This window comes from Pristiophorus japonicus, chromosome 12 (assembly GCF_044704955.1).
Source record: "Pristiophorus japonicus isolate sPriJap1 chromosome 12, sPriJap1.hap1, whole genome shotgun sequence".
Taxonomy (NCBI): domain Eukaryota; kingdom Metazoa; phylum Chordata; class Chondrichthyes; family Pristiophoridae; genus Pristiophorus; species Pristiophorus japonicus.
In genome coordinates, this window is record NC_091988.1 from 186,871,661 (window position 1) to 186,994,709 (window position 123,049).

The 123,049-nt window shown below is 46.9% G+C and overlaps 1 protein-coding gene across 1 annotated transcript; it reads right to left on the reverse strand.

The window, feature by feature from the left end:
- Positions 1–1,041: 1,041 nt before the first annotated feature.
- Positions 1,042–72,514, reverse strand: LOC139277595 (deoxynucleoside triphosphate triphosphohydrolase SAMHD1-like). The gene is made up of 16 exons (XM_070896272.1): positions 72,288–72,514; positions 68,572–68,638; positions 63,839–63,908; positions 62,048–62,208; positions 58,075–58,190; positions 44,655–44,725; positions 41,871–42,050; positions 39,170–39,270; positions 36,857–36,965; positions 27,142–27,233; positions 22,315–22,430; positions 21,360–21,499; positions 19,242–19,334; positions 15,916–16,020; positions 14,315–14,452; positions 1,042–8,471 (listed from the first exon to the last, which is right to left on the reverse strand). Exons 1-16 carry the CDS (start codon positions 72,457–72,459, stop codon positions 8,322–8,324), a joined length of 1,881 nt encoding a protein of 626 aa, XP_070752373.1. The 5' UTR covers positions 72,460–72,514; the 3' UTR covers positions 1,042–8,321.
- Positions 72,515–123,049: the final 50,535 nt, after the last annotated feature.

A 123,049-nucleotide genomic window follows, 5' to 3' on the forward strand; every position in this document is an offset into this window, starting at 1 on the left:
TAGTGAAACGTCCCAAGACGCTTCACAGAAGTATTATGCAATTAAAATTTAACACCGAGCCGCGCAAGTAGAAATTAGTGCAGGAAGAGGTAGGTATTAAGAAGCGTCTTGGAGGAGGATAGAGAGGTAGAGAGGTTTTGGCAGGGAGTTCCAGAGCTTGGGGCTTAGGCAACAGAAGGCACAGCCACCAATGGTTGTGCGATTACAATCAGGTCACGTCAAAAGGGCAGAATTAAGAGGATGTGGATGTTTGTGGGGCTGGAGATTACAGAGATAGGGAGGGGCGAGGCCATGAAGGGATTTTAAAATAGGATAAGGCGTTGCTTACCCAGGAGCCAATGTAGGTCAGCAAGCACAGGGGTGATGGGCGAGTGGGACTTGGTGCCAGTTAGGACACGGGCAACCGAGTTTTGAATCACCTCTAATTTGCATAGGGTAGAACATGGGAGGCCAGTCAGGAGTGCGTTGGAATAGTCAAGTCTAGAGGTAACAAAGGCATGGATGAGGGCTTTAGCAGCGGATGAGCTGATGCAAGGGTGGAGATGGGCGATGTTACGGAGGTGGAAATAGGTAGTCTTAGTTATGCTGTGGATATGTGGTCAAAAGCTTGTTTCAGGATCAAATATGACACCAAGCTTGCGAGCTTACGAACAGTCTGGTTCAGTCTCAGACAGGAGTTGGAGAGGCTACCAATCACCCTGACCTGCGCTCCCCATCATTGGTCGCCCAACACATCCATCTCAGAGCCCCGACTTCCCACAGCCAATTAGAAAGGGAGAGCACTCTAGTTACTTGATTGGATAATTCTTGATTATCAGTCAAACATCCTTTTACCCACCTCCAATATTTTTATAACGAATAAAACAGAAGTGTTAAAATGAAAAAAAAGCACTTTAAAAAAAAAATGCCCCCAGCTATTTTGAGAATGTATGTTATATATATTTACTTAACAAGCAGTAGTCAAAAATAAACTAATCTTTATCTGATTATGACAGTGGGTTTCCAAAATGGAAAGTTCCATAATTAATCAGACAGTCACCATTTATAAGAACGTTATTTATTAACCAATTGCATACCTTCCAACACAAAACATGCCAGTGTACATAATTTCACAAAAGCTGACTAAACATGTCCGAACAACATAAAAGGTTATAGAATAAAAGGCACAGTGAAGGTCAATGCATAGATGGGAATCCCTGATCGCAGCAATGTATTGCCACTTTCAATTCACATCACACAGCCTACAGGAACCCTGCTAGAAATGAATCATCGGACATATTTGCATTTAACCCCCTCCCCCAAGCTATTAGGCGTTTAAGTAACCATTATTCACTTATAGGCGAGCTCCATTTAACATGAGGAAGGGGGTGTTCAGGGGATGGATGGAGATACATTTCTTCAGCAGAATTAGAAGGGTATAATATCGTCCCCTTCTAAATTATATATACTAGTGTCAGGGGAGCAGCACTACCAAGACCCATGATAGCCACGTGCTACTCTCCCCAATTAAACTACTCTCTCTGTTGCCACTTCAAGTCAAGCCCAGAGGCTGCACAATCCACACGGCCATTAAGGAGGGAATGCAGCTCAGTGCCCCTGCCTTGAAGGCCACCAGAAGACTGCGAGACGAAAGAAGCGCTAGGTCTCTGGAATTAGGATCATTATACTAACAAAGACCACATGTCTTCAGTTGACAGCCTTTCAAGGTAAGGCTGGTTATAGAGGGACAGGATTTGTAAACGGTTAGGAAACTATTAGCTAAACAACACAATCGTCAACTTATAGCTAAAACATTCAAAAGGTTTAAAATAATCTAAAATTTCCCCCCAAAAAAATGTTCGTGGATTTGCCGGTATAATTGTTAATTAAGAAAAGGTTTATCCAAAAGGACACCTTGCTCCCTTACGCTGAATAACTAGCCTCAACACAAGATAGCATTGCCAAACAGAAAACAATGCAGATTCTTCACTCTCTGCAGCAAATATTTTCTTCAGACTAAATTCTGAACGATAATGATGACCAAACGACAACTAACATACGCGTACATGTGCTGTGGTGCAGAACCGAAGACTGCTTGCTCAATTGCGGATGTCCTCGCTCCAGTATCAAGCTACAGTCAACGAACACAATTGTTGCACAATTACGGATCAAAGCCACCAATAAGCAGAAAGTGTACGCTTCTCCTTCAAAACAGGACTGCAGCACAGCTCTGAAAATTGTCATGAGAGACAGATTATGGGTATTTCACAATTTTACTCGAGAACTGAAATTAAGATTACGGTTTTTACTTCTTGGGGGTGGCGGGGGGTTTGATGATGAAGAGAAACATGAACAATCTTTGGAGAGTGTTAAACTTGTATCGAACTTGTGGTTAGACCACACTTGGAGCACTGTGCAAAGTTCTGGTCTCCATATTACAAAAAGAATACAGAGGCACTGGGATAGTTGCAACAAGATTCACAAGGATGATGCCAGAACTAAGAGGCTGTACTTACCAGGAAAGAGCGGGGCTCTTTTCTCCAGAAAAGAGAAGGCCAAGGTGTGACCTATTAAAAGTCTTCAAAATGATGAAAAGGGTTTGATAGGGTGGACAGAGAAGATAGTTCCCACTTGTGAGGGAGATCAAAACTAGGGGCCATAAATATAAAAGATAGTCACCAATAAATCCAATAGGTCATTCAGGAGAAACTTCTTTACCCAGAGAGTGGTGAGACTGGAATTCGCTTGAGGCAACTGAGGAACTGGTTGAGGCAAGCATAGAGGCATTTAAGGGGAAGCTAGATAAGCACGAGGGAGAAAGGAATAGAAGGATATGCTGTTAGGGTTACATGAAGAGGGTTGGCAGGAGGCTCATGTGGAGCATAAACGCCCGCATGGATAAGTTGGGCCGAGTGGCTTGTTTCTGTGCTGTAGACTTGAGGTAATTCTATGGACATATCTGCGCAGGAGGCCATTCCAGCCCATCGAGCTGGCTGCACTGGAACCATCTACTCCAGTCCCATTTTCCCCAATGTTTCCAAGTACCCTTTAATATTTTTCTTAAGGCCGGCATAGAACAGTTGGGCCAAAAGACCTGTTTCTATGTTGTACATTCTATATATGACCTCCCCATTCCCAGAATGGATTTCCCCAGATGATCAGAACTACCAGCAGATGACATTTCACACCAGGTTCATGACAAGACAGCATTCAAGGCTTCATACTCAGGCTGGGACTGAGAATGGTCACTGGCTTCTGGATAAAAAGGGATTTTGGATAAATGTATTGAGCAGCATAGGGAGGCTTCCACCTGTTGCAATGCATGTAAAGTGCTTTAAGGTCTCGGGTTTGTTTCTCCAATATGTCCTTGGTTACAAGAATCTGAAAGGCTCCACAGGTCTGAAATCACTCCACAGACCTGTAACCATCTTGTTTTATTCCTCAATAAAATAGCCTCCTTCGCTATAACTGGAGATTAGGTCTGGACTCTAGATACCACTCACTCAGCACTGCTGTAGCAGGATTCTTTCCCACTACCATCAGCCCAGGATATGACCAAAGTCCTGGTGCATTATACCTGGGACACTGCTGCGGGCTGGTGTGTGTAAAATCTGCCTCACGCCAGTCCCCAGCGAGTGTGCTCTTTACACTAAAAGTGCTGAGCAATGCCAGATTGTTCACGATAGTTGAAGGTTACGTACTTTCAGAGTGTGGTAATCTTTCTCATGGAAAGGGTGTGAATGTAATTCTGTGCACAGAGTGCCAAGTTTCAGGGGATGTTACAACAAATTCTGTAACACAATTGGCATAATCGGAATCACAATATTCAGGAGTTAAAGGGGATTATCCGTTTTTAGTGTCCATCTTTGCCTGGGTTAATAAATCACACCAAACCTATTCACCGCTAATTGTCTGTGTTCCTCATCATACTCAAATATATACGGCTGCATTTATTGGCCATCCCTTGTTGCCCTGAGAAGGTAGTTCGTGGCCTTCCCAGGGGCCGAGGTCTAGTGAGGAACTTAGTGCAGAAATGTGAACTGCCGTCACGGTTACTGTCACAAAGGGTATAGAAATCGGCACCAAGTGGATAGTACTTTGAGGGAGCCAGCAAAGATCTGATGAGCCAAACAGCCTCCTGTTACCAACTATAAAATTCTGAGTTTAAGTCGAATGGCTTCTGCATAGAATAGGCTTTGTTTTCAACGTTTTCCCTTTATTGCTGTATTATTAAACCAGCTGCGCAGTACAGAATTGCAAGTTGGCTATTTTAAACCCAAGTTTATAAAATACCTGAATCAAAACATAATGGGTCCCGGTAGGTAGAAGTTTGAGAATGTCACCGAGTAAAAACATGATCAGCTAACAGCTACTCTGCAGGCTTTAACCCCGTCTCCAAACAGAACAAGGAAGACAAAACAATATGTAATACAACTGTGAATTAAGTTGTACATTTAAATATAAAACACGAACCATTAAAAACAAGCTAATTACACAACCCCGCTCCAGGGGAGACATTTTAAAACAGGCCAATGGCACCATGTGATCCACGGTCAACAGCCAGGAAAGTCAGGTCACTTGTTATCCTGGTATCCAATAAAATGAAGCAAAAAGAATAATAATTCAGCACTCAAGGCTGAGTAAACACGGCACTCAGCCCTCCATGGGGGATGGGGATGTATGACAAACAATGCCTTCCTGGCATTACAGTGAACTAACCCATGCATCACACATACGGCCCCTGAAAATATTCGAATATAATTAATATAATTTATGTACAGAAAGCAAATGAAGCTTACAGCCAGAGCTCCATCCCATACCCAAATTCTCTCGTGCCCAGAGTAGCCATGCCATCCATTCCCGGATCTCTCCCACCACCAATGCCCAGTTTCAACTGGTTTTCACAATTTCTGCTTTGCCCTGTGTGAAAGTACCTTGCTTCCATTCAGTAACTTGCATTTATATACAGGTACAACATCTCACATCTGGCTGTCCAAAAACTGGACATGTTTGAGAAAATCCCATTTGATAGTCAGGAAAATAAAATCCGGTATTGTCCAAAAACCGGCGGGCCGGACTAGTTATCAGCTTCGCCGCTATGTTTTAAATGGTGTGCAATCGGTCCGAGTCTTGCCGAATGACCCTCGACCCAACCTGACCCACACCACCATTAGTACTTTGTCTGGCTCGGTAGCATATGCACGCTCTTGATTTTCTTGTCCGAAATCCGTAAAAATCCAAAAATCGTCAAGGTCTCGGTCCCAAGGTTGCCGGGTTTGAGGTGTTGTACCTGTCGTGCCTTTAAAGCCATCTGGTCGACATTAACGGAAGGGGATAAGAGAATCTCTGCCCAGCACTCCATACCCCTGTTCATTAACTTATATAAGGCTAGATCTAGGTTCACGTCAGGAAAAGGTTCTTTTCCCAGAGAATCGTGGACCTTTGGAACAGGCTGCCGGCTTGTGTGGTGATCGCCAATTCGGTGAATTCCTTCAAGCGAGAGCCAGGCCTGTTACTGGCTGGGGTGGAGATCACCTCTTGCAGAAGGTAGGCCCGAGTGAATTCAGGGCCTGAGTGATCTTGTGGGGTAGTTTCGATTGCCTAGATGGGCCGGAGAGGAATTTCCCAAATATTTTATCCCCAAATTGGCCTGTTTAAAAAAAAAAAAAAACTTTTTTTTGTCCCTCCCAGATCACATGGTTTCAGGTGGGGTGGAGTGTATACATATTGTGATACACAAGGTATCACAAATTGTGTGGGACAAACTCAATGGACCAGAGGGTCGTTACCTGTCCACCATTGTTCGTATGAGCATACTGATATAGGAGTCACTGATCGCATGGTGTCTTTGAACAGTCGAGATGTCCAAGTTCCAGAGCATTTGTTCATTAGGAACCAGCTGTATGTCACATAGCCTTATCAATTGAGCTGGTATGGTCCACAACCTGGCCTGCTGTCGTTAGACTGCACAGATGATGCTACTCTGATCCATCAGAACAGTTTCTCCCTTCTCCCAATTGGAAGCATGTTTTACCAAAGCAACAAAAAAGATTTTCAACACTTATTTGGGGGGAGAAGGGCTGGGGAGAAATTCAAGGTGGCTATCATGTCAGCTCCTTGGGAACATCCAGCAGTCTCACCAGGTCGACAGTGACAGGTCCGTGCAGTAACCAACTGAGCCCTTTGCCCCTACTCTCACGGAATTCACACAAAAGACAACAATGTGCTATTCCTAGTCATTTTGGAGTTAGTGGATTGCGTTGCTAATAGTATTATATGCAACTTTTTTAAATTCCCACCATTAGGTGTATATATAGCTAGAATTACACAAAAAATTTCAGGAGCTCAGAAGAAGAGGTAGAACCATTTTGCTGAAGTGAGCTCCAGTATATCATCAGCGCGTGCAGATACAAGTACAGGGTACGCGAGAACACACCACTACAAAGGGTTGAAGTTAAAATACACACTTTCCATTTGCTCCCTTGGTCAGTAATTACCTCAGACTTTGGGGTATCAAAATATTGATTGTTCCTTGAAAATATTTGGTTTATAGTTATAAGGTCTTCATTCAATATCTATGGGGAGGTCTTTCTGATCAGATGTATCTCCTATATCAAAAATCTCCACATGTGGTGCTTGAATAAAGATTTGTATGCGATGTGATCTTATATTTCAGGGCGAGGAATGATAAACTGGGGGGTGGGGTACAATGTGTTCCTACTCAGGTCTCCAAAACCAGGTTTTGGGAGATGATGATGCTTCTCGACACTCATTTGAAATTCTCTAACAATAAGCCTCATTGGGCTATTTCCCAGATCAGAAATCGATGATGTTCTACAATGAAGTCTGGAACCATTGGTCTAGTTTCGACACACAGAAGTCACCTCTGGGATGGTTGAACATTAAGAAAATATGGGAGGGGGAAAAGAGCAGTTTTGCAGGGGTTTTTTTGACGAGTTTTAGTGATCTTAATTTTACAAAAGTTTTGATTTAAAGCACTTACCTTTTAACCCTACATGTAGGGCTGTGTTCTGCACAAGGTATGTGTGTTCAGTCTGTTGGCTTCTATACAGCAAAACCAGATGCTCGCATCTTGGACATATTTAAAAAACCCTGAGTACACGGAATCAGGAATCACTGTAAACGTTAGGCACTCCCACTTGTAGAGCCCAGAAAGAATTCCAGACAAAACAAAATGCAGCCTCGTATCCCTGAAAAAGGTTATTTGATCAAATCTAGATTCCCATCTGCCCCAACTCATCCTAGCAGTACAGTATATCGAAATGCACAAATCGGACCCTAATCTGGGCAGCGACAAGACTCCCCGGAATAATGCAGCATCTACCCAACCGCGAATTAGCTTCAATGCTATGACCAGGATCTCCATCACTGGGCCACGTACTGACCAGTGAGCTCCCACTGCAATGTTCACATATCGCACACCAATAAAGCAATTGTACGAGGAACCGTGACCACAATCAGCTTCGCTCCAGTGGTGCAGGAAGATGCACCATCACCAGATTGATCCAGTTTCCCCGAGGTTCTAGTTGACTAAAATAGAGTATTCGTTTTGTATTAATATACTTCAAATTATAGAGATATAATGACATATTAAGCAGTCAAGTAGTCTATAGCACAAGCTTTACTCCCTCTACCAAGCAATAAAATATATAGTTACGAGAAGGCTTCTGTCTACTTATTCCATGATCTAAAGACAGCTATCTTCAATGACCAAACCATGACTCAAGCTCCTTACGATCTCGAATGCGCATATTTCTGTGGCCACTAGGCCACACGATCCTTAGTAGATTTGCTCACTGAGGAGAAACAGTCAACTCCCCAGCCTCTGTGATGCTGTATTCCGTCTTTGGAAATGGAAACCTCACCTGCCCCTGTTGTCGCTATTTAGCCAGGAAGTAACCAAAGAGGAATCAGAACTAGGCGAAAAAAAGCTTCGATTTTAGGAGTGAATCCCATCCCTGGCCCTTCACCAAAGTTCCCGCAGAAGCCAGTTGATGACACGTTAAGCAAGATGAGAAAGGAGATTGCCATTGTTTGAGGGTAGCTGCCCGTTGCAACGGGCAATCAGTCAACTTGGTTTTATGCAACCAAACGTTTCTTCTCAACTGACCGGCTTTGAAGCCATTTAGAGTTGGATTAATTTGCATGAAGATTACTTTTGTTCAAGTAATTTAAGTAAGAAAACAATCGGAAGTCATCTAAAGTTTTGAAAACGCTAAAAGGGGAAAGGGCTGAGGCGATTTAAGAGATCCCTTGTGAATGCAACTCCATTCCTGGAATATAACAAGTCTCCCGGGATTCACAGGGGAATCCCACTCTCTCTACTTGAAAAGCTTCACCTTGGACCTGTAACTGTTGGCATTGCGATAGAGCTGGAGCTCAGCTTTGGGATCAGAGACGTCACTGTCACTGTCGCTGTTGTTCCAATCGGGCTTGAGCGGCGTCAGCTCAGGGGCGACGATATCACCATCCTGTAAGTAGGTACGAGAGTGCAACTGTTAACAACTGCTTTTTGGGAAGGGCGAATAATCATCATCCTGTTTAAACGTCACATCTTAAAATATCTTGATAAAATAATATTGCATTTAAAAGTCATCCAGCCACCCAACTTCAGCACAAAATCTAAGCCGACACTCGCACTGTCGGAGGTGCCAACTTTGGAATGCAACGTTAAACCGAGGCCTGCTCTCTCAGGCTGGACGCAAAAGATCCCACGGTCAACATTTCAGAAGAACAGGAGCATTCTCCCTGGTGTCCTGGGCCAATATTTAGCCCTCAAATCAACATTGCTAAAAATCAAAAGTAAAATACTGCGGATGCTGGAATCTGAAATAAAAACAGAAAATGCTGGAAATCTCAGCGGGTCAGCTTTGGGATCAGAGTCATCGCTATCACTGTCGCTCAAAATCAATGATCTGGTTGCTGTTTGTGGGAGCTTACTGTGCTCAAATTGGCTGCTATGTTTCCCACATTACAACAGTTACAACATTTTTTTTAAAAAAGTACTTCATTGGCTGTAAAGCACTTTGAGACATCGAGGTTGTGAAAGGCGCTATATAAATGCAAGTCTTTCTTTTCTAGTGCTACTTTCCCACTGACAGATACGGGGAACTAGTCACTGGCTCTCATTATAAAAACAGAAAATGCTAGAAATCTCAGCGGGTCAGGCAGCATCTGTGGAGAGAAACAGAGTTAATGTTTCGGGTCAACGACCCTTCATCAGAACTGGCGAATGTTCTTAAGCAATGAAAGGGGGAGGGGAAGAAAGAACAAAAGGAAAGGTCTGTGATAGGGTGGAAGGCAGGAGAGATTAGAGAGACAAAAGGGATGATGGGCTGAATAGAAATGGTAATGGCAGGAGTTAGAAAACGGTTAATCTGGATAGGGTGTGAATGGCAGAATAATGACCAGCTGTCATTGGAGACAAAGAGAAAAAAAAATTAAAAAAAACATAGGGAGGGGGAGGAGCCAAAGTTGGTCAGAGGTTATGCTCTGAAATCGTTGAACTCGGTGTTGAGTCCAGAAGGCTGACTCTCATTCCTTATTTACCGCCACCCACTCATGACATAGCTTTCCTGGGCCTTTGCTTAGTGTTGCATATACAATAACTCAATAGGCTTAGTACCGTGAACTCAATCAGGTGCAACCTGACTCTACTTTATTAGCTCTCAAAGTGAGGATTAAACATGGAAGCTTTCTTTATATTTTTTTTTTATTTATTTTTTTTTTATTTTATTTATTTTTTTTTTATTCGTGTCCAATCGTTCCAATCGTTCCAATTCTTTGTCAAACGCCAGAGGTCACCCTGCACCAGTCAAGGATCACTCTGCGCCAATGCTCTTAGCCAAAAGGCCTAGAGCCACTGCACCGTTCCTGGAAGTACTGCAATACCAGGTTCGTGCCATGGAGGTGGATGGGTCAGGTCCCCCACACACCTCCGTGGAGGTGGATGGGTCAAGCCATCCCACCCACCTCCTGTTTACAAAAATGTAAGCATATACCTTCCTGACCAGGGAGAAACCACCCGGAGGTCATGGTGGCTGGTCAGGTTAGTTATGCAGATCTTAGCCAAAAGGCCGAGGGCTGCACGTGTGTGTCTGTGGCCCAATGGCCTCTGACGGTCGCTCCCCCTGGTGGCAGGTAAACCCAGGCATACATACATTACACTTAGCATGGCTATGACCAAGACTCTGTGCAGAGGCACTGACTGCCATACACTTTGTTCACGCACACTTCAAGAATTGCCCTTGAAATGTAAATGGTTGAATTGAACAATTCAGTGACAGGTAGCGAAGATTTCCTCGAAGCAAAATTGGAAATCAGTTTATAAAGAAAGAACAAACTTGCATTTATATAGTACCTTTCACACAAACAGCACTGAGGTAATTACCGGATAATCTGTTTTTAGTGATGTTGATCGAGGGATAAATGTTAATCATAACTCCGGGGATAACTCCCCTGCTCTTCGTCGAAACAGTGCCATGGGATCTTTGCGCCCAACCAAGGGGGCAGACAGCAATGTTCCCTTTAAGCCGCGCAACCGTCTGGAGGTCCTGCGCAGTCGGCTTTTGAATAGAAGAAACTGCGCATGCGCGAGAATTGGGAGGGGCCACGCAGCCCGTTAAAGGGGCCACGTACCCAAAACAAAATTATTGGTAGACCTTGGTTTCACATCTTATCCGAAAGAAGGCACCTCCGACAGAGCAGTGCTCCCTCAGTACTGCACTGGAGCGTCAGCCTAAAGAAACATTTACGATTTCACGAGACATCGTGCACATAGTTAATCTTCCTCAACTACTAAATCCCTCTTCAGGAAGGCTGGCTTCTTTGCGACAGTGTAAACATAGCGGATTAAATGTCTCTGATGCTCACCAACACAAGTGCAATTACAAATGCATTCTAAAAGATCACAGATAATTTAGGTCAAAAATAGCTTCAGAAATCTTTCTGCTATGGTTTCACTGACACACAGCAACCAGACAGCCAGTGTCGTTTCACATTAGTTACTCCTGCATCTCAATTAGTTGCAGGTTCTGTGGCTTTTCAGCTACTTCCTGTCCACACAACAATTTAGGAGGTGGGTGGGGTGGCTTGACCCATCCACCTCCACGGAGGTATGTGGGGGGGCCTGACCCATCCACCTCCATGGCACGAACCTGGTATTGCAGTACTTCCAGGAACGGTGCAGTGGCTCTAGGCCTTTTGGCTAAGAGCATTGGCGCAGAGTGATCCTTGATGTGTGCAAGGTGACCTCTGGCGTTTGTGATTTGACAAAGAATTGGAACGATTGGCTACGAATTTAAAAAAAAAAACAATTTACTATAATTCCTGTGTCAGCCCAGGCACAATGGGCCCAAGTTTCGGGTGGAGTTGCTCCTAGTTTTTTGGAGCAACTAGTTTAGTTTGGAGTATGTTAGAAATTGCAATTCTCGGATAATAGTTTGCTCTAGTTCTAGTGAGTTAGTTTAGGTTGGCTTGAGGCAAGGTATTTTTTTTTCAAAAGGGGGTGTGCCCAGCCACTCAGGCCTGTTTTGCAAGTTTCGGCAGTGAAAACTTACTACAAACTAACTTAGCATGGAGTAAGTATCCACTTTTGTAAGTTCTGAAAAACCTTACCTGGAGTTAAGTTTAGTGCAGGCACAGCCAGAGACTGGGGTGGGAAGCATTAAACACAAAGGACACATCAACATCACAACAGGGGGGGGGGGGGGGGGAGGGAAGTTAGAGGATTTTCCATAAACACCTTCATAACAACATTAAAGAAGCAAAATACATTTAAAGCAGTAAGCACAAAACAAAGCAGTACATTTACGAAGCACAAAAAGTAATAAGCAATTAATTAATAAAAAATAGAAGGAACCCTGCACCTAAAGCTCCAAGACCAAAGTAATAAGCAACCAATCAATAAAAAAAATAGAAGTCCTACCTTTATGTGAAGGGAAGGTGTTTCTGTCAGTGTCTCTCTCTCTCTCTGTATCTGACAGTGAGGGGGGGGTGGTGTGGGGGCATTGGGGGGGGGGGGGGGAGAGGAGGGAGTGTGGGTGTGTGTGTGTGTGTGGGGGGGATGGGGGTGGGTTGGGGAGAGTGGGGGCGTGTGGGGGGGATGGTGTGAGATGGGGGGATGTGGTGGAGGTGTGTGGGGTGGCGTGTGGCTGAACGCGGGGGGGGCTGTGGGACGGGACGTGGGTGTGGGTGTGGGGGGTTGGACGGAGGCACCCCTGCTCTCGCCTCCGGCCCTTCGATCATTTCGAGTGCCCCCCAACCCACACTCCTCCATCCCTTGCCTCGCTCCTCCATCCCTTCCCATGCTTCTCCAGCCCTCCCCAAGTTTCTTCCCCACCGATCACCTCCCCAGTGCCCTCTTTCTACGCTCCTCCATCCCTCCCCGGTACCCACACTATTCTGAAACAGACTGGGGAAAAATGCCCTGCTGAGCCATTGCGCAGGCGCACACGTTGCAACGCGCACGCGCAACGAAGCCGGCAGTCTTCAGACACGCAGGGCATTAGCCCCGCCCACCTGCAGCTTGCTCCGCCCCAGGAAGACTGCGCCGCGCCGCGCCACGGTCCAGGAGGACCGGGGAATTGCAGCAAAATATTCCGGCGCACCTTCGAGCCCAGGCAGGTCACGTAAGTCTCGGAGGGGCGCCGTTTTCACCTGATGCTGAAACTTGGGCCCATTAACTTTAGGTCTGAGATGAGGAGAGACTTCGTCACTCAGTCTTTGAGTATATTCAAAGCAGAGATAGATAGATTTTTGAATATTAAGGGAATCAAGGGATATGGGGATCGGGCGGGAATGTGGAGTTGAGGTAGAAGATCAGCCATGATCTTATTGAATGGCGGAGCAGGCTCGAGGGGCCAAATGGCCTACTCCTGCCCCTAATTCTTATGTTACCTCCAACTCTAAGCATCAGTAAACATCACAAAGTCAGTAGATTAAAATCATGCTCTTGCTGCTTTTATCAGAGGAGAAAAGACTGGCATTTATATAGCGCCTTTCATGACCTCAGGACGTCCCAAAGCACTTTACAGCCAATGAGGTATTTTTTGAAGTGCAGTCACTGTTGTAATGTAGGCAACGTGACAGCCAACTTGTGCACAGCAAGCTCCCACAAACAGCAATGTGATAATGATCAGATAATCTGCTTTTAGTGATGTTGATGAGGGATAAATATTGGCCAGGTCACTGGGGATAACTCCCCTGCTCCTCTTGGAATAGTGCCCTGGATATGTCCACAAAAGAGGGCAGGCGGGGGTCTTGGTTTAATGTCTCATTCGAAAGACTGCACAGTGCTCTGGAATACTGTACTGGAAGTGTCAGTCAAGATCATGTGCTCAAGTCTCTGGAGTGGGACTTGAACCCTCGACCTTCTCGGGAGGTTACCACTGAGCCAGGGCTGACACAGGAAGTGTTACATTCTGGTGAGCCAATAGAGGGCAAACCCATAACAAAACATTGGAGCAAAAAATTCCGGCATCCTGGGCCCAGACGAAGTTTCTACGGACCTGGGAAGGCATCGGAAAAGACGGTTTTCAGCGCACAATGCGCATGCGCTGAAAACCGGCTTTTCCGATCTGTCGAGCTGGAGCTTGACTGATCGTAGACATCTCGGGAGCGAGGACATTTGCACGGGCAAGATTGCGGGATTTACCCATATCTTGCATGGCAAATGTCCTCAAAACTCTTGCACCTGAAAAAGCTGGCGCATAATCTACTGTTACAGGTGTAAGACTTTAAAAACCTATAAAAAACATGATTAAAATAAAAATTTTAAAAACATATTTATGTTAAAACCCTGCCCACTCAGATAATGTTATTTTAAACCCTAACCAAAACTTTTATTAAAAATCGACAATTTTTTTTCTTTAAAAAACATATACATCTTTAATTTCTATTAGTTTATTGTGTGAGGTGTTTTTTAAAAAATGTTTTATGTATTTTGAGAGTTTTGGGGTTTTTCCTCATTAATTGTAATAGGAGATTCGTAATTTACAAAACTCCTATTACAATGAATGAGAAAATACTTACCTGTGATTGGGTATCCAGGCCCACGTCCCTACGAGCACGCGCTGCGTGTCGCGGGGAGAGGAGGCCTGTGGATCAGGAGTTCCAGCGGGTGCAGCAGCTTCAGGCAAGTGCGCATTTTATTTCTATTCTTTATTGATTTGCCCATGGGAAGTCCTCCTCGGAATCTCTGCACCAATCTCTTGCAATGACATCAGTGAGGCTTAAAAGTGATAAACCAGGGATGCAACACGGCCACAGAGAAATCAGAAACTACAACATTCCAGTGTGGTCAACACCTCCTTACCCTGGGTTTCGTGAAGTTCTTGTTGATGCACCACTGGACAAAGTGTTTCTGGGCTGCTTCCACACTCCGCTCATCTGTCTTCTTGCAGTACACCTGGATAAGCTGCTCTGCAAACCTCTCCGGTAGCAACTGAGACACCTGGGTGGGCACACGAGAGGAAAGTTAATGTCCACGTCAAGTAACATCCTTTGTGACTGTGACAAAGGTAAACTATCCCTCCTCATCCTTCTCGATCTGCCTGCAGCCTTTGACACAGTTGACCACTCCCATCCTCCTCCAACACCTCTCCATCATTGTCCAGCTGGCTGAGACTGCACTCGCCTGGTTCCATTCTTATCCATGTCATCGTAGCCAGAAAATCTCCTATTCCTGCATCGTTACCTCTGGTGTCCCCAAGGATCGATCCTTGGCCTCCTCCTATTTCTCATCTACATGCTGCCCCTTGGCGACATCAACCGAAAACACAGCGTCAGTTTCCACATGCACGCTGGCGACACCCATCTCTCTTACCTCACCACCACGTCTCTCGACCCCTCCATGGTCTCTAAATTGTCAGACTGCTCGCCACCAACTCCATCCCTCTCCCTAGCATCTGTCTGAGGCTGAACCACACCGTGCGCAACCCCTAGGTGTCATATTTGACCCTGAAATGAGCTTCCGGCCACATATCCGCAGCATAACTAAAACCGCCTATTTCCACCTCTGGGACGTTGCCCATCTCCACCCCTGCCTCAGCTCATCTGCTGCTGAAGCCCTCATCCATGCCTTTGTTACCCACAGACTTGACTACTCCAATGCACTCCTGGCTGGCCAGCCACATTCTACCCTACATAAACTTGAGAGGTCATTCAAAACTCGTCTGCCCGTGTCCTAACTCGCACCAAGTCCCGTTCCCTGACCGACATTGGCTCCCGGTTAAGCAACAGCTAGATTTTAAAATTCTCATCTTTGTTTCAAATCCCTCCATGGTCTCGCCCCTCCCTATCTCTGTAACCTCCTCCAGCCCCACAGGCTCCCCACCCTGGAGATGCCTGCGCTACTCAAATTCTGTCCTCTTCAGCATTCCTGATTATCACTGCTCACCGATGAGTGGCCGTGCCTTCTGCTGCCAAGTCCCTAAGCTCTGGAACTCCCTGCCGAAACCTCTCCGCCTCTCTTTCCTCCTTTAAGATGCTCCTTAAAACCTACCTCTTTGACCAAGCTTTTGGTCACCTGCCCTAATTTCTTCTTATGTGGCTCGGAGTCAAATTTATTTTTTTTGTCTTTTGTCCTGTGAAGCGCCTTGGGACGTTTTACTTCGTTAAAGGTGCTATGTAAATACAAGTTGTTGTTGTATTAACAAACTGACAAGGATGCATTTTCTAGTACAAAGGAGCGAGCTACGACAACACATTACAGTGAGCTAAGGGCTGGCTCCCAGCTCTGTTAACCTTTGCTCTGCGAAGACGCCCAACACCTCAAGAGGCTGAGGAGCAAACCAAGAGCAGGAGTAATCTCCAGACCACTGACCCTTGCCTTCCATATGGCCACCCCACAGCAACACTGGGAGTCGGTCACATGCCTGCCCTCAGTTGGGGTCGACTGCAGAGAGGTGAAGTTACCTGATCTTTACGGATTTTGATCGCCTGGTTGGGGTTGTCCTTACAGTAGAACCGGACCTTGTTAATAGGATTTTGTGCCTCCATCCCGTAGTCCATCTGAACAACCTAAATAAGCAGAAACGGATGCTGAAATCTTTTATACATTTCAATACGGAAAATTGCTGGCGCTGTTGGACGTTGCTTCGCAATAAAACAAAAAAACTTGTTTTAATACAGGACGACCCAAAGAGCTTTACAGCCAATAAAGTACTTTAGAAGTGTAGTCATTGTTGTAACATAGGAAACGCGGCAGCCAATTTACACACAGCAAGCTGCCACAAACAGCAATGTGATAATCACAGAATCATTATTTTATACAGGTTCAATATAATTTCCACGCTTTTGTACTCTAAACCTCTATTTATGAAGCCCAGGATCCGGTAAGCCTTTTTAACTGCTTTCTCAACCTGCCCTGCCACCTTCCAACAATTTATTTACACATACTCCCAGGTCTCTCTGTTCACACACCCCTTTAGGATTGTACCATTTAGTTTATATGTCCTCTCCTCATTCTTTCCACCAAAATGCATCATTTCACATTTTTAATGACCACATCATTTGATTTAGTGATGACGGTTAAGGAACAAGTACTGGCCAGGACATTAGGGAGCGGATTGGTCAGAACATGTGGAGTGAGGGGACAAGTAGCAGAATGGCGAGCAAGCTGGCTCCAAAACAGGAAACAGAGAGTAGGGATTAAAGGTCGTTACGCAGCCTGGCAAAAGGCGGGGAAAGTGGTGTTCCACAAGGATCGTTACTGGGACCACTATTGGTCGTTTACATAAACGATTTGCATACGTATCTCTTTGTTGGGCCCCAAAGAGAGGTCAAATATACCTTTATGTATACTGGCCAATTGAAGTCAATCATCTGAAGAGGAATTTAAGTCCTGCCTCAAGATGCCACGGCAAATGTAACAATCACAGCTAACCACAAGACCATCCAACGCAAGGTGAAGTGGGAGAAATCACTCTCCAGATTCCACTTCAATTCGCTTACGAACATTCGGAGATCAGCACCGTCTGGTGTATGTTTCGCAAAATACTTCAATGGGATCATTCACCGAGAAATGCACGACACAATTGGTCACATGATGTCATCTGACTCAATTGTCACAAAGGGCAATTCTTCTTTTGGAGCAACAGATTCAATCTTCAACCTGGCCTGCTTAAATCAGACCTCAGCTCGGGCAAAGGGGGACAGAGAGCTGTAGAGGCTGAGTCATCGAATATATTTAAGGTGGAGATAGACAGATTTTTGAACGATATGGGAGTCAAGGGTTATGGGGAGTGGGCAGGGAAGTGGAGCTGAGCCCAAGTTCAGATCAGCCATGAGCTTATTAAATGGTAGAGCAGGCTCGAGGGGCCAAGTGGCCTACGTGAGCCAGGAGATCAAATGCTGACTGGTTATTCAGCTACGCTGCGCCTCACAAATAAACTAAACCTCTCCTCAGCCACTGCCCACATACACTGGCTACCCAGCAGAGATCCATGAGCCAGAAGAGAGAACACAAGCGGATTTTCACCCTCCCTGGCTCAGATGTACAGAAGTTAATCACCGTGTTTCAGTTACTGAATGGGCTAAAGGGATGTTGCACTTTATCAAAGAGGCTTTGAGAGTGTCCTTGAATCGTTTCCTCTGCCCACCGAGGGCTCACCCACCCTTTCCTTCAACAACTCTCTGTCCCACCTGTGACAGAGACTGTAATTCCCGTATTGGGCTGTTCAGTCACCTAAGGACTCACTTTTAGAGTAGAAACATAGAAAGTAGGCCATTCGGCCTTCGAACCTGCACAACCATGCAATATGATCATGGCTGATCATGCAACTTCAGTACCCCATTCCTGCTTTCTCTCCATACCCCTTGATCCCTTTAGCCGTAAGGGCCACATCTAACTCCCTTTTGAATATATCTAACGAACTGGCCTCAACAACGTTCTGTGGTAGAGAATTCCACAGGTTCCCAATTCTCTGAGTGAATCTCGGTCCTAAATGGCTTACCCCTAATCCTTAGACTGTGACCCCCGGCTCTGGACTTCCCCAACATCGCGAACATTCTTCCTGCATCTAACCTGTCCAATCCCGTCAGAATTTTATATGTTTCTATGAGATCCCCTCTCATTCTTCTAAATTCCAGTAAATATAAGACTAGTCGATCCAGTCTTTCAGTCCTGCCATCCCGTGAACCTTCGCTGCACTCCCTCAGTAGCAAGAATGTCCTTCCTCAGATTAGGAGGCCAAAACTGCACACAATACTCTAGATGTGGTCTCACCAAGGCCCTGTACAATTGCAGTAAGATCTCCCTGCTCCTATACACAAATCCCCTCGCTATGAAGGCTAGTATGCCATTTGCTTTCTTTACTGCCTGCTGTACCTGCATGCCTAACTTCAATGACTGATGTACCAAGACAGCCAGGTCTCATTGCACCTCCCCTTTTACTAATCTGTCACCATTCAGATAATAATCTGCCTTCCTGTTTTTGCCACCAAAATGGATAACCTCGCACATCCACATTATACTGCATCTGCCATGCATTTGCCTATTCACCTAACCTGTCCAAGTCCCCCTGCAGTTCGCACTGCCACCCAGCTTAGTGTCATCTGCAAACTCGGATATATTACATTCAATTCCTTTGTCTAAATCATCAGCACTGAACCCTGCGGCACCCCACTAGTCACTGCCTGCCATTCTGAAAAGGACCCATTTATTCCCACTCTTTGCTTCCTGTCTGCCAACCAGTTCTCTATCCACATCAGTACATTACCCCCAATACCATGTGCTTTAATTTTGCACACCAATCTCTTGTGTGGGACCTTGTCAAAAGCCTTTTGAAAGTCCAAATACACCACATCCACTGGTTCTCCCTTATCCACTCTACTAGTTACATCCTCAAAAAACTTTAGAAGATTTGTCAAGCAAGATTTCCCTTTCATAAATCCATGCTGACTTGGACCGATCCTGTCACTGCTTTCCAAATGCGCTGTTGTTACATCTTTAATAATTGATTCCAGCATTTTCCCCACTACTGATGTCAGGCTAACCGGTCTATAATTCCGTGTTTTCTCTCTCCCTCCTTTTTTTTTTAAAAAGTGGGGAGCAAGTCTTCCTCGATTTCGAGGGACTGCCTATGATGATGATGATGGGCTAAAGTCAGCTGATTCAGTAGAGACCAGGATGTGACCCATAGATCTTCTGGGCTGTACCCGCTGTGTACAATCAGTGCCCTCTTACAGCAGCCAGTTGGGGATAGACCTCTTATACACATCCTTAACCATTCATTACTTACATTTACTATGAAATCCTCTGGAACGAGCTGGACATCCAAAGGTGTCGATGGGATAGCAGCGGCCACCTCATCCTTCAGCTCGTTGAACTCCTCCTAAAACAAAAAGCATATTGCAGCGGATTTTCCTAAGATTGATTTTATACAAAAATAAACTAATTTTACAACAAAACATCCATCACGTTACATTGTGTTGACAGCAAAAAAAAACAATGTCAAAGGCACGTTGCAAAAGCTTTTCCAGGGCTTCCCCAACAGCTCCACAAATTCATCTGTGGCATACCTGAGCCATATAATAACTTATCTACCGCCTTCAATGTAGTAAAACATCTCGAGGCGCTATATAAATGCAAGTTGTTGCTATACGGCTCAGGAGCCTTACCAGAAATAATTGCCACCGAGCCACTCAAGGAGATATTAGGACAGGTGCTTGGTCAAAGGGGTAGGATTTAAGGACCATCTTCGAGAAGTAGCGATAGGGAGGAGCGAGGCCATGGAGGGATTTAAACACAGATTGAGAATTTGAAATTTAAGGCATTTTAAATCTGGGCCGGAGCCAATGTAGATCAGCGGACACAGGGGTGATGGGTGAAGGGGACTGGGTGTGAGTTAGGATACAGATATTTGAAAAAGGGAAGAAGAATTTACTGGTTGGGGGGGCGGGGGGGGGGGTCAATAGCAAACAGAAGGAAGGGGATGCAGAATTAGCACAAATGGGAATCAAGCAGCAAAACTGCAGACTGCAGCCATGATCTTATTGAATGGCGGAGCAGGCTCGAGGGGCCGTATGGCCTACTCCTGCTCCTATTTCTTATGGTCTAAGTTAGGAGTTAATGATAAGCTCATGAGGCCAGCAAGGACAGTGTTGTAGAACTCAAGCTGGAAGGTGAGAAAGATGTGGATGAGGGTTTCGCAGCAGTGGGAATGAGGTAGGGACATGAGCAGCCAATGTTCCAAAGATGGAAGCAAGTGGTCATGGTGCGCAGTTTCTGGCACAAGCCAAGCAGGGTTTCTTCAGTCTTGCTGAGGTTAGGCTAGAGAGAGAAAGTGCTGGCTTATTCACATCATAATGTCTGGAAAGCATTTGGACAGCACAGCAGCAGTGATGGAGTCAAAGGGAAGAGGTAAAGTTGGACATCAGGAAACATGTGGAAACCAGCTTCATGTTTATGGGTAATGTCTGCAAGGTGCACTCCAGAGGTGACTAGATATCTGAAAGCAACACGACAGTCCACCTAGTGCATAAACCAGTACATGGCATAGGGCTGGGAGGGTAAAATGGTAAATACTCTTCCAATAGGATTTCAACACAAAAAAAGTGGAAGAATCTCCTGTAAATTGGAGATTTCAAATCTAGATATTTTCCCCTGGAAATCACCATGAGGAAACCAGACAGACGTCTTCAAAATTACGATGGAGTTCGATGGGATGGTTGTGGAGTAACTATTTCCAATTGTGCTTCAGTCCAGAACAAGGGGGTGCAAGGACAAGATAGCCACTAACAGATTAAATAAAGAATTTAGGAGAACATTCTTGACATTGGGTGATGAGAACATGGAACTTGCTGGCACATAGAATGGTTGAAGCCGAAAGCACAAATACATTTAAAGGGGAGGCTTGATGCATACGTGAGGGAGAGGATGGAGGGATACGGGGTGCAGGGTGAGTGATGTCATTCTAGTGGGAGGAGACCAGTGTGGAATACAAATACTGGCATTGACTAGTTGGCCCGAATGACCTGTCCATACCCTTTTGATGCAGCATACTTACAGGGCTTGACTGGGTAGATGCAGGGAGGATGTTTCCTTTGGCTGGGAAGTCTAGAACACAGGGTCAGTCTCAGAATAAGGGGTCGGCCATTTAGGACTGAGATGAGGAGAAACGTTTTCACTCAGAGGGTGATGAATCTTTGGAATTCTCTACACCAGAGGGCTGTAGAGGCTCAGTCGTTGAGTATATTCAAGACACAGATCGATAGATATTTGGATATTAAGGGAATCAAGGGATATGTATGAAAGTGTTGAGGTTGAAGATCAGCCATGATCTCACTGAGGGGCCGAATGGCCTACTCCTGCTCCTAATCCTAATCCTCATGTTCTTACACTTCTACGTAATACTTACCCGCAGAATTTTTGTCTGGGCTTCAGGCTGCGTTTGCCCTATCCATTTGTACAACTTGCGACAAATGATATTGTTCAGGATTTTCCGTGCCTCTTGCAGTTCAGGTTTAGATGAATACAGGATCTGTTGAAAGATATCGTCTGGAAAAACAACAATCCAAGAACCGGTCAACTAAAAATATTGTCTCTTTTTCTTCCAATTTAAAAAAAAAACAGTAATGTTAATGTTCCAAAAAAGCCCACAGCCCTTAATAATGTAGTCTTTGGGAGGGAAACCTGCAATGTTTGCTGACAAGTTCCACCAGTTCAGGGTTTCTCTGTCTCCCCCTAGCTTTGCTGCGGACAGATTTCCCAAGAGGGACTGATTTCCCCAGAAATAATTGCAGGGAAAAAAGAAAGCACTGGTTAGGCCTCAGCTGGGGTGGAAGTCAAGGCCTTGGCGAGGGTGCAGGGGAGGTTTATTAGAATGATGCCAGGGATGAGGGACATCACTTATGTGGAGAGATCAGAGAAACTGAGATTGTTCTCCTTGGAGCAGAGAAGGTTACGGGGGTGGCTCAATAGAATTCTTCAAAATTATGAAGGGTTTTGATAGGAGTATAATAAGGAGAAACTGTTTCCACTGGCAGGAGGGTCAGTAACCAGAGGAAAAGGATTTGAGATAATTAGTAAAAGGACCAGAGGGGAGATGAGAATTTATTTTACGCAACGAGTTATGATCTGGAACCCGCTGCCTGAAAGAGCGGTGGAAGCAGATTCAATAGCAACTTTCAAAAGGGAATTGGATAAATATATGACAAATGCCCAGGGCTGTGGGAAAAGAGCAGCGCAACAGGAGTAACTGGATCGCTCTTTCAAAGAGCCGGCACAGGCCCGATGGGCCAAATGGCCTCCTTCCATGCGGTAAGATTCAAAGAACAGCTTTAGATCTGCCTGCATCATACAACAATGCTCACCTGTGAGTTTGGTATAAGCCACCATGTCATCAATTGCTGTGGACATTGTATAAAGCTTCCCATCTGTACCGCTTATCTCGATGTGCGGATCTGCGAGCACCAGCGCCTCTGTGATCCTGATGGATTAAACATTTTCAGAAATGTGTCAGCAACCTTTTCCAAACAAGGGAGACTTTTAACTGGTTTGCTGCACAGGATTCCAGTGGCTCAGAGGGCCAATTCCCCGCCACGTGGGGTCAGACTGAGGCCCAGGGTCAATCGCTGGTCCGCACCGGGTTAGCACAGCTGATCAGATACAGCGACAATGGTCTGCGATTGATCTCAGCGTCCTTGGCAAAAGGGGAAGATTTTCAGAAGTCAGTAACCGTAATGGTGACCATGAAACTACTTGATTGTCGTAAAAACCCATCTGGTTCACTAATGTCCTTTAGTGGCAGAAGAAAATCTGCCGCCCTTACCCAGTCTGGCCTATAGGTGATGCCAGACCCACAGCAATGCCCTCTGCAGTGGCCCAGTTGTACAAGGCGGCGACTCACCCCCACCTTCTCGAGAGCAATTAGGGATGGGCAGTAACTGCTGGCCTTGCCAGCGACGCCCACATCCCGTGAATTAATTAAAAAAATGATAGAAAATCTAATCAGCCAGGGTTCCCTCTCTTGACCAACAGCCGACTGACTGCTGCTGCAGCAAAGTAAACATGTCACCATCAGGTGAGGACCAGGTGGGCTTGCCTTTGATGGCTCTTGTGGGGGTTGGGGGTGGTGAGGGGGTCGCCGGGGGCTAATCGGCTGCCGACACTCACCGGCTTGGGGACACATGGATTTAAGGTGCTAGCGGATGATGGAAAGTGGGGACCTGCACTTCTGCATGTGTCAGTACTTTCAGGAGAAAAGAACATGGCTAAAAGAGGGGCAGGTATGGCAGCTCAATATTCCTGCTTACAGCATCTTCAGACAGGATAGAGAGGGGGGTTAAAAGGGAAGTGGGGGGGGGGGTCGAGGTATTGATTAAATAAACTATTACAGCTGTGAGGAGGGATGATATGTTAGAGGGATCAAACAAGGCCATATGGGTCAAACTGAAAAACAAAAAAGGGGCGATCACACTGCTGGGAGCGTACTGTAGACCCCCAAAGAGTGAGTGGGAGATAGAAGAGCAAATACGTATGCAAATTTCTGAAAAGTGCAAAAACTATAGGGCAGTAATAGTGGGGGATTTCAACTATCCTAATATTAACTGGGACAAAATTAGGGTGAAGAGTATAGAGGGTGTGGAATTCCTAAAATGCATTCAGGAAAACTTTTTTGAGCCAGTCTGTAGCAAGCCTGGAGGGGGCGGTTCTGGATTTAGTTTTAGAGAATGAAGCTGGGCAGGTGGAAGGGGTATCAGTGGGAGAGCATTTCGGTAATAATGACCATAATTCAGTTAGACTTAAGGTAGTTATGGAAAAGGACAAGGATAGACCAGGAATAAAAGTTCTAAATTGGGGGAAAGCCTAATTTGCTAAGCTGAGATGATTTGGCCATAGTGGACTGGAAACAGCCACTTGAAGGTAAATCAGTGTAAGGGCAGTGGGAGGCATTCAAGGAGGAGATCCCAAGAGTTCATGCCAAATACGTCCCCTTAAAGAAAAAGGGTGGGACTAACAAATCTAGAGCCCCCAGGATGTCGAGGGGCATACAGGGTAGGATAAAGAAGAAAAGAGAAGCTACCGAGGGCTAAATATTGCAGAATCTCGAGAGGAATATAGAAAGTCCAGTGGTGAAATTAAAAAGGATATTAGGAAAGCAAAGCGAGTATGAAAAATTTTTGGCAAGTACAATCGAGGGAAACCCAAAGATGTTTTAACATAGAAAATAGGTGCAGGAGTAGGCCATTCGGCCCTTCGAGCCGGCACCACCATTCAGTGGGCCCCAAGGGTTAGAACGGCGCATCTCCGTGTGGTGCGGCGACTTTTTAGAACAGAAACGGCGCCTATTATTTACCTTGGTATTCTCCCCTCCATCTGGTCGATCCAGGCCCTTGGCGCAGTGCAGCAGAACGCGTCGGGGGAGGAGCCAGGTCCCTGCGCTGAAAACAGTGCCGGGACCGCTACACATGCGCGCATGTGCAGTAGCTCCTCACCCCCGAGGCTGTGTGGGAGGAGTCCGAAGCACGCCGCCCTTAGCCCTGGTCGAATGGGCTCCCAGGGCGGCGAAGATCTGACTTGGGCCTCCCTCCCTCCCGTTCAGCTCCCTCTCCCCACCCCCCCACCCCCTCCCTCCCGTTCAGCACCCGCTCTTCCCTCCACCCCTCCCTCCCGTCCGTTCAGGTCCCGCTTCCCCCCCTCCCACCCGTTCAGCACCCGCTCTCCCCCATCCCCCTTCCCTCCCTCTCGTTCAGGTCCCGCTCCCCCACCCCCTCCCTCCCTCCTATTCAGGTCCCGCTCCCCCGCCCCCTCTCCCTCCCTCCCGGTTAGGTCCCGCCCCCCCCCTCCCTCCCTCCCTCCCGGTTAGGTCCCGCTCCCCACCCACCTCCCTCCCATTCAGCCATTCCCCCCCCTGCCCCCTTCTCTCCTCCCCGCCTGCCCCCCTCCCTCCACGTCCTCAGCGGGGCCCACCCGCCTGGCATTTTGCTCGGGGCGGGCCCCAACTGAAGTCTTCAGCCCGGCTTCCTCTCGTCGGTGGGGCCCGTTCAGACTCCCCCTCTCCTCCCACCACCCCCTCTCCCTGGACTCAACCCCTTTTGAAAAAAAAATCTGTTCTAAAATGGAATTGTTCCAACTCACTGGAACTATTGCAAACTAAATGCCGAGAATTGCAATTTCTAAGATGCTCCATTCTAAACTAACCAAAAAAATAGGAGCAACTCAGGCCGAAACTTGAGCCCAATAAGATCATGGCTGATCATTCACCTCAGTACCCCTTTTCCTGCTTTCTATCCAATAGAAACATAGATATATTATAAATATAATAAATAAATAGATTAAGAGCATGAGGATAACTAAAGAAAGGGTAGGGCTGATTCGAGACCATGAGAGTAATGTGTATGTGGAGGCAGATGATGTGGGTATGGTTCTTAATGAATACTCTGCGTCTGTTTTCACAAAAGAGAGGGGCGATGCAGATACTGCTATCAAGGAGGAGAAGTGTGAAATATTAGATGAAATAAACAGTGAGAGAGCAGGCATTAAGGGGTTTAGCAGCTTTGAAAGTGGATAAATTCCCAGGCCTGGATGAAATGTATCCCAGGCTGTTAAGTGAAGCAAAAGAGGAAATAGCAGAGGCTTTGACGATCATTTTTCAAACCTCTATGGCGTCAGAGGACTGGAGGACTGCTAATGCGGCACCTTTGTTTAAAAAGGAAGAAAGGGATAGACCGAGTAATTACAGACCAGTCAGCCTAACCTCAGTGGTGGGAAAATTATTGGAAAAAATCCCGAAGGACAGGATAAATCTTCACTTAGAAAGACACGGATTAATCAAGAACAGTCAGCACAGATTTGTTAAGGGAAGGTTGTGTCTGACTAACTTGATTGAATTTTTTGAGGAGGTAACCAGGAGGGTCGATGAGGGCAGAGCGTATGATGTAGTGTATATGGATTTTAGCAAAGCTTTTGATAAGGTTCCACATGACAGACTGGTCACAAAAGTAAAAGCCCATGGGATCCAGGGCAAAGTGGCAAGTTGGATCCAAAATTGGCTCAGAGGTAGGAAGCAAAGGGTAATGGTTAATGGGTGCTTTTGTGACTGGGAGGATGTTTCCAGTAGGGTTCCGCAGGACTCAGTGCTGGGTCCCTTGTTTTTTGTGATATACATCAATGATCTAGACTTGAATACAGGGAGTATGATGAAGAAGTTTGCAGATGATACTAAAATCGGCTGTGTGGTTGATAATGAAGAAGAAAGCTGCAGACTGCAGGAAGATATCAATCAACTGGTCAGGTGGGCAGAACAGTGGCAAATGGAATTTAACAAAGAGAAGTGTGAGGTAATGCATTTGGGGAGGGCTAACAAGGAAAGGGAATACACATTAAATGGTAGGCTACTGAGAAGTGTAGAGGAACAAAGGGGTATTTGGAGTGCATGTCCACAGATCCCTGAAAGTAGCAGGCCAGGTAGGTAAGTGGTTAAGGCGGCATACGGAATGCTTGCCTTTATTAGCCGAGGCATAGAATACAAGAACATGGGGGTTATGCTTGAACTGTATAAAACATTGGTTAGGCCACAGCTGGAGTACTGCGTCCAATTCTGGTCACCACATTACAGGAAGGACGCGATTGCACTGGAGAGGGTACAGAGGGGATTTGCGAGGATGTTACCAGGAGTGAGAATCTAAGCTATGAGGACAGATTGGATAGGCTTGATTTGTTTCCTTGGAACAGAGGAGGCTGAGGGGAGATCTCATTGAGGCATATAAAATTGTGAGGGGTCCAGATAGAGTGGATAGAAAGGGCCTATTTTCCTTAGCAGAGGGGTCAACAACCAGGGGACATAAATTTAAAGTAATTGGTATAAGGTTTGGAGAGGATTTGAAGGGAAATTTATTCACGCAGAGGGTTGTAGGGGTCTGGAACTCACTGCCTGAAAGAGTGGTAGAAGCAGAAACCCCCACTACATTTATAAAGTGCTTGGATGTGCACCTGAAGTGCTGTAACCTGCAGGGTTACGGAACTAAAGCTGGGACGTGGGATTAGGCTCGATGGCCTCTTGTTGGCCAGCGTGGACACAATGGGCCGAAATGGCCTCCTTCCGGGCTGTAAAATTCTGATTTGATGATTTGAGATGGGGTTAGAGAATAAATACAGAACAGAAAGAAATCCCAGAGAGGCGCGGCAGCAATACTCACATGCTCTCGATGATGTTGCTCACTCTGTGCTGATAGGCTCTGCGATGCAAAGTGTTGCGCGTGTGAAACATGTTGTACAGGTCACCCACCTCCTGCAAGGAAAGACGGAGAACCAGATTACACCCTTGTTCGTCATCAGAAACAAAATCCTTGGACAGACACTCTGGAGCACAACTTAGCAACGAGTAGCAAGAACAGAAAATGCTGGCAATCTGAGCAGGTCAGGCAGCATCTGTGAAGATGCCAGATTCAGATTCCAGCATCCGCAGTATGTTTGTTGACAGTCATTTTCCAACATTCCATAGACTCTGGATCAGTTCCTATGGAGTGGAGGGTAGCCAATGTAACCCCACTTTTTAAAAAAGGAGGGAGAGAAAACAGGGAATTATAGACCGGTCAGCCTGACATCGGTAGTGGGTAAGATGATGGAATCAATTATTAAGGATGTCATAGCAGCGCATTTGGAAAGAGGTGACATGATAGGTCCAAGTCAGCATGGATTTGTGAAAGGGAAATCATGCTTGACAAATCTTCTGGAATTTTTTGAGGATGTTTCCAGTAGAGTGGACAAGGGAGAACCATTTGATGTGGTATATTTGGACTTTCAGAAGGCTTTCGACAAGGTTCCACACAAGAGATTAATATGCAAGGTTAAAGCACATGGGATTGGGAGTAGTGTGCTGACATGGATTGAGAAATGGTTGTCAGACAGGAAGCAAAGAGTAGGAGTAAATGGGTACTTTTCAGAATGGCAGGCGGTAACTAGTGGGGTACCGCAAGGTTCTGTGCTGGGGCCCCAGCTGTTTACACTGAATATTAATGATTTAGACGAGGGGATTAAATGTAGTATCTCCAAATTTGCGGATGACATTAAGTTAGGTGACAGTGTGAGCTGCGAGGAGGATGCTATGAAGCTGCAGAGCGACTTGGATAGGTTAGGTGAGTGGGCAAATGCATGGCAGATGAAGTATAATGTGGATAAATGTGAGGTTGTCCACTTTGGTGGTAAAAAGAGAGAGACAGACTATTATCTGAATGGTGACAGATTAGGAAAAGGGGAGGTGCAACGAGACCTGGGTGTCGTGGTACATCAGTCATTGAAGGTTGACATGCAGGTGCAGCAGGCGTTAAGAAAGCAAATGGCATGTTGGCCTTCATAGCGAGAGGATTTGAGTACAGGGGCAGGGAGGTGTTGCTACAGTTGTACAGGGCCTTGGTGAGGCCACACCTGGAGTATTGTGTACAGTTTTGGTCTCCTAACTTGTGGAAGAAAGAATCTATGAATCTATGGCTTATGGAAAAGGGAAGGGTTAAATTCTGTTTTTGCTATGCTTAAAGAAATAATAGGACTAGAAAAATAGCCACGTTTTTTTTAGCCTTGAAACTTAGAGATGCAATTAAATGACCATCTGGTATTAAAAGGGAGTCTCCTTTTATTCTGCTTATCAGACTGTGAACAGGGAGAAACTATGCAAGGATAGATAGAGTGTGTACCTCCCGAGACGACCTTTGTACTCGCGGGACTAACGAATAAGATTCCTTTTATATTTCTGTATTCAATTTCCGTATAAAGATAGGGACAATTTGCCTGTACGGCAGAGTTTTCTGCCTTGGTACGGTCCAAGCAGGTTCTCCGAGATATCTCGCTTTTTAAAATACAATTCTCTCGAAGTGCAGTTCTGAAAGTCTCCGCCCGAGTTAATTTAAGCTAATATTTCCTCGACATAACTTGAGGAAGGACATTCTTGTTATTGAGGGAGTGCAGCGAAGGTTCACCAGACTGATTCCCGGGATGGCGGGACTGACCCATCAAAAAAGACTGAATCAACTGGGCTTGTATTCACTGGAGTTCAGAAGAATGAGAGGGGACCTTATAGAAACGTTTAAAATTCTGATGGGTTTAGACAGGTTAGATGCAGGAAGAATGTTCACAATGTTGGGGAAGTCCAGAACCAGGGGTCACAGTCTAAGGATAAGGGGGAAGCCATTTAGGACCGAGATGAGGAGAAACTTCTTCACCCAGAGTGGTGAACCTGTGGAATTCTCTACCACAGACAGTTGTTGAGGCCAATTCACTAAATATATTCAAAAAGGAGTTAGATGTCGTCCTTACTACTAGGGGGATCAAGGGATATGGCAAGAAAACAGGAATGGGGCACTGAAGTTGCATGTTCAGCCATGAACTCATTGAATGGCGGTGCAGGCTCGAAGGGCCGAATGGCCTACTCCTGCACCTATTTTCTATGTTTCTATGCTTCCAGAGTTTTCACCACCACTAGTCTACCCAGGAGTCCATTCCACATGTTGACCAATAAGAACAAACAACAACTTGTATTTATATAGCGCCTTTAACGTAGTGAAACATCCCAATGCGATTCACAGGAGTATTTGGAGATAAAGACAATTTGACACCAAGCCACATTAAAAATTGGGGCAGATGATCAAAAGCTTGGTCAAAAGAGGTAAGTTTTAAGGAGCAACTTAAAGGAGGAGATAGTTAGAGAGGCGGAGAGATTTAGGGAAAAAATTCCAGATCTTCGGGCCCAGGCAGCTGAAAGCACGGCCGCCAATGGTGGAGTGATGAAAGACAGGGATGTGAAAGAGACCAGAATTGGTGGAACGTAGAGATCTCGGGGGGGGGGGGGGGGTTGTGGGGCTGGAGGAGATTACGAGAGATAGGAAAGGGCGAGGCCATGAAGGGATTTGAAACAAGGATGAGAATTTTAAATTCTAGCTGTTGCTTAACTGGAAGCCAATGTAGGTCAGCGAGCACAGGGGTGATGGGTGAGCGGGACTCGGTGGTGTATATGGTATCTGGGTTCTAAGTAGGATCATGCATGTTACTTCAACAGATGATCAGTATCGCTCATACCAAACACTTCCATAATGGACTAAACTACCAGACAGGTTTACTCATTTACAGAAGTTATAACAGCAAATTGCTGGAATTCAGTCCAAATAACATCAACCTTCAACCAGACTACAAAATGTTACTTTAAACTTAGTCCCTGCCCAAAACAAAACATCTCGAAATTCACGCAGGATTTGGAGTCAACATTCTCCAGCTGGATAGATCTTCCGTATCTCCACAGCCAGGACATTCGCATGGGCAAGATTGCAGGATTTACCCATATCTTGCCCAGCGGATGTCCTGAAACCTCTTGCGCCTGATAAAAGCAGGCGCATAGCCTTTTACAGGCACAAGAGTTTTAAAATACACAAAACCATAATAAAAATTACATTTAAAAAACACACTTTATTGTTAAAAACCCTCCCCACTATGGTAAGTTTATTTTAAACCACAATTTAAAAAACGTTAAAAAACAATAAATCGGAAAAATGTTTTATTTTAATACATCAATAACTAATTTAAATTAATAAAAATATGTGGTGTATTTTTTCTATTTTTTTTAAAATGAGTGTTTTGGGTGTTTGGGGGGGGGGATTTCTCAATCATCATAATGGGAACTCCAACTTACGGAGTTCCTATTATTATGAATGAGTATATACTTTACTTGGATTGGCTACCCAGAGCCATGTGACTGCAGCTCCAACCCTGCGCACGTCCGGACGGGCACGCGCTGCGACGCAGTCAGTGGCGGCCTCAAGACCGGGATCGCTCGTGGGCGCAGCAGCTTCAGGTAAATGCGCATTTTTTACAAACTTTTTTACAAACCTTTTTACCCGATTGCCCACGGGAAGTAGCCGACCGGGATTTCTAGGCCAATGACGCTAGCTTATCAAACAGAAACAGAAATACACCAAGAGACTAGATACAGAGACAGCAGCATCTTTCACAATTAAATAAAGCGGTCAATCAAAACTAGAGTTCAAAGACACAGCAACTGCCCCCAAGGTAATGCTTACACCAGTGGAGACAATGCAACTCATACAGACAGAGATGGTCTTTACTCCCTGATGGGCTGACCATTAACAACAGACGTTTGTGATACTCGGTATAAAGCAACGCCTCTCGTTAGAGCTGACTCATGCCCGAGGGAGCGTCTTCCCCACCCCAACCCCCCCCCACCCAGTCAGAGAGTGTGTATTTCACTTGATCCAGTGTCAGCACTCATGGAAAATAAAGAAAATAGTTTGAATTTGTTGAGCATGCCTCGATTTCAAAATTCTCAGTCTTATTTTTAAATCCCTCCATGGCCTCGTCCTTCCCTGTCTCTGCAACCTCCTCCAGCTCCCCTGTGATGTCTGTGCACCTTTAATTCTGCCCTCCTGAGCATCCCTGATTGTAATCGCTCAATTGTAACCGTGCCTCCTGTTGCCTAGGCCCCAAGCACTGGAACTCCCTGCCTAAACCTCTCCACCTCTCTTTCCTCCTTCAAGATGCTCCTTAAAACATGTCTCCACCTGCGCTAATTTCTATTTCTGTGGCTCGGTGTCAAATTTTTATTGCATAATGCTCCTGTGAAGCGCCTTGGGACATTTCACTATGTTAAAGGCGCTATATAAATACAAGTTGATGTTGTTGTTAAAAATCTTGGCAAGCAGTTAATTTCCATAACACAATATTGAAAGTAGAGTGTATTTCTAGATTAACAATGAAATGGATCTCTGAACCATTGCAGCTGTGATCAATATGCATCAGGGCAGCGATCATCAACCTCAGCCACAAGCGCGACAGACAACTCGCAGAAGTTTTAAATAAAACATTCTCCTGCTGTACACACTATATATAGAATCACTCGCCACTCGCCTGGATGAGTGCAGCTCCAATAACACTCTCGAAGCTCGACACCATCTCGGACAAAGCAGCCTGCTTGATTAGCACCCCATCCAGCACTTTAAACATTCACTCCCTCCACCACCGACGTACCGTGGCTGCAGTGTGCACCATCTACAAGATGCACTGCAGCAACTCGCCAAGGCTTCTTCGGCAGCACCTCCCAAACTCGCGACCTCTACCACCTAGAAGGACAAGGGCAGCAGGCACATGGGAGCACCACCATCTCCACGTTCCCATCCAAGTCACACACCTTCCTGACTTGAAAATATATCGGCCGTTCCTTCATTGTCGATGGGTCAAAATCCTGGAACTTCCTCCCCAACAGCACTGTGGGAGTAGCTTCACCTCACAGCGATTCAGGGCGGCGGCTCACCAACACCTTCTCAAGGTCAATTAGGGATGGGCAATAAATGTTGGCATTGCCTGCAATGCCCAATATCCCATGAACGAATAAAAAAATATATAAAGCACTTTGGATCAATCAAAGCTTAAATCTCATTATCAGGATTCATAATGTTCATTTTCCCAGTGTGTAGCATCAGCTCATCACAACCTTGTAAGCACTCTCAGGTATCTATTATTTTCTCTCTTTCTATGTACGTACACATCTGTAACCTCAATTAAATCACAGCCTCCTGATGTGATACCCCAAGTCCGCCACCACCTAGAAGGTCAAGTGCAGCTGGCGCATGGGAACACCAACACCACCAAGTCGCACACCATCCTGACTGGATATATATCCCTGTTTCATCATTGTCTCTGGGTCAAAATTCTGCAGCTCCCGATCCCACAGCATTGTGGGAGAACCTTCACCACACGGTTCAAGGTGGTGGCTCACCACCATCTTCTTGAGGGCAATTACTGATGGGCAATAAATGATGGCCTTGCCAACAACACCCATATCCCAAGAAACATTGAAAATAGGTGCAGGAGTAGGCCATTCGGTCCTTCGAGCTTGCACTACCATTCAATAAGATCATGACTGATCATTCATCTCAGTACCCCTTTCCTGCTTTCTCTCCATACCCCATGATCCCTTTAGCCGTAAGGACCATATCTAACTCCCTCTTGAATATATCCAATGAACTGGCATCAACAACTCTCTGCGATAGAGAATTCCACAGGTTAACCACTCTGAGTGAAGAAGTTTCTCTTCATCTCGGTCCTAAATGGCTTACCCGTTATCCTTGGACTGTGTCCCCTGGTTCTGGACTACCCCAACATTGGGAACATTCTTCCTGCATCCAGCTGTTTACACTGTACATTAATGATTTAGACGAGGGGATTAAATGTAGTATCTCCAAATTTGCGGATGACACTAAGTTGGGTGGCAATGTGAGCTGCGAGGAGGATGCTATGAGGCTGCAGAGCGACTTGGATAGGTTAGGTGAGTGGGCAAATGCATGGCAGATGAAGTATAATGTGGATAAATGTGAGGTTATCCACTTTGGTGGTAAAAACAGAGAGACAGACTATTATCTGAATGGTGACAGATTAGGAAAAGGGGAGGTGCAAAGAGACCTGGGTGTCATGGTACATCAGTCATTGAAGGTTGGCATGCAGGTACAGCAGGCGGTGAAGAAAGCAAATGGCATGTTGGCCTTCATTGCGAGGGGATTTGAGTACAGGGGCAGGGAGGTGTTGCTACAGATGTACAGGGCCTTGGTGAGGCCACACCTGGAGTATTGTGTACAGTTTTGGTCTCCTAACCTGAGGAAGGACATTCTTGCTATTGAGGGAGTGCAGCGAAGGTTCACCAGACTGATTCCCGGGATGGCGGGACTGATCTATCAAGAAAGACTGGATCAACTGGGCTTGTATTCACTGGAGTTCAGAAGAATGAGAGGGGACCTCATAGAAACGTTTAAAATTCTGACGGGGTTAGACAGGTTAGATGCAGGAAGAATGTTCCCAATGTTGGGGAAGTCCAGAACCAGGGGACACAGTCTAAGGATAAGGGGTAAGCCATTTAGGACCGAGATGAGGAGAAATTTCTTCACCCAGAGAGTGGTGAACCTGTGGAATTCTCTACCACAGAAAGTTGTTGAGGCCAATTCACTAAATATATTCAAAAAGGAGTTAGATGAAGTCCTTACTACTAGGGGGATCAAGGGGTATGGTGAGAAAGCAGGAATGGGGTACTGAAGTTGCATGTTCAGCCATGAACTCATTGAATGGCGGTGCAGGCTAGAAGGGCCGAATGGCCTACTCCTGCACCTATTTTCTATGTTTCTATGTTTCTAACCTGTCCAGTCCCGTCAGAATTTTATATGTTTCTATGAGATTCCTCTCATCCTTCTAAACTCCAGTCGATCCAGTCTCTCCTCATATGTCAATCCTGCCATCCCGGGAATCAGTCTGGTGAACCTTCGCTGCACTCCCTCAATAGCAAGAATGTTCTTCTTCAGATTAGGAGACCAAAATTGAACACAATATTCCAGGTGAGGCCTCACCAAAGCCCTGTACAACTGCAGCAAGACCGCCCTGTTCCTATACTCAAATCCCCTAGCTATGAAGGCCAACATGCCATTTGCCTTCTTCACCGCCAGCTGTAACTGCATGCCAACTTTCAATGACTGATGTACCATGGCACCCAGGTCTCCTGGCACCTCCCCTTTTCCTAATCTGCCGCCATTCACATAATATTCTGCCTTTGTGTTTTTACCACCAAAGTGGATAACCTCACATTTATCCACATTAAAATGCATCCACCATGCGTTTGCCCACTCACCTAACCTGTCCAAGTCACCCTGCAGCCTCTTCGCATCCTCCTCACAGCTCACACCGCCACCCAGCTTAGTGTCATCTGCAAACTTGGAGATATTGATGTATATTGTAAATAGCTGGGGTCCCAGCACTGAGCCCTGCGGCACCCCACTAGTCACTGCCTGCCATTCTGAAAAGGACCCATTAATCCCGACTCTCTGCTTTCTGTCTGCCAACCAGTTCTCTATCCACGTCAGTACATTACCCCCAATACCACCTGCTTTAATTTTGCACACCAATCTCTTGTGTGGGACCTTGTCAAAAGCCTTTTGAAAGTCCAAATACACCACATCCACTGGTTCTCCCTTGTCCATTCTACTAGTTACATCCTCAAAAAATTCTAAAAGATTTGTCAAGCATGATTTCCCTTTCATAAATCCATGCTGACTTGGACCAATCCTGTCACTGCTTTCCAAATGCGCTGCTATTTCATCTTTAATAATTGATTCCAACATTTTCCCCACTACTGATGTCAGGCTAACGGGTCTATAATTACCCGTATTCTCTCTCCCTCCTTTTTTAAAAAGTGGTGTTACATTTGCTACCCTCTAGTCTATAGGAACTGATCCAGAGTCGATAGGCTGTTGGAAAATGATCACCAATGCATCCACTATTTCTAGGGCCACTTCCTTAAGTACTCTGGGATGCAGACCATCAGGCCCTGGGGATTTATCGGCCTTCAATCCCATCAATTTCCCCAACACAATTTCCTGTCTAATAAGGATTTCCTTCAGTTCCTCCTCCTCACTAGACCCTCGGTCCCCTAGTATTTCCGGAAGATTATTTGTGTCTTCCTTCGTGAAGACAGAACCAAAGTATTTGTTCAACTGGTCTGCCATTTCTTTGATCCCCATTATAAATTCACCTGAATCTGACTGCAAAGGACCTACATTTGTCTTCACTAATCTTTTCCTCTTGATATATCTATAGAAGCTTTTGCAGTCAGTTTTTATGTTCTAGCAAGCTTCCTCTCATACTCTATTTTCCCTCTCCTAATTAAACACTTTGTCGTCCTCTGCTGGATTCTAAATTTCTCCCAGTCCTCAGGTTTGCTGCTTTTTCTGGCCTCTTCCTTGGATTTAACACTATCCTTAATTTCCCTTGTTAGCCACGGTTGAGCCACCTTCCCCATTTTATTTTTACTCCAGACAGGGATGTACAATTGTTGAAGTTCACCCATGTGATCTTTAAATGTTTGCCATTGCCTATCCACCGTCAACCCTTTAAGTATCATTCGCCGGTCTATTCGAGCCAATTCACGTCTCATACCATCGAAGTTACCTTTCCTCAAGTTCAGGACCCTAGTCTCCGAATTAACTGTGTCACTCTCGATCCTCAAAGAATTCTACCATATTATGGTCACTCTTCCCCAAGGGGCCTCGCACAACAAGATTGCTAACTAGTCCTTTCTCATTACACATCACTCAGTCTAGGATGGCCAACCCTCGAGTTGGTTCCTCGACATAACTGGTCTAGAAAACCATCCCTAATACACTCCAGGAAATCCTCCTCCACCGTATTGCTACCAGTTTGGTTAGCCCAATCTATATGTAGATTAAAGTCGCCCATGATAACTGCTGTACCTTTATTGCACGCACCCCTAATTTCTTGTTTGATGCTGTCCCCAACCTCACTACTACTGTTTGGTGGCCTGTACACAACTCCCACTCGCGTTTTCTGCCCTTTGGTATTCCGCAGCTCCACCCATACAGATTCCACATCATCCAAGCTAATGTCCTTCTTTACTATAGCGTTAATTTCCTCTTTAACCAGCAACGCTACCCACCTCCTTTTCCTTTCTGTCTATCCTTCCTGAATGTTGAATACCCCTGGATGTTGAGTTCCCAGCCTTGGTCACCCTGGAGCCATGTCTCCGTGATGCCAATTATATCATATTCGTTAACGCAGTTAATTCGAATTAATATATAAAAAAATACAACATGTTGGGAAATTGTAGCTCACTGATTCTGGTCCACAGTTGCTTATGCCATAATGTCTATGATGGGTCTTGCATTCAAAGTGGTTCCCAGAGGCAGGTAGAGGGGGAGGAAAATAATTGAGATCTAATGTATTGAGTTAGCTGATGTCAGTAGAGGTGCTATAATTGGCTTTGGTGTGCCTGAGCTATGGTGGTGAAAATCAGCCAGAGTTTATCAAAAAATACCACAAACTAAACAAGACTCCATTCCATCTCACAACATACGTCACCTTATCGCGAGTGCAGATGTGCTTCGTTTTGCCAACTTCACAAACTCGAGCAAACTTGAGGAAACGTACAAAGTCAAAGTTGTTCCTGATTCCCAAGTGGTGGCAGTCCCTTCAGAAACAAGACAAGACACAGTCAATCACAGCCTTTACATCATATTGTATAAAGGGATGACATGTTCGAATACGTCGCCTTTGGTTCTTTTGCCAATCACTTAAAATCTGTGCCCTCTGGTTCTCGGCCATTCTGCCAACGAGAACAGTTTCAAGAAACAGGAACAGGAGTAGGCCCCTCGAGCCTGCTCCGCCATTCAATAAGATCATTGCGGATCTGATCTTGGCCTCAACTGCACTTCCCCACCTGCTCCCCATAACCCTCGACTCCCTTATCCTTCAAAAATCTGTCCATCTCCACCTTAAATATATTCAATGACTCGGTCTCCACAGCTCTCTGGGGTAGAGAATTCCAAAGATTCACAACCCTCAGAGAGAGGAAATTCTTCTCATCTCCATTTTAAATGTGCAACCCCTTATTCTGAAACTATGTCCCCTAGTTCTAGATTCCCCCACGAGGGCAAACATCCTCTCTGCATCCACCCTGTCAAGCCCTGCTCAGAATCTTATATCTGCTGAAGTCACACGATCCCCAAATGAAGAGATCGGCCAATGGGCTTGTACTTTACATTGTAAACAAGCTCCCCATGGGGGAAAATAGTGCTTCCTGATGTCACTGCTAAATAGCCTAGCTTTAATTTTATTCTGGGTTCGTTGATTCGGGAATTGTCCCTTTAGATTGGAAAACTGCAAATGTAGCTCCAATATTTAAGGATGGTAAGAGAGAGAAACCAGGAAATGGTAGTCCTGTTAGTGTGGCATCTGTTGTGGGGATGTTATTTGAAATCTATAATTAAGGACAGAGTAACTGAGCACTGAAAGAAATTTGAGCTGATTAGACAGAGCTATCATAGTGCGTAAAGGGTGGGTCATGTCTAACGAACTTAATTGAATTTTTTGAGAAAGTAACTGAAGTAATAGATAAGGAAATGTTTATGGATGTAGATTATATGGACTTCCAGAGACATTCAATAAGGTTCCACATAAAGATAGTTAGCTAGAATTAAAACTCATGGAATTGAAAGCAAATTATTGACCTGGTTAGAACATTGGTTAGGCAGTAGAAGATAGTAGGGTTAATAGATATGTACTCTAATTGGACAGGATCTATGCTGGGACCTCAACTATTCACTATATTTTTTTAATGACTTGGATAACACAATAGAGTGCCGTATACACAAGTTTGCTGATAACAAAAAGATTGGCGGTATAGTAACAACAAATTTTATTTATATAGCGCCTTTAACATAGTAAAATGTCTCAAGGTGTTTTACAGAAGTATTAGAAGACAAAAAAATAAATATGTTACCGAGCCACACAAGGAAAAATTAGGGCAGGTGACCAAAAGCTTGGTCAAAGAGGTAGGTTTTAAGAAGCACCTTAAAGGAAGAAAGAGAGGTAGAGAGGAGAGGTTTAGCCAGGTTCCAGAGCTTGGGGCTTAGGCAACAGAAGGCATGCCAATAATTGAGTGATTATAATCAGGGATACTCAGGAGGGCAGAATTAGAGGAGCGGAGATATCTCGGTTGGGGGGGGGGAAGAGTTGTGCGGCTGGAGAAGCTTAAGAGAGATAGGGAGATAGGGAGGGGTGAGGCCATGGAGGGATTTGAAAACAAGGATTAGAATTTTGAAATCGAGGTGTTGCTGAAACAGGAGCCAAAGTAAGTCAGCAAGCACAGAGGTGATGGGTGAGCGGGACTTGGTGCGAGTTGGGACACGAACAGCCGAGTTTTCGATCACCTCAAGTTTATGTAGTGTAGAATGTGGGAGGCCAGCCAGGAGTGTATTGGAATAATCAAGTCTAGATGTAACAAAGGCTTGGATGAGGCTTCAGCAGCAGACGGGCGATGTTATAGAGATGGAAATAGGCGGTCTGAATCATACTGCGGATATGTGGTCGAAATCTCAATTCAGGTCAAATATGACACTAAGGTTGCAAACAGTCTGGTTCAGCCTCAAACAGGAGTGAGGGGGATGGTGTCAGTGGCTAGGGAACGGAGTTTGTGGCGGGGACCAAAAACAATGGCTTCGGCCTTCCCAATATTCAATTGGAGAAAATTTCTGTTACTGTCCAGAAACTGCCACCCTTGCTTTAAATCAACTTTGTAATGTACCTGGTGAGCCCCCACTGAGAAGGGCCGTGGATTAAAGAATGTTCATCACCAATTGATCAATGAGATCGAGAGACCAAAGGTCGGCTTACCTGGCAAAGTAATCCCACTTATCAACATCAATCCCATTTCTCTTATTGGCGACGATTTCGTATAGAAAGCCCTTCTCCTTCGTACGGCCTTTGTAGGGCCACTGAAGAGACAAGATACCACAGTTAGCTTTATAAAGCAGCTCACAGGACAGTGAATATTGAGAACTGTCACTTGTTCTCTTCTTCCTCATTCCCATCTCCTCAAATCTCCACACGATGCACAAGTGTAGCTGAATTGCGATAACTGGTCCAGTGGGCCGAGCTCGACCATATTGTGCTGGGTCAGGATGCAGCATGGCAATTCATCCAGCAGATGGCCAACACCTGGTCCATTTCCCTCACATAAACCAACCACCAGCACCTCTGTCCTCCAATTTTACCACTTTCTTCCCCTCATCATCATAGGCAGTCCCTTGAAACGAGGATGACTTGCTTCCACGCCAAAAAATGATGAGTTCACAGGCGTTTCAATGAAGGACCTAATATTCCAGATCCTGAACTGCATCCTCAAGGGTGGAAGATGCCTGTGCGTGGATTGTTTTTAACGTGTGGTGGCCTCCACGCGGGCTTGACAGAGCTCGGTCTTGGTCCAGTGGCAAGGGTTAACCAGGACGACTGGAGAGCAGCTCTGCTGCACGGGCCGAGTACGCACACATATCGCAGTGTGGGCTGGCCCGTGCTGCCCCTGGGCCCTCGCCTCTTCTGGCTCCGAAGTCACGCCTCTCCGAGGTCCCAATTTCATCCCTTTACATTCTCTCGCCGCTCCTTCACCCCGGCCTCGCTGCTCCTGCTGTATCTGCCCACGCTCCAATCACCGACCTGGACCTTGATGACGTCCCTCTTGGCTGCCGTCGCCCTCCTGCACCAGCTCGCACTGTCCCTTGAAGTGGTACGCCGCCACGTTGTACAGGGGCCGCCGCTCACCGCTGCTTTTATGGCCCCGACCTGCCGCTGGTGGTCTCTCGCCGGTTGGGGCCGCCACGCTTCCCCCACACCCCCTTTGCCGACTGTGGAGATACATGTTGGGTCACGGTCCCCAGGCACTGGCATCTCGCCCAAGTAACCAGCCTTCACGTAAACCTTGACAACAAGCAGCAGCGGACTATTCAGCCGTGGAGGGCATCAGAGCGAAGCCTGTTCTTTATCTTCATGCAACATCAAGCACGCATACTTTAAACCGAGACACACTGGATAGCAAACAGGAGCTGGAGCTCTGGCTAATCTTTCCCTTTCCGAGCCCAGAGACATAGAAGCCAAATGGGGCACCCGCTAACTTTTTTTTGAAACACACATTCTTGGGATGAGTCATTGGCAAGGCCATCCCGAGTTGCTCTGAGAAGATGGAGGTGGGCCACCTTCTTGATTCACTGCAGAGAGAGTGGGTTTGATACAACCAATTAACCTGCTAGGCCACATGAGAGGGCAGTTAAGAGTCAACCACAATGCTGTGGGTCTGGAGTCACATATAGGCCAGACCGGGTAAGGACGACAGGTTTCCTTCCCTAAAGGACATTAGTGAACCAGATGGGTTTTTAATGACGTTCAGACAACTTCAGTGTCACTTTTTCTGTTACCAGATTTTTTATTTCTAAATTTTTTATTCAACTGAATTCAAATTCTCAATCTGCCATGGTTCTCTGGATTACTGGTCCAGTAAAATAACAACTGCATTACCATACCGCTTCATCCAATCGATGATCAGCTAACTCTGCATAGAACAGGGACTGAACCTATGGCTTCCCGATTCCTTATGCCTCAGTACATCGAACTGCATTCAGCATCGGAGCCTTTCCACCCTGTAAATGCATGCACCTGCACATATGCTCACATGGTTGTTGAGCTGTTGTCTTTGGGCACCCTGTGCGGAGGGGAGCGGGTAGGTCCGAAGGCCTCCTTGTAGGACTGCTCCTGGGCACGGCCAAGGGTGCCATCAGCCGGTCCAGGCAGCGGGCGGTCGTTCAGCCTGACTGCCTGCCTCTCTTCCGCGCGTACATCCGGGCCAAGGTGTCCTTGGAGATGGAGCACGCGGTGTCCACCGGTACGCTCGCGGCTTTCCGCGAGAGGTGGACATCGGAGGGACTGGAGTGCATCGTCACCCCCGGCAACCAAATTTTAATTTGATTTTATATGTTTTAAAGTTTAATTTGTTTTCATTACTGGGTTTTAGTGTCCCCCTCCCCTTTTATAGGGGGCACTTGTAAAAATTTATGATTTTAATGTCCAAAAAAACCCACAAAAAAACAAAAAAAAGGGGGCAGTTGGAAAGTGTCTGGAGTGTCCCCCAGATCGGGGGGCACTTGATTTAATGTTTATTTTTGGTTTCCCCAAAAGAATTGTTGAGCTGTTGAGTTGGGAGTGGCTTAGCCAGTCACGTGATGCTCACAAGACTCAATAAAACCCCAGTCAGTTGAGTTCAAGGGATCCACGCTGAGGCAGGTGGTTGTGAACCTGGTGGATGAACTGGTAATGTGTAGTGTGGTTGTTAAACCTTGGTTAATAAACCAACTAGTTCTTAAGAGCAATGTGTTGCTATGAATTCTTAAACAAAGAACCCATGAAGTAAATACATTACACACTTCCATTTTGAAATAAAGCCTACGGACCATCATTGGGTGTACAAACGTGGGTTATAATTTTTAAAGCAGTTACCTCTCACAAACCATTCCTCCTCCCTTTCCCTTGCTTCAATGTGGTCACTTACCACTGAGCGCCTTGTACTGCAGCCCTCTCCATTACTCTTCGCCTCCATTATTGGGCCTCGGATCTGCTCCTTGATAAAGTCAAGGTCCACTGGTAACTCGAGGCCATGGTTCTGCAGAACATCTTCCAGCCCATTGGATGAGATCAAGTGATCAAACATCTTCAATGATGCATCCTCGTGCTATATTCAATTACAATACAGGGAAGAAAGATTGGATCATCATTCTATGCAGATGACTAAGAAATGAAATCAAACGGTCACACACCCAAGGCCCAGGTCACACACATTTACCGCTACACTGAATTCCCACTCGCGGGTAAGAATCTCTGCATAACTTTACGTTCATGCTCTGACTTCCTCTTGGGGTCAACTTACGTGGGAATAATGCCTCCATCAACATTCCTCGGGTAATGTCCGTATCTCTCGGAGCTTAGACAGGAGAAAGGAAGTGAAAACCCAGCAGGGAAAGGACAAAATTCGCACGTTTGGTGGGGCAGGGAAACCAGGCAAACAAAATGTTTTTTTTTAAAAAAAGGGCAGGGATCTGGCATCACTCCACTAAAGCGTAACGCCCCTGGCAGTCAGTCAAGCACTGGGACAGACAGTACCGTTCGGCCCCTTGAGCCTGCTCCGCCATTCAATGAGATCATGGCTGATCTTCGGCCTCAACTCCACTTTCCTGCACTCCCCCCATATCCCTGGATTCCCTTAATATCCAAAAATGTATCGATCTCGGTCTTGAATATACTCAACGACTGGGCCTTCACGGCCCTCAGGGGTAGAGAATTCCAAAGATTCACCATCCTCTGAGTGAAGAAATTTCTCCTCATCTCCTAAATGTCCAACTTCTTATTCTGAGACCCCTGGTTCTCGACTCCCCAGCCCGGGAAAACATCCTCTCTGCATCTACCCTGAATGTTATATGTTTTAATGAGATCACCTCTCATTCTTCTGAACTCTAGAGAATGTAGGCCTAGTCTACTCAATCTCTCCTTATCGGATAATTTCTCCCATCCCAGGAATCAGTCTGCTGAACCTTCGTTGCACTCCCTTTATGGCAAGTATATCCTTCCTTTGGTACGGAGACCAAAACTGTACACAATACTCCAGGTGTGGTCTCACCAGGGCCCTATATAATTGCAGTAAGATGGCTTTACTCTTATACTCAAATCCTCTTGTAATAAAGGCCAACATACCATTTGCTTTCTTAATTGCTTGCTGTACCTGCATGTTAACTTTCAGTGATTTGATAATATAGACAGAGACAATGCTTCCATTTGTGGAGACCAAAACTAGAGGATATAAATATAAGATAGTCACTCGTAAATCCAATAGGGAATTCAGGAGATACATCTTTACCCTGAGAGTGGTGAGAATGTGGAATGCACTGCCACAAGGAGTGGTTGAGGCGAATAGCACAGATGCATTTAAGGGGAAGCTAGATATACACATGGGTGCGAAAGGAATAAAAGGTTATCTGATAGGGTGAGATGAAGAGGGGGTGGGCGGGGACCCGTGTGGAGCATAAACACCGACCAGTTGGGTCGAATAGCCCTTTTCTGTGTCAGCTGTGGCTCAGTGGGTGGCACTCTCTCCTGACTCAGAAGGTTGTGGGTTCAAGTCCCACTCCAGGGACTTAAGCACAAAAAAAAAATCAAGGCTGACACTCCAGTGCCGTGCTGAAGGAGCCGCTAAACTGTCGGAGGTGCCGCCTTTCGGATGAATTGTTAAACTAAGCCCCCTCCTCCCCCCAGTCTGATTTCTCAGGTAAACGCAAAAGATCTCATGGCACTATTTTGAAGAAGAGCAAGGGAGTTATCCCCGGTGTCCTGGGCTAATATTTATCCCTCAATCAGCATCACTAAAAAAACAGATTATCTGGTCATTATCACATTGCTGATGGGGGGACTTGCTGTGCACAAAGTGGCTGCCGCATTTCTCACATTACAAACAGTGACTACTCCTCTAAAAAGTACTTAATTGGCTGAAATTGACACGTCCAGTGGTCATGAAAAGCGTTAGAGAAATCCAAGTCTTTCTTTCTTTTTGCTCTGTGCAGGTCTATACAATGCTGATTATTAGCCAATTTTAGGAAAGAGTATAAAAGAGGCATACAGCTAAACAGTTAACGTGACCATTCATACAGACACAGAAGCGAGGATATGGGCAGATGAACAGTTCGTGTGACCGGACTTTGCCTGAAATTAGCAGAGCTTTATAAATCAGTGTCAAACTACTAAGAACTTGCTGAGCTGCCCAAAATAGCTGGCCCACTTAATACATCATCAGCAGCGACGTAGTAATTGACTCCTGTGGCAACGACAAGCATCATTTGCCTGACATAAACGGCTGCTCAGGCTAAGAGCAGACGGTGTAAGTGCAGCCTGTACCTAACTTTCAAGAGGACGCAGCTCCCACACAATCCATCCTTCTGGTACAAGTGGGGAATGTGCAAATATAGCAACAGAATATCGGCAGTTTTGTGGGATTGGCTCACACTCGCTGGAAACTGGGTTGCGACTGCTTAACTCGCTTCGGATGCTTGCAGCAGGAACAGACAGCAGAGACTTTAATTGCTTCAGTGTCAAAGGACTATGAACCAAGTACCACAACCAGAAGTGACAGGGCAGCCACTGCAACATTCATTCTCTTGGAAATCTGTAATCTGATTCCCACTGAACTTCCTCGAAGATATTCCCCCCGTTAATATGATGGTGACGTCCAGCTCACTGCAATGCCTCTTGTGACACTCAGCATTACTCAGACTCTACAGGCAACATTCACCTTCCATTTCATCCCCTCTCGTGTAAGGGGGATAAATTTTCCATCAAACATGTGCGAAAATGGCCCGTGACCTGGGAAAACAAAAGGCAAAGGGTTAAGCTCACTGCATGGAAGTTCAAAAAGTTATTTCATAGAACAGTACAGCACAGGAGGCGACCATTCGGCCCATCGAGTCTGCGCCGGCTCTTTCGAAGAGCGAAGAGCGATCCAGTTAGTCCCACTCCCCCGCTCTTTCCCCATATCCCTGCAATTTTTTCTCCTTCAAGTATTTATTCAATTCCCTTTTGAAGGCTTCGATCGAATCTGTATCCACCGTCCTATCAGGCAGTGTTTTCCAAATCCTAACCACTCGTTGCATAAAAAGGGTTTTCCTTATGTCGCATCTGGATCTTGTTATAGGCTGACTTTAGAACGTAATATCCTGATGTTATCATCTTGGCTGAACCCGATGTTGATTTAATCCAAGCACTGGAGGAATGTTGCTATTGCTGACCCAAGTTTGACCTTTGACCCTATTGCACTGCTCCAACTTTGCACTTTTTACACATTCCATGGGGTCACCGAGCCAGGTATCGAGGACCATTTCCGTTCCCTTCACCCATCAGCCCTGTGTTTGCTGGTTAAAATTGGCTCCCGGTCCGGCAACACCTCGATTTTAAAGTTCTCATCCTAGCCACACGCACATCTTTCAAAGGAAATCACACCAACTTAAACCTCACTGCACAATATTGTGAGTAACACCTACAATGAGTTGCAGCTTTAGGGCACGTCTGTCACTGTGCATGTACCGGTACTCCCTTCAACTTATTAAGTGTCTGGACCCTCTTCCATGGATTTGTTACCTCTGGACGCGACTATTCAAATACTCTCCTGGCTGCCCGGCCTCCCACCTTAGTATCATAGAATCTTACAGCACAGAAGGGGGACATTCGGCCCCTCGTCTCTGTGCAGGCTCTTCAGTCCCATACCCCAACTTTCTCCCCGTAACCCTTCAAATTGCTTCTCTTCAACTATGTCCAATTGCCTTTTTAACGTTCCCATGGAATCGGCTTCCAACGCTCTTCCAGGTAGTACGTTCCAGATCATAAACATCTTTGTGGGAATAAAATCTCCACATTTTCCCTCTGGTCCCTTTGCCAATTATTTTAAATCTATGACCTCTGGTCACTGACCCACATTTCCTCCAGCATGTGGGTCGGTGATCATACTTGCTCTATCAAAACCACATGTGGTTTTCAATACCACGATTCTGTCTCCCCTTAACGTTGTCTGCTCTAAGGAGCACAATCTCAGCTTCACCAATCTCTCGTCCTGGTAAACATCCTCGGCACCCGCTCCAAGGCCTCGATAACCTTCCTAAAGTGTGGTGCCCAGAATGGTACACAATACTCCAGCTGAGGCCTAAACAGTGATTTGTAAAGGTTTAGCATCACTCCCTTGCCCTAATTTACAAAGCCAAGCGTCCCATACACTTTCTTAACCGCTTTATCAACTTGCCCTGTCACCTTCAAGGATTTGTGAGTATGCACCCCCTGTCCCCTCTGCTTTTGCATCCTCTCAAAATAATACCATTTCGATAATACAAAAGCAAAATGCTGCGGATGCTGGAATCCGAAATAAAAACAGAAAATGTTGGAAATCTCAGCTGGTCAAGCAACATATCTGTGGAGAGATAAACAGAGTAAATGCTTCAGGTCAATGACCCTTCGTCAGAACTGGCAGGTGTTCGAAAAGAACACAAACTTAAGAAGCACTGAAAGGGGGAGGGGAAGAAAGAGCCACAGGGAAGGTCTGTGATAGGGTGGAAGGCAGGAGAAATTAGAGACACAAAAGGGATAATGGGCCGAATTGAAATAGCAATGACCAGAGTTAGAAAAAGGTTAGTCTAATCTCGTTGTGAGAGGCCCCTTGGGGAAGAGTGACCATAATATGGTGGAATTCTACATTAGGATGGAGAATGAAACAGTTAATTCAGAGACCATGGTCCAGAACTTAAAGAAGGGTAACTTTGAAGGTATGAGGCGTGAATTGGCTAGGATAGATTGGCGAATGATACTGAAGGGGTTGACTGTGGATGGGCAATGGCAGACATTTAGAGACCGCATGGATGAACTACAACAATTGTACATCCCTGTCTGGCGTAAAAATAAAAAAGGGAAGGTGGCTCAACCGTGGCTATCAAAGGAAATCAGGGATAGTATTAAAGCCAAGGAAGTGGCATACAAATTGGCCAGAAATAGCAACGAACCCAGGGACAGGGAGAAATTTAGAACTCAGCAGAGGAGGACAAAGGGTTTGATTAGGGCAAGGAAAATAGAGTACGAGGGGAAGCTTGCAGGGAACATTAAAACGGACTGCAAAAGCTTCTATAGATATGTAAAGAGAAAAAGGTTAGTAAAGACAAATGTAGTTCCCCTGCAGTCAGAATCAGGGGAAGTCATAACGGGAACAAAGAAATAACAGACCAATTGAACAAGTACTTTGGTTCGGTATTCACTAAGGAGGACACAAACAACCTTCCGGATATAAAAGGGGTCAGAGGGTCTAATAAGAAGGAGGAACTAAGGGAAATCCGTATTAGTCGGGAAATTGTGTTGGGGAAATTGATGGGATTGAAGGCCGATAAATCCCCAGGGCCTGATGGTCTGCATCCCAGAGTACTTAAGGAGGTGGCCTTGGAAATAGCGGATACATTGACAGTCATTTTCCAACATTCCATAGACTTTGGATCAGTTCCTATGGAGTGGAGGGTAGCCAATATAACCTCACTTTTTAAAAAAGGAGAGAGAAAACAGGGAATTATAGACCGGTCAGCCTGACATCAGTAGTGGGTAAAATGATGGAATCAATTATTAAGGACGTCCAGCGCATTTGGAAAGAAGTGACAAGATAGGTCCAAGTCAGCATGGATTTGTGAAAGGGAAATCATGCTTGACAAATGCTCTGGAATTTTTTGAGGATGTTTCCAGTAGAGTGGACAAGGGAGAACCAGTTGATGTGGTGCATTTGGACTTTCGGAAGGATTTCGACAAGGTTCCACACAAGAGATTAATGTGCAAAGTTAAAGCACATGGGATTGGGGGTAGTGTGCTGACGTGGATTGAGCACTGGTTGGCAGACAGGAAGCAAAGAGTAGGAGTAAATGGGTACTTTTCAGGATGGCAGGCACTGACTAGTGGGGTACCGCAAGGTTCTGTGCTGGGGCCCCAGCTGTTTACATTGTACATTAATGATTAGACGAGGGATTAAATGTAGTATCTCCAAATTTGCGGATGACACTAAGCTGGGTGGCAGTGTGAGCTGCAAGGAGGATGCTATGAGACTGCAGAGTGACTTGGATAGGTTAGGTGAGTGGCCAAATGCATGGAAGATGAAGTATAATGTGGATAAATGTGAGGTTATCCACTTTGGTGGTAAAAACAGAGAGACAGACTATTATCTGAATGGTGACAGATTAGGAAAAGGGGAGGTGCAACGAGACCTGGGTGTCATGGTACATCAGTCATTGAAGGTTGGCATGCTGGTACAGCAGGCGGTTAAGAAAGCAAACGGCATGTTGGCCTTCATAGCGAGGGGATTTGAGTACAGGGGCAGGGAGGTGTTACTACAGTTGTACAGGGCCTTGGTGAGGCCACACCTGGAGTATTGTGCACAGTTTTGGTCTCCTAACTTGAGGAAGGACATTCTTGCTATTGAGGGAGTGCAGCGAAGGTTCACCAGACTGATTCCTGGGATGGCGGGACTGACATATCAAGAAAGACTGGATCAACTGGACTTGTATTCACTGGAGTTCAGAAGAATGAGAGGGGATCTCATAGAAATGTTTAAAATTCTGACGGGTTTAGACAGGTTAGATGCAGGAAGAATGTTCCCAATCTTGGGGAAGTCCAGAACCAGGGGTCACAGTCTAAGGATAAGGGGTAAGCCATTTAGGACTGAGATGAGGAGAAACTTCTTCACCCAGAGAGTGGTGAACCTGTGGAATTCTCTACCACAGAAAGTTGTTGAGGCCAATTCACTAAATATATTCAAAAAGGAGTTAGATGAAGTCCTTACTACTAGGGGGAATCAAGGGGTATGGCGAGAAAGCAGGAATGGGGTACTGAAGTTGCATGTTCAGCCATGAACTCATTGAATGGCGGTGCAGACTCGAAGGGCCGAATGGCCTACTCCTGCACCTATTTTCTATGTTTCTATGATCGGGTGTGAATGGCGGAATAATGACCAGCTGCCTTTATAGACAAAGAGAAAAAACCTAAGCTCGGGGGGGGGGGGGGGGAAGGAAGGGAGCCAAAGATTGGTAGAGATTATGTTCTGAAATTGTTGAACCCGATGTCGAGTCCAGAAGGCTATAAAGTGCCTAAAAAGATGAGGTGCTGTTCCTCGAGCTTGCATTGAGCTTCATTGGAACAGTGTAAGAGGCCAAGGACAGAGAGATCAGAGTGGGAGTGGAGCGGGGAATTGAAGTGACAAGCAACTGGAAGCTCAGGGTCACACTTACGGACTGAACTGAGGTGTTCCGCAAAGGGATCACCCAATCTGCGTTTGGTCTCCCCAATGTCGAGGAGACCGCATCGTGAGCAGCGAATACAGTATAATAAATTGAAAGAAGTTACAAGTAAATTGATGTTTCACCTGGAAGGAGTGTTCGGGGCCCTGGATAGTGGGAAGGGAGGAGGTAAAAGGGCAGGTGTTGCATCTCCTGCTCTTGCACGGGAAGGTGCTGTGGGAAGGGAAGGGGGTGCTGGGGGTGACTGCAGAATGGTATCATGTCGTTTCACCCAAAGTGCATCACGTCACACTTATCTGCATCTACCATGTGTTTGCCCATTACACTACAACAATGACTACACTTCAAAAGTACTTCATTGGCTGTAAAGCGCTTTGAGACATCTGGTGGTCGTGAAAGGCACTATAGAAATGCAAGTCTGTCTTTCCTTTTACATTGGTCATAAGAACATAAAAATTAGGAACAGGAGTAGGCCATCTCGCCCCTCGAGCCTGCTCCGCCATTCAATAAGAACATGGCTGATCTGGCCATGGACTCAGCTCCATTTACCCGCCTGCTCCCCGTAACCCTTAATTCCCTTATTGGTTAAAAATCTATCGATCTGTGACTTGAATACATTCAATGAGATAGCCTCAACTGCTTCCTTGGGCAGAGAATTCCACAGATTCACAACCCTCTGGGAGAAGAAATTCCTTCTCAACTCGGTTTTAAATTGGCTCCCCCGTATTTTGAGGCTGTGACCCCTCGTTCTAGTCTCCCCGACCAGTGGAAACAACCTCTCCGCCTCTATCTTGTTTATCCCTTTCATTATTTTAAATGTTTCTATAAGATCACCCCTCATCCTTCTGAGCTCCAACGAGTAAAGACCCAGTCTACTCAATCTATCATCATAAGGTAACCCCCTCATCTCCAGAATCAGCCTCGTGAATCGTCTCTGTACCCCCTCCAAAGCCAGTATATCCTTCCTTAAGTAAGGTGACCAAAACTGCACGCAGTACTCCAGGTGCGGCCTTACCAATACCCTATACAGTTGCAGCAGGACCTCCCTGCTTTTGTACTCCATCCCTCTCGCAATGAAGGCCAACATTCCATTCGCCTTCCTGATTACCTGCTGCACCTGCAAACTAACTTTTTGGGATTCATGCACAAGGACCCCCAGGTCCCTCTGCACCTCAGCATGTTGTAATTTCTCCCCATTCAAATAATATTCCCTTTTACTGTTTTTTTTTCCCCAAGGTGCATGACCTCACACTTTCCGACATTGTAATCCATCTGCCAAACCTCAGCCCATTCGCTTAACCTATCCAAATCTCTTTGCAGCCTCTCCGGTGTCCTCTACACAACCCGCTTTCCCACTAATCTTTGTGTCATCTGCAAATTTTGTTACACTACACTCTGTCCCCTCTTCCAGGTCATCTATGTATATTGTAAACAGTTGTGGTCCCAGCACCGATCCCTGTGGCACACCACTAACCACCGATTTCCAACCCGAAAACGACCCATTTATCCCGACTCTCTGCTTTCTGTTTGCCAGCCAATTCTCTATCCATGCTAATACATTTCCTCTGACTCCACGTACCTCTATCTTCTGCAGTAACCTTTTGTGTGGCACCTTATCGAATGCCTTTTGGAAATCTAAATACACCACATCCATCAGTACACCTCTATCCACCATGTTCGTTATATCCTCAAAGAATTCCAGTAAATTAGTTAAACATGATTTCCCCTTCATGAATCCATGCTGCGTCTGCTTGATTGCACTATTCCTATCTAGATGTCCCGCTATTTCTTCCTTAATGATAGTTTCAAGCATTTTCCCCACTACAGATGTTAAACTAACCGGCCTATAGTTACCTGCCTTTTGTCTGCCCCCTTTTTTAAACAGAGGCGTTACATTAGCTGCTTTCCAATCTCCTGGTACCTCCCCAGAGTCCAGAGAATTTTGGTAGATTATAACGAATGCATCTGCTATAAATTCCGCCATCTCTTTTAATACCCTGGGATGCATTTCATCAGGACCAGGGGGCTTGTCTACCTTGAGTCCCATTAGCCTGTCCAGCACTACCCCCCTAGTGATAGTGATTGTCTCAAGGTCCTCCCTTCCTACATTCCCGTGACCAGCAATTTCTGGCATGGTTTCTGTGTCTTCCACTGTGAAGACTGAAGCAAAATAATTGTTTAAGGTCTCAGCCATTTCCACATTTCCCATTATTAAATCCCCCTTCTCATCTTCTAAGGGACAAACATTTACTTTAGTCACTCTTTTCCGTTTTATATATCTGTAAAAGCTTTTACTATCTGTTTTTATGTTTTGCGCAAGTTTACCTTCGTAATCTACCTTTCCTTTCTTTATTGCTTTTTTTAGTCATTCTTTGCTGTTGTTTAAAATTTTCCCAATTTTCTAGTTTCCCACTAACCTTGGCCACCTTATACGCATTGGTCTTTGATTTGATACTCTCCTTTATTTCCTTGGTTATCCACGGCTGGTTATCCCTTCTCTTACCACCCTTCTTTTTCACTGGAATATATTTTTGTTGCGCACTATGAAAGAGCTCCTTAAAAGTCCTCCACTGTTCCTCAATTGTGCCACCGTTTAGTCTGTGTTCCCAGTCTCCTTTAGCCAACTCTGCCCTCATCCCACTGTGGCCCCCTTTGTTTAAGCATAGTACGCTCGTTTCTGACACAACTTCCTCACCCTCAATCTGTATTACAAATTCAACCATACTGTGATTACTCATTCCGAGAGGATCTTTTACAAGGAGATCGTTTATTATTCCTGTCTCATTACACAGGACCAGATCTAAGATAGCTTGTTCCCTTGTAGGTTCTGTAACATACTGTTCTAAGAAACAATCCCTGTCTGTCTATGGCTACTATACTGCTCATTAATTACTACGTTGCCAAGTTTTGTATCGACCGCAAACTTTGAAATTGTACTCCCTGTACCCAAATCCAGGTCACTTGCTTGTACACATTCCAACACCATGCTAATCGGCTTTGCTTTAACCCTCCATCAAATACCTGTTCTTTCGACACTATTCTCTGTTCGGCTCTGGTTTGTCCCTCCGTGTTTTCTATGCACCTTGTCTCTCCTCTCTGCTGCTACATCCTGGTGCCTCTCCACCGCTCCCCACTCCCCCCCCCACCCCCACCTCCATCAAATCAGTTTAAACCTTCGCCCACTGAGCAAGTTAACCTCCACGCCACTGGTCCCAGCTCTGTTCAACCCATCCCGCTTCAACAGATCCCGTCTCCCCCAGAATGGGTCCTAATGCCCCAGGAAACTGAAGCCCTCCCTCCTGCACTGCTTCTCCAACCACACATCCACCCGCACTCTCTTCCTATTTCTGTACTCACTCGCACGTGGCACTGGGAGTAATCCTGAGATTACCACCTTTCAGGCCCTGTTCTGTAATCTTTTTCCTAGCTCCAGTAACACTGCCCTGTAGCACCAAGTTTTAGGAATTCTTCCCCTCCTTTGCCCTTTACTCGGTTTTTCCCCGGTCTATATTCGGGTAAATGAATTCCCTATTGCTACTGTTCTATTATATTCACCTGGAATTTGCCTACACGTTTGCTCCTCTATCTCCTTCTCACTATTTCGGGGTCTATAGTAAACACCCAGCAACGTAAAAGCTCCTTTTCGGTTACTGAACTCTAACCAAATAGATTCAGTCCTTGAACCCCCTAGTATATCATCCCTCTGCAGAATTGTAATATTATTCTTGATCAATACTGCCACCTCTCCTCCTTTTCCTTCCTGTGTCACTGATTCCAACATGGACCACGATTTCTGGCTTTCCCCTTCCCCTCTCAGAATGTCCTGCACCCGTTCAGTGATATCCTTCACCCTGGCACCAGGGGAGGCAACACACCATTCGAGACTCAGGTGTGCGGCTGCAGAACAACCGCCTATCCACTCCCCACCAACCCCCCCCCCCCCCCCCTCCAAATATCAAATCCCCTACCACATCTGCATTTCTAAACTTCCTTATGCAGCCGAGACTCCCACGTGGTCATGGGTTTGCTTTTGACTGCACTCCCCCGCGATGCCATCAGCAATGTTCCCGATAGGTCACGCAGTGATCTGCAAGGTCACGCGCAGGCCGCTCATTGGCTTTTCCAACATAGATGCTCAGAACTTTGAATGGGCCGCGCATTGGGGGAGGCAGGCCATGCAGGAGGCAGCGCAGCTGGAGAGGAGGCTGAGGGGAGACCCTATTAAGGTGCACAAAATCACCAGGGACCTGGATAGTGTGGATGGGAAGGACCAATTTCCCTTAGCAGAGGGGTCAACAACCAAGGGAAATAGATTTAAAGTAATTGGTAGGAGGGCTAGAGGGGATTTGAGGGGAAAGTTTTTCACCCAGAGGGTGATGGGGGTCTGGAACTCACGGCCTGAAAGGATGGTAGAGGCAGAAACCCTCACCACATTCAAAAAGTACTTGGATGTGCACTTGAAGTGCCGTAACCTGCAGGGCAACAGACCAAGAGCTGGAAAGTGGGATTAGGCTGGAGAGTTGTTTGTCGGCCGGCGGGACACGATGGGCCGAATGGCCTCCTTCCGTGCTGAAAATGACTATGATTCTTACGGGGAACATTGGTCGTCGCCCTCCACTGGTATTAAACACTGAATACCGGTTGGTGAGGGCCATAGTCCCGGGGGAAATCATGAAATCATGCACTGCCTGCCCATTCCTCCTCGTCTACCTGGTGGCCACCCACTGCCTCGCTGTCCTCCTGAACTCTCTCTGTAACTGCAGGGTGACCATCTCCTGAAGCGGACTATCCGAGAGAGGCGCAGCCGCCCGCACTGAGTGATGCAATTCGCTCCTCACAGTCAGAAAGCCAGAGCTCGAGCAGTTGGTGACACGTCCTGCATGTGTGGTTTTCCAGAAAGTGGCAGGCATTCCCCACGTGGCACCGGATGTGCGTGTGATGGGCCCCCAGCTGTCCTGCCCCGTTCGCTAATCGTTCTTTTCAAACTTTTTTTTAAAAAAAAGGCTATTCAACTGTTTAGCCAACACTAAAACGCTAACCACTAAAAACAGTAACAAATAAATGAAATACTTATCTAGAACTTACCCGCGCCGCTCCACACTCTATCCTGACTATGACGTCAGAATTTTTTCTCCTCTTTATCTGGTATCTGCCACTCTCGTTCTCCCACTAGGCTCTGCACCCTCCGTAAGCTTCTCATCCAAAAACTCAGCTGCCCCGTGTCCTAACTCGCACCAAGTCCTCTTCACCCACCACCCCTGCGCTCGCAGACCTACATTGGCTCCCGGTCCCATTGTAACATTTTCATCCTCGTTTTCAAATCCCTCGCCCCATCTCCGTAATCTCCTCCAGCCCCACACCCACCGAGTTCTCTGCACTCCTCCAATTCGGGCCTCCAATTGGCTCCACCACTGGCAGCTGTGCCTTCCGCTGCCTGGACCCTCAGCTCTGGAATTCCTGATCTCAATCTCTCTCTCTCTCGCACAATCTCTCCGTCCTAATATATCTTATGTGGCTCGGTGTCAAATATTGTTTGGTCACGCTCCTGTGAAGCGCCTTGGGACATTTTACTACGTTAAAGGCGCGATATAAAAATGTAAATTGTTGTTGGACTTTGCTGGTTATACATTGCATCCAATACATAGTCACAATGTTAGTGCACAGAAACAGGCCACAGGCACATAAAGTCTGTGCTGGTGATTCCACTTACTCTTATCTCACTCTCCTGCTTGCTTCCCCACATCCGTTAACACTTATTTCAAGTAACTATGCCATTTCCTTTTGAAACAATTTATGGATTTTGCTTCAACAACAGATTGCAGCAGAGAATTCCACTTTCTGTGCAAAGAGATGTTTTTCTAACCTCCACTTTATCTTGAATTTGTACCCTCCCAAAACCATCTCGACACAAATTCAACAATTCAGTTTGCCTTTTTATCTTGCTCTGGCCTCTACGCCAGCATCCTTCTGCTGCTCGGTTGCATTTAAAATCTTACCATTTAAGGTGCATTTCCTTTCCCTAGTTCCAAGACGTGGACATTTTTCTACACTGAACAGCATATCTGCCACCTTTCCTGCTCGTCTATTAGCTCCTCCTGCACTCTCCCACAGCCATCACAATTTGCCATGTCCCCTCAATTTGAGTTCAACAAACTTCAATATTCTTTTACATTCCCAATTCCAGATCATTGTGTGTGTGTAGTTTAAAAAAAAACAGCTCTTACACACACCGCTCACCACATCATTCCAGTCTGAGAAACTCCTCTCTCATCCCGACCCATTACTTTCTGCTCTCCAATTCTCTCTACCTACGTGATCACATTCCCCCTAAAGTCCACACCGCAATACCTTTGCCCCAAGTCTACGTAGCACCTTGTCAAATGCTCTTTGAAAGTCCGTTATCAGCTGCATCCACTGTAATAACTTTATGTAACCACCAAACTTCTCAAGCACCAACATAGCAATGCACTTCCAGAGGATGTAGGTGTGTTGGGTTTGTACTGGATGAGTCCCAGGGACAGGTGAAGAGGAGTAATTGGTGGTGTTGGAGAAGGGGGGAGTAGGAACCTTCAAGTCACCACTGATGGCCTATCTGCTGTACTTTGGGAAATGCAGCAGTGATGGCATGGCACTTATATAGCACCTTTCATGACCACCGGACATCTAAAAGTGCTTTAAAGAGTGTAGTCACTGTTGTAATGTGAGAAACATGGCAGTCAACTTGCGCACAGCAAACTCCCACAAACAGCAATGTGATAATGACCAGATAATCTGTTTTTTTATGATGTTGATGGAGATATAAATATCGGCTAGGACACTGGGGGTAACTCCCCTGCTCTTCTTCGAAATAGTGCCAGGGGATCTTTTACATCCACCTGAGGCCTCGGTTTAAAGTCTCATCCGAAAGACGGCACCTCCAACAGTGCAGCACTCCCTCAGCACTGCACTGGATTGTCAGCCGAGATTATTTTTGTGCCTGGAGTGGGACTTGAACCCACAACCTCCTGACTCAGAGGTGAGTGTGCTACCCACTGAGCCACAGATGATCCCTGTGCTGCACGATGATGAGGTAGAGGCTGAGTAAAAAAAGTTGCGCGCACTGATGACCTTGCCAGTCACAAACACGATTGTCCCTGCGGAGCGGAGCAAGTGCTTGGCACAGAACTGCAAGCGGCTCTATGCGGACTCAGAGCCGGCAGGTGCAGTCCGCTATGGTCACTCGCCAGCAGATGTGGGCGAGGCAACGACATTCGCTGGTAGTCCAGCTCTGGTTTCTGCCGATCATCTCGACATGCCTTCTTTAAACTGAGTATCATTTAAAGCATTAATCATACAGCTCAGGCTTTCGGCCCATCGTGCCTGTGTTGGCTCTTTGAAAGAACGATCCAATTCGTTCTACTCCCCAGCAACATTTTCCCCTTCAAGTATATATACAATTTCCTTCTGAAAGTTACGACTGAATCTGCTTCTACCACCCTTTCAGGCAAGTGCATTCCAAATCTTAACTCAAAGAAGTTTCTCATCCTCCACCTGGTTCTTTTGCCAATTATTTTGTATTTGTCCCCTCTGGTCACTGATCCCACTGCCACTGGAAAGTGTTACTCCCTATCTACTCCATCCAAACCCCTCAAAATTTTGAAGACCTCCATTAAATTTCCCCTTAACCTTCTCTGCTCTGAGAATCTCGGCTGACACTCACTGTGCTGAGGGAGCGTTGCACTGTCGGAGGTGCCGTCTTTTGGATCAGACGTTAAACCGAGGCCCCGTCCGCTCTCCCAGCTGGACGTAAAAGATCCCACGGCACTATTTCTAAGAGGAACAGGGGAGTTATCCCCGGTGTCCTGGCCAATATTTATCCCTCAATCAACATCACTAAAACAGATGATCTGGTCATGATCACTTTGCTGTATGTGGGAGCTTGCTGTGCGCAAACTGGCTGCCTCGTTTCCGACATTACAACAGTGACTATACTTCAAAAGTATTTAATTGGCTGTAAAGCGCTATGGGACGTCTGGTGGTCGTGAACGATGCTTTATAAATGCAAGTCTTTCTTTTAAAATCACATGTACAAAAATTGGGAGAGTTGACTGCGTTAATTCTTTTGCAACAGGTACAGAGTTTTCTCAGTCACCAAGTGAAATACAAACAAGGGGCAGACATTAAGGCTGGAAAATCAGACTAACGTGTGGTGGGGGAGAGGGAATAATGCTAAAGGTTGTTGTATTTTGCTAACCTTGAAGTCTGTCCCAGTATAGATCCGCATTGAGTCTTATAACAGGCCCAAGCTAGCCCACTAATCTGCATTTCATAAATCTCCACAAAACCATGCAATCGGAAGCAGTCACTGCAGTAAAGGCTTTAAACTTAGCTTCACACTTATTAGGAATGGATAGTGATTTAATTCTACATCCCTTCTCCCTCCTCATTTCCCCAAGCTACTAATTCTTGCTGGGCGATTGTAGGAACCGACATCCCCAACACTCCACCCAAGTGGCCATTCTTCATGTACAAGACATTACAGTCAGTGCTGGCAGGATATTTGGCAATGGGGAGCATCACAGCCGAGCCCAATCCTACCCTCACTTGACATGCGCCATTTCCGGCAGGGGTCATTGGACATCAGTCCAGAACCCTGGAGGAATGTTGCCCAGGAACACTGAAGCCTCCAACTGCTACACTTGTCGAGGTCGTTAACTGAGCGAGACTGGGAATCGAATCTGTGACCTTTCGATCTTTACAACTTACTGTCACGCCGGGTGATGCCTTCACCCACTCGGCACTTTGGACAGGAAACTTTGATCCCTGTTCGCTTTGAACCCAAGTCTTGAAACAAATAAATGTCATAACCTTGCTAAAAACAAAACCATGGAGGTCCCTGCTCTACCAGTCCCGACAGATCTGCTCACTCACCCAGGTCGTGGCATAGTCCTGCAATCTGCACACACAGCATGTCCCGATGGTTAATCCGCAGTTCCGGTTGCCGCTCAGACAGAGCTTTCACCAGCTGGCCTGCCAGGTATCCCACACTGCAGGGCGAAGAGAGAATAAATTAACAAGGGTGCACAACTTTGTATACGTCAACTGTCGTTTGGGTCTTTAATATAGAAAAGACCAATAGATTTGCCCGGTAAAAATGATCTAGTCATAGACAATGTTCCCTGTCAGCCGTGGCTCAGTGGGTAGCACACTCGCCTCGGAGTCAGAAGGTTGTGGGTTCAAGTCTCACTCCAGGTACTTGAGCACATAAATCTAGGCTGACACTCCAGTGAAGTGCTGAGGGAGTGTCGGAGGTGCTGTCTTTTAGATGTGACGTTAAACCAAGGTCCCGTTTGCTCTCTCAAGTCTACTTGAGAGAGAGAGGGAGAGAGAAGGCGAGAAAAAGATCCCATGGCACTATTTCGAAGAAGAGCAGGGGAGTTATCCCCGGTGTTGTGGCCAATATTTGTCCCTCAATCAACAGAACATGAAAAAGAAACAGATGATCTGGTCATTATCATATTTCTGTTTGTGGGAGCTTGCTGTGCGCAAATTTGGCTGCTGCGCTTCCCACATAACAACAGTGACTGCATTCCAAAAGTACTTCATTGGCTGTAAAGCGCTTTGAGACATCCGGTGGTCGTGAAAGGCACTATATAAATGCAAGTCTTTCTTTTATAAGCACTCTGAAGCTCCCACACCGCTGACTCACCAGCTTTTAAATAGAAAGACTTTGCGTGGGCGGAATTTTGAGTTGGCCGTGCAGCCCCCCCCAAAAAAATCAGAGGGAACATTTGGTTATAGAGCGCTCCAGTTTTTCTGCACACAATTTCTTGAAAATAAGGTAAACAACTGACAGTATCCCGAGCGCAACTATGGATGAGATACGGATACTTGTACGCTGCTGACTATATCCAGCTTGGAAGGCAGGTCAGTAACACAGCGGTGAGCGGCTGCACATGAAATCATTACATCTAATCTGACAGATGTATGTACGCTTGTGGTGTCGGCCTGGATCTCTCTTTACAGAACTGCAAGGTTACAGCAGTTTAATGGGTATATTACTGGAGGCCTGGACTAATAATTCAGAGACTCAAGTTCAAATCCCACAAAAGTAGCTAGAGGAATTTAAATTCAGTTAATTAAATAAATCTGGACTTAAAAAAGTTAGTGTCAGTATGGTGACCATGAAATTACTGGATTGTCGTTAAAAACCCATCTGGTTCACGAATGTCTTTTAGGGAAGGAAATCTGCTGCCTTGCATGGTCGGTGCAAGTGTGTGACTCCAGACCCACAGCAATGTGGTTGACCCTTAATTGCCCTTTGAAATGGCCTCTCAGTTCACCACACACGGGCTCCAGTGGCCCTCGGCCACCTTCTCGAGGGCAATACATGCTGGTCTTGCCAGGACAAATAAAGAAAACAATCCGGGGGAATCAAAATAGTAAACCTGTGTCCAAACCCATAAGATTTCGGTAAGAAAATGCTCACATTTTTATTGAGCTTTCCACATCCTAGGACGTCCCAAATCACCTCCCTGTTGTAATGTAGGGAACGCAGCAGCCAACTAGCACATGGCAAGGAACCACAAAACAGTAAGATGAATAACTAGTTTATCTGGCTGAGGGCAGAGCTAGCTGGCAGGGCAATTCTTGGACGAGGCCTCGGTTTAAAAGTCTCGCCGAAAGACGGCCCCTCCCACTTTCGGCGAGACTTTAAACCGAGGCCTCGTCCAAGAATTGCCCTCAGTACTGCACTGGGAGCGTCACAGAATCATAGAAACCTACAGCACAGAAGGAGGCCATTCAGCCCGTTGGGAGAGGGGTGATGCCCTGAAGGGATGAAAATGTTTAAATTGTCACGTTGCCAGACCGGGGATCAATGTGAAGCCACTCCCGATCTGCACAGCTCAGTACCAATGGTAGATGTGGTCAGACCGGGAGCCAATGTCAGTGAGCACAGGGCTGAGAGGCGACAGGACTTGGTGCGAGTTAGGACACAGGCAGCAGAGTTCTGAATGAGCTAAAGTTTACGGAGGGTGGAAGACAGAAGGCCGGTCAGGAGAGCTTTGGAATAGTGGAGTCTGGATGAGGGTTTGAGCACCAGATGGGCCGAAAAAATATACTGACAGCCCCATAACAATATATGTATATTGTCATTACAATTTTAAGCAACAAGTTATAACTTGAACAACAATCACACATCAGCCCTCAGCAGAGAGGGTGGGGCCCTGAGATATAGTTATCTACACATTGGCCTGACTCGAGAACATACAAACTTTACTCAATAACTCAGAAACCTTAAAGTACAAAAGGAAATGACGTGGAACATGTCAACAGATTGTGGAGCTAATCCACAGTCCTCTCTCGGTTTCAAGTCCGACAACCCAATGGTCCACCAACGCTTTGGTGATATCACTGAGCCAGGTCAAGAGTTCATCGCACTCTGTTCCTTGCCCCATCATTATCCTGCTACAATACCCAGAATACCCTCTGGCCTGTGAGCATCAGTCCCGCTCCAATAAAGAGCGGGTCATTGAGTGGAAAGTCAGAGGATATATTGGCACACTGCGAATACAGGGCTCTTTGCCAACTGCAACCAGCACACAAGGTTGAGCAGGCTGGGCCCATACACATTGGAGTTTAACAGAATGAGAGGTGATCTTATTGAAACGTACACGATTCTGAGGGGGCTTGACAGGGTAGATGCAAAGGATGTTGCCCCTCATGGGGGAATCTAGAACTAGTGGGCATAGTTTCAGAATAAGGGGCCGCCCACTTAAAACGGAGATAAATTTCTTCTCAGAGGGTCGTGAATCTTTGGAATTCTCTGCCCCAGAGAGCTGCAGAGGCTGGGTCATTGAATATATTTAAGGTGGAGATAGACAGATTTTTGAACAATGCGGGAGTCGAGAGTTATTGTGAACAGGTGGGGAAATGGAGCCACTCCCAAAGCAAGCACTCCACTCGGAACTCCGACACGGCAAGCGAGCCTCAGGTGGGCAGAGGAAACGTTTCAAGGGCATCCTCAAAGCCTCCTTGATGAAGTGCAACATCCCCACCGACACCTGGGAATCCCTGGCCAAAGACCACCCTAAGTGGGGGGGGGGTTGGGGGAAGAGCATCCGTGAGGGCGCTGAGCACCTCGAGTCTCGTCGCCGAGAGCATGCAGAAAACAAGCGCAGGCAGCGGAAGGAGCGTGCGGCAAACCAGTCCCACTCACCCTGTCCTTCAACCACTGACTGTAATTCCCGTATTGGGCTGTACAGCCACCTGAGAACTCACTTTTAGAGCGGAAGCAAGTCTTCCTCGATTTCGAGGGACTGCCTATGATGATGGAGTTGAGGCCAAGATCAGATCGGCTACGATCTTATTGAATGGAGGAGCAGGCTCGAGGGGCCAAATGGCCTACTCCTGCACCTATTTCTTATGTTCTTATGTTCAATTGATAGCACTGAGCCACACAGAAAGGAGGATTCCACGCTCAATTCCTGTTCAGAGCTCAGTCAGTATATCTCACCCAGAATACTGGGGGTGTCAGTGCAATCGGACTCAGTGTCCCTTGGCCGGTCACTTTTCAGCATAACGCACAAATGGACACTGGGTGGAGATTCCTCTAAAGCCCAAAAAATCTAGCGATCTCAGCCTTGAATATACCCCACCACTGAGCATCCACAGCCCTAGGCGAAGAGAACATAAAACAATGCTCCCATGGTCCAGTAGCTAACCCGCATTCACCACATGGGTCCACTTGGGAAGATGACGACTTGGTGCTGGAGGGCCACCATCAACAGTGGGACAGTGGACCCTGCACTGGAGGAAGAATCATCGGGGAAACAATGAACATTAGAAATGATCTCAATCTGCTTCCAAACACAATGTCCATAATTCCGCTCTGAGTCCTTACCCTATGGAGTGCTCAAATCTGTTGTGGGAAGCCCCGGGATATACAAAGTACGTCCCCCCGAGCTGCTTGATGAAGCGAAGCCGCTGGAACTGTGGTGTGTCGATGATTTGGACAAGGAGTGGGTGGATCTCAATGTGTCCATGGATTGGGTCGTTGAACACCTACAGAAAAACCACATGGTGTCTTCTCATCACATGACAAGGGTTACAAGTGTGAGCATGTGCGTTACATCCCCCACACTGAGTCTACAGCACAGAAATAGGCCATTCAGCCCAATTGGTCACTGCCAGTGTCTTATGTTCCACACAAGCCTACTCCCCATCCCTCTTCATCTCACCCTATCAGCATAACCTTCTACTCCTTTCTCCCTCATGTACATCGAGCTTTCGTTTAAATGCATCTATGCTATTCGCCTCAATCACTCCATGTGGCAGTATGCTCCACATTCTAACCACTCACTGGGTAAAGAAGTTTCTCCTGAATTTCCTGCTAGTTCTACCCTCTCAGAACGTCATCATCATCAGCCCTCGGAATCGAGGAAGACTTGCTTCCACTCCTGAGATGAGTTCTTTGGTGGCAGAACAGTCCAATACAAGAGCCACAGACTGTCACAGGTTGGACAGATAGTCGTTGAGGGAAGGGGTGGGTGGGACAGGTTTGCTGCACGCTCTTTCTGCGAAAGCCCTCTCGGATGCACTTCCTCCACTTAGGGCGGTCTTTGGCCAGGGACTCCCAGGTTTTAGTGGGATGTCGCATTTTATCAGGGAGGCTTTGAGGATGTCCTTGAAACGTTTCCGTTGCCCACCTTTGGCTCGTTTGCCGTGTAGGAGCTCCGCATAGAGCACTTGCTTTGGGAGTCTCATGTCTGGCATGCGAACTATGTGGCCTGCCCAGCGAAGCTGACCCAAGTGTGTCAGTGTTTCAATGCTGGGGATGTTGGCCTGGACGAGGACGCTGATGTTGGTGCGCCTGTCCTCCCAGGGGATTTGTAGGATCTTGTGGAGACATCGCTGGTGATAATTCTCCAGCGACTTGAAGTCCATGTCTCTGAGCCATACAGGAGGGTGGATATTATTACAGCCCTGTAGACCATGCAAAACGATGCAGTAGAACAATCTGCTCGTTCATCCTCAGCTCCCCCCGCCATCTTTTACCAGGTTTTTCCAAGTGGCAACCAATTTCAAACTCTCAACATTGCTGTGAGCCAGACACAGCGATAGACAACTGATGCCTAGAGATCCACCCAATTTCCCCTTCGGATGTATTCATAGAATCATAAAAATTTACAGCCATTTCAGCCCATCGTGTCCCGTGCTGGTCAACAAGGAGTTATCCAGCCTAATCCCACTTTACAGCTCCTAGTCTGTAGCCCTGTAGGTTACGGCACTTCAATGCATATCCAAGTACTTTTTAAATGTGGTGAGGTTTTCTGCGTTCTGAGTTCCAGACCTCCACCACCCTCTGAGTGAAAACAGTTCTCCTTAAAATCCCCTCAACTTCCTACCAATTACTTTAAATCTATGCCCCCTGGTTGTTGACCCCTCAGCTAAGAGAAACAGGTCCTTCCTATCCATTCTATCTAGGCCCTTGATAATTTTAAACACCTCAGTAAGGTCTCCCCCTCAGCCTCTTCTATTCCAAAGAAAACAACCCAAACTATCCAATCTTTCCTCATAGCTAAAATTCTCCAGTCCAGGCAACATCCTCGTAAATCTCCCTTGTACCCTCTCTGGTGCAGTCACATCTTTCCCTGTAATGTGGTGACCAGAACTGCACGCAGTTCTCTCCTACCTTCACGTCAATCGGGTTCTGCCAGAGCGCATCAATACAGCTGATCAGGTGTAATCGTTCTCCAAGCGTGCTGGAAACAAGAAAACAAAACAGCACCGTGGAAAGGTTATAAGAACATAATAAGAACATAAGAAATAGGAGCAGGAGTAAGCCATACAGCCCCTCGAGCCTGCTCCGCCATTCAATAAGATCATGGCTGATCTGATCATGGACTCAGCTCCACTTCCCCGCCTGCTCCCCATCACCCCTTATTGTTTAAGAAACTGTCTATTTCTGTCTTAAGTTTATTCAATGTCCCAGCTCCCACAGCTCTCTGAGGCAGCGAATTCCACAGATTTACAACCCTCAGAAGAAATTTCTCCTCATCTCCGTTTTAAATGGGCGGCCACTTATTCTAAGATCGTGCCCTCTAGTTCTAGTCTCCCCCATCAGTGGAAACATCCTCTCTGCATCCACCTTGTCAAGCCCCCTCATAATCTTATACGTTTCGATGAGATCACCTCTCATTCTTCTGAATTCCAAAGAATAGAGGCCCAACCTACTCAACCTTTCCTCATAAGTCAACCCCCTCATCCCCAGAATCAACCTAGTGAACCTTCTCTGAACTGCCTCCAAAGCAAGTATATCCTTTCGTAAATATGGAAACCAAAACTGCACGCAGTATTCCAAGGTGTGGCCTCACCAATACCTTATATAGCTGCAGTAAGACTTCCCTGCTTTGAAACTGCATCTCCTTTGCAATAAAGGCCAAGATACTATTGGCCTTCCTGATCACTTGCTGTACCTGCATACTATCCTTTTGTGTTTCATGCACAAGTACCCCTAGGTCCCGCTGCATTGCAGCACTTTGCAATCTTTCTCCATTTAAATCATAACTTGCTCTTTGATTTTTTTCTGCCAAAGTGCATGACCTCACACAGACCAACATTATAGTCCATCTGCCAAATTTTTGCCAACTCACTTAGCCTGTCTATGTCCTTTTGCAGATTTTTTGTGTCTTCCTCACACATTGCTTTTCCTCCCATCTTTGTATAGTCAGCAAACTTGGCTATGTTTCACTCGGTCCCTTCTTCCAAGTCGTTAATATAGATTGTAAACAGTTGGGGTCCCAGCACTGCTCCCTACGGCACCTCACCAGTTACTGGTTGCCAACCAGAGAATGACCCATTTATCCTGACTCTCTGTTTTCTGTTAGTTAGCCAATCCTCTCTCCATGCTAATATATTACCCCCAACCCAGTGAACTTTTATCTTGTGCAGTAACCTTTTATGTGGCACCTTGTCAAATGCCTTCTGGAAGTCCAAATACACTACATTCACTGGGTCCGCTTTATCCACCCTGTTCGTTACATCCTCAAAGAACTCCAGCAAATTTGTCAAACATGACTTCCCCTTTATAAATCCATGCTGACTCTGTCTGACCAAATTTTGCTTTTCCAAATGTCCTGATACTGCTTCTTTAATAATAAGACTCCAACATTTTCTCAACCACAGATATTAGGCTAACAGGTCTATAGTTTCCTGCTTTTTGTCTGCCTCCTTTTTAAATTATCTCATAACCGATCTTGGCTTACAAAGGAGGAGAATCTGATCCATGGTAAAATATCTCTCGCACAAGATCCATTTGGAATTGATTGCATTCGCCACCAATTCTCTCTCCTTCTCCCCAGTCCTCAGAAAAAGTACCGCTCCAGTGACGGACAGGAATCCACCGTTTCTTAATTGTGGTTATTATTGGCTATAGCTGATCAGAAACAGATTCTCATTTCCCCCTTATTTCTCAAGCTAATGTTTTTAAACGAGAAGGTGATCTTGGGGCAGGGGTTGGGGGTTAAGAGAGATTCTTTGTGAACATTATCTCTTTCCATCCAGTCATTGTTAAAATGTATTCGTTCATGGGATGTGGGCGTTGCTGGCAAGTCCAGCATTTATTGCCCATCCCTAATTGCCCTTGAGCAACAGTGGTGAGCCGCCTTATACAACTGAGTGGTATGCGAAGGCACTTCAGAGGGCAAATTAAGAGTTAACCATATTGCTGTGGGTCTGGAGACGCATATAGGCCCGACCGGGTAAGGACGGCAGATTTCCTTCTTTAAAAGGACATGAGTGAACCAGATGGGTTTTTAATGACAATCCGGTAATTTCACGGTCACTATTACTGATAATAGCTTTTTATTCCAGATTTTAAAAAAAATTTTTATTTAATTAACTGACTTTATAAATTCCCCAGCTGCCATGGTGGGATCTGAACTCAATCCCCCCCAAATCATTAGTCCAGGCCTCTGGATTACTCATCCAGTAACATAACCACTATGTTACCGTTCCCGACATCTGGGGTGTGCACCACAACACTGAACCATCATCCCTTCAGAGACAGGAGGCGGCCATTCAGCCCCTTGAGCCTGTTCCACCAAAGTGGGTTATAACACACCTCTGACCAATGGATGGAGAGAGATAATGGCCACAAGGAATCTTTCTTAACCCCAAGAGCAATTTTTTGTTTAAAAGCGTTCTCTTGTGGGGGAATCTAGAACTAGGGGGCATAGTTTCAGAATAAGGGGCCACCCATTTAAAACTGAGATGAGGAGGTATTTCTTCTTTCAAAGGGTCGTGAATCTTTGGAATTCTCTACCTCAGAGAGCTGTGGAAGCTGGGTCATTGAATATATTTAAGGTGGAAATAGACAGATTTCTGAACAATAAGGGAATCAAGGGTTATGGGGAGCGGGCAGGGAAGCGGAGTTGAGGCCAAGATCAGATCAGCCGTGATCATATTGAATGGCGGAGCAGGCTCGAGGGGCCAGATGGCCTACTCCTGGCTCCTATTTCTTGAGAAGTATAAAATTCCTCTAAAATAAGGGGGAAAATGGGAGTCTGTTTCTGATCTGATGTAGCCAGAACAGCACAGTATACCAAACAAACACAATTAATGAATAGTACATGTTGAAACAGCTCACAGCACAAGAGAGATCAACTTTGTGATAAGTAACACAAGTCGGCTAATGTGACAGTCACAAGGAAACACCCTTAAATGAGGAAATGCAAACAGAATAAAGACTTGTGTGGACTGCTTTTATTACAGGGTAATTTGATAGAAGTGTTTGAAGTCATGAAGGAATGGGACAGCACAGGTAGAAACAACGTTGCTTAGTGATTGAGGGGATAAAGATGGAAGAGTAAATGGAAGAGATTCAACAGAGAGCACAAAACCTTTTTTTCTTCTTTATGCAGAAGCAATGTGTGAGGAGGACATAAACAACCTGCAAAAGGACATAGACAGGCTAAGTGAATGAGCAAAAATTTGGCAGATGGTGTATAATGTTGGAAAGTGTGAGGTTATGCACTTTGGCAGAAAAAAATCAAAGAGCAAGTTATTATTTAAATGGAGAAAAATTACAAAGTGCTGCAGTACAGCTGGACCTGGGGGTCCTGGTGCATGAAACACAAAAGGATAGTATGCAGGTACATCAAGTGATCAGGAAGGCCAATGGAATATTTGCCTTTATTATTGCCAAGGGGATGGAGTATAAAAGCAGGCAAGTCTTGCTACAGTTATACAGGGTATTGGTGAGGCCACACCTGGAATACTGCGTACAGTTTTGGTTTCCATATTTAAGACAGAGATAGACAGTTTTTTAACCGATAAGGGAATAAGGGGTTATGGGTAGCAGGCAGGGAAGTGGACCCGAGTCCATGATCGGATCAGCCATGATCGTATTAAATGGCGGAGCAGGCTCGAGGGGCCAAATGGCCTACTCCTGTTCCTATTTCTTATGTTCTTTTGGGTTGTAATTGAAGCAGAGACCATTTCAACATTTAAAAATAGTGAACTTGGTGGCTGAACGAAAGGGGAACAAAGGAAGATATAGACACATGAAATTAGGACTGCTGCTTGTGTAGAGGCTAAACACTGTCTGTTTGGACCAAACAATCTATTCCCGTGTTGTAATATCGACATTACCGTATGCAGCAACAGCAATGAGATGAATAACCCATTAGTTTTGCTTTGAGTGTAAATGTTGGGCAGTTATGTTTTCAGTGTAAATGTTGGCCAGTAGAAGCCCTTCCCCTCTTGACATTGTGCCATGGGAACGTCAACATCCACCTGAACCAGTAGAACAAGAAGATCTCGGTCTAACAAACCTCCAACAGTTCAGTATTCCCCAAGTACTGCAATGAAGTGTCAACTTACATTGTGAACTCAAGTTTTGAGTGGGTGCTTGAATCCAAAACCTTGTGCCTTTGAGTTAAGAGTGTTACCAATTGAGTCAGGCTGACACACTGCATTTTTATCCAAGGATGGGGAAAGGTGGAGGCTGAGGGTGAGGGGGGAGAAGCAGGAGAGGAAAATGGTTATTCTACTTATAGAAGAAGATAAACTGCGAGATCGCGAAATATTCAACTTGCAAACCTGAAGTCCATGTGTATGGATGCTGAATCAGTTAAGATTTTTGGACTCGAGGGAAAATCAAGGGATATGGGGATCGGGCGGGAAAATGGAGTTCAGGTCGAAGATCAGCCATGATCTTATTGAATGGCGGACAGGCTTCAGGGGCTTTATGGCCAACTGCTGCTCCTAATTATTATGTTCTTATTCAAGCTTCATGCCCATTGCCTGTGATTCTGGGAAATACCTTTGGGAAAATGTTTTTGCATAGAAAGAACAATCCTCACACACAGTGACCCGAGATCAGATAGACAATGTATTCCCCCCTTACAGCATTGCTGCACTTACCTCACTCCTAGCTGTTCCAAATCAGATTCCGTCAGATAGGGCAGGGTGATGCCAGATAGCTTTTCATCTAAAGAGGATAGGAAAGTGGAACATGAAGCAGTATTCAGTGGAATTCATTCTTGCCCAACTGCCAGTCCCTGCCAAGACAGATTCCAGTAAGTTATCAAGAGGAAATGATGGCAGAGAGGGCAAAATATTGAGGGAGGCAGGAAGGTTACACTAAACGTCAACATGTCCATATTTTTATTCTGAACCAGAAGCAGTTGATAATGGGTTTGAGCTGAAAGCTTTACTCAAAAAGCTTAAATTCATCTTCCAGTGTTAAAGGCACTATATAAATACAAGCTGTTTCAAATCATTTTCAAACTCTGGGGCCGAAATCGGTGAAGGCCAAGACTCGCCCAAGTGCTGCCGATTGCCACCGAGACCGGGCGGTACTTTGCCAGGAAGATTCCTCTAAAAGAGGTGCAGTACCGCCCGGCAGACAAACAACAGCTTACACCATCGATCTGGGCGGCAGCAGACGGGAGCTCTCAATCTCGGCGGCAAAGGCTCTTGTCGCCCCAAGTACCACCGAGGATGGAGTCGGGCCCAGGGAGGGTGGAAGACGTGCAAATAAAAATCATAAACAAAAAAAACCCACCGGAACACCTTCAGGGGACCCCATCCAGGTAAGTCGCTGTTAAAAAAAAAAATATTTTAAATATTTTCACTAACTTTTTTTCCCTTCTTCGTACCTACCGTCGGGGTTAGAACAGCCTCCACACAGCGGTCCTTCCCCCTGCTGTGTTGACTCCCACCACACACTAATCTGGCATCTTGGTGGGCAGGAGGCCACTTACACTACTTGGCCACCAGAGGATGTCAGCAGGCGGTTCCCAGTGGTACTCCCCTCTAGCCCGCTCCAGCCCAAGTGGAAACTGGGAGAGAGGGGAAACAGGAGGCAGAATTCGGCGGCAGCAGGCGATAAGGCCACCAATATCAAGCCCTCTGTTGCACACTCAGGAAACACATATTTTCCCTTAAAGAGAAAAGCATAGAGGGAAATTCTGTTCACACAGACTGCAGCAACCTGGGGACTGCAGGTGGAAAATGCCAACTTCAAACCAGGTTTTTGAGTTAGAACATATTAATTGTGAAGGCATAAGAGACAGTTCATAGCTCAATTTCATGATGTCAATGTGAAATATGTAATGTCATCTGGCTTCTCTTCCCGACTCCTGATAGCTCAAACGTTGTGATTGGTTTTTGTTTCAACCAATCAAGTACTAACACAGGAAATAGGAAATGTGAGACAATGGATATGAAATGTGTTTATAATAAACTGATATGAATCATCTTCTGAAGTAATTTGGGCACTTTGTGGAAACTTGCATTGCACAATTCTTCAATCTAGAATGCTTTGGAAAATTACAAATAATGCCTCTGCAATTTTCTCAACTACTTATGTTAATATTCTGGCGTGGTAAGCATCAGGTCCCGGAGATTTTTCTACTTTACATCAATTATTTTCTCCAATACCATTTTGGTTTTTTTAAACTTATATTAAATTCTCTCCTTGACTTTTTAAGTTTCTTTGTACCACTGATATGTTGTCCTCTTCCTCCACTGGGAAAACCGATAGAAAAATACCCACTTAACCAGTCTGCCACTTCCTTATTGTCCATTACAGTCGCTCCTTCATCTGTCTTTCATGGGCCCACATCCCTAATAACCACTCTCTTCCTCATCACATATTTATAAAAACTTTTTCTGTTAGCTTTACTCCCATATTCTCTTTTTAAACTTCACAACTTCCTTCCCATTCCTATGTTGTGTTTTATAGCGCTCTCAGTCAATTGCCATTTCCACTTTTTCTTGCATTTGTGCAAGCATTTTCTATCAGCTCGAGACTATCTCTTGCTTAATTTGTTGGCCATGGTTGCTTAACAAGTGGAGCCTTTATCTTTTATAGATATGTACAGGGTATTGGGTTTTCAAATTGTACCAAATACCTCTGGGAGTAGGTTCCTATTGTTTGTTTGTAGGTTTACCTAATAACAGTATTTGTATAAGCCTTTGCTATTTGCTCGATACTGTCCTTGCTTCATTGGTTGACCACGGTTAACGATAAAATAGAGTTTTCACCATTTATTAGGTACAGTATGTATTGGTTTTTGTATTGTACCAAATACTTATTGTTTCTCTGTATGTTTACCCATTACCAGTTCAGCCCGGTGTCCTGTGGTCAATTAATTTTTCATTCCTTCAAAATTTCCATTACCTCAATTAAAAACCATGGTTTGTCACTCTCCCTTCTCCCTCTCAAACCGAACCTCAAATTCAACAGGCCTGCGCTTGGTTTATGCTCCTATTTCTTCTGTTCCTTTCTGCTTGGTCACTGAGTATGTTCAAGACAGAGATAGATGGATTTTTGGGAACTAAGGAAACCAAGGGATATGGAGACAAAAGCATAATACTGCGGGTGCTGGAATCAAAAATAAAAAGAGAAAATGCTGGAGAACTCAGCAGGTCAGGCAGAATCTGTACAGAAAGAGAGTTAACATTTCAGGTTGATGACCCTTCGTCAAAACGATTCGTGTGCCCCTCACTGCCCAGTTTGATTGGCTGCTCAACCCTCCGTCCCCATCCCTGCTTAAATGCGCAGTGCTTGCCGTAGTCCGACAGACAGCACAGGAGGCCATTCAGACCATCGCACCTGCGCCGGCTCTTTGAAAGACTTATCCAATTAAAAGTGACTTGCATTTATATATAGCACCTTTCATGACCACCAGACATTTCAAAGCGCTTTACAGGCAATTAAGTACTCCATGCTGACAAAGGGTCATCGACCTGAAACGTTAACTGTTCCCCTCGCCACAGATGCTGCCTGACCCGCTGACTTTTCCAACATTTTCTGTTTTTAATTCAAGGGATATGGGGATCGGGCGGGAAAGTTGAGGTGGTGTAGAAGTTTGGCCATGATCTAATTGAATGGCGGAGCAGGCTCAAGGGGCCAAATGGCCTGCTCCTGCTCCTAATTCTTTGGTTCTCAATCACAGTCAATATGATCAACATTTACAAGAGGCTCCCTCCTTACTGGCAGATTGTGCAGCTGCAGGTGTGACTGTGGGGGTGAATTTTCTCACTGCATCTCCTTCTGCACCGCTGTAATTTCGGCAGAGATCCCGTTAACACACAAACGGGGTTTCCACCAGAGTTAAGGCGGCTCAGTGCAAGATCCCCCACAGAAAAGCCCACCCATGTATCACAGAATCTTGATGCCCTAATAGGGAGTGCACAACATACACAGCACATTCAATGTTACTAATATTAAACAGGCCACCTCTGATCAAAATGCAAATGTGGACCACATGTAAAGAAATAACAATGATTCAGTTACCCTAGAATGATCCAGGAGGAACTCTTGCACACGTTGCAGGGGTACTCCTAGAACAAGACTTATAATATATTAATAGAATGTAAATTCATGCTTTTGGATGTCCTTAATTGACCAAAATGAAATAGCAGTAGGCTTAGGTCATCCTCAGAGGAAGTGTCTTCCCTCTTCCTGTCTGCAGCTTGCTTTTTGCAAGTGTAGGGGATTAATTTGTAAGGTTATGGGGAAAGGGCAATGAGGTGGGGCTAACTGGGTCGCTCTTTCAAAGAGCCGGCACATGCACAATGGGCCGAATGGCCCCCTTCTCTGTCGGATCATCCTCCGATGCTGTACTTGCCTCGGAACAACTGCTCGAACTTTTCGAACCCGTGCACCCGCAGGAAGCAGCAGACCTCCTCCACGTCCCAGTCCCGGTAATTGGATTTCAACTTGACATGGGACACTCTCTTCTGTGGGGTGGTCGCGGGGCTCGGCGACCTCGGCCTCTTTCGGCTTTCGCTCCGGCTCATTTTCCTCTGCACGCTGGGGCTGGGGCTGGGGCTGCGCTGCTCTGACTCACTCTTGCTCACAGGCTCCTCGATCTGCTCCGCTGCCGGGCTGCGCGCGCGCCGCTCACTGCCCGCCCTGATTGACAGCTCCCGGGGCGGGGTCAGCCCGAGAAGCGGTCATCGCCGCTCATTGGTCCATTCTCACTGTCACTCACACCCGTCCGCCCCCGCCCCGCCCCTCCGCATAAAGGCGCAGTCCGCTCCCCACACAGTGTGACAAACAGCGCAGCAGGAAAAGACTCGCATTTAGATAGCGCCTTTCACAACAACAACCACAACCACAACCACCACCACCACCACCACCATCATCATCATCATCATCATCATCAGTCCCTCGGAGTCGAGGGAGACTTGCTTCCAATCTAAAAGTGAGTTCTCAGGTGATTGTACAGTCCAATACGGGAATTACAGTCTCTGTCACGGGTGGGACAGACAGGAAAGGGAGGGTGGGTGGGTGGGGAGTCTAGTTTGCCGCACGCTCCTTCCGTTGTCTGCGCTTGGTTTCTGCACGCTCTCGGCGATGAGACTCGAGGTGCTCAGCGCCCTCCCGGATGCTCTTCCTCCACTTAGGGCGGTCTTTGGCCAGGGACTCCCAGGTGTCGGTGGGGATGTTGCACTGTATCAAGGAGGCTTTGAGGCTGTCATTGAAACGTTTTCTCTGCCCACCTGGGGCTCGCTTGCCGTGAAGGAGTTGCGAGTAGAGCACTTGCTTTGGGGGGGTCTCGAGTCTGGCATGCGAACAATGTGCCAGCCCAGCGGAGCTGATCGAGTGTGGTCAGTGCTTCGATGATGGGGATGTTGGCTTGAGCAAGAACACTGATGGTGCGTCTATCCTCCCAGTGGGTTTGCAGGATCTTGCGGAGGCAGCGCTGGTGGTACTTCTCCAGCGCTGTGAGGTGTCTGCTGTATATAGCTCTGAGCCATATAAGACGGCAGGTATCACTACAGCCCTGTTGACCATGAGCTTGGTGCCAGATTTGAGACGTCTGGTCTTTAAACTCTTTGGTCTCTTTCTCGGGTGACCGAATGCTGCACTGGCGCACTGAAGGCGGTGTTGGACCTTGTCGTCAATGTCTGCCCTTGCTGACAGTAGGCTCCCGAGGTATGGAAAATGGTTCACGTTGTCCAAGGCCTCATGGTAGATTTTGATAATCGGGGGGGGGCAGTGCTGTGTGAGGGATCAGGTTGGTCGAGGACCTTTGTCTTACAGATGTTTAGTGTAAGGTCCATGCTCTCGTACACCTCGGTGAAGGTGTTGATGATGTCTGCATACTGTAGTTCAATGACAGAGGATGGGACGACTTTGGATTTGTTCTGGAGGCAGCACAGGTTGAACAGATTCCCACCTTTTCTATAATTTAGCTCCACCTCTGGCGGGGAGCTTGCTGAGGATGAGATGTAGCATTGCAGCAAGGAAGATCGAGAAGAGCATCGGTGCGATGACACAGTCCTACTTGACCCCAGTCCGGACGTGGAATGGGTCTATGGTGGATCCATTGGTCAGGATCACATCTTACATGTCATCGTGGAGGAGATGGAGGATGGTGATAAACTTTTGAGGGCAGCCAAAATGGAGGACGCTCTAGCATATCCTTCATATCAAGAAAGACTGGATCTACTGGGCTTGTATTCACTGGAGTTCAGAAGAATGAGAGGGGATCTCATAGAAACGTTTAAAATTCTGACGGGTTTAGACAGGTTAGATGCAGGAAGAATGTTCCCAATGTTGGGGAAGTCCAGAACCTGGGGTCACAGTCTAAGGATAAGGGTTAAGCCATTTAGGACTGAGATGAGGAGAAACTTCTTCACCCAGAGAGTGGTGAACATGTGGAATTCTCTACCACAGAAAGTTGTTGAGGCCAATTCACTAAATATATTCAAAAAGGAGTGAGATGTAGCCCTTACTACTAGTGGGATCAAGGGGTATGGCTAGAAAGCAGGAATGGGGTACTGAAGTTGCATGTTCAGCCATGAACTCATTGAATGGCGGTGCAGGCTCGAAGGGCCGAATGGCCTACTCCACCTATTTTCTATGTTTCTATGTTTCATCGTAGGCAGTCCCTCAGAATCAAGGAAGACTTGCTTCCACTCCTGAAGTGGGTTCTTCGGTGGCTGAACAGTCCAATACGAGAACCACAGACTCTGTCACAGGTGGGACAGATAGTCGTTGAGGGAAGGGCTGGGTGGGACTGGTTTTCCGCACGCTCTTTCCACTGCCTGCGCTTGATTTCTGCACGCTCTCAGCATTGAGATTCGAGGTGCCCAGCGTCCTCCCAGATTAACTTTCTCCACAGGGCGGTCTTTGGCCAGGGACTCCCAGGTGTCAGTGGGGATGTCGCACTTTATCAGGGAGGCTTTGAGGGTGTCCTTGTAACGTTTCCGCTGCCCACCTTTGGCTCGTTTGCCGTGAAGGAGCTCTGCATAGAGCACTTGCTTTGGGAGTCTTGTGTCTGGCATGCGAACTATGTCGCCTGCCCAACGGAGCTGATCGAGTGTGGTCAGTGCTTCAATGCTGGGGATGTTGACACGCCTGTCCTCCCAGGGGAGTTGTAGGATCTATAATCCCTCACGGTTGACAGCGTCACGGGCCTTTGTGAAGTCAAAGGATTGTACAAGGATTGTTGCTATTCCCTGCATTTCTCTTGTAGTTGTCACATGGTGAAGATCATGTCCGTTGTACCCCTCAGTGGACGGAATCTGTATTGCGTCTCTGGGAGGAATTCTTCAGCCACAACCACCGGACGTCTCAAAGCACTTTACAGCCAATGAAGTACTTTTGCAGTGTAGTCACTGTTGTAATGTGGGAAACGCGGCAGCCAATTTGCACACAGCAAGCTCCCACAAATATTAATGTGACAACGACCAGATAATCTGTTTTTGTTATGTTGATTGAGGGACAAATATTTGCCAGGACATCGGAGATAACTCCCCTGCTCGTTCATAGAAATTTACGGCACAGAAGAAGGCAATTTTCGCCCATCGTGTCCGTGCCGACCAACAAAGATCGAGCCAGCCTAATCCCACTTTCCAGCTCTTGATCCGTAGCCTTATAGGTTATGGCACTTCAAGTGCATATCCAAGTATTTTTTAAATGTGATGAGGTATTCTGTCTCTACCATCCTTTCAGGCAGTGAGTTCCCACCCCCCCACCATCCCTGGGTGAAACATTTCCTCTCAAATCCTTTCTATGCCTCCTATCAATTACTTTAAATCTTCTCTTCGAAATAGTGCCGTGGGATCTTTTATGTCCACCTAAGAGGGAAGACAGGGCCTCAGTTGAACATCTCATCCGAAAGACGGCATCTCTAACACTGTAGCACTCCCCTCAGCACTGCACTGGGAGTGTCAGCCTAGATTTTTGTGCTCAAGTGGGATTTGAACCCACAACCTTCTGACTCAGAAGCAAGTGTGCTACCCACTGAGCCACAGCGAACACAGAGGCCATTCAGCCCATTGCGCTAAAAAGCTACCCAATTAAAAAGAGAGACTTGCATTTATTTAGCACCTCAGGATGCCCCAAAGTGCTTCATAGCCAATTAAGTACTTTTTGACACAAAAGCAAAGTACTGCAAATGCTGGAATCCGAAATAAAAATAGAAAATGCTGAAAATACTCAGCAGGTCAGGCAGTATCTGTGGAGAGAGAAAGAGAGTTAACATTTCAGGTCGATGACCTTTCGTCAGAACTGGCGTACTTTTTGAAGTGTAGCCGCTGCTGTAATGTAGGAAATGCGGCATCCAATTTGCGCACAGCAAGCTCCCACCAATAGCAATGCGATAATGACATAGCACATCGCCTTTCACAACCTCAGTACGTTTCCAAAGCGCTTCACAGCCAATGAAGTACTTTTTTGAAGTGTAGTTGCTGCTGTAATGTAGGAAATGCGGCAGCCAATTTGTGCACAGCAAGCTCCCACAAACAGAAGTGTGATGAGAGTAGTGCCTCTCCGCACACCCTGCACTTTCCCCATAGCCCTGCAAATATTTCCCCTTTAAGTATTTATTCAGGGCTGAAGTGCCTTGGCACATTTTCCTCTATTAAAGGGGCTATATAAATGCAAGTTGTTGTTTGAAAAAAATGAAAGAGTTAATGATAAGAACGATGGGGACTTCATATAACTATCTTAGAACAAAGGACTTTTTTTTATAACCAATAGACTTTCCTACAATATCAGGATGCACCGAGTTGCCCCAGCAACATTTATAAAAACAAATAAATGTGCCTTCTCCTCACAGCCAATAGCTGCTTCTAATAAGAACATAAGAAATAGGAGCAGGAGGAGGCCATTCGGCCCCTCGAGCCTGCTCCACCATTCAATAAGATCATGGCTGATCTGATCATGTACTCAGCTCCACTTCCCTGCATGCTCCCCTTAACCCTTTACTCCCTTACCGCTCGAAAGTATACACTTGCTTTGGAGGCAATTCAGAGAAGGTTCACTAGGTTGATTCCGGAGATGAGGGGGTTGACTTATAAGGAAAGGTTGAGTAGGTTAGGCCTCTACTCATTGGAGTTCAGAAGAATGAGAGGTGATCTTATCGAAACGTATAAGATTATGAAGGGGCTTGACAAGGTGGATGCAGAGAGGATGTTTTCACTGATAGGGGAGACTAGAACTAGGGGGCAGAATAAGGGGCCACCCATTTAAAACTGAGATGAGGAGGAATTTCTTCTCTCTGAGGGTTGTAAATCTGTGGAATTCGCTGCTTCAGAGAGCTGTGGAAGCTGGGACATTGAATAAATTTAAGACACAGATAGACAGCTTCTTAAACAATAAGCAATTAAGGGGTTATGGAGAGCGGGCAGAGGAGTGGACCTGAGTCCATGATTGGATCAGCCATGATCGTATTAAATAGCAGAGTAGGCTCAAGGGGCCGTATGGCCTACTGCTCCTATTTCTTATGTTCTTACGTTCTTATATTTAAAAATCTGTCTCTATCTGCCTTAAATATATTCAATGACCCAGCCTCCCCAGCTCTCTGGGGCAGAGAATTCCATAGATTTACAACAGAGAAGAAATTTCTCCTCATCTCAGTTTTAAATGGGTCCCCTAGTTCGAGTTTCCCCAATGAGTGGAAATATCCTCTCTGCATCCACCTTGTCGAGCCCCCTCACTATCTTATAAGTTTCAATCAAATCACCTCTCATTTTTCTGAACTCCAATGAGTAAGGCCCAACCTGCTCAACCTATCTTCATAAGTCAACCCCCTCATCTCCGGAATCAACCCAGTGAACCTTCTCTGAACAGCCTCCAATGCAAGTAAAACCTTCCTTAAATACGGAGACCAGAACTGTACGCAGTACTCCAGGTGAGGCCTCACCGATAGAATGTGTAACTTGATCCAGTCAGTGTAGTTAGTTAGGCTGGAGGCATGCAGGGCCACATTCACCTGTATATAAATGCAAGTCTCTCTTTTTAATTGGATCGCTCTTTCAAAGAGCCACATTCCAACTGCGTACAGTTTTGGTCGAAGAACAGAAAATGCTGGAAATCTCAGCGGGTCAGGCAGCATCTGTGGAGAGAACCAGAATTATCCTTTCAGGTCGATGACCATTCGTCAGAACTATGACTATGTCACAGACCCGAAACGTTAACTCTGTTTTTCGCCACAGATGCTGCCGACCCGCTGAGATTTCCAGCTTTTTCTGTTTTGATTTCAGATTCCAGCGAGAACACTATTTTGCTTTTGTACAGTTTTGGTCTTCTTATTTAAGGAAAAAAAAAATAAAGATTTGAATTTATATAGCGCCTTTCATGGCCACCAGACATCTCGAAGCATTTTACAGCCAATAAAGTACTTTTGAAGTGTAGTCAGTGTTATAATGTGGGAAACATGGATACAATTCGCCTACAAACAGCAATGTGATCGTGACCAGATAATCTGTTTTATTGTTAAATATTGGCCAGGACACCGGGGAGAACTCCCCTGCTCTCTTCGAAATAGTGCCATGGGATCTTTTACGTCCACCTGAGAGAGCAGACGGGGCCTTGTTTTTGTCATGTATTCAACCAGCATTGTAACCCATGTATAAACTGACCTAAGTTGTACACCGTGAGAACACTGACCACTAGGTGGGAGACACTCCTAACCTGGACCTTCAGGTATAAAAGGGGAAGCTCCACCCACCTTCATCACTTGAGTGCTAAGGAATAAAGGACAGGTCACAGACTGACCTTCTCTCAAGCATGGGCCTCGTGTGCATTTATACTGTGTAGTAAGGACGTATCAATGGCGACAAGAAACTGGGATTTAAACCACGCGAGCATGGCCACTAGCAGAACAGACGAGAGGTACTGTGTTAAGGAATGGTTGGGACAGAGATTCAACATTGTTAAAGCAGCACACAGTTCTCCAGGCAGACAAGGGCAGTCAGGCATGCCCCAACATGTAGTCGAACCCAGAGGGGGAGTTCAACAGAGACAATGGCAAGCTGAACAGCGATTCACGCCATTGCAAGGGACAATGCGGCCAGTAATGGGGCCATCAACACCTGTTAATGGTGCACTCAAGGACAATAACAGGGGCAGTCAGGGACGATCGACTGGCAAGGGACCTTTTGTTTCAAACCGCAACTCATGCTAGAGGCGTGGAGGCACACACTCAGCCGGAGTTTGCAGAGATGAGCAAAATACCTGCAGAAATTGCAGAAATGGACACTGGGGGAAATTGCTGGAAGCTGAAGTTCAGCGAATTCATGTGGAGCACGTATACAGTTCATATACCAGGAGGCCACCGATAATGATGAAAGTGCTCCTCAATGGCATCCCAGTATCAATGGAGTTAGACACGGGTGCCAGCCAGTCCCTGATGGGTATCAAACAGTTCGAAAAGTTGTGGGCATCCAAGGCCAGGAGGCCAAAATTATCGCCGATTGACGCACAGCTACGGACTTACACAAAGCAGATCATTCCAGTGCTTGGCAGCGCCACGGTAGTCGTGACCCACAAAGATTCAGAGAACAGGTTGCCACTCTGGATTGTCCCAGGGGACGGTCCCGCACTACTGGGGAGGAGTTGGCTTGCTGTCATGAACTGGAAATGGAGCGATGTCAATGCAATTTCCTCTGTGGAGCGAGTATCATGCTCACAGATCCTGGACAAATTTGACTCATTATTTCAACTCGGCATTGGCACTTTCATGGGGCCAAGGTAGTGATTCACATAAACCCGGACGCCAGGCCAGTACACCACAAGGCCAGAGCGGTGCCGTACGTGATGCGGGAAAAGATAGAAGGCGAATTGGACCGCCTGCTGAGGGAAGGCATCATCTCGCCAGTCGAATTCAATGACTGGGCGAGCCCGATTGTGCCGGTGCTCAAGGCGGATGGGTCGGTCAGGATATGTGGCGATTACAAGGCCACCATCAATCGGGTGTCACTCCAAGACCAGTACCCGCTACTGAGAGCGGAGGACCTCTTTGCAACGCTATCCGGTGGCAAACTTTTTTCAAAATTGGACCTGACCTCAGCTTACATGACCCAGGAGCTGGCGAGTGAGTCAAAGAAGCTGACCACCATCACAACACACAAGGGGTTGTTTGAGTACAACAGATGTCCGTTCGGGATTCGCTCGGCCGCCGCGATCTTCCAGCGAAATATGGAAAGCCTCCTCAAGTCGATTCCAGGGACGGTGGTTTTTCAGGACGACATCCCCATTACAGGTTACGATACTGAAGAACACCTCCACAACCTGGAGGAGGTGCTACGCAGACTGGACCGGGTAGGTCTGCGACTGAAAAAGGCGAAGTGCGTCTTCCCAGTTCCAGAGGTAGAATTCCTGGGTATGAGGGTAGCAGCAGACGGGATCAGCCCTACTGCGTCCAAGACGGAAGCGATCCAGAGAGCACCCAGACCCCGTAACACGACGGAGCTGCGTTCGTTCCTGGGGCTCAACTATTTTGGTAACTTTCTTCCCAAATTGAGCACACTGCTAGAGCCGCTACACGTGCTCCTACGCAAAGGTCGTGAATGGGTCTGGGGGGACAGCCAGGAAAGGGCTTTTAATAGAGCACGCAATTTGTTATGTTCCAACAATCTGTTAACGCTATATGACCCATGTAAGAAACTTGTGTTAACGTGCGATGCGTCGTCCTATGGTGTCGGGTGTGTGTTGCAGCATGTCAATGCCAAGGGTCAGTTGCAGCTGGTAGCTTATGCCTCCAGAAGTCTGTCCCAGGCAGAAAGGGGCTACGGGATGGTAGAAAAGGAGACGCTCGCATGTGTATTTGCGGTAAAGAAAATGCACCAGTACCTGTCTGGCAGGAAATTTGAGCTGGAGACAGATCACAAACCCCTAACGTCCCTTTTGACCGACAACAAGGCCATAAATACAAACGCATCGGCCCGCATACAGAGGTGAGCACTCACGTTAGCCGCCTATGACTATACAATTTGGCACTGACCGGGCACCGAAAACTGCGCTGATGCACTCAGCAGGCTCCCACTAGCCACCACTGAGGGGGCTACCGAGCATGCTGCTGAGATGGTCATGGCTGTTGAAGCTTTCGGAAGCGAAGGCTCACCCGTGACAGCTCGTCCGATTAAAGTCTGGACAAATAGAGACCCGCTATTGTCTCTAGTCAAGAAATGTGTCCTGAATGGGGACTGGGCAGCCACGTACAGGGCATGCCCTGAGAAATTTAAACTATTTCACAGGCGCAAGGATGAACTCTCGATTCAGGCCGATTGCCTGCTGTGGGGAAACCGCATAGTCATGCCCCAGATGGGCAGAGAGGTGTTCATCAGAGAACTCCACAATGGGCACCCGGGCATTGTAACGATGAAGGCAATTGCCAGGTCATACGTTTGGTGGCCAGGGATAGACGCAGATCTGGAACTTTATGTTCGCAGGTGCAACACGTGTGCCCAGCTGGGCAATGCGCCCAGGGAAGCCCCCCTTAGCCCCTGGCCATGGCCCACCAAGCTTTGGTCACGCATCCATGTGGACTACACAGGTCCTTTCATGGGGAAAATGTTTTTGGTTGTCGTAGATGCCTACTCCAAATAGATCGAGTGTGACATTTTAAATTCAAGCACATCCTCTGCCACAGTAGAAAGTTCGCCACCCACGGTCTACCAGACATCTTGGTCAGCGACAATGGCCCGTGCTTCACAAGCACTGAATTCCAGGACTTCATGGCAGGCAATGGAATTAACCATCTTAGAACGGCACCTTTCAAGCCGGCCTCAAACGGCCAGGCAAAACGAGCAGTGCAGATAATCAAACAGGGGATGCTCAGAATCCAAGGGGGTTCCCTACAATGCCGCTTATCACGCCTCCTGTTGGCCTATAGATCCCGACCACACTCGCTCACAGGGGTTCCACCCCAGAGCTACTAATGAAAAGGACGCTCAAAACCCGGTTATCCCTTATACACCCCACCATGAAAGAAATTGTCGAGAGCAGGTGCCAGTCACAATATGACTACCATGACAGGAATGCGTGGGCGCGATGCATTGATGTAAATTATCCTGTTTTTGTCCTCAACTACGCTGCAGGGCCCAAATGGCTCGCAGGCACTGTGGTTGCCAAAGAGGGAAATAGGATTCTGGTAGTTAAACTTACCAATGGACAAATCTGCCGCAAACATGTGGATCAAACAAAAAGGAGGTTCAGCAACCCCATAGAAGAAGCAGAGGAAGAACACGATATAGAGTTCACTCCACCACAGGTGACCGAACACCGGAACCAAAGGGAGGAGAGCCCAGTCACTGTGGGCAGTCCGGACAGGCCTGAGGCACCGCAAACAGCAGACACTCAGGCCAGTGCCCAACAACCGGAGCCCCAACTCAGGCGCTCTACAAGGGAGCGTAAACCACCAGAGAGACTCAACCTGTGATCCCAATAAGACTTTGGGGGGGGGGGAGGTGATGTCATGTATTCAACCAGCATTGTAACCCATGTATAAACTGACCTAAGTTGTACACTGTGAGAACACTGACCACCAGGTGGGAGACACTCCTAACCTGGACCTTCAGGTATAAAAGGGGAAGCTCCACCCACCTTCATCACTTGAGTGCGAAGGAATAAAGGACAAGTCACAGACTGACCTTCTCTCAAGCATGGGCCTTGTGTGCATTTATACTGTATAGTAAGGACGTATCAGTTTTAACGTCCCATCTGAAAGACAACACCTCCGACAGTGCAGTACTCCCTCAGTATTGCACTGGAGTGTCAGCCTAGATAAATGCAAACCGTTCTTTCATTTAAAAAAAGTGGATTTTTTTTTCATTTTCTTTGAACATTTCTGTCAATTAGTGATGTGGGGGGAAAGAAGACTGACTGATAGCCAAGAATCATCCAATCGGATAATGAAGAGTCTGTTTGCTTTCCAATTGGCCGTGAGAAGACAGTACATGGTGAGGATGAAAATGTCGGGCGATCAATAGGGCGGGGGGGGGGGGTAATGATGGGGCGGTGGTTGAAGGAGTGGGGTCATGTGATCAAACCTCCAGGAACATGTCCCACAAGAGTTGCCGTCTCTTACCTTCCTCGTACGCTCAGTGAAGAAAACTACCGAAATAGAAAGAAGTAGGAGAAGAAGATGTAGGATGGTGAGCAGCACTCAGAGCTGTGCTGAACGCCTTCGTCTATAGTTAGGTCTTCAAAGAAAAAAGCATCTTTCCATTCAGTTATCACATCTGAGTGACAGTTGTCAGGAGACTTCACTTCTTTTACTGTCAATCACATCAAACAGCCATGCCAGTGACCCTGACGACCTCCATGTTAATGAAGCCACAGTACCCAGACATGTCAAGGTCACGCTTCTATTCCCTAGCTCCTCCAACTCCCTAATCTCTCTCTGACAAAGGGTGTCTCAAAGCTCCAGATAAAGCCAGGCATATTTATAGCCCACCAACCAGTTATCTCCCAACCGGTGTCCTTGCTGTTGGTCCTCTATCACTGGTGAGGAATGTTTTGTTTACACTAGTCTTTATTTTTAATTCGTTTCTTGCCTCTTTTCATTTCCCACTTTAACTGCTGACTCCGTTTTTTGGAAAACTTTAAACAGAAAATCCATTTTGAGAACACGTCCACAGTGTTACAACTCACTTCTCAATTTTGACATAAGAAAGGATAAAAAATCAGTCAGGATTTAAGTTGTGAATATGACTTTTCAACAGCAGCTGAGGAGTAATACTGTGCACACATGCAGCAGCTGAGAAGTAATACTGTGCACACATGCAGCAGCTGAGGAGTAATACTGTGCACACATGCAGCAGCTGAGGAGTAATACTGTGCACACATGCAGCAGCTGAGGAGTAATACTGTGCACACATGCAGCAGCTGAGGAGTAATACTGTGCACACATGCAGCAGCTGAGGAGTAATACTGTGCACACATGCAGCAGCTGAGAAGCAATAAGAACATAAGGAATAGGAGCAGGAGTAGGCCATTTGGCCCCTCGAGCCTGCTCCGCCATTAAGTAAGATCATGGCTGATCTGATCCTGGCCTCAACTCCACTTCCCTGCCCGCTCCCCATGACCCTTGACTTCCTTATCATTCAATAATCTGTCTATCTCCACCTTAAATATATTCAATGACCCAGCCTCCACAGCTCTCTGGGCTAGAGAATTCCAAAGATTCACGATCCTCTGAGAGAAGAAATTCCTCCTCAGCTCCATCTTAAATGGGCGACCCCTTATTCTGAAACTATGTCCCCTAGTTCTAGATTCTTGGTGGAAGGAGTGGGGCGTGTCAGAGCCCAGCAATGGCGAATGGCGAGGGAGGGAAGGAAAGATGGGGCGCTGGAGTGAGATGGGGGTCAGCTGATTGCGGGTGGGTGGCTGGAGGGGAGGGGGTGCGATCGCTGAACTCAGCAGTGAGGAGACGCTATATTCAGAAAAAGGGAGACCTAATGTTGGGTCGGGGAGCCAGATTGAAGCACCCCTGCTTCTCCTAGCCCACAAGCAGTGCTCTAAAAACCACTAACCTGCTTGATTCATCTGCCAATTTTAAATTTTTAACCCCCACCCAATGCCCACCCACCCGCCCATCGTCGGGGAGTTACAATCGACCCCAGAGCTGCTGCCGAAAGAAAGAAATTACCGTGTCAGCCAGTGGTTCAGTGGATAACTCTCTCGCCTCTGAGTCAGAAGAGACGTTAAAACCAAAGCCCCAACTGCTCTCTCGGGTGGACGTAAAAGATCCCACGGCACTGTTTCGAAGAAGAGCAGGGGAGTTATCTCCAGTGTCCTGGCCAATATTTATCCCTCTACTAACATTACAAAAAACAGATTCTCTGGTCATTCATCATCAGAGGCAGTCCCTTGAAATTGAGGAAGACTTGCTTCCAGTCCAAAAGTGAGTTCTCGGGTGACTGAACAGTCCAATACGGGAATTAGTCTCTGTCACAGGTGGGACAGAGAATTGCTGGAGGAAAGGGTGGGTGGGGAGTTTGGTGGTCATTATCACATTGCTGTCTGTGGGAGCTTGCTGTGCGTAATTTGGTTGCCGCATTTCCTACATTACAACAGCGACTACATTTCAAAAAGTACTACATTGACTGTAAAGCAGTTTGGGATATCCAGCCATGAAAGGTGCTATATAAATGCAAGTATTTCTTTACCAGACTGTATCCAAAAACCTTTGCTGAATGTGGCCCACACGGAGTGCCAGGATGTCTGATCAGGCACACCATGTAAATTCAGTCTGACACTTCTGATCTGTGAATGACCTCTCTGTGGAATGATCAGATAAGATCGCTGTGTGTCTTGTTCACCTTTCTAAAGCAAACAATCTCTGTTTGATTGGATCTTTTAACACCATTGATGGCGTCATATTATCTCATACTTGAAGATCCTCAGAATGAAACAAATGACAGGAATACATGGACATGAGATGCTATGCTAAGGAGTTGCCTTAAAACCTGAAATGTGATTTCCATTTCTCCAGAAAAAACATGGAATTACACAGAACGTACAGCACAGACACAGGCCATTCGGCCCAACTGCTCCGTGCCAGTGTTGATGCTCCCCATGAGCCTCCTGCCTCCCCTTTACATCTCACCCTATCAGCATATCCTTCTATTCCTTTCTCCCTCATGTCTAGTTTCCCCTTAAATGCTTCAACGCTGTTGGTGTCAACCACTCCCTGTGGTAGCGAATTCCACATTCTAACCACTCTCTGGGTAAAGAAGTTTCTCCTGAATTCCCTATTGGATTTATTCGCGACTATCTTATGTTTATGGCCCCCTAGTTCTGGAACTGAAAACATCTTCTCTACGTTTACCCTATCGAATCGCTTTCTAATTTTAAAGATTACGCCTGAACGGCTGAGGATTTCCAACTTTTTCTCTTTTAGTTAGGTCATACCATGAGCCTGAATTCAAAGTATAATTACTACCTTCCCTTAGGCGGTCCCTCGGATCGAGCATGACTTGCTTCCACACCAAAAAGTTCACAGGTGTTTCAATGAAGGACCTGATATTCCAGGTCCCGAACTACATGTTAAAGGGTGGAAAATAATTGTGCGTGGATATTTTTAACGTGTGGTGGCCATTGCACACTAGCCACCACACGAGCTTGACAGAGCTAGGTCTTGGTCCAGTGGCAAGGATTAACCAAGACGACTGGAGACCAGCTCTGCTGCATAAGAACATAAGAACATAAAAATTAGGAACAGGAGTAGGCCATCTAGCCCCTCGAGCCTGCTCCGCCATTCAACAAGATCATGGCTGATCTGGCCGTGGACTCAGCTCCACTTACCCGCCCGCTCCCCGTAACCCTCAATTCCCTTATTGGTTAAAAATCTATCGATCTGTGACTTGAATACATTCAATGAGCTAGCCTCAACTGCTTCCTTGGGCAGAGAATTCCAAAGATTCACAACCCTCTGGGAGAAGAAATTCCTTCTCAACTCGGTTTTAAATTGGCTCCCCTGTATTTTGAGGCTGTGCCCCCTAGTTCTAGTCTCCTCGACCAGTGGAAACAACCTCTCTGCCTCTATCTTGTCTATCCTTTTCATTATTTTAAATGTTTCGATAAGATCACCCCTCATCCTTCTGAACTCCAAGGAGTAAAGACCCAGTCTACTCAATCTATCATCATAAGGTAACCCCCTCATCTCCGGAATCAACCTAGTGAATCGTCTCTGTACCCCCTCCAAAGCCAGTATATCCTTCCTTAAGTAAGGCGACCTATATTGCATGCAGTACTCCAGGTGCGGCCTCACCAATACCCTATACAGTTGCAGAAGGACCTCCTTGCTTTTGTACTCCATCCCTCTCGCAATGAAGGCCAACATTCCATTCGCCTTCCTGATTACCTGCTGCACCTGCAAACTAACCTCAGGTCCCTCTACACCGCAGCATGTTGTAATTTTTCCCCATTCAAATAGTATTCCTTTTTTTGTTTTTTTTCCCAAGGTGGATGACCTCACACTTTCCGACATTGTATTCCATCTGCCAAACCTTCGCCCATTCGCTTAACCTATCTAAATCTCTTTACAGCCTCTCTGTGTCCTCTACACAACCCGCTTTCCCACTAATCTTTGTGTCATCTGCAAATTTTGTTACACTACACTCTGTCCCCTCTTCCAGGTCATCTATGTATATTGTAAACAGTTGTGATCCCAGCACCGATCCCTGTGGCACACCACTAACCACCGATTTCCAACCCGAAAAGGACCCATTTATCCTGACTCTCTGCTTTCTGTTAGCCAGCCAATTCTCTATCCATGCTAATACATTTCCACTGACCCCGCGTACCTTTATCTTTTGCAGTAACCTTTTGTGTGGCACCTTATCGAATGCCTTTTGGAAATCTAAATACACCACATCCATCGGTACACCTCTATCCACCATGCTCATTATATCCTCAAAGAATTCCAGTAAATTAGTTAAACATGATTTCCCCGTCATGAATCCATGCTGCGTCTGCTTGATTGCACTATTCCTATCTAGATGTCCCGCTATTTTTTCCTTAATGATAGTTTCAAGCATTTTCCCCACGACAGATGTTAAACTAACCGGCCTATAGTTACCTGCCTTTTGTCTGCCCCATTTTTTAAACAGAGGCGTTACATTAGCTGCTTTCCAATCCGCTGGTACCTCCCCAGAGTCCAGAGAATTTTGGTAGATTATAACGAATGCATCTGCTATAACTTCCGCCATCTCTTTTAATACCCTGGGATGCATTTCATCAGGACCAGGGGACTTGTCTACCTTGAGTCCCCTTAGCCTGTCCAGCACTACCCCCCTAGTGATAATGATTGTCTCCAGGTCCTCCCTTCCCACATTCCTGTGACCAGCAATTTCTGGCATGGTTTCTGTGTCTTCCACTGTGAAGACCGAAGCAAAATAATTGTTTACGGTCTCAGCCATTTCCACATTTCCCATTATTAAATCCCCCTTCTCATCTTCTAAGGGACCAACATTTACTTTAGTCACTCTCTTCCGTTTTATATATCTGTAAAAGCTTTTACTATCCGTTTTTATGTTTTGCGCAAGTTTACCTTCGTAATCTATCTTTCCTTTCTTTATTGGTTTTTTAGTCATTCTTTGCTGTCGTTTAAAATTTTCCCAATCTTCTATTTTCCCACTAACCTTGGCACCTTATACGCATTGGTTTTTAATTTGATACTCTCCTTAATTTCCTTGGTTATCCATGGCTGGTTATCCCTTCTCTTACCGCCCTTCTTTTTCATTGGAATATATTTTTGTTGAGCACTATGAAAGAGCTCCTTAAAAGTCCTCCACTGTTCCTCAATTGTGCCACCGTTTAGTCTGTGTTTCCAGTCTACTTTAGCCAACTCTGCCTTCATCCCACTGTAGTCCCCTTTGTTTAAGCATAGTACGCTCGTTTGAGACACTACTTCCTCACCCTCAATCTGTATTACAAATTCAACCATACTGTGATCACTCATTCCGAGAGGATCTTTTACGAGGAGATCGTTTATTATTCCTGTCTCATTACACAGGACCAGATCTAAGATAACTTGCTCCCTTGTAGGTTCTGTAACATACTGTTCTAAGAAACAATCTCGTATGCATTCTATGAATTCCTCCTCCAGGCTACCCTGTGCGATTTGATTTGACCAATCGATATGTAGGTTTAAATCCCCCATGATTACTGCCGTTCCTTTTTTTACATGCCTCCATTATTCCCTTGATTATTGCCCGCCCCACCGTGAAGTTATTATTTGGGGGCTTATAAACCACGCCCACCAGTGACGTTTTCCCCTTACTATCTCTAATCTCCACCCACAATGATTCAACATTTTGTTCATTAGAGCCAATATCGTCTCTCACAACTGCCCTGATATCATCCTTTATTAACAGAGCTACCCCACCTCCTTTCCCTTCTTGTCTATCTTTCCGAATCGTCAGATACCCCTGTATGTTTAATTCCCAGTCTTGGTCACCCTGCAACCACGTTTCTGTAATGGCCACCAAATCATACCATTTGTAATGAATAATAGGCATGGACCTATTGTGCACACATATCGCAGTGTGGACTGGCCCGTGCTGCCCCTGGGCCCTCACCTCTCCTGGGCCCCGAACTCTCGCCTCTCCTGGGCCCCAAACTCACACCTCTCCTGGGCCCCGATCACGTCGCTCCACGATCTCTCGCCGCTCCATCGTTCTGACCTCGCCACTCCTGCTGCACCTGCCCACGCCCCAACCACCGATCTGAATTATGGTGATGTCCAATCCAGTCGCCCTCCTCCAAGTCGTCGTCCTCCTGAACCGGCTCGCACTGTACCTTGCAGTGGCATGCCGCCTTCACGTCACTCCTTTTAAGGCCCCTGTTATGTTCAGAATAAATTCACAGGACTGTATTGCAAGCTCAAACTGTTGTGACCTTGGTCTCTTTATTCAGACTCCAAAGTGAGGCAGCAGCATGGTGAATCATCTTTTGTACCTGCTTGCTGCAGGGTGCATAGGTGATCCTTAGGTCTCCCACAGGTGTGCCCCCTAGTGGCAAGTCTTACATTTGGGTAAGGTCTACATACATACATAATAGCCCCGACCTGCCTCTGATGGCTATCCTGGCTAATCTGTGTTTATCTATCTTACTTGTTACAATCCTTCTTCCTTTTGTGGGCTCTTTAGTCCTTTCCTGTTTTTCCACATCTATCCTATACCCCTTTACAGTTTTTCTTTGCTCTTTGCTTCCCAGTCTTATTTTTCCCCTCCCTCATGCCATATTAATTGAAACCCACCCCTCAAACACGAATTACTCTCTCAGCCCCGACATTGTCCCAGGTGGCCGTGTGCCCTGTGCTCAGGTGACTAGCCAGGATAACCGACAAAAACAAATTGCTGCCATAGGGGATTTCCCACAAACAAGCTCACAGTACATGTCCTCTAATGTGCCGACAGATCAAAACCAACTCTGCAACCTCCCCATGGCTGCCTGGAACTACAGTCACACTGAAGCAGGTGTAGTTTGGATTGTGGGAGATCAGCGTCTGTGAACCGATACCAGGTGTCGACGCTGTTAAATCCAGCTCTTTTGTCATGGTAACAGAACCAAAGACCTGCGAGAATCTGTGCCTGCGAGTCTGTTGCAGAGATAAGTGAGCCAGAATTGGGAGCGTCAGTGTGGGAGCCAGATTTAGCAGCACAATCATAAGAACATAAAAACATAAGCAATAGGAGCAGGAATAGGCCATTTGGCCCCTTGAGCCTGCTCCGCCATTCAATAAGATCATGGCTGCTCTCATCATGGACTCAACTCCATTTCCCTGGCCGCTCCCCATAACCCTTTATTCTCTTATCGTTCAAAAATTCCGCCTTAAATATATTCAATGACCCAGCCTCCACAGCTCTCTGGGACAGAGAATTCCACAGATTTACAACCCTCTGAGAGAAGAAATTCCTCTTCATTTCGGTTTTAAATGGGCGGCGGCCCCTTATGCCCCCAAGTTTTAGTTTCCCCTGTGAGTGGAAATATCCTCTCTGCATCCACCTTGTCGAACCCCCTCATTATCTTACATGTTTCGATAAGCTCACCTCTCATTCTTCTGAACTCCAATGAATATCACCAGCAGCCAACTCACGGAGACGTGGATCCTGAAATGCAAACTGAAATAATGCCCACACCAAAGCAGGTTATTTCATTTGTAAGCACAAAGGGTTTGAGGTATTCAATTCTTCACTTGTGCTGCAATCTCGGGTCATTATATGGACATCATCATCACAGGCAGTCCCTCAGAGTCGAGGGTGACTTGCTTCCACTCTAAAAGTGAATTCTCAGGTGACTGAGGAGTCCAATGTGGGACCTACAGACTCTGTCACAGGTGGGATAGACAGTAGTTGAAGGAAAAGGGGGTGGTGGGTGGGGAGCCTGGTTTGCCGCACACTCTTTCTGCTGTCTGTGTTTGATTTCTGCATGCTCTCGGCGACGAGACTCGAGGTGCTCAGCGCCCTTCCAGATGCTCTTCCTCCACTTTGGCCGGTCTTGGGCCAGGAATTCCCAGGTGCCGATGGGGATGTTGCACTTTATCAAGGAGGCGTTGAAATGTTTCCTCTGCCCACCTGGGGATCGCTTGCCGTGTAGGAGTTCTGAGAAGAGCGCTTGCTTTGGGAGTCTTGTGTTGGGCATCAGATGATGTGGCCCGCCCAGCGGAGCTGGTCGAGCGCGGTCAGTGCTTCGATGCTGGGGATGTTGGCCTGAGCAAGAACACTGACTTTGGTGCGTCAATGTGAACAGGCTCGAGGTGCAGGCCAGTGTGGTGGGGGGGGGGGGTCGCGGAGGGGCCGAGGCTGAGCAATAGATCTGCTCCAATTCTACTTTTTAAAATAATTATTCAGCTGTGGCTCAGTGGGTAGCACTCTCGCCTCTGAGTCAGAAGGTTGTGGGTTTAAGTCCCACTCCAGGGACTTAGAGCACAAAAAAATCTAGGCTGACACTCCAGTGCAGTGCTGAGGGAGTGCTGCACTGTTGGAGATGCCGTCTTTCAGATGAGACCCTGTCTGCCCTCTCACGCCACTATTTTGAAGAAGAGCAGGGGAGTTATCCCCAGTGTCAATATTTATCCCTCAATCAACATCACAAAAATAGATTATCTGCATTGTGTTCCTAACACAGATGAGACTGCACATAGGGAGGTTAAAGTAACAGTGACCTCAGTCTTTATTAAGACACTCCAGAGTGAGAAACAGGCCTTAGGGGCCGGCTTATATACAGTGCTCCCAAGGGATGCTGGGATCCCTTGGGACTTCAGGGGGATGCACTCCCTGGTGGCGGAATATGGGAATGCTTGCTTTACAGATACACAATATCACTCCCCCGCAAAGTCAAAGTGAAAACTATTTACAAGGTGAGGCGGTCGGGAGCCTTTCTTTCCCTGGTGGACCACTTCGGTACAAATGTCTGTTCTGGTGTGTTGGCTGTGCCCTCGCTGGGCCGGCGTGTTGTTGGCCCTGCGGGGCTGCTGGGTGAGCCTGGCCTTGCTGGGCTGTTGGGCGTGATGGGTTCAATTTCCTGGTCCGGGGTGGTGTCGTTAATCCTTTGGATGTGTGTTGTGGGCTCGAAAAAGGTGGTGTCTGCTGTGGGTTGTTCAGGGCAGTCTGTGAACTGCAGCCTCGTTTGGTCCAGGTGCTTTCTGCAAATTTGTCCATTGTCTAGTTTGACTATAAATACCCTACTCCCTTCTTTAGCTATGACCGTGCCCACGATCCACTTGGGACCATGTCCATAGTTCAGCACATACACAGGGTCATTCAGATCAATTTCCCGTGACACAGTGGTGCGACCATCGTTTACATTTTGTTGCTGCTGCCTGCTCTCTACCTGATCATGCAGGTTGGGGTGGACCAGTGAGCGTCTGGTTTTAAGTGTCCTTTTCATGAGTAGCTCAGCCGGGGGCACCCCTGTGAGCGAGTGGGGTCTCGTGCGGTAGCTGAGCAGTACTTGGGACAGGCGGGTTTGGAGTGAGCCTTCTGTGACTCGTTTAAGGCTCTGTTTGATGGTTTGTACTGCCCGCTCTGCCTGCCCATTGGAGGCTGGTTTAAACGGGGCCGAGGTGACATGTTTGATCCCATTGCGGGTCATGAATTCTTTAAATTCGGCACTGGTGAACCATGGCCCATTGTCACTGACCAGTATGTCAGGCAGGCTGTGGGTGGCAAACATGGCCCTCAGGCTTTCAATAATGGCGGTACTTCCCGACATTATTTCACATTCAATCCATTTTGAAAAAGCATCCACCACCACCAGGAACATTTTACCGAGAAACGGGCCCGCATAGTCGACATGGATCCTCGACCATGGTCTGGAGGGCCAGGAACACAAACTTAGTGGTGCCTCTCTGGGCGCGTTGCTCAACTGAGCACACAGGCGGCATTGCCGTACACAGGACTCTAAGTCAGAGTCGATACCGGGCCACCACACGTGGGATCTGGCTGTCGCTTTCATCATTACTATACCCGGGTGTGTGCTGTGGAGATCTGAGATGAACTTTTTGGGTAGCACTAGGCAGTTACCCCACAACAGGTAGTCTGTCTGAATGGACAGCTCGTCCTTTCGCCGCTGGAAGGGCTTGATTAGCTCTTGCATTTCAACGGGGATGCTGGCCCAGCTCCCATGCAGTACACAGTTTTTTACTAGGGACAGCAGATGATCTTGGCTGGTCCAAATCTTGTTCTGGCGGGCCGTGACAGGTGATTTATCATTTTCAAATGCTTCCATGACCATCAACAAGTCTGCGGGCTGCGCCACCATCAACAAGCTTGCAGGCTGCGCCATTTCCACCCCCGTGGTGGGCAATGGTAGCTGACTGAGAGCATCCGCACAGTTCTCGGTGCCTGGCCTGTGGCGGATGGTATAGTTATACGCTGATAGCGTGAGTACCCACCTTTATATGCGGGCTGAGGCATGAGTATTTATCCCCTTGTTTTCAGCAAACAAGGATATGAGGGGCTTGTGATCGGTTTCCAGCTCAAATTTGAGGCCAAACAGGTACTGATGCATTTTCTTTAACCCAAACACACAGCTAATGCCTCTTTCTCAATCATGCTGTAGGCCCTCTCAGCCTTAGACAAGCTCCTGGAGGCATAGGTGACAGGTTGCAACTTCCCCGCAACGTTAGCTTGCTGTAATACACACCCGACAACGCATCACATGCTAACACAAGTCTTTTACACGGGTTATACAATACAAGCAGCTTGTTGGAGCATAAAATGTTTCTGGCTTTCTCAAAAGCAATTATTTGGTTTTTTTCCCCATACCCAGTTCTCCCCTTTACGCAATAACACATGTAGGGGCTCTAAGATGGTGCTTAACCCCGGTAGGAAGTTACCAAAATAGTTGAGGAGTCCCAGGAACGACCGCAGCTCTTTGACGTTCTGTGGCCTGGCTGTGTTCCTGATAGCCTCTGTCTTGGCGTCTGTGGGCCGAATGCCATCCGCCGCGATCTTTCTCCCCAAAAACTCCACTTCTGTTGCCATGAAGACGCATTTCGACCTCTTCAGCCGCAGCCCTTCGCGATCCAGTTGCTGGAGGACCTCCTCCAGGTTTTGTAGGTGCTCGACAGTGTCCTGACCTGTGACCAATATATCGTCCTGAAAAACCACCGTGCGTGGTACCAACTTGAGTAAGCTCTCCATGTTTCACTGGAAGATTGCTGCAGCCGACTGAATTCCAAACAGGCATCTGTTGTAGATGAACAGTCCCTTGTGCGTGTTGATGCAGGTGAGGCCCTTCGAAGACTCCTCCAGCTCCTGCGTCATGTAGGCCGAAGTCAGGTCGAGCTTGCTTAACGCCTTGCCTCCTGCCAGCATCGCAAATAGGTCGTCTGCCCTAGGTAGCGGGTATTGGTCCTGTAGCGAGAAACGATTAATAGTTACTTTATAATCGCCGCAAATCCTGACCGTGCCATCGCTTTTGAGTACTGGAACAATCGGGCTGGCCCACTCGCTGAATTCCACTGGGGAGATGATGCTCTCGCGTTGCAGCCTGTCCAGCTCGATTTCCACTCTCTCCCTCACCATGTGAGGTACCGCTCGCGCCTTGTGGTGAATGGGTCGTGCCTCTGGAACCAAGTGGATCCGCACCTTCGCCCCGGAAAAGTTTCCAATGCCTGGCTCAAAAAGGGAAGGAAATTTGTTAAGAACCTGGGTACATGAGACCTCATCGACATATGATAGCGCTCGGGTGTCATCCCAGTTCCAGCGGATTTTGCCCAGCCAGCTCCTTCCAAGCAGTGTGGGGTCATCGCCCGGGACAATCCAGAGTGGCAGTTCGTGCACCGTGTCCTCATAGGTGACCTTGACCATGGTGCTGCCCAGGACAATGATAAGCTCTTTGGTGTACGTTCTCAGTTTCGTGTGGATGGGGCTCTGGGCTGGTCTGCGTGCCTTGTTGCACCACAGTCTCTCAAACATCTTTTTACTCATGATGGATTGGCTAGCGCCAGTGTCCAGTTCCATGACTACGGGTAAGCCATTCAATTTTACGTTTAGCATTATAGGTGGACATTTCGTCGAAAATGTGTGCACCCCATGTACTTCAGCATCTGCCTCCTCTCTCTGAGGCTCGAAATTGCTTTGATCCACCATGGACCGATCTTCCTCTGCCATGTGGTGGTTAGCAGGTTTTGCAAAGCTTGCAGCTCATCTGCAAGCTTGTTGGAGGTGCCCCATTGTTCCACAGCTCTTGCAAACATACCCTTTGAAATGGCATGAATAGGCTGAATGGAAGCGTCCACAATGCCAACAAGGTGTGAATTGCCTTGTATTCATGCTTTGTTGCAGACTCTGTGTCATCTGGGGCCTGCTGGCAGTTGCAGACTTGTGGTTTCTGCCTTGTACATTTCTGCTCACAAACACAGTTCCAGTTATTTTATGAACATTGCTAGCACTTGTGTGCTGAGAGATTTGTTTGGTGTTATCACTGGTGGACATAAACGCCTGTGCTATCGCAATGGCCTTACTGAGGGTCGGTGTCTCCACAGTCAAAAGTTTTCATAGGATGGTCTCGTGGCCAATGTCCAGTACAAAAAAGTCTCTGAGCATTTGTTCCAGGTAGCCATCATACTCACATTGTCCTGCAAGTCGCCTTAGCTCGGTGACGTAGCGTGCCACTTTCTGACCTTCAGATCGCTGGCACGTGTAGAACTGATACCTCGCCATCAGCACGCTCTCCCTCGGGTTAAGATGCTCCCGAACCAGTGTACACAGCTCTTCATACAACTTATCTGTGGGTTTCACCGGAGCCAGAAGATTGTTCATGAGACTGTAGGTCGGTGCCCCGCAGACCGTGAGGAGGACCGCTCTCCTTTTTGCAGCGCTTCCTTCTCCGCCCAGCTTGTTGGCTACAAAGTACTGATCTAGCCGTTCGACATAGGCTTCCCAGTCCTCACCCTCCGAGAACTTCTCCAGGATGCCCACAGTTTGCTGCATCTTTGCATTGGATTCGTATTCTCGTCGCCAGTTATTGTGTTCCTAACACAGATGAGACTGCACACAGGGAGGTTAAAGTAACAGTGACTGACCTCAGTCTTTATTAAGACACTCCAGAGTGAGGAACAGGCCTTAGGGGCTGGCTTATATACAGTGCTCCCAAGGGATGCTGGGATCCCTTGGGACTTCAGAGGATGTGCTCCCTGGTGGCGGAATATGGGAGTGCATGCTTTACAGATACATAACAATCTGGTCATTTGTTGCATTGCTGTTTGTGGGAGCTTGCTGTACACAAATTGGCTGCTGTGTTACCTACATTACAAATCACTGGTTTGGCCTCAGCTGTACGATTCTGGCACCACACTTTAGGAAGGATGTCGAGGCCTTGGAGATGGTGCAGAGGAGGTTTCCCAGGATGTTACCAGGGATGAGGGACTTCAGTTATGTACAGAGCTTGGAGAAGTTGGGATTGTTCTCCTTTGAGCAGAGAAGGTTAAGGGGAGACCTAATAGTGGTATTCAAAATTCTGAGGAGTCTTGATAGGATAAGTAAAGAGAAACTGTTTCTTCTGGCAGGTGGGTCGGTAATCAGAAGTCATAGATTTAAAATAATTGGCAAAAGAATTAGAGAGAAATATGGAGAATGTTTTTCACACAGAGGGTTGTTATGATCTGGAATGCACGACCTGAAAGAGGGGTGGAATCGGATTCCATAGGATCTTTCAAAAGGCAATTGAACATTTATTTGAAGAGGATTCATTTGTCGGTTTATGGGGAAAATGTGGGACTAAATTGGACAGCCCTTTCAAAGAGCCGGCACAGGCATGATGGGCCAAATGGTCCTCTTCTGTACTGTAAAACTCGGCTGCCCATATCCTAACTCGCACCAAGTCCCGCTCACCCATCACCCCTGTGCTCGCTGACCTGCAGTTAAGCAATGCCTTGATTTCAAAATTATCATCCTTGGTTTCAAATCCCTCCATGGCCTCACCTCTCCCCCCGCCCCCCCGCCCCGATCTCTGTAATCTCCTCCATGTCTGCGCTCCTCTAATTCTCCCCCTCTTGAAAATCCCTGATTATAATCGCTCAACCATTGGTGGCTGTGCCTTCTGTTGCCCAGGCCCCAAGCTCTGGAACTCCCTCCCTAAAGCTCTCCTCCTCTCTACCTCTCTTTCCACCTTCAAGATACTTTTTAAAACCTACCTCCTTCACCTGCCCTAATTTCACCGTACGCAACTCAGTGTCAAATCTTTTGTCTCACAACGCTCCTGTGAAGCACCTTGGGACGTTTCACTATGTTAAAGGTGCTATATAAATACAAGTTGTTGTTATAAGATTCTAGGATTCTATAAATGCACAGAGCCACTCCTTGCAGGCGCTCTGTATTATCATGCTCTAAGGCTGCCTTTCTGCTGCGTCCAATGAACAAAGTCACGTTTTGGAGGGGAAGGAGAGGAATGTTTTTCATGATTGAAAGCCAAACTAGTCATGCACTAAGCATCAGCCACACCTGCTGCATTCAGACAACGAACAAACAATCGTTAGAACTGCGCACAGGGATCGATTTTTAGAAACAGGAGTGCTGGAGAGATTCAGCAGGTGAGTAAACAGAATGGGCAAGTCCCGACGGTATCTTAGGCTCAAGTTCCGGCTCAAGTTGCTCCTATTTTTTTGGAGCAACTAGTTTAGAATGGAGTTTCTTAGAAATTGCAATTCTCGGCATTTAGTTTGCTCCAGTTTTAGTGAGTTAGAATAGTTTTATTTTAGAACTGTTTTTTTTTTCAAAAGGGGGTGTTACCAGCCACTTACGCCTGTTTTGCAAGTTTAAGCAGCGAAACACGAATGAGGTTATTAGAGGAGAAGGAGGTGCTATGGTCACAAGGTGAGTCCAGCGCTACACACAGCATGTGCACGACAAAAGCACCACCGCTCTAAAAATCATCGCAGACATCACATTTCATGACCATCAACACATAGTGCATTGCAGTGATTTTCATTAGGCGAAAGGTTGGGGGGCAAGGGGGCATTATTTCTATGACACTTTTAGAAATCATCTATCATATATGATTAGTCGGATATGAGTTGGTGTGACATCTATTGACTTTACATCACGCAATGGTGTAAGCTTTACTCATGTGGCATCACTTCAGGGTCTGCAGATGCGTCCGTGGCTGTCCGGGGGTCTTCCCCACAAGTGCTCGCACTCGCCCCTCCATCACAGTGATGTTGCTGGGGACTGGTGGCCCCCCACCCATTCGCCTCTGCATGGACCTCATCGTCGATAGCTTCTTCTGTAAAAGGTGACAGGATGACATGGCGTGAGATCATTGTGTGCTATCATTGCTAGGTACTGTCACAGAGACTGATTCAACCCATAACCGACAGATGTAATCATGATTATTATGATTATTATCATTCTTTACCTAAAGACATACACCATGACTGCAGGCTTTGAGTAGAACATTCCCGGTAAAAGTGCAAGACCTCACATTTGCTAATAGTCACTCATGACTGTTACAAATCAAATTATATAAATGCATAAGTACATGTAAATCAATGTAATACTTATTCTTGCGGATCCGACAAGGCCGTTCCATCGTTTGCGGCATTGGTTGCCCTCACGCACCTCGTTGGTCGCCTACGAGACCACCTCTGCTATCTCGGTTCATATCTACTGGTAGGCCTTTGGGGTGGGCTTCCCACGCCCTCCCTGTGTCAAATCACCCCAGCGTAACTCGACCTCCTGCCAGAGGGAGCCATTTGCCTCATCCAAGAACCTCCTAGCTCTTTTGCGCCCTCCAATGTGCTCCTCGCCCAGCTCACTGCTCTCTCCAGCGTCAGTCTCCACAGCGTGCTGTGATGCCTCCTCCTCTCTCTCCATTATAGAGCAAATTTGGTCAAATATGTGGCTATTAACAGCTACTTTTTGTTTGCCTACTTGCTGTGAAGCTCTAAAGTCTTCCTCCTTCCTCCCAAAGCAGCCACACCACACCCAGCCACGTCTTCAGTCCCTCTGAGCTCCCTCTCGCTCTGTCTCCTCTACTGCGCATGTCAAGGTGACCCTTGACCTCCAGAATCGCGGGAATCAAGCGTTGCCATGTCATTGCTAAGGACAGCCACACTTTACGGCAGAAGGTCAAAAAAATTTAACACTATGCCCATCTGATATCGCTCACGGTAACGCCCATTTTCAAAAATGTAAACTAGGTGTTTTGAGAATGGGCAAGAAGCCAGCGATCTGAAAACCCTTTTTTACACTGGAAATAACGGCCACTTTTGGGCGATAATCTCACAATTGGTGATTCTAGCCCTTTCTTTCTTGGTTATTATGTTAATATAATGTACACTAAGTTTAAAACTAAAAATCCCACAAGGCACTACAATTGGCGTTAGTACGCCTGGGTAAATCAACAGCCAAAGCTGCATGCTGTTGCAACACCCACATTTGTGGTGTTGGCAGAGAATACAAAATGACACGGACTCCTTCATTTTATGGAAATACATTGCCTGATCAAAATGCAGACGTGTGGACATTTTGGGGAAGGTGGATGTCCTCTGGATGTTCCTTTTTATTCGTTCATGGGATGTGGGCGTCATTGGTAAGACCAGCATTTATTGCCCATCCCTAATTGCCCCTTGAGGAGGTGGTGGTGAGCTGCCTTCTTGAACCGCTGCAGTCCGTGTGGTGAAGGTACTCGCACAGTGCTGTCAGGGAAGAAGCTCCAGGATTTTGACCCAGCGACTATGAAGGATTGACGATATATTTCCAAGTCAGGATAGTGTGTGACTTGGAGCAGAACTTGCAGGTGATGGTGTTCCCATGTGCCTTCTGCCCTTGTCCTTCTAGATGGTAGAATTTGGGAGGTGCTGCCGAAGAAGCCTTGGCGAGTTGCTGCAGTGCATTCTGTAGATGGTACACACTGCAGCCATGGTGCGCCGGTGGTGGAGAGAGTGAATGTTGAAGGTGGTGGATGGGGTGAATATATATATTCGATGAGAAGAGCTGGGGCCTTTCAGGGTTTCCGTAACAATCTGAAGACAGAGGTAGAAGCTTAAAAAAAGCCTTAGACTGGACCTCCCCAGAAGTACTTGGTTAAAGCTCCACTCCAGAGACATAATCCAGGCTGCCACTCCAGTGCAGTACTGAGGGAGTGCTGCACTGTCAGAGGTGCTATCTTTCAGATGAGAAAAAACACTATCATTTACCTGAGGCCCCGTCTTTCCTCTCAGCTTCACATTAAAGATCCACTAGCATTATCTCAAAGAAGAGCAAACAGGTTCACCCCGGTGACATAGCCAATAAAATATCCCTCAACCAACATCACTAAAAGAGATTATTTCAACATGATCTCATTTCTGCTTGTGGCAGCTTGCGCAAATTAACTGCACCTTTCCTTACATCTACACTTCAAAAACACCTTGTTGGCTGCAAAGCGCGTTGGGATGTCCTGGAAATGTGAAAAGCACTTTCTAAGTGCGAGATCTTTCTTCATTGCTTTTTACGGGGAGTGTGGGACTGGCTGAGGTGCTCTTGCAGAGAGCCAGTGCGGGCTCGAAGGGCCGAATGGCCTCCTCCCGAGCTGTAACCATTCTATGATTCTGAGACATACAGACCAAGAATGGCCCAGGATTTAATCCACGATTTGTGCTATGGGGAAAAAGCTACCTGACGTGTTCTCAAAATGGAGTTTCAACAACAACTTGTATTTATATAGCACCTTTAGCGTAGTCGCAAGGCGCTTCATGGGAGTATTCAACAACAAAAATTTGACACTGAGCCACATAAGGAGAAATTAGGGCAGGTGACCAAATGCTTGGTTAAAGAAGTAGGTTTTAAGGAGTGTCTTAAAAGAGGAAAGAGAGGTAGCGAGGCAGAGAGGTTTAGGCAGGAAGTTTCAGAGCTTGTGGCCTAGGCAACAGAAGGCACGGCCATCGATGGTTGAGTGATTATAATCAGAGATGCTCAAAAGAGCAGAATTAGAGGAGTGCAGACATCTCGGGGGGGTTACATAGAAACATAGAAACATAGAAAATAGGTGCAGGAGTAGGCCATTCGGCCCTTCTAGCCTGCACCGCCATTCAATGAGTTCATGGCTGAACATTCAACTTCAGTACCCCATTCCTGCTTTCTCGCCATACCCCTTGATCCTGTGACTCACTTGACGTGATGGAGCTCAGAGTCGAGCGCTTGTTTCGGGAGTCTTGTGGGGCTGGAGTAGATTACAGAGATAGGGAGGGGCGAGGCCATGGAGGGATTTGAAAATAAAGATGATAATTTTGAAATCGAGGCATTGCTTAACCGGGAGCCAATGTTGGTCAGCAAGCACAAGGATGAAGGGTGAGCGGGACTTGGTGAGAGTTAGGACACAGGCAGCCAAGTTTTGGATCACCTCAAGGTAGAATGTGGGAGGCCAGCTAGGAGTGCATTGGAATAGTCACGTCTAGAGGTAACAAACACATGGATGAGGGCTTCAGCAGCGGATGAGCTGAGGCAGAGGCAGAGACAGGCGTAAGTTGGCTGCACACATTGAAGTCAGCAGTTAAACTGAAAGCTGGGAACTGGAAACTAACTAAAACCAAGAAGCCTTATCTTACCAGTGATAAGAGGGCCAGCATGGAGTCCAGTGCTCAGGAATAGCTCATTAGTAGGACATAAATATCGCCTGTCTTATCTGTTCCTCTGTAAGACCTGTTGTTAAAGTTAAATACTGAGAAGTACAGTCTGGCATGCCTAGGTATCCATGCCTCATTAACTTGAGATCTTCCAGGACACTTACTGTTAGAGGTGATTTACGTTAGCAGAGGAGAACCCTTCTGCCACACGTAAGAGGGTGCTTGGCACATCTCTCAGCTGACATTCTTTGTTTTCGTCAGATTCAGATTCTCTGTTTAATTCGAAGAAGATTCTCTTTGTCCCTCTAGTCTTCTTCAGTAATAGTCTGTACCTAACTGATGTAGCGGTGCACTTTTACAAGTATATTCAGGACAGAGAGTAGGAGGTTATATAAATCAGGTTGTACAGCTTCTTCTTTGTCTTCTTAGGCAGTCCCCCGGAGTCGAGGATGACTTGCTTCCACACTAATGTGAGTTCTAAGGTGACTAATGAGACCAATGCGGCACCTACAATCTCTGTCCCAGGTGGGGCAGACGATGGTTGGAGGGACGGGTGTGTGGGGTGCTTGATTTGTCGTGCGCTCCTTCCGCTGTTTGTACTTGGCTTCCGCGTGCTCCCGGCGAAGAGAGTCGAGGTGTTCGGCGCCTTCCCGGATGCTTCTCCTCCACTTTGAGCGGTCTTGGGCCAGGGATTCCCAAGAGTCGGTGGAGATGTTAAATTTTTTCAAGAAGGCTTTGAGAGCGTCCATAAAGCATTTTCTCTGCCCTCCTGTGACTCACTTGACGTGACGGAGCTCAGAGTAGAGCGCTTGTTTCGGGAGTCTTGCATCAGGCATGCGGACAATGTGGCCCGTCCATCGGACCTGATCGAGCGTGGTCAATGCCTTGATGCTGGGGATGTTGGCCTGAGCGAGAACATTGATGTTGGTGCGCCTATCCTGCCAATGGATTTGCAGGGTTTTGCGGAGGCTACGTTGGTGGTACTTCTCCAGTGTTTTGAGGTGCCTGCTGTATGTTGTAAATTGTATTGTACAGCTATACAGCCAGTTACAGGCAGAGATACGTGGGTCACTTAATTGTACAAGCTGTCCAAGATCAAGGAAGGTGAAAGTTGTCATGTATCTCACATTACTGTATATAACTGTATCTTACCATGCTATACATGACTGTAACTGGATATGACCTGTAACAATAAGCATACCTTACCACCAGGGGTGCACTTGCAGGAGACACTCCATACCTGTCCCACTGAGGTATATAAAGAGAGGTCTCAGGCAAGTGCAGCACGAGAGAGCTGGAATTAAAGGTGCAGGTCCTGAGTGACCTTGACTTCTGTATGTGTCTCGTGTAAGTCAGTCCATTAGAGTCAGGACTTAACAAAAGTGATGGCAGGTAGCTCAGTTGCAGTCGTTTGTGTGTAAGGTGGGTTTAGCCAGAACACAGGATCAGATATCTCTCCCACCCCCCTCATCAGCTTTACACTCTAAAAGCTAACATCACTATTCCAAGGAAGGAAAGAAAAGAAAGACTTGCATTTATATCGGGTCTTTCACGATCACCGGACGTCCCAAAGCGTTTTACAGCCAATTAATTACTTTCTTTTTGAAGTGTAGTCATTGTTGTAATGAAGGAAAAGGAGATCAACTCAACTACGTCGCTCATAAGGACAAGGTCAAATACGCTCTAAAAAGATTGCTAACCACCAGCGTATGGAATGGAGGAGGCGGGAGTTCCTGCGCCAGGCACGGAAGTCCCGCCTCGCATGCGATATTGGGATTACCGCCCCCGAGAGGAAGTGGAGCGCAAAATAACATGCTCCACCTTCTCTGTGGGGCGCAAGGCAGGCGGAAACACAGAGAGAGGGGCGCAGCGCGATGCGCTGGGACGCGTAGCGGTGCCGTGTAGAAGGGGCCCTCCCCTTCATTAAAGGGGAGTGACAAGCTGCCGACTCTGCGGGTCCCTACCTGGACCACCGGAGAGCGGAGTGCCATGGCATCAGCACAACACTCAAGCGGAGTGCCGGGCTGCCAGATCGCGGCACGGATCCCGCGATAAAGGAGGTAAGTCGGACAATTTTTTTCCCCGCACGCCACCTCCCCTTTAACTCGTGCCCCATGAGCGGCCTGTAGCCCGGAACGGAGCTCCTGAAGCTGTCGTTGTCACCGCCCGGCGCAGCTTCAGGGGCGCTCCCGAATTTTTGCTCCGGGGCAAAAACGGGTCGCTGTGCACGGTGATGACATCATCATCGCTGCCGCAGTGGAGTGGGGCGCTACCGGTTACCGCCGGCGTTAAACTCCCGCGGAATTTAGCAGGAGCCGTTAGCGGCACCGCAACCGCTCGAAAAGTCATTTGCGCTCGATTAGCGCCTCCCGGAGATGGTAACAGGAGGCGCTAATGACGCCAATTTCTCACCCACGCACTCTGATCTATTCATTAGACTATTTGTCTGATGCTGATAACTTGTCAGCTATCTAAGGATTTAATCCTAATTTATTCTCAGCAATTTCCAGCAGACTCGGACACTGATCTCGACTATAACTTGTGAATAAGCAATCCAGTTAATGCTTAATTATGATGATACACTGAGCTGCCTTTATAAACTCTGCAAGTGATTTTGTTAAGTAACTGCTGACTAATGAATTGTTATTCGAATTGCTCGGTGAGCCTATCTGCCACTGGTTATCTCTCGTAATTAGTTGTGCGCTCTATGTTTAAGTTTAAGTACTGATAATCATATAATAATAATTGGTGGAGGCAGACTCAATTTTATCCTTCAAAAGGGAGTTGGATAAGTATCTGAAGCAAAAAACATTTGCAGGGCTACGGGGATAGGGTGGGGGAGTGTGACTGGCTGAGAGTCGGCACGGACTCGACGGGCCGAATGGCCGCCTTCTGTGCTGCAACCATTCTATAATCCTATGATTCAATTCTAATCATTATTTTTTTTTTAAATATATTAATTTAAAAAAATAAAAACTTACAGGCAACACTTGAACGATTTGAAGCTGGTTTTCACAGCAGCACCTGAGCTGGAGAGATGAAGCTAGCAATGCTGAAAGATGAGCAAACAGCGCCACTGACCTTGTTGATCAAAATCTGCGGTAAAGAAAGACGTAGATTTATATAGCACCTTTCACGACCACCACACATCTCAAAACACTTTACAGCCAGTGAATTACTTTTGGAGTGTAGTCACGCGTCAGCCAATTTGCGCACAGCAAGCTCTCACAAACAGCAATGTGATAATGACCAGATCATTTGTTTTTGTTATGTTGATTGAGGGATAAATATTTTCCAGGACACCGGGGATAACTCCCCTGCTCTTCTTCGAAATAGTGCAATGGGATCTTTCACGTCCACTTGAGAGAGCAGACGGGGCCTCGGTTTAATGTCACATCCGAAAGACGGCACCTCCAACAGTGCAGCACTCCCCCAGTGCTGCACTGGGAGTGTCAGCCTAGACTTTTGTGCTCAAGTCCCAGGAGTGGGATTTGAACCCACAACCTTCTCACTCAGAGGCGAGAGTGCTACAAACTGAGCCACAACTGACACAGGTTTTATACTTTTTTGCTTATCACCCAAAAATGGCTGTTATTTCCAGCGTGGGCGGTGAAAATGGGTTTTCAGTTCACCGGCTTCTCGCCCATTCTCAAAGCACCTAGTCTCCATTTTTGAAATTGGGCGTTACCGTGAGCGATCTGAAATTGGCGGTAGCGTTAAATCTCGCTGACCTTCTGCCGTAAAGTGTCGCCGGCCTTAGCAATGGCATGGCAACACTCGATTTCCGCAATTCAGGAGGTCAAGGGTCATCATGACATGCGCAGAAGAGAAGACAGAGAGGGAGCTGAGAGGGACTGAAAGCGGGTGTGGCTGTGGTGTGTGCTTGTCTGGCTGTTGTGGGAGACACGAGGGAGATTCACCAGCAGCAAAAAGCCTACTCAAGCACCCAGAACATATTAGGCACTGAGATTTTGTCCAACAAATAAGATATAACATGGAAGGGATGGTGGAGGCCCTGGAGCTGGTAGCCAGAAACACTGGTGGCAGAGGGCTCCCATGGTCCCGGAGCACGGCACTGCACCCCCATTGCCAACCACACATGAGAGCCAGCAGCAACATCTTGCTTATGGCTCGGAGCACGCTCCCACCTCGGGACCGTCCTCTCCCGTATCTGTCCAAGCAGCGGTTCGGCCGTCACCCCTCCCCTCCCAATGAGGCATCGCCTGAAGAGCTCATCGGCCAGGCGGCTTGGAGTCAAGAGGGGAAGGGGAAGGGGTAGAGGTGGGGAGGAGAAGTGCGGGGGGAGGGGGGAAGGGTTGTTTTTTACAGAAATACTGATGATTTTAGGCAACTGTTCAGTTTAAATGTTTTTTATTTAACAAAACCTTGTTGCGCATTGGCAAAGATAGCTGCACCATTATACACTGGTGATTCCTTAACATCAAAGAGTATAATTACATTTAACTTCAATCAACTTAAACTTTAACTGTCACCAAGGTGATGCCCACCATTGATGCATGACCTGCACACCCAGTAGTGTGTCAGCCTTGTAAATAACACCAACGATCTTTCAGGCAAAGTGCTGATTGATGACCTCCTGACGTAAGGCTCTTGCAGCTGTCATGCCACTACGGACCCTTTCATGCCGTCTACAGGGGGGGCGGGGGCATAGCTTCAGCGTCAGCCTGATTGTCAGCGTCCGCTATAAAGTCCTGTCCCTGCAATACAGACTCACATGAGGCACATGCTGAAGTCAAGGTCACTCAGGACCTGCACCTTTATTACACAGCTCTCAAATGCCACACTTGCCTGAGATCTGTCTTTATATACCTGTCTGGGACAGGTATCCAGTGTCTCCTGCAAGTGCACCCCTGGTGGTAAGGTAAGCTTGTGGTTACAGGTCATCTCTAGTTACAGTCATGTATAGCATGGTAAGATACAGTTATGTACAGTAGTGTGAGATACATGACATCACCCTCCCCCAAGGTCTTATTGTCTTTATAGATTCAGTCTCTCAGGTGGTCTACACTCTCACGTGGAGCGTCTTAGTTGTGATTCAGTTGTTTGCCTTGGTGCCTGTTTTTCTTTTGGTGTGATTGCTGGTATCTCGCCTGGGCTGTCTGTTTTGTTCAGTATGACTGTTGGTGTCTCGCCTGGGCTGTCTGTTGGAATTGCCCTTTCCTCAGATTGTTCCCTCTGTCTGTCCAACAGGTGTGGTGTGAGTTCCACATTGTAGTCTGCCTCTGGTTCAGCAGTGTTGTTGGTAAATCTACTTTTGACTTGGTCTACATACCTCCGGCAGGTTTGGCCATTGTCCATTTGTACCACCAGTAGCCTGTTTCCTTCCTTGCCTGTTACTGTCCCTGCAAGCCATTTGGGACCTCTGCCATAGTTTAGCACAAACACTTTGTCCCCTATCCCATTCCACCTCCCCCTCGAATTTCTGTCATGGTACTCAGTTAGCTTCCGGCGCTTTGCCTCAACGATTTCATGCATGTCTGGGAGGATTAATGAGAGCCTTGTCTTTAAGGTCCGTTTCATCAATAGTTGCGTGGGGGGAACTCCAGTCAATGAATGCGGATGAGATCTGTATGCCAGCAGCAGTCGCGACAGGTGGCCCTGCAGCTTGGGACCTTGGATTTTGAGCATGCCTTGTTTAATGATTTGCACTGCTCGCTCCGCCTGGCCATTGGAGACCAGCTTGAATGGTGCCGTCTTAACGGGATTTATGCCGTGGTCACTTATAAAATCTTGGAATTCTGCGCTGGTGAAGCACGGACCATTATCACTGACCAATATGTCAGGAATTCCGTGCTTTGCAAACATAGTTCCAAGGCTCTCCACAGTGGTGGAGGTGGTGCTCGAGTTTAAAATGGTGCATTCGATCCAGTTTGAAAATGCATCGACAACTACGAGGAACATTTTGCCCATGAATGGGCCCGCATAGTCTACATGCACCCGCGACCACGGTTTGGTGGGCCAGGGCCAGGGACTCAGGGGGGCCTCCCTGGGGACATTACTGAGTTGGGCACAAATGGTGCACCATCGGACACAGAGCTCCAAGTCTGCATCAATGCCAGGCTACCAGATGTGGGATCTGGCTATGGCCTTCATGAGAACGATCCCCGGGTGCTCGCGGTGGAGCTCCCGGACAAATGCCTCTCTGCCTCGCAGTGGCATAACTACTCAGCTGCCCCACATCAGGCAGCCTGCTTGTAGTGACAGCTCATGCATGCGCCTATGGAAAGGTTTGATCTCCTCGGGGCAGGCATCGCGAGCCTCTGCCCAGTCACCAGTTAAGACATATCTTTTGACTAAGGATAACGTGGGGTTGCTGGTCGTCCAGGCTCTGATTTGGCGAGCCGTCATGGGCGAACCTGTGGACTCAAAGGCATTGATTGCCATGACTATCTCACAGTCCTGTTCGTCAGACCCTTCCGTGGTCGCCAGGGGTAGCCTGCTAAGTGCGTCGGCACAGTTGTCTATGCCTGGTCTGTGCCTTATAGTGTAGTCGTAAGACGCCAGCATGAGTGCCCACCGTAGGGACGTGAGGGGCTTGTGGTCAGTTTCTAACGCGAACTTGGCCCCGAAAAGGTATTGGTGCATCTTTTTGACACCGTACACGCATGCGAGCGTCTCCTCCTCCACCATTCCGTACCCGCACTCCGCCCGCGAAAGTGACCTGGAGGCATAAGCTATGGGTTGTAATTTACCCGCACCATTGACATGCTGTAAAACGCACCCGACCCCGTACGCTGACGCATCACATGTAAGAACTAGCTTTTTACCTGGATCAAAGAAAGCCAAAACACTGTTGGAACATAGAAGGTTGCGTGCCTTATTGAAGGCACATTCCTGGGCGTCCCCCCAAAACCAATCGCACCCCTTTCTGAGTATTACATGGAGAGGCTCCAGCAGCATGCTTAAGTTCTGCATAAAGTTTCCAAAGTAATTGAGTAGCCCGAGAAAGGCGCGCAGTTCCGAGACATTCCGGGGCCTGGGTGCCAGGCGAATTGCTTCGGTTTTGGACTCTGTTGGGCGGATTCCATCAGCGGCAATCCTTCTGCCCAAAAATTCAACCTCGGGCGCGAGAAACAGACACTTGGATTTCTTAACACTTTGGCCTACCCGATCCAACCGCTTTAGTACTTCCTCCAAATTGCGGAGATGGGAGTCGGTGTCCCTGCCCGTGATAAGTATGTCGTCTTGAAATACAACCGTCCCCGGGATGGACTTGAGCATGTTGCGCTGGAATATAGCAGCTGCCGACCTGATGCCGAATGGGCATCGATTGTACATGAAAAGGCCTCGATGTGTGTTGATGGTGGTGAGTAGCTTAGACTCTTTGGTCAGTTCTTGCGTCATATACGCAGATGTGAGATCTAGTTTTGAGAAAAGTTTTCCACCAACCAATGTGGCAAATAGGTCCTCCGCTCTGGGCAGCGGGTATTGGTCCTGTAGGGAGACTCTGTTTATAGTAGATTTGTAATCCCTACAGATTCGTACGGATCCATCAGGCTTCATGACTGGGACGATGGGACTTGCCCAGTTGCTAAATTCCACAGGTGAGATAATGCCTTCCCGCAGAAGCCTGTCCAGTTCATGTTCAATCTTTTCCCTCATCACATAGGGCACAGCTCTAGCCTTATGATGGACCGGTCTAGCATCCTGTGTGATGTAGATTTTGACTTTAGCCCCTTTGAAGGTGCCCACACCTGGCTGAAAGAGATGTTCAAATCGACTTAGAACTGTTGAGCAGGAGGTCCGTTCCTCTGACGACATGGCGTGAACATCATCCCATTTCCAGTTTAGTTTTGCCAGCCAGCTTCTCCCCAGCAGTGCTGTGAGATCTCCGGGGACAATCCACAGGGCAAGTCGGTTCACTGTCCCTTTGTGTGTGACTGAGAGCATGGCGCTGCCAAGGATTGGTACGATTTCTTTGGTATAGGTCCTTAGTTTGGTATCGACCCTTGTGAGTTTTGGTCTGTCTCTTTTGTGCGGCCACAGCTGTTCAAATTGTTGAGCGCGCATGAGAGATTGACTCGCTCCCATATCCAGCTCCATGTTGACGGGTATCCCGTTGAGTAGGACCCTCATCATTATTGGAGGCATCTTGTTGTAAGAGCAGTGGCCATTGATCATGTTGACCCGCTGTACCTCGGTGTCCCGGTTACTGTCCCCACCGTCTTCTGGTCCGCTTTCCGACCCTTCCGATTCGTACACCAGCCGAGCTGCCCCCACACAGGAGGAAGAGGTGATGATGTTGGTGGAGCGAGTGACGGATGCTCAGCGATTTGCTCGGCTGGAGCTGAGAGAGCAGGGAGACAAGAGGAAGCGGTCGCACGAAGAGACTGATGACGACACCGAACAATCGCTGGGTGTCAGGAGGAAAGTAACAGGAGGCAAAGCAAGGAAAAGGCCATGTTAAAGTTCCTGGGCCACGGACAGTGTGCTGAAATTGTGCTCTGATTAGAGGTGATATTTATATCTTATATGGCGGCCCACAGCTGAATTCTACCAATGTAGAGTTTGATCCGTTTGCTCAGATCCCCGATGTGAAGACTCCACTGTTGATGGAGTAAAGCAATGAAGAAATGTCCCTTGACAACGATGCTTTGCCAATCCTGGCTCAGCAGTTCAATGTGCTCTTTATCCAGCACCGTTTCCTTCGATAAATATCTGCAAAATTGCGTTGATCTTTTTAGAATAAAATCTTCAGCCTGCGAAAAAAAAAACTGCACCTATTTTCTATGTTTCTATGTTTCTGCACATGCGCGCCAGATGCCCTGTATATCACAGTTTCTGCAAAGGCATGCTGAAATCGACAACCCCTTGATGAGCGCCTTCCACCACATCTCCAGCACAGACCGCTTCCATTGTTTCCAAAGGCTGAGCTGCGTCTGGCTGATCTTTCTTGAATTTCTCTCAGTTTGTTGTTGATTGCTCGCATTGTGGGTTGATGAGGTGTGAACGCCCGTTCATGTGGCCCTTGATGGCTTCTGGCGCCACTGCCTGCTGTTGAGGGCCTGCTCTCTTGCCTTTGTCTGTGTGTGGGGTTAGCGGCTTGTTTCACACTGTGAACCCCTTGTTCCGATGTTTCGTTAGTTGTCGTACCCGCAGTGTAGATCAACCTTGTTTCTTCTTCTCCTGCCAAGAATGTCTGTGCAACGAGTGCTGCTGCCTCTCGGGTCAAGTTTTTGGTCTCTATGAGCTTTCGGAATATGCCTGCATGGCCTATTCCTTCAATAAAAAAGTCTCTCAGTGCTTCTCTCCTTAGTTCATCGGAGAACTCACATAAGCTAGTCAACCTCCGAAGTTCCGCCACAAAGTCGGGTATGCTCTGGCCCACACAGCGTCTGTAGTTGTAGAACCTGTGCCTGGCCATGTGTAGGCTGCTCACTGGCTTCAGGTGGTCTCTTATCAGTGTGCTTAACTCTTCAAACGACTTGCTTGCTGGTTTCTCGGGTGCCAGCAGGTCCTTCATTAAGGCGTCTGTTTTCGAGCCACAGCTGGTCAAGAGATGGGCTCTTCTCTTGTCTGCCTTATCGTCGCCTAACCAGTCTTTGGTTACGAAGCTTTGCTGGAGCCTTTCTATAAAGTCCTCCCAGTTATCTCCAGCATTGTATTTTTCATCTGAGCCGTTGGTCGCCATTCTGTGGGTTCTGTAATCCCATCCTCATCGCCACTGTAAAGTCCTGTCCCCTCAGTACAGACTCACACGAGGCACATGCTGAAGTCAAGGTCACTCAGGACCTGCACCTTTATTTCACAGCTCTCGAATGCCACACTTGCCTGAGATCTGTCTTTATATACCTGTCTGGGACAGGTATCCAGTGTCTCCTGCAAGTGCACCCCTGGTGGTAAGGTAAGCTTGTGGTTACAGGTCATCTCTAGTTACAGTCATGTATAGCATGGTAAGATACAGTTATGTACAGTAGTGTGAGATACATGATGTCAGCATCCGTCTCCTCATCCTCCTCTTCCTCTCTCTGGTGAGGTGGACTGTTAGACCCATCAGGCAATTCTTGTTCCCTCCTGATAGTCAAGTTGTGTTGCATGGAGCACACCACCACAAATTGAGCTACCTGCTCAGGGTGGTATTGGAGCTCACCTCCTGAGTGGTCCAGGCATCTGAAGTGCTGCTTAAGCATTCCAATGCTTTTCTCCACGATAGTGCGAGTGGCTCTGTGGCTCTCATTGTATCGCCTCTCGGTTTCAGTGTGGGTGTCACGCAGGGGGGGTCATCAGCCAGGTGGCGAGGCCATATCCTTTGTCACCAAGCATCTAGCATTGACCTTGTGGCTGATTGTTAAACAAGTCAAATACAGTGCTCTCACGCAGGATGTGAGCATCATGGATGCTGCCCGGAAATTTAGCATTCACTGCCATTATAATTTGCTTGTGGTCGACAATGAGTTGGACATTCAGGGAGTGGAATCCCTTGCGGTTCCTGAAAACCTCTGCATCCTGAAAAGGTGCCCACGTGGCGATGTGCGTACAGCCGATTGCTCCCTGCACCTTGGGGAAGTTTGCAATTCTGGAGAATCCTAGAGCCCTCTCACTCTGTGCCTCCGTGGTCATAGGGAAGCTGATCAAGCCCCTCCTGCGTGCATACAGAGCTTCAGTGACCTGTCTAATGCAGCGATGTGTGGCATGCTGAGACAGACCGCAAATGTCGCCAGCTGAGGCCTGAAGAGAAGCCGACGCGTAGAACGACAGTGCCGTGGTGACTTTGACCTCGACAGACAGTGCAATACTGAGGGTGCTGGCAGGCTGCAGATCTCCCCTTATCAGCTGGCACTCCTCAGTGATAACCTCTTTGTGGAAGTGCAGTCTCCGAAGGCAGGTGGTGTCGGGCAAGTCGAGGTAAGACTGCTTCTCCCTGTACTTGCGGAGGGTGTGACGTCTGGTCCTCCTCATCAGTCTGGCACGTCTTACATTGCAGTCGGCATATAATGCAGTGGAGCGTACCTTCGGCCATCTCGAGTCTGCAGCATGTCATTGGTCATCAAGAGAGGGTGAGAAAGGACAGGCCCCATTGCAATAGCTCTCTGTTTTCCACCGATTGGTCACAAACAAGGAATATCCTGACGAAGACACCTATTCAATTCCAATCGGTCACAGTATGGTCAAGATGTTTGTAGAGATGTTCACATCAACTCCAACGACCTCCAGAGTACATCCAAACTCCCCCGAGGTTGAAGCACAGCGGCCTTTTAAAGGATGCGACATGTGATATAGAAGATGGCGTCCATAACGCTGTGATTAGTTCCGGTTAGTTCCACTTTTTCTGGGCGTTTTTTTGGGCGAGCGATATTGAGGGCGATATGTGTGCGAGGTGGTGAAAGTGACGCTGGCCGATCTCCTGGACGTTAGTTTCGCCAAATGTGCTCCTGACGACAAAAAAAATGGGCGGGCGGTATTATTGAATCTCGGCATTAATTCTGTGCAGAAAGTAACGCTGGGCGATATTATGGGCGTTCATTTCGCCCATCCTGATGATACTGCCCAAAAAAAGTGGGCGGGGGGTATTATTTTTTCCCGGCGTTACGCACATGGGGAAAGTAATGCTTGCCGATAAGTTTCCGAAAAATGCCAGTCAGTTTCCATTTTGTGGCTAAATGGGCGATATATGGGCGTTATATGTCATTTCAGCAGTAAAATGGATGTTAAGTGGCCGTTAAGCATGCAAAAAACGAGGAAGCTCTCGCCCAGAGAGGTGAGGAATACAGCGCTTTTAACATAGTAAAACGTCCCAAAGCGCTTTGCAGGAACATTATCAAACAAAATTTGACACCAAGCCACATAGGAGAAATTAGGATAGGTGATCAGAAGCTTGGTCAAAGAGGTAGGCTTTAAGGAACATTTTAAAGGAGGAGAGAGGCAGAGAGATTTAGGGAGGGAATTCCAGAGCTTAGGGCCCAGGCAGCTGAAAGCACGGCCGCCAATGGTGGAGCGATGGGAATCGGGGATGCGCAAGAGGCCAGAATTGATCAGCGCAGAAATCTCAGGGAGTTGTGGGGCTGGAGGAGATTACAGAGATAGGGAGGGGCGTGGCCATGGAGGGATTTGAAAACAGGATGAGAATTTTAAACAGAAAAATGTGACAGAAAAGTGTGACTGAAATGGCGTGACAGATATCACAACACAAGCGTAACAGAACGAAGAAACAGTGACAGGAAGTAAATATTACACAACAGGAAGCGTGCCCAGGCAGATCCTCCATGGCATTGTTCAAAGTGAGTTGGATTTACACTGTGTTGCTGTCCCCTATGACCAAATAAACGGTTCCTCCATGCCAGATTTAGTTGCAGCACCCACACCAACGGGAATCGCAACTGAAAAAAATAGCTAAAAGCTTGCTTATAAATACCCCACCATTGGCAGTCGTGCCTTCAGCTGCCTGGGCCTTAAGCTCTGGAATTCCTTCCCTAAACCTCTCCGCCTCTCTACCTCGCACTCCTCCTTTGGCTGCTAGGCTTGGCTGGTTAAATCCTACCTCTTTGACCAAGTGTTTGGTCACCTGTCCTAATGTTTCCTTCTATGGCTCGGTGTCAATCTTTTGCCTGATATCATCAATATCATCATGCTCCTGTGAAGCGCCTTGAGACATTCTACTACATTAAAGATGCTATATAAATACAAGTAGTTGTTGTTGTACCAATGTAAAAGCAGAATTTTCCTTTGTTAAGCCACTTAAAGAGATATTGCTCCACAGCATAATAATTTTTAAGCATCTGTAAAGAATTCAGTATTGGTTTAGCTAGCATGAAAATCAAATGCTCAGAGGAAAGTCCCGATTAAGAAGAATGGATGTGGATTACTAAGGGTGGGGTTCAGGGTATCTGGGGTCATCAGGCTGTGGGGTCAGGGGTCATCCAGATTGTAGGCACTAATCCACGGCCAAGGTGGTCATTAACCGGTCCAGACAGCGGGCGATCGAGGGGGTCATTCAGCCCGACTGCCTGCCTCTCTTCCGCAGTTACATCTGAGACAGGGTGTCTTTGGAGATGGAGCATGCGGTGTCCACTGGTACACTCGCCACCTTCCGCGAGAGGTCGGCGCCGGAGGGACTGGAGTGTATCATCACCCCGGCAACCAAATTTTAATTTGAACCACATAATGTATAAAGTTTAATTTGTTTATTTGTCGGTTTAGTGCACTTTTAATAAGGGGGAACTTGTATTAATATTCAACGAAAATAGTTGCAGGCACTAATCATTGTCAATGAGGATATAAAACTCAGTGAGGAAGGAAGGGAAGACAAGTGCAGGGCGAAACCAGCGCCAGAAACAGATTGGACAGATAGGCCCTAGCGCAAGGCCAAAGGTCAGCCCATGGCAGCCAATGAAAGGGAACAAGGTGGGTGACCTTGTCATTAGAATTGAGCAAAAAGAAAGAATGACTTGTACTTATATTGTGCCTTTCATGTCCCAAATCGCTTTACAGACAATGGGTTGAGTAAGTAAGGGTGTCCCAGGTGCCCTAAAAAAATGATTTAAAATAAAGTCTGAAAAATCAAGTTAAAAACACCAAAAATTGGCATAAAAACACCCAAAAGTTGGGTGGGGAAGAAAAATTGGAGACCGACCTGTGTGACCCACGCATCAGCACCATCTAGTGGCAGGAGGCCTGTGTGACAGGCAGATGTTTAGATAGATATTTTGACACAGGGGGCCTGAAAATGTACACCGTGCGAGTGCCCACACCACTTGGGGTGCATCTTAGGACCATAAGAAATAAGCGCAGGAGTAGGCCATTTAGAAACATGGAAACATAGAAAAATAGGTGCAGGAGTCGGCCATTCGGCCCTTCGAGTCTACACCACCATTCAATAAGATCATGGCTGATCATTCACCTCAGTATACACCTTATCTGCTTTCTCTCCATATCCCTTGATCCCTTTAGCCCTAAGAGCCATATCTAACTCCCTCTTGAATATATCCAATGAACTGGCATCAACAACTCTCTGCGGTAGGGAATTCCACAGGTTAATAACTCTCTGAGTGAAGAAGTTTCTCCTCATCTCAGTCCTAAGTGGCTTACCCCTTATCCTTAGACTATGTCCCCTGGTTCTGGACTTCCCCAACATCGGGAACATTCTTCCTGCATCTAACCCGTCCAGTCCTGTCAGAATTTTATATGTTTCTATGAGATACCCTCCCATCCTTCTAAACTCCAGTGAATACAGGCCCAGTTGATCCAGTCTCTCTTCATATGTCAGTCCTGCCATCCCGGGAATCAGTCTGGTGAACCTTCGCTGCACACCCTCAATAGCAAGAACGTCCTTCCTCAGATTAGGAGACCAAAACTGAACATGGCTGATCTGATCTTGGCCTCAACTCCACTTTTTTGCCTGTTCCCTAGAACCCTTGACTCCCTTGTAGTTCAAGAATCTGTCGTGCCCATGTTAGCTGAAATTGTTAACGGTTCGCTCTCCTCAGGTACTGTTCTCTCTCTCCCTCAAATCTGCCGTCATCACCGTTCTCCTCAAAAAATCAACCCTCGATCCCTCTGTCCTTGCAAACTACCACCCCATCTTCAACCTCCCTTTCCTCTCCAAAGTCTTTGAAAGTGTTGACGGCAGATTGGAGGGAGAAGGGGACAGTACCTGAAGAGAGAGAATCATTACAAATGTCAGCTAACATGGGTGCCAGAAAAGGAATTTGGGTGGTCAGCAGTTTGGTGGGAATAGGGTCAAGGGAGTAGGAAGTGGGTCTCATGGACGGGATGATCGGAAAGGTCATGAGGGAAGATCGGAGAGAAACTGGAGAAAGATGTGAGGTCAGGGCTAGGGCAGCGAGGACCCTTAGAAGAAGTTTGGCCCAGTGGGCTTGGGGTAGGAAGGGAAGAGGCCGAGGCGACCGAATGGATGGTCTCAATCTTAGAGACAAAGAAGTCCATGAGCTCCTCACACTTATTGTCGGAGGTGAGGGTAGAGACTGGGGAGAGAGGTTTAAGAAGACCAATAGCAGTGGAGAATAGAGTGATTCTGGAATAGTGAGCAATTGTGGGAGACGAGAGCAGTAACCGATAATGCTTTATATGAGATCTGGCAGCCAGATCTGGCGGTGAATGGCTAAACCAGTTGTCCGCTATATCCATTCAAGTCTACGTCCCTTGGACTTAAGGGAGCGAAGATGAGGGCCGTATCAGGGGGAGCGGCCAGGGTGAGAGAGAGTAATTGTTTTAATAGGGACTAGGGCATCAAAGGTGGTGGAGTGGGTGTGATTGAGCAGTTCGGTAGATGCAGAAATGTCCTGGTGAATGGAGGGCCAAAGTCTGGACAGTTAGGAGTTCATAAGTGCAGTTGTAAGAGAGTTGGGAGAGAGTTTTTTGCAGGGGAGGACACAGAAGGAGATAGGGTTGGCGGGGAGGATGGAAGGGGGATGTGGGTGGAGAGCGATACGAGGGAGTGGTCAGAGATGGCCTTGTCTGCGATTGATACGATGGGAGTGCGAAGCCACGAGAGATGGCAAGGTCGAGGGGGTGGCCGTGAATATGGGTTGGGGAATTCACATGAGGGAGAGATTAAAGGAGGATAGGAGGGTAGTGAACTTGGGGTTCAGTCTCTGAATGTGCGCAGACGTAAGTGTCATCCGTGTACTGTAATTCGAAGACAGAGGTTGAGACGGTCTTGGATCTGACCTGGAGACGATGAAGGTTGAACAATTTCCCACTGGTTCTATAGTTTAGTTCCACTCCAGCGGGGAGCTTGTTGAGTGTGAGGTAGAGCATTGCAGCGAGGAAGATCAAGAAGACGGTCGGCGCGATGATGCAGCCCTGCTTGACCCCGGTCCGGATGTGGATTGGGTCTGTGATGGATCCATTGGTTAGGATCACGGCTTGCGCCAATGCACCAGCGCAGCCTTCGGCCACCTGAGTGTTCGAAGACCAGGCCCTCAAATCTGCCACCAAGCTCACGGTCTACAGGGCTGTAGTGATACCCGCCCCGCTGTAGGACCAAATCGCTGGAGAAATACCACCAACTTCGCCTCCGCAAGATCCTGCAAATCCCCTGGGAGGACAGACGCACCAATGTTAGCGTCCTCAATCAGGCCAACATCCCCAGCATCGAAGCACTGATCACACTCGACCAGCTCCGTTGGGCGGGTCACATTGTTTGCATGCCTGACATAAGACTCCCAAAGCAAGCGCTCTACTCAGAACTCCTACACGGCAAGCGAGCCCAAAGTGGGCAGAGGAAACATTTCAAGGACACCCTCAAAGTCTCTTTGATAAAATGCAACATTCCCACCAACAACTGGGAGTCCCTGGCCAAAGACCGCCCTAAATGGAGGAAGTGCATCCGGGAGGGCACTGAGCACCTCGAGCCTCGTCGCCGAGAGCATGCAGAAAACAAGTGTAGGCTGCGGACAGAGCTTGTGGCAAACCAGTCCCACAAACCCACCCTTTCCTTCAACGACTGTCTGTCCCACCTGTGACAGGGACTGTGGTTCTCATATTGGACTGTTCAGTCACCTTAGAACTCACTTTTAGAGTGAAAGCATGTCTTCCTCGATTTCGAGGGACTGCCAATGATGATGATTGAAATATAGGCCAGGACAACAGAGATAACTCTCCTGCTCTTGTTTAAAATAGTGCCATGGGATCTTTTACTTTCACCTGATAGAGCAGATGGGGCCTCGGTTTAATGTCTCATCCGAAAGACGGCACCTCCAACAGTGCAGCACTTCCCTCAGCACTGCACTGGGAGTGGCAGCCTAGATTTTTGTGCTCAAGTCCCTGGAGTGGGATTTGAGCACAATCTTCTGACTCAAAAGCATGAATGCTACCCACCTAGCTGACAATTAGGGACAGGCAGTGAATGCTGGCCTTGCCAGCAACGCCCACATCCCAGGAACAATTTAAAAAAAAATGGTCTTATTAACCTGCGTGGCTACTTTTTCAATTATTTGGGGGGTATGTGTACCCAACTATTCCTCCAGCCTAGCCCCAGCTTTTCATCTCCCAAAGACACACACACAACTTGAAATAAAAACAGAAAATGCTGGAAATACTCAGCAGGTCAGGCAGCATCTGAGGAGAGAGAGAAAGAGAGCTAATGTTTCAGGTCGATGACCCTTCGTCAGAACAAGGAAAAGTTAGAGATGTAACGGGTTTTTAAGCAAGTGCAGGGGCAGGGAAAGGGTGGAGGGGAGGAAAAAAAAGAAAGACTTGCATTTATATAGCGCCTTTCACAACCACCAGACATTTCAAAACGCTGTACAGCCAATGAAGTACTTTTGGATTGTAGTCTCTGTTGTAATGTTGTAAAGAACAAAAAGGAAGGTCTGTGAAGGGTGGAAGGAAGAAGTGATTAAGAGAGAAAAGGGATGATGGTGCAAGGCAAAAGGAGATGGTAATGGGGCAAGTTAAAAAAAACAAATGAGTCGAGATAGAGTGTGAATGGAGATGGCAGAATAGACAGTAAGAGCTTCTACAGGTATATAAAAAGTGTAACTATTTGTACTGCACATGCGTCTGTCAAGCCCCGCCCCCTGTCAAGCCCCGCCCCCTCACAACCCCGAATCATTCCTTCCACGTGGTGCCGAGAAGCAGCACCTGAGGCCCGAGACTCCGCTCAGGCCCCGAGCCTGTTTCTTTCTTTTTTTCTCCTTGTCTCGAATGGCAGTTAGTCATTCATCATCATCATAGGCAGTCCCTCGAAACGAGGATGACTTGCTTCCACGCCAAACAAGGATGAGTTCACAGATGTTTCAATGAAGGACCTAATATTCCAGATCCCGAACTGCATATTGAAGGGTGGAAGACGCGTGGATTTTTTTAACGTGTGGTGGCCGTTGCACACCAGCCACCACACGGGCTTGACAGTCCAGTGGCAAGGATTACCCAAGACGACTGGAGACCAGCTCTGCTGCACAGACCCTAGTGCGCACACATATTGCAGTGTGGGCTGACCTGTGTTGCCTCTGGGCCCTCGCCTCCTCTGGACTCGAACTCACGCTTTTCCTGGGCCCCGATCACATCCCTCTACAATTTCTCGCTGCTCCCTCGCCCCGATCTCGCCACTCCAATCAGCGACCTGGGCCTTGATGACGTCCCTCTGCGCTGCCATCGCCCTCCTGCACCAGCTCGCGCTGTACCTTGCAGTGATACGCCGCCACGCTGACCAGGGGCAGCTCGCCGCTCCTTTTATAGCCCCGACCTGCCGCTGATGGGTCTCTCACAGATCGGGGCCGCCAATCATTACCCTGTCATTCACACCCTATGTTGACTAATGTTTTTCTAACTCCTGGCATTACCATTTGAATTTGGGCCATCATCCCTTTTGTCTCTCTAATCTCTCCTGTCTTCCAACCTATTTCAGACCTTCCCTTTTGTTCTTTCTTCCCCTCCCCCTTTCAGTGCTTGTTAAGAATCTGTTCTTTTCGAACACTCTCCACTTCTGACAAAGGGTCATCAACCCAAAATGTTAATTCTGCTTCCTCTCCACAGATGCTGCCTGACCTGCTGAGATTTCCAGCATTTTCTGTTTTTATTCCAGACTCCAGCATCCACAATAGTTTGCTTTTGTATAAATGGAATATTGACCTTTATTGCAAGGGAGACGAAGTATAAAAGTAGGGAGATCCTGCTACATCTGTTGGTGAGACCATACTTGGAGTACTACGTACTGGCCTATATTTCAATCATCATCATTGGCAGGATATATTTGCACTGCAGGCAGTTCAGAGAAAGTTCACGAGGGTTGATTCCTGAGATGAAGGGGTTGCCACATGAAGAAAGTTTGAGCAGGTTGGGCCTCTACTCATTGGAGTTTGATCAGCCATGATCTTATTGAATGGTGGTGCAGGCTCAAAGGGCCAAATGGCCTACTCCTGCACCTATTTTCTATGTTTCTATGTTTCTATGTTTATATGAAACGTGTAAGACTCTGAAGGGGCTTGACAGGGTAGATGTAGAGAGGATGTTTCCCCTCATGGGGGAATCTAGAACTAGAGGGCATAGTTTCAGAATAAGGGGTCGCCCATTAAAAACTGAAATGAGTCGGAATTTCTTCTCTCAGTGGGTCGTGAATCTTTGGCATGCTCTGCCCCACAGAGCTGTGGAGGCTGGGTCGTTGAATATATTCAAGGTGGAGATGGACAGATTGTTGAACGATGAGGGAGTCAAGGGTTATGGGGAGCGGGCAGGAAAGTGGAGCTGAGACCAGGATCAGATCAGCCATGATCTTATTGAATGGAGGAAACATATACAAACATAGAAAATAGGTGCAGGAGTAGGCCATTCGGCCCTTCTAGCCTGCACCGCCATTCAATGAGTTCATGGCTGAACATGCAACTTCAGTACCCCATTCCTGCTTTCTCGCCATACCCCTTGATCCCCCGAGTAGTAAGGACTTCATCTAACTCCCTTTTGAATATATTTAGTGAATTGGCCTCAACTACTTTCTGTGGTAGAGAATTCCACAGGTTCACCACTCTCTGGGTGAAGAAGTTTCTCCTCATCTCGGTCCTAAATGGCTTACCCCTTATCCTTAAACTGTGACCCCTGGTTCTGGACTTCCCCAACATTGGGAACATTCTTCCTGCATCTAACCTGTCTAAACCTGTCAGAATTTTAAACGTTTCTATGAGGTCCCCTCTCATTCTTTTGAACTCCAGTGAATACAAGCCCAGTTGATCCAGTCTTTCTTGATATGTCAGTCCCGCCACCCCGGGAATCAGTCTGGTGAACCTTCGCTGCACTCCCTCAATGCAAGAATGTCCTTCCTCAAGTTAGGAGACCAAAACTGTACACAATACTCCAGGTGTGGCCTCACCAAGGCCCTGTACAACTGTAGCAACACCCCCCTGCCCCTGTACTCAAATCCCCTCGCTATGAAGGCCAACATGCCATTTGCTTTCTTAACCGCCTGCTGTACCTGCATGCCAACCTTCAATGACTGATGTACCATGACACCCAGGTCTCGTTGCACCTCCCCTTTTCCTAATCTGTCACCATTCAGATAATAGTCTGTGTCTCTGTTTTTACCACCAAAGTGGATAACCTCACATTTATCCACATTATACTTCATCTGCCATGCATTTGCCCACTCACCTAACCTATCCAAGTCACTCTGCAGCCTCACAGCATCCTCCTCGCAGCTCACACTGCCACCCAACTTAGTGTCATCCGCAAATTTGGAGATACTACATTTAATCCCCTCATCTAAATCATTAATGTACAGTGTAAACAGCTGGGGCCCCAGCACAGAACCTTGCGGTACCCCACTAGTCACTGCCTGCCATTCTGAAAAGTACCCATTTACTCCTACTCTTTGCTTCCTGTCTGACAACCAGTTCTCAATCCATGTCAGTACACTACCCCCAATCCCATGTGCTTTAACTTTGCACATCAATCTCTTGTGTGGGACCTTGTCGAAAGCCTTTTGAAAGTCCAAATATACCACATCAACTGGTTCTCCCTTGTCCACTCTACTGGAAACATCCTCAAAAAATTTCAGAAGATTTGTCAAGCATGATTTCACTTTCACAAATCCATGCTGACTTGGACCTATCATGTCACCTCTTTCCAAATGCGCTGCTATTACATCCTCAATAATTGATTCCATCATTTTACCCACTACTGAGGTCAGGCTGACCGGTCTATAATTCCCTGTTTTCTCTCTCCCTCCTTTTTTAAAAAGTGGGGTTACATTGGCTACCCTCCACTCGATAGGAACTGATCCAGAGTCAATGGAATGTTGGAAAATGATTGTCAATGCATACGCTATTTCCAAGGCCACCTCCTTAAGTACTCTGGGATGCAGTCCATCAGGCCCTGGGGATTTATCGGCCTTCAATCCCATCAATTTCCCCAACACAATTTCCCGACTAATAAAGATTTCCCTCAGTTCCTCCTCCCTACTAGACCCTCTGACCCCTTTTATATCCGGAAGGTTGTTTGTGTCCTCCTTACATACCTATAGAAACTTTTGTAATCCATCTTAATGTTCCCTACAAGCTTCTTCTCGTACTCCATTTTCCCTGCCCTAATCAAACCCTTTGTCCTCCTCTGCTGAGTTCTAAATTTCTCCCAGTCCCCGGGTTCGCTGCTATTTCTGGCCAATTTGTATGCCACTTCCTTGGCTTTAATACTATCCCTGATTTCCCTTGATAGCCACGGTTGAGCCACCTTCCCTTTTTTATTTTTACACCAGACAGGAATGTACAATTGTTGTAGTTCATCCATGCGGTCTCTAAATGTCTGCCATTGCCCATCCACAGTCAACCTTTTAAGTATCATTCGCCAATCTATCCTAGCTAATTCACGCCTCATACCTTCAAAGTTAGCCTTCTTTAAGTTCTGGACCATGGTCTCTGAATTAACTGTTTCATTCTCCATCCTAATGCAGAATTCCACCATATTATGGTCACTCTTCCCCAAGGGGCCTCGCACAACGAGATTGCTAATTAATCCTCGCTCATTACACAACACCCAGTCTAAGATGGCCTCCCCCCTAGTTGGTTCCTCGACATATTGGTCTAGAAAACCATCCTCCTCCACCGTATTGCTTCCAGGAGTGGGGCTCGAGGGGCCGAATGGCCAACTCCTGCTCGTCTTCCTGATGTGATGACTCAGCT

Excerpts from the sequence above, each read along its gene's own strand:
- LOC139277595 (XM_070896272.1), bottom strand. The coding sequence starts at position 72,459 with ATGAGCCGGAGCGAAAGCCGAAAGAGGCCGAGGTCGCCGAGCCCCGCG. Across the intron at positions 68,639-72,287 it reads GTTCGAGCAGTTGTTCCGAG|ATGAAAAGCTATCTGGCATC; the intron begins GCAAGTACAGCA and ends TATCCTCTTTAG. Across the intron at positions 44,726-58,074 it reads AGGACTATGCCACGACCTGG|GTCACGGGCCATTTTCGCAC; the intron begins GTGAGTGAGCAG and ends TTGTTTTCCCAG.